The sequence below is a fragment of the Phoenix dactylifera genome, unplaced genomic scaffold, assembly GCF_009389715.1.
Source record: "Phoenix dactylifera cultivar Barhee BC4 unplaced genomic scaffold, palm_55x_up_171113_PBpolish2nd_filt_p 000076F, whole genome shotgun sequence".
NCBI lineage: Eukaryota > Viridiplantae > Streptophyta > Magnoliopsida > Arecales > Arecaceae > Phoenix > Phoenix dactylifera.
The window spans coordinates 639,629-755,194 of NW_024067675.1; the positions used below are offsets into that span (position 1 = coordinate 639,629).

Genomic DNA, 115,566 nt, shown 5'->3' on the forward strand with positions numbered 1-115,566 from the left:
TCCGAGGGCCAAGCCTCGAGAGATTCCGCTCGTTGGTCGGCCAAGGCTGGCGCAAGCCGAGGCGACCGGTCGGGGCTTCAGGCTAGTCTGCTCCCGGGATGATCATCGGGTTAGTCTGGCATCCGAGGGCCGAGCCTCGGGAAATTCCGCTCGTTGGTCGGCCAAGGCTGGCGCAAGCCGAGGCGACCGGTCGGGGCTTCAGGCTAGTCTGCTCCCGGGATGATCATCGGGTTAGCCTGGCATCCGAGGGCCGAGCCTCGGGAAATTTCGCTCGTTGGTCGGCCAAGGCTGGCGCAAGCCGAGGCGACCGGTCGGGGCTTCAGGCTAGTCTGCTCCCGGGATGATCATCGGGTTAGCCTGGCATCCGAGGGTTGTCAGGCCTCAGGAAATTCCGCTCATTGGTCGGCCAAGGCTGGCGCAAGCCGAGGCGACCGGTCGGGGCTTCAGGCTAGTCTGCTCCCGGGATGATCATCGGGTTAGCCTGGCATCCGAGGGCCGAGCCTCGAGAAATTCCGCTCGTTGGTCGGCCAAGGCTGGCGCAAGCCGAGGCGACCGGTCGGGGCTTCAGGCTAGTCTGCTCCCGGGATGGTCATCGGGTTAGCCTGGCATCCGAGGGCCGAGCCTCGGGAAATTCCGCTCGTTGGTCGGCCAAGGCTGGCGCAAGCCGAGGCGACCGGTCGGGGCTTCAGGCTAGTCTGCTCTCGGGATGATCATCGGGTTAGCCTGGCATCCGAGGGCCGAGCCTCGGGAAATTCCGCTCGTTGGTCGGCCAAGGCTGGCGCAAGCCGAGGCGACCGGTCGGAGCTTCAGGCTAGTCTGCTCCCGGGATGATCATCGGGTTAGCCTGGCATCCGAGGGCCGAGCCTCGAGAAATTCCGCTCGCTGGTCGTGCGCCTGTCGCTTGCCGCCCGACGGGATTTCTCCGTGGCCAGCTGCGATCGTGTTTCTCCTCCTCTCCAAGCGTCGCCTGGGGAACACCAGATGGGCATTAAATGCTAATTGAGGGGTTACCTGGGAAATCGGATCACCAGTTGCTGCTTGCGAGGAGTGTCAGTTAAGCGGCCGCGATACGCGCGTTCTTCGAGGCGGATGCGGCCTGGGCGCGAGCGGAGATATGTGGACCTAGGGGTACAGGCCACCCGGAGTGTCCTGCACAAAGAATGCGATTAAGGAGAATAACGCTTAGAAAATCGCGGAAAGATACGCCTCGAGAGCCGGATCGGCTCCGGATTCAATGCGCCCGCATTTATTGGAGCCACCCGCATCGAAACGACCGGGGGGCCGCAGTTTGGCTATAAATATAGGTGCAGGTGCGATGGAGCCTGCCAAGCCGGAGCTGTTCAGGTTACCATGGATCGTGGGCCTCCTCTCCGGCGCATGGTCGAGAGATCCCTACCGAAGGAACGGGAGGCGCGCCCTTCGCGACTTCCGCCAACTAGCCGTTTCATCTGGGATCAACAAGGAGGTTCTCCCCGGCGGAACTCCGCTCTAGGCGTTTCATCCGGGATCACGTCTCCCCTCCTTGAAGTTCAGCCTCCCGATTGAACTCCGCACCAGAAGCTTGATCCGGGACCGCGCCTCCATATGCTCTTCTCCCTTGTATCCCTTCTCTCCCCTAACACTGGAGAGGACCGGAATATCCCTTGGAGGTGGCGTTCCCCTGGAGGCAGCGGGAGCTTCTTCTGCGGCGGCTCCTCGTCTTTTTCGTGAGGCGTGGATGGCGCCTCTGGGTAAGAGCAGTGTAGACTTCTCCTTCGTCCACTTCTTCTTCATCCGCGCCGGCTCTTCGTCTTTTTCGTGAGACGTCGATGGCGCCTCCGGTTGGAAGCACCCACTTCCGGTGGGATTGCAGCCGCTTCGGATGGAGGTTTCGGGATCCCAGATCTTCAGCTCCTCGGAGTCTCCACCTCTTCTTTACTTTCTTTACACCCTAATTCCCCTCTGGGAATTCCTTGTAATCACACGAGCACGCCATTATAACCAGAAATTATTGGAATGAAAAGTGTTGTACATTTTTGAACTGTCTTTCTGGCATTGTTGTTCTACTGGTAATACATCCGCAGGTTAGCGGAATTCCAGCTCCTTGAAATTTCTCGACCATCTAGGGCCTCCAACTGGTAGGAGCCAGGTCGGTTTACCCAGCGAACCCTATACGGGCCTTCCCAATTTGGCGCTAGCTTCCCACCTTCCGCAGGTTGAGATGCTTTAGCTCGCCTTAGCACCAGATCTCCGATTCTGAAAAGCTTCGGTCGGACCTTGGAGTTGTAATATCGGGCCACCCTCCGCTGATACATCGCCATCCGAACCTACGCCATTTCCCTCGCTTCTTCCAAGAGATCCAGGTTCCCTCGGAGTTGCTCCGAATTGGCCTCGGGTCGGTGCGCGGCCACCCGAGGTGAGGGGAGTCCGAGCTCCACGGGGACAACGGCTTCCGTGCCATAGGTTAGGCTGAAAGGCGTTTCCCCGGTAGGGGTCCGATGCGTGGTCCGATACGCCCAAAGGACATTCTCGAGTTCTTCGACCCAAGCTTGCCCCGTCCGACCGATTCGCGCTTTGATTCCTTGGAGGATTGTCCGATTTGTGACCTCGGCCTCGCCGTTGGTTTGGGGATGCGACACAGATGTGAACCGATGCTCGATCCCGAACTCCTCGCAGAAGTCACGGAAATGCTTGTTGTCGAACTGTCGACCATTATCCGAGATGAGGACCCGAGGTACCCCAAATCGGACAATGATGTTCTTCTTCACGAACTTCCGGACTTGCGCCTCCGTGATAGTGGCCAGCGGCTCTGCCTCCACCCACTTGGTGAAGTAGTCGATTGCAACAATCAAAAATTTCCGCTGAGCTGAAGCGACGGGGAATGGTCCGAGGATATCCATTCCCCACTGGGCGAAGGGCCAGGGTGCAGTGATTGGTGCCAAGGGGACAGAAGGGACTCTCTGGACGTTGGCGTGGCGCTGGCAGGCGTCGCATTTCCGTACATGATCCTTTGAGTCCTCCAACAAGGTAGGCCAATAATAGCCTTGCCTCATGATCTTGTGCGCCAAGGACCTAGCCCCCAAGTGTGATCCGCAAACGCCTTCGTGGACTTCGCCGAGGACGTAGGCCGCTTCCGAGGGGCGGAGGCACTTTAAGAGGGGGGCGGTGAACGAGGTCCGATACAGCCTCCCTTCATAGAGTACGTAGTGGGCGGACTTCATAACAAGTCGCCGAGCTTGATCTTCGTCTTCAGGGAGGATCCCTTCGGCGAGGTAGGCGACAAGCGGGTCCATCCAAGACGGCTCCGGATCAATCGCCATCACCGCTCCAGCCTCGCCGATGCTCGGGGCATCCAGGGTCTCCAGGTAGATCGCCCTCGACAAGTTGTGCGCGTCTGCGCCCACTAAGCGGGACAACCTGTCGGCCCTGGCATTTTCACTTCTTGGAACCTGCTGGATGTCGACACTGCCGAGGTCGGGAATGAGTGCTTGCACCTTCCGGACGTAATTCTGCATGGTCGGGTTCCGGGCCTCGAACTCCCCACGGACCTGCCCGACCACCAGCTGGGAGTCGGTGAAGACCTTCAGGCGCCGGATGCCGAGCTCCTTGGTGAGTTTGAGTCCCGTGACTAGGGCCTCGTACTCCGCCTCGTTGTTGGTCACTGGAAATCCGAACCTCAAGGCATACTCGGCTATCACTCCATCAGGACTGGTAAGGACCAGCCCGGCCCCTCCACCTTCGGGGTTCGACGACCCATCGATGTGAAGCGTCCAAATCGGGAGGTCGAGGCTGGGTGTTTCCGGCGACCTAGGTTCCGCCTCCTGCACCGTGCACTCAGCGAGGAAATCCGCGAGCGCCTGGGCCTTGATGGCGGGTCGGGGCTGGTAGCGGATGTCGAACTCACCAAGTTCTACTGCCCACTTCACCAGCCGTCCCGCATTCTCAGGATTGCTGAGGATCTGCCGCAGCAGTTGATCGGTCAAGAGGGTGACAAAATGGGCCTGGAAATAGGGGCGAAGCCTCCTGGTCGCGGTCAGCAGCGCGAAGGCGATCTTTTCAGCCTTCGTATACCGCGTCTCGGCATCCCGTAGGACCCGGCTGATGTAGTACACAGGCTTCTGAAGCTTTGCCTCTTCCCGAACCAGTACCGCACTGACTGCGGTTGGGGAGACCGCCAGATAGAGGTAGAGCATCTCCCCTTCTTGCGGCTTGGACAGCAGGGGAGGAGACGCCAAGTATTCCTTGAGCTGGTCGAATGCTGCTTGACATTCGGCCGTCCAGAGGAAGTCTTTCGGGCGTTTCAACACCTTGAAGAAAGGTTGGCAGCGTTCGGCCGATTTTGCCACAAATCGTCCGAGCGCGGCGACCCTCCCAGCGAGCTCCTGAACCTCCTTCACTTTGGTCGGAGGGGACATATCTTGGATGGCCTTGATTTTGTCTGGGTTGGCTTCGATCCCCCGCTGGTTGACAATGAAACCGAGGAACCTCCCGGGCGAAGCGCCAAAAGCGCACTTCGCTGGGTTCAGCATCATGCGAAACTTCCGCAAGGTGGCGAAAGTCTCCTCCAGATCCGCGATGTGCTGGTCTGCATGGCGGCTCTTCACCAGCATATCGTCCACGTACACCTCCATGTTCCGGCCGATTTGCTCTTTGAAGATTTTGTTGACGAGGCGCTGGTAAGTGGCGCCAGCATTCTTCAGACCGAAGGGCATTACCTTGTAACAGTACAGCCCCCGGTCTGTTGTAAAGGCAGTTTTCTCCTCGTCCTGTGGAGCCATCATTATCTGGTTGTAGCCGGAGAAGGCATCCATGAAAGACAGCAGCTGATATCCGGAAGTCGCGTCGACCAGTTGGTCTATCCGCGGAAGCGGAAAGCTATCCTTGGGGCATGCCTTGTTCAGGTCGGTGTAGTCGACGCACATCCTCCACTTTCCGCTCGCCTTCCGGACAAGTACGACATTTGCCAGCCATTCGGGGTAGCTGACCTCCCTTATGAATCCTGCCTCCAAGAGCTTGTCTACCTCCTGGTCGACCACTCGGATCCGATCCGGGGCACAGTGTCTCTTCTTCTGTTTTACCGGTCGGTGGGTCGGGTCGACGTTGAGGGCGTGAGAAATGACCTCCGGGTCGATCCCAGGTACATCGGCCGCCGACCAGGCAAACACATCGACATTGGCTCGGAGGAATTCCACCAACCGGGCCCGAGCTCCCAGGTCGAGATTGGCGCCGACCCGGATCGTCCTGTCCGGGCGACCTTCCTCGAGGGGAACTTCGATCACACCCTCGGCCGGCTCCCCGTGCCGCAAGGCCACCTCGTCTCTGGCGTCGAGGGACTCGACGCTTAAGGCTTCTACGGGCTTCTTCCCTTTGAGAGTTGCTAGGAAACATTGCCTTGCGGTCGGTTGGTCACCTCGGACCTCTCCAATCCCGGCCGCCGTGGGGAACCGCATGAGCAAGTGGTACGTAGAGACCACCGCGCGAAGGGCGTTCAGTCCGGGTCGTCCGAGGATAGCGTTGTAGGCCGAGGGAACACGGACGACCAAGAACCCGAGCCGCACCGTGGCTTCTGCGGGTGCAACGCCCGCAGTCACAGGCAGCTCAACGACACCTTCGGCCGAGATAGCGTCACCAGTGAATCCTATGAGGGGGGTGGATGTTTTGTGCAACAATTGTCTGGACAAGCTCATCTTTTGGAAGGCCTCGTAAAACAAAATATCAGCTGAGCTTCCACTATCCACAAGAACACGCCTTACATCATAGTTTGCCATAGTGAGGGAGATCACCATGGCGTCATCGTGGGGGGTCTGAACCTCCTTTACATTTTCATCACAAAAAGTGATTACATTACCGACCCTCTGCCTCTTTGCGACGGCTGCCCCTGACGCTTCAGTCGAGCCCCCTGCGTTCCTCTCGGGCCGGGGGCAGCCCCCAGTGATAGTGTGGATCACGCCCGCGACGGGTCGATTCTGCTCCCGAGGCTCCTGAGGGGCCGGGTCGGCCGGACGCGGGTCTGCGGAGGGACGTCGGTCGTTCACATATCGACCGAGACGCCCTCGGCGGATGAGAGCCTCGATCTCGTCCCGAAGCTGGAAGCAGTCTTCGGTGTCGTGGCCGTGGTCCCGGTGGTACTCACAGTACGCCCGAGAGGGCCTCCTCCCAGGAATCTTCTTCATCTGTCTCGGGACCGGGAGGTCCTCCCGCCCCTTGATTTCCATGAGGATCTGGGCCCGGGGAGTCAGGAGAGGAGTGTACCGGTTGAAACGTCGGGGCGGAGAACGAGGGCGTAGGGCGCCGTTGTTCCTCGCCGGCGACAGGCTTCTGCGCCGACGTTGAGGCGTCGGGCTCCTCCTCTGGCGTGCCTCTTTTCGCCTTTTCTTCCCGAGCTTTGGAAGGATCTCGGCGGCCTCCTTGCTCCGGTGGACGGACGCCTCCTCGGCGTCCGCATACTGGTTCGCCCGGGACAACAGCTCCGGGAAGCTCCGCGGCAGGCGTTTGTCCAGGGAGAAGGTGAGTCTGCCCTTTCGGAAGCCACGCTTCAGGGCTGAAAGAGCCACCTCCTGGCTCAGGTTCCGGACTTCCAGCGTAGCCTTGTTGAAGCGGGTAAGATAATCCCGCAAGCTTTCTCCCTCGTTTTGCCGGACATCAAAGAGGGAGTCGGAGACCAGTCGCCGCCGGCTACTGACGGCGAAATGGGTGATGAAGAGGCGAGTAAACTGGTCGAAGGACTGGATTGAGTTAGCCTCCAAGCCGGCGAACCACGCCCTTGCCGGGCCACGGAGGGTCGCCGGGAAGGCCTTGCAGAGGAGAGGATCTGATGCTCCGTGAAGGAGCATAAGGGTCCTGAAACTCTCGACGTGATCCCGCGGGTCCGCCGCCCCGTCATAGGGCTCGATCGCCGGCATTTTAAACCCCGGCGGATTCGGGGTCCGCAGGATCCTCGAGGCAAGCGCCGGCTGGGAGGAGATCTCCAAGTCGGCGAAGGGATCTTTGGAGTGGCCCTTCAGGACCTGGAGTTGTCGGTGGAGATCGTCCACCCGCCGGTCCAGGGAGCGCGACCGATGGGTGGGAGACAAGGAGCACCGAGAGGGGGACCGACTGGAGCGCGGGTTCCTTGAGGACTGGGGGATCTGGGAACGCGCCCGGGCCTGCCTCTCGTACCCCGCGCAGCTCCGATGGGAAGGTCCCGGCAGAATGGACCGTGCTCGAGAATCTTCCTCGCGCCGGCGCTCCTCCCCATGGGAGAGGAAGGAGCGTGGGTTGAGGAGGACATGTGAGCGCTCAGGGAGCAGCGGCTCCTGGGCCCGCTGCGGCGCCCGAGACATCACACCCTGCAGGTTCTGCACTGCCTCCGCGAGGGTGCGAACCTGCTGGGCTAACTGGTCGAACTGAGCGGCTTCGACCATCTGAATGGGAGGTGGAGCGGTGGAGTGTTGCTGAGAATGTGTTGGAGACGCAGCGGCCTCCCGGCCGGAGGCACGAGAGGCCCCGCGACCGGAGGCATTGGAAGCTCCACGACCACCTTGCCGTGCCATTACGATCGCTCTGAGATTCGTCCCTTCCTCTAGCGCCAACTGTTGCTGGTGGTCCAAACCGAGAACGATTGGCACAGCGGTGTGAACGGGGTTCCGTTTGAGTTGCCTTGGTTGGTGTTGATTGCGCTCCACCTTCCACCGGGAAACCTGCAAGCAAGCCTCGCACCACCACTGGGGTAGTGGGGGCCCTCCGACGATCAAGTCAGAGGAGATTGGAGGAGAAGGAGAGATAATAGTAGCAAGTAAGAGAATGCTCTGGAAGTTCTTGCTTACCCTCCCCCTTCTCCCCCCAGCCGCATATATACCAGGCTGGGGGGTCCTTTTGGGGGGTTGGTCATCGTGTAGCACGATGGAGCTGCTACTGACATGGCCGTTACAGGGCGTCGTGGGGCAGCGCTGGGTACGGCCATGACAGGGCGTAGTGGAGCTCCGCTTTGTACGGCTGTTATAGGGGATCGTGGAGCAGCGCTGGATACGACCGTTGCTGGGTGTAGTGGAGCAGAGGGCCGCGGCGTGCCTCTGGGGAATAGCCTGTCGTTGTCGAGAGATGCCCGACTCGGGGTCGGTCTGCGGAGACGAAGATGTCCGACTCGGATTGCTGGATCAAGGGGCTGCCGTAGTCTTCCTGGGCGCGCGTGCCGGTCACGTGGGGCATGGTGGCTAAGTTCCCCCATAACAATTATAAATAAAAAAATTAGTTCTAATAATATGCATTTATCACGGACGATCTAAAAAGTATCTATATTTTCCCCTCCAATGACCAAAAAGAAGCCGGAAACCAGATTTATCAGCATACAATTTAACCATCTAAAACTTTATACTTAAATTTTCAAGGTCAGAAGAAAACAAAATCTAACATTTTTTTTTTTTGATTTAAGAAGTAATAACGGAAGGACGTGCTCAATCGGCGGGCCATTGAGGGTTGACGGGCCACCTTCCACCATAATTAGGTGGGTGAGTCGGGGATCATCTTGTCACTAACGGCTTTATCACTCTTTGCGGGTCTCACATCAAACGGCGGTGGGTCCCAACGCCGATGTCGTCGCACTGATATGAAATCCTAACAAACGGTCCAGATCGATCCATCATGATAGACCCCTTACCAAACATCCAGCTCAGACTTCCAATCTTACACCATTCCCTGATATGATATGTCCCAAACTCGCATGTATATTTTCCGCAGCCTGGAGGTCCATCGAATCGATCCTACGGCTCTGATCAGATACACAGCCGATATCACCACAGGGGTGGCATTCTCATAATTCTCCGTAAAGCTCGGGGCGGATTCGGAGAAAGCAGGCTGGCGACAGCTCAGCAATCAGCCCTGTTCACATGTTCTGATCCATTCCCCCGCCAGAGGGGCAGCGCAAAAAAAGAAAAAGAAATCTTATTAGTTTCCCATCATACCCTCACATAAAAGAATAATGATTCCAATTGTAGTCAAAACGATATTACATATCAAGGGTAGTTTGGGCTTTTAACCCTAGACGGTGGGCCGGCCCAGTGGACAAGGACAGATGTCCGAACTCGGCAATAAAAAATGGGCCCAGTTGCGGACTCCAAAGCAATTATGGAATCGGGTTGGTAAAGTCGGCTGGGTTCTTAACCTTCGCCGTTTCCTTCTTTAAAAATCCTGCAAGCGAAACAAAATTTACGTCTGTCCCCGCTTTCCTTTTATCTTCTTCTCCTTTCATCTCAATCGCGTGGCAAAGGAGAGAGAGGAGCAAGGGGAAAGGGATCTAGAGAGAGAGAGAGAGAGATAGGAATCTAGGGTTAGGGTTCGCGAGATCGCGAGAGAAGGAGGAGAGAGAGATGAGGGAGATTATAAGCATCCATATAGGGCAGGCAGGGATTCAGGTGGGGAATTCTTGCTGGGAGCTCTACTGTCTCGAGCATGGCATCCATCCTGATGGTACCATGCCCAGGTTCGTCGAAATTTCGTCTAATTTAAATAATCTTCGCCATGGTGATTTGGTTGTGTTGAATTTGCTTTAATCTCGATCTACTCTGTTTGATCTATTGAAGAGTTGAGAAGGGGCGATTCCCAATTTCGGATGGTTTGGAAGCCAAAAACTTGCTTTTTTGTTAATTTTTCTTTATCTTTTACCATCAATTTCAGGCCTTTTCTTTTCTTTTTTTATGTTTTATTTAGGATTTGGATAACGAGGGATCATTAAGGTGCTTGAAGGTAATTTAGAAATTATATTTTCCCTTGCTTTGCGGTTAATTCATCCGCATTGTCATATGGACAATCTTTTTCATTTTCTGATTTGAATGAGATGCCTTTCTGCCTATTTTTATCGGTTATTATTGATTTACCCTATTGAGGCTAATGGGAATTTGGTTATGGATGGGTATTTAAAGATTATTATGATTTATTGTCCAAAGGAGGGTGTTTTTAGATTAATAAGAAGCAGAGCATAGGTACGAACATTTCGCCATCATTTATATTGAAAAAAAGTGATTATGCGCAGAGTGGAAGGGTTTTAAGTTGTGCTTTTGGTAAACGAATCGAAGATTCTTTCCGTGTCTTGTGTATTCGTAGTTCTTAATTATTTCAAAACTTAGCAGAGCGTCTTAGAATCTTCTTCTGTTTTCTTTCTGTGAGCTGCGTGGTTTGGCTGATTCCCTGATCTCTGATATTTACTGCAGCGATACTTCGGTAGGTGTTGCCCACGATGCGTTCAACACCTTCTTCAGTGAGACTGGTGCCGGCAAGCATGTGCCCAGGGCCATATTTTTGGATCTGGAGCCCACCGTGATTGATGAAGTTAGAACCGGGTCTTATCGCCAACTCTTCCATCCAGAGCAGCTCATTTCTGGAAAGGAGGATGCTGCCAATAACTTTGCTCGAGGGCACTACACAGGTAGAATACCTTGCTATATGTTCTTGATAGTCTTTCTCTTGCTGTTAGAAGAATGTTGTTTATGTCCTTAATTCTGGCTTTAATTGGTTTGTGTTTTTGAGCTGCAGTGGGGAAGGAAATCGTAGATCTCTGCCTCGACCGTGTGAGGAAGTTGGCAGACAACTGCACGGGCTTGCAAGGTTTTCTGGTTTTCAATGCTGTTGGTGGTGGCACTGGGTCTGGTTTGGGTTCCTTGCTGTTGGAACGTTTGTCTGTGGATTATGGGAAGAAGTCAAAGCTTGGCTTCACTATCTATCCTTCCCCGCAGGTCAGAAGAGCTCTAACTTTTCATTTCTCATCAAATGTTTGAACTGTTGTGTGAGCTTGTTATATGAGCTTCTTTATGATGTGATCAAGGAGCCTGTGCTGTTCATCATGATGTTCTTTTTCATTGCTGATTTGTTATTCATCCTTTGAGACTTTACTCTATAATTCCATAGTCCCAAGAGTCCGTGGCAGTGAAAGACTAGTTTGAGGAGAACTTGTTAACTGACATGTTAGTTAGTGACTTATCATGAGTAGTTGAAGTATGAGCAAATTAGGAAACAGTTTCTTGGCATGACAAGATGTGTACCATTAATTGACATATGTAATTTTTCTTTCTAGAAACATACTACTTAAAATTTAATGATCAATGCATATTGCCAAAACTGACATATGCAATATTTTTTTCTTTAATAAACTCTCCAGAGAAGTAAGATTTTCAGTTAGAACATATTGTAGATTAAGGGGTACAACAAATAATTTAGAACTATTTCATTAGCTAGTACTGTTTCTATAGCTTTTCAGAGTCTATCTGTCCGAGCTTTGGTATCATATGGAAAAACATGCTGCCAAACTAAAATCCTCCAAATTCTGGGTTCTTTGGATCCGCTTTGGTTATGCCAGTGGCAGACCAAGAAACTTACTATATTTATTGTTTTACTTTAAAATCTATGCCTCTGGACATCTGGGGACCCTCCATCACTGTGCATTCATGCATGAGGACATGCAAGTTTGGTGGGTAGGACAGTGGTGGCAGTAGATACTGTTTCATTGACTTGGTTGTTGTTGCTATTATTATCTTTTTGCCTGTTTTTGTAGAGTGGACTCATCTTACTGGAGTTCTTTTTTACTGCAGGTTTCTACAGCAGTTGTCGAGCCATATAACAGTGTCCTTTCCACTCATTCCTTGCTTGAACACACAGATGTTGCAGTTCTTTTGGACAATGAAGCCATTTATGATATCTGCCGAAGGTCCCTAGACATTGAGAGGCCAACTTACACCAACTTGAACCGGTTGATATCACAGATCATATCCTCATTGACAACTTCTCTGAGGTTTGATGGAGCTATTAATGTTGATGTTACCGAGTTCCAGACCAATCTCGTACCCTATCCCCGAATCCATTTCATGCTCTCCTCGTATGCCCCTGTTATCTCTGCTGAGAAAGCATACCATGAGCAGCTTTCGGTGCCTGAGATCACAAATGCAGTTTTTGAACCTTCAAGCATGATGGCAAAATGTGACCCAAGGCATGGAAAGTACATGGCTTGTTGTTTAATGTATCGTGGAGACGTCGTTCCCAAGGATGTCAATGCTGCTGTAGCAACTATTAAAACCAAGAGAACAGTCCAGTTTGTCGACTGGTGAGTTCCGCTATCACAATCCCCATCCTCTTGTTGATTTGTGTTGCAAGATTGAACTACTTATAATAGGGAATTGACTGCATTTTTCTGCTGTCGAGGTGCCCAACTGGTTTCAAGTGTGGAATCAACTATCAGCCACCAACAGTGGTCCCAGGAGGTGATTTGGCCAGGGTGCAGCGGGCTGTTTGCATGATCAGCAATAACACTGCTGTGGCTGAAGTGTTTTCACGGATTGATCACAAATTTGACCTCATGTATGCAAAGCGTGCATTTGTTCACTGGTACGTTGGAGAAGGGATGGAAGAAGGGGAATTTTCTGAAGCCCGAGAGGATTTGGCTGCCCTTGAGAAGGACTATGAGGAAGTTGGAGCAGAGGGTGCAGATGATGATTTGGACGAGGGAGAAGATTACTGAGTTGCTGAAATCATTAATTAGTGAGTGTTAGTTGTGGTCTCTCTCTCTCACACACACATTTGCTGTTTGTGCGTTATACTCTTGCTATGCACCATCATATGGTGTAATGTGGTGTTTTACTATTGTATTGCTTTCTCTTGTTATTGTTGAAATTACCCATGGCTATTAATATTGCTCAGTTATTTCAGATTTATCTGTGGTATCGGATATTCTATAGTTTGTTTGTCTGGGAATTCGTGCATGTATGTGTTTAATTCAACATTAGTTATATATTGAGGAGATTTTGAATACTTGTATAGGATCAAAGAATTTAATTGGCACTTTGTTAGTTTTTTGAGATAAGGTTCTAGGTTATTATAAATGATATCAATCCGGTCCATATGTTATCAAGAGTTAATGGAGCATGGGATTTTTTTATGTTGATCATGGATCGAATTGTGATGATTGTGATTAGATTTGACTCGATTTGGATTCTTAGCCTAATGTTGGTGTTTAAATGGGAGACCATGTGAAGATCTGTGGTAGGCATGTGGTTAGTTCCACATCGATTGTAGGCTGATGAGGTCAAGAGGCCAATTACACTTTGACCCTCGGACTCTAATATAGGACTGGAAGGTTGCGAACCAGAGGATTAATAGGTCCAAATCCGATATATGGTTAAGAAAAACATTGAGAAAACCACTCTTAGTGCAAGCAATAATAGTTTGACACCTTGATTTTGATCGAGGACTAGATGGTAAATAAGTCTTAGTTCAAGTATTTATTGTTTGACAGCTTGATTTTGATCGAGGATTGGAGGGTCGCAAACCATGGGATATCGGGTCTATAACTGATATATGGTTTATAAAAAACAGTGAGAAAACAGCTCTTAGTTCAAGCAGGTCTTTGGTTAATTTCTACTTAGAAGCAAGATAACTGGAAATCCTGGTGGATTTGGTCCCATAGCCAATGCAGTCTGGTTCTTGAAATATCATTGCATGATTTTATTCTATGGTCAGAAGTTGCTAATCCTGGGTAAAATAATGGCTGCAATGAGTCTCGAAGGCTAGAGAAGTCCAACAGAGTGGATGACCCCTTGGTCAAAGTGGAATTTTTAGAACTAACCGTCCATTCTCCACTGTTCAAACTTCCTATTGGAGTTCTGAAAGGTGAAATATAAATTCTTAATAAATAATATTTTAGAAATCTTTTTAGGTCAGAGAATACAGATTAGCAATATCTCTAGGTTATTATAAAAGAGATATATTGGAGATGATCCTGTGTAGCTAAAATTAATTATCTAATTATCATGACCATGCTTAGGAATAAGCCAAAAGTTGCTCATTTTAGAGAACACAAATGGCTGCAAAGAGTTGAAGCTTCAAACGCAATTTTGAGAATTAGCGGACTATTCTCCATTGTTCAAGTTTTCCAATGGAGTTCTGAAAGGTGAATACCAGGACCCATGCTGGTACCAAGAAACACCTTCGGGTGATATTTTTTTGGATAAGGTTCTGAGTTGTGACCGATAGATTATTATGAATGATATCAGAGCGGATCCATTCATAGCCACGTGAACTAGGCATAATGGGTCTATTAAGGTTGACTACATACTGGTTGTGGTGCTTATGATTGGATTTGAATAGATGAGGATCTTAGTCTAGGTTTTTTTTTGGTGAGGTCCTGAATTGTTATGGTAAAAAATTGCTAAAGGATATAGATATAGCAAATCTTTGGGTAATTACTAAAAGATATCTTGGAGAAAAAAATTGTGATAATAGCTAAAATTGATTATCAAATTATCATGACCATAAATGGGACAAATTGTGTACCAGATCCTAAGCCATAGCATGCTAAGAGTGCCACAACAAGATAGAAGAATTTTATCCATGTCAATCGCATGGTGAAGAACCACTTAATGTTCAAAGATGGGACCTCCTACCCTGTTCACAAAGTGAAGATTATAATAAATTTTTTTCTGTTTGAAATAGGAGCATCGTCATTTGGTACAACAGCCAAAGACTACTAGCTTGGACGGTTGTACCTTCACTTAAAATTTATCATACATATTACGTCATAGTTTATTTATTGGCAAGTCATGCATGATGATTGTACGAATGATCAATCTCTCTTTGTTATCATGTTAACAAATATGTCTATTGGCCCTGAGAAAGACTTCAAAGACAGATTAGAGTGCAATGACGATGTCGACGTCTGGAACCTGTGCCTCAGTCAGGCCTATGATGTTTCGGTCTAAGCTTATGACTTCTGGCTGGAAACTCATTGGATATGCTCGGCCTGGAGCTAACCTACTGACGTCCCTGGAGTAATAGCAGTTCAGGCATCACTATAAGTTCATCTTTACAGACTCTGTAATGCACTATTATTTATGATCAAGCTGCTGCTCCTCTTTCTACCCAAAAAAAAAAGAAAGAAAAAGAATTGATAGCAGTTGAAGACCACAGTGATAGGCGACCACTTATTATAAAAATGAGCTCAAGAGAGTGCATGGAGGTATTTTTGTAGCTCACAGGCTTCTAGAATCAAGTTTGGAGACCCTAAGGTTTGAAGTGGAAGGACATACATCAGCAGATGGCTATTGAAGACTTCTATGTTTATCTTTTATGAGAAATTTGAAGGCTCCAACCAACATTTAGCAGTTAAGTGAAAGATCAGGGGGATCCAACACATAATATTGGATGCCACATGGTAGGCGAGCATTGCATCGTTTTGTGTCTTGGTGCCAATCCAAGAACAGAGGCTTTAGTTAAAGGGCAATGGAACATTGTTTCCTGTTTTCCTTGTCCTGCACCCATATAAAGAGAGCAAAAAGGAGGACCCGCATTTTGGGAGAGGCTTACATGCCACATATTTAAAGGAGGGCTCTTATCAGATTAATTTGGTGTATGACAGGTTTCTTTTTTTTTTTTTTTTTGGTTGTTGAGCAATAGTTTATCACGGAACATTTTCGTATTATTTTCTACCAAATATTTTTTAACTGGAGCTTGAGTAGAGTTAGGGCTTTTTTATTTATCAGAATGGTTGTATTTCGATTGGCTCTGGAATTACGGCGAGAGCTGTAAAAGGATGTCTAATTTGCATGTAATACAGAGATTTTTTTTTCCCAGAATTTTGCAAAGTTGAAAAGGACATGTATTCTTGCTTCAATGAAAATTGTTTCAATTTACCAAAAAAAAAAAAAATTGTTTCCAAGATGTAAATGAGGACTGCTTCAAATATCCAGCTACAACCGGCGGTATGCTTATCTCTACTTGAAGTTGAGGACAATTTGACTACTTGATCCTCAAGAGCTTTTGCTTTGATGAATGGGGAAAAGAAAAACCTAGAAATTTGTGTACTACTCGCTGTTTACATTAGCATGTTGAAGCAATTTAGATCAATCCTCCATTATTAAGCTTTTATCTAAAACAATGGACAAAGGCATTCTTGGTTTGATCATGTCTTGAGAGGATCCTTGGGTTGACATAAAACACATCATCTTTGGGTAGCAATCAGAATTATGTAGCTCTGTAGTCCCCTTGTCGAGCGTGAGTAGGATTTCGAGTGCTTTGGCATTTTTATCAACAACTACGTCTTAAGACAATTTAGAACAGACCATCCAGGTCTCTTTCTGTGGCATGCCTCAACTACCACATCATATAGATGTTCTTTGGGACCCATCTTCCAGCAGAAGCTCACATGTGGGTCGACACCAATGTAACAAGGACCAAAAGCTAATTCATTCAGCTTATAAACTGAACTGGATATTATTGAACAAAATCCTAGTCCGGCTGCGCCAAAAAGTTAACAGTCAATTACCTTTAGTCCGAATTAATTTGATCTCAATCATCTGAAAAACCAATTAGCACCAATCCATATTCCATTTCTATGTCAGCTTCACAAGTATGATCTAAGTGAAAGAAGCTATCTCAACCAAAATAATATTATGCAACGATAATATTGGTGATATGTACTTTCAGTCATAATTGTTCAAGTATTTGATTAGAATCTATCTGCAAGAGTTCTTGAAGAAAAAAAGAGTCTTCTAACCTATGTCTTTGTAAAAAACCATAAAACTGATGGATATCACATCTTTAAACTAGGCTAGGCTAGGGCCTTTATTTGTAAGTTTTCTTCTATCAAAAAAACTACCTTAGGTATAACTATATTTAGTGGGTGGTTATATTTATACCACCCAACCGCGTCCAACACTAAGTTCTAAAGTGACATTCATCAGCCCTCAACCTGACATCAACCGCAACAATCTGAATAAATGAATGAGGAAATAAAAAGAAGAACTAATGTGCTGGCTCGCATTAACACCTAAATTTCTCACTAAATGTATGAGATGAAAGGAAAAAGAAGATCCGTGCACAACAGAAGTTCGACACCAAAATGAATCTGGAAATGAATCCTGGCATTCAATTCTAAGCTGCATGACACCTCCTGCTCACCAAGATATCTCCATACAAGCAAACCACAATAAGCGTTCTCATAGAAGAAAAAAAAAAGAAAAAGATGGAGAAAGAAGGAGAAGGTAGGTGACCAAACTACATCAAGTGCTGCAGGACAAGTGACATATAGAGGGAAGGTCCCATAAAGAATCAGAGGGATCATGCACCGTCTCGAAGTACTCCGGAAGTCCATTCATCGCATAGAGTGATGCCGATATCTGCCTTTCCACCTTCATCCTATCGAACTCTGAGAGCTCCGAGCTTGCATCAGGCAATTCGAATCCATCGAGCAAACGGTCGAATCCAGATTCAAATAACCATGAATTATCTGATGGTGAAGAGCCCAAATCGAGTTCTTCTACACCATTGCTGAAGCATGGCCTGTAGACTTCATCAGTTTTCTGCATGTCATGTTTCTTATCATGACCAAGAGCAGCAGCACCAGTACCACCACTGCCTTCAGTTGTGGTTGTGCTCGAACTAGTGCTGATACTAGGACTGGCGGCAGGAGTGGAGGTGCAATAGCTTTGAGGATTGCTGGCGGGATGATGAGGTTGAGATCCATTTTTGCCGAGCTTCTTGTGACTGAGGAGGTTGCGAATCCTCGAGGCTAGCGGGGAGTTGGTGGAGACATGGGTGATGAAGTTGGTGCGGGTGTTGGACCCTCGGAGGAGGCAGGCGGCCTCATCGTAGGCTCGGGCTGCCTCCTCGGCGGTCTCGAAGGTCCCAAGCCACATCCTAATCTTCTGTGTGGTATCCTTGATCTCTGCTACCCATCTACCTGAGGGCCTTTGCCTCACACCAACAAATTTGGTGCTGCTGCTCTTGGTCCTCCCTCTGAACTTGGTGGGCTTGGAGATTGGGACTTGGTGTTGCTGGAATTGGAGTTCCATGGGTGGAGTGGTTGGTGGTAGAGTTTGCTTGTGGGGAACGATTTGACTTAAAGGAAGGAGAGGGAAGGAGGGAGTATATTAAGGGAAGGGATAGTGGAGAGCTTGTCCTGGCCTCCTTGTCTGGTAGCAATTTGGAAGTTATGGAGCTCTAGGATGACTGGGTTTCCAAAGAGGATATGATGCATTTAGTCATTTGGAGGAGTTTCTTTCAATGTTTGTAAGGAATATTGTGACGAAACATATCTACAGTATGACCAAATTGCCCTAGTTTAGTTTTTTTGGCCTTTGACCCAACCAAGCAATTTTCTTTTCAAAAAATCTTAAAATAGGAAAGTTTAAGGTCTAATTAGTAGCATCACAAGCTATACAAACCATTTTTGCAAGAACAAAGACAAGCAATGAACATTATATTTTTGGTACTTTGTTGCCTCGTTAATAATGCTTTTGGTGGTCCACATGAGAATGGTTTGTATAATTGTTTACTTGACCTTTTTTTATAAAGCCAGCATGCATAAGCTTTATGGTGATCTAACTCTTTTTCAATGATAGGTTTCTCCCTCTCTCCAATTTGTCAAATCACTTTTTCATATATGCTTTTTTTTTTTGTTACTTGAAATAAAAATGAGTAGTAGTTGAGCTAAAATCAAATATTAAAAATCGATGCCCCAGAATTATATCAAATTAAGCCTTTATGCTTGCTAGTAATTGATGATTAGTTGTAGCCGAATGAAGTTTTATTTAACTATAGCTATGATTATTTTGAGCTACTCAAACTCAAGCCATGGCAGCCATAGCAACCATATACAACCTCCACCATAACTTGTATTATGGTTGTTATAAAGTTGATGTTATGAAATAAATAAAAACTAGGTCAATATCTAGACTAGGAGCAGGCAAAAGGAGCCTATCAAAATCTACACTCCATGGCTAACTTCAAAGACTACAACCACTTGATATCCAACCAAATGTGCGATCTATAATACAAATCAAACAAGATCTTTTTCCCTCTCTTTTCTTTGTTATTACATAAGCTTCCAATCAAAAGAAAAATACTATAATGGCTCTTGACCTCGGCAAAGAAGTTGCTCAAAAAGTATCTCAATGGAACTATTGATTTAACCAGAGAAAGAAATTGCCTTGGAAGGGCATGCCTGTCAGTCCGAGGGAGCACAAGGACAATTTGGAGAAGAGACAAAGCTATCCAAGGCTTTGTATGGTTGAGTAGGGCCTGGTCTTCCTTCTCCTAATGTTTTGCCTGGTCAGCCTCTTCTACGAGCCAGGTCATGGAGGCACGACTAATTGCCACTTGGCGACGTGAAGAGCTCCTCCACGCTACCCGACGAATGGATGCACCCAGCCGGCAAGAAGGCACGGGTCTGCGTTAATGGTAGAAGAAGGAAGAAAGGGACGCAGATTTTTTGTCCATGGGTATCTTCATTCTTCCATCCAAGAAGATACCATAATAAAAGCCATTGCACCAAGAGCCGTGAGCTGCCGCTAGGTACGGTCAGCATATTGAAAAGTTTAAATAACAATGAACAATTTTAAATAAAGTTATAAATTATAATTATTTTTTATTTTTTTCATTAATACTGTAAATTGTAATATGAAAGAATAATATCGATTTATTTTTTAAAAAAAAATAGTGCTATTTTTATTGATAAGAATAGTTAGTGCTAAACAAAAGGAGCTTTATGATCAAATCATGGGAGGTTTCTTTTCATATATTTAATAAAAATAATTTTATATAATATTTAATGGCACTCATTCCTATTGAAAGAAGAGAAAAATAAAAAAAGGTTAGAAAATTTTATTTTTTGTTTTATGATGAGCTAGAGCATGGTTCATATTAGTATATACGACATAAATATGATCGCTAAAAATTGAGGGTACCACCTATAATATATGCAAGATATATGCATACATACATATATATACATAAATATATAAACACATACATACTTACATACAAACACACACATATATGTGTGTGTGTGGATGCATGCATGCATGCATAACCTTTTGGGGTAACAGTTGATATTTTCAAGAAAGAGGTAACTTGATAATCTTTAATCTTTTGGATTATAAAATAGAAAGAAAAGAAACAAATAGAACAAAGAACATTGAATTATAGACAAGGCTATATATTTTACGAATAGTAATTATCTCAATAATAAAATATGAAATTATTGCTGATAATTAAATTTTTCAAACCAAATTTAGAGAAGCCTTTACTCAGTATAAAATTCACAAATAATCAAAGAAGCTTTCAATGATTCGGTGACAACTTCAATAACTAACCTTTCAGAAATAGAAACGAGAAAAATCGAAACATGACCCAGATATTATAACAGATGTTGCTCATGGCTAGGTGTGCGCAAAAAACTAGCCGAACCGTGAACCCGACCTAAACCGGTCTTTTTGATTTGGTTTATATTATTTTTTTTAATTCAGTTTGTTGTCGATTTAAGAAAAGTTTAACTAAAAAAATTTAATTCGATTTTAGTTTAAGTTTTCAGAAAATCGATTCTAACCCGACCCAACCTGACTCATATGTATGTGCATGTGTGTATGTTTTTCAATTTTTTATTTTTTTCCTTATATTTTCTTTTATAAATACAATAGAATTTTTATGTTGAAACTTAGTCGAGCTTATCTAGCCTCGTCTATTGAACAACAATTTGATAAATTGAACCGAATTTTTCAGATTAGTTTTAAGTAGTTTTTGTAGGTGGTTAAATAGAAAACTGATTTAAATGGCTCAATTTTGGATATATCTCCGCCCCAATCCAACACGTCCCATGCACACCGTGACGCTCTAAGGGGCTTATCTCTTATGCATGTTTTGCAACTTGCAACAGTTGTCACAAATCTATCGTGCACACGTCGTTTGTTAGAACATGGCCCCCTCTTCATTATGTGGGGGCATTTTTTAATTGCCTCTTAGCTTCGTTATTTTACGATATTCATACTTGGGAATAGTTTAATATAATTGTAATGATGTTTAGGGGGAGGGGCTTCCTACTTGGTCTTTGTAAGGAATGGACTAACAGAACGCTATCGCCGCATGCTTCCCTTTCACTATGTATTGATATTTCCGACTCTATTTGTAGTTTTGTGTGAATAGAACAAAAGAGATTCCTCTTGGATAGCAGGCTGGGAGACCATTTCTCGTCACTCAATTCTTCTAGATTTTGTCGCAGTTGGCGTCCATAAATTTGTTGTCTTCGACGGCGCAAATCTTGGGATTGAATTATAGGTCAACCCTAGCTCTCAACATTTGCTACTTATTTTGTAAAATACTTCGTGTTGCCCATTATGTCCTTATCAAAAATTTTGTCAGGTCCACATTGTTGATTCGGCAACTCTTTGATCAACTAACTCTAATGTTTGGCAAAAAATCTCTTAAATTGCACTCTAAGGTTTCAATTCTTCCATATTTCAATAGTGGCATACCATTCGGTAGAGCTAATGTCTAAAATATGAAATAAACAAGTATTTCTATGACTTTATCATCCAGCTAAGACTTAATCACTTTTCCATGTCCACATAACTTTACGGCCAAGAAATGAAAAATCTTTCCCTTGTTGCATGAAATAAATATTTTAATTTATCTAAGTCATCTCTTTTCAACAATGTCTCTACTATTTGATCCAATAGCATTTCATTTGATCTAATATAAAATAAACAAGCATTCCATTGGTTAGGAACAAATTTGACAAACTCTGATAACTCTCGATCAGAAGGAAAAATCCCATTAAAAAATTAACTATTAGTTCTAAGCCATCTATGATGATGAAGCAACAATTTAATCAACAATTTAAAGTACTTTTTTTGGTGTACTCTTGATGAGCCAACATTGATACATAGATGTAAGAGGGTTTGTCCATAAACATAAATTTCTAATTTTAGTTGCCTTCTTAGTTAATGTTCTGAACACAATACCTTTTTTCCATGGGTAATTGAGACAAGCATGGTAGACGCAAGGTCCCAACGGCACTACAAGCTCCGCATAAATCAAGATACATAAAATCTAAGATAATAGGTATTTTTTAAACCCTATTCACCATTTCGCTTTATTACATAGCAAATTGGTGATTGGTTTTAGAACTTCAGGAAGCCAATAACCGAAGGCAATTTATGTTATTAACAAGAATCATACCTGGTCTATAACTAGAATAACATCTTTCACCAAAAAGACAAACAAAAAAAAAAAGCATCATCCAATAAATAATCAAAATGAATAATTATCATAGTTGAGGAATGCGGCCATGGGTCAAGCATTCAAGGCTCCAATCTCAAATTTTAAAAAAATGAAAAAAAATAATAAGCAATTTGTTCTGATCTGCTGCGCCAATACCAATAGATATGATATGACCTACTTGAGGCCCCCAAGTTCATCAAGCATTCTCAAGTAGTCAATAACTTAAAACATTTAAAAGAATCCTAACAAGCCGGACCTTAAACCCTTCCGTCCTTGCAGTACTTGCACTAGCATCATGTTTTGGCAGAATATCCGCTTGCTAGTTCAATATACTCCAAAACTAGGAGAAAGCTCATGGCTGGGTCTGGACCGATAAGCAGTAGTTGCTTACATTCACACAAGACCAGCCTTCCAGAGTAAAATCTTCATATATCTCGAAGCTTAACAACACCTGCAAGTGCTTCCAGGTTTAGCAAATTGAAAATTTAGAGATGCAACTCCAAACTTTTGTAAACCATTCGGTTTTTCTGGTAAGATTGACAGCCATTTTCTGATTATTCTCATTTGGTAGAACCATAGAAGACAAGCAAGAGATGTTGTCTTCCGAAATAACCCTTACCCTCAGCCCTGCCCCACTTCTTCTTCACAAACCCAAACCTGATGAAATCGGGAATTCAATCCAAAATGGAACTGCACAGTCAAGGTTGGCACCTTCCATGTTCTAATTACATAGATGCCATCCGCGCAAGTCTGAAATTCTCCTCCTGTTGCAGTTTAAAGCCATCAATCTTAAGCATCTGTTTCCACTCCCTGCAATGATAAAAGCTTTGCAAAGTAGAAGACAGTTTAAACAAATATAAAATTGAAAAGCAAACATCTGATCTTCACCTTGAGAAAGATGATGAGGCTTGTGCAACATATTTCACGTAAACCAGGGTGAACTAAGCATGATAAAAGGCACAATTTGAACTCTCCACGTCAAATATAAGCGCAATTTCCATCTATCATATCAGTTATGAATATCATTCATCCTTTCAGATGCTTTAGCATCCATACCAAATCCAATATCAGGCTATGCGCGCCTGAATGCAAAATATTCTGTAATGCAGTGTTCTGTATGTCCAACAGATTCCTCCTTGACAGAGAATGTACTCTTCCAAAATTTTGCTTTACATACAAATCCCAGAAATATCGTAAAGTTTGTGGAACAACTTACAAGTACATGCAGAAGCAGACAGATGATTCACTTTGATAGAGAAATAACAGATCAAGCACCAAAACTGATGTAGAACCATTTTCTATCAGCAAAATTTTATAGCCACTCACTTTTTACCACTGCAGCACAGATTACAAACACTGCATTTGACCGTCAATAATATACACCCGCCACCAAAATCACAATCTCTCACCAAACAATAATATATCAACCGCAACCAAACAACAGCTCATGGATGACATTACAAACTTAAGGACATACAAAGAATGGGTAGTAATGGGAAAGGATATAACCAGACAAAACTGACTTGGACGAAAAAACTATGATGACAAGACCGACTGCAGTGCAAGCTGCTGCTGAGGCTGCAAGGAAGACCAGGTTGAGGCAAGGACAGATGGTGGCAGCGTTTGTTGGAGCTGCCTCAAAAGATTAATCATCCTGGCAGCAGTTTGTTCTGTGGCCAGATCCTTGCCTGCACATAAGACCTACACAGCAGAACAGCCAAATTCAGGGCAAGGGAACACTGCTGACTAAGCAAAGGATGCATGTACGCCCATCCACATGATATTTTCCATTGGATCAAAGATTTTTTCTCTTTTTGTGTGTGAACGCATTAATGTGTCAGGATGATTAAAAAGCCTTAGGCCCTGTTTGTAAAAGCTTTTGGAGAGACTTAAAGCGCTTTCTAGCCCTCCAAAAGCATTTTTGGATGATATAGTGATGTTTGATAAAAAATATGAAAACTTTTTTGGCTTTGCCAGAAAGTTGAAAAAATCTACTCTAAAAGTACTTTCTAGCCAATGTTGGAAAGATGTTTTAGTTTTAATAAAATTTTTCTGGTAACCAAAATGCCCACCAACAAATCTCAATTACATCTTATATTATATCATATCTTATTATACTATAAATATAATATAATAATATATCAATAATATGCTATGTTATATCATATTATATTTTTACATAGTATAATAAGATAGTATTATAGTATTATAATAATATATAATTATAATACAATACATTCTTATAATTATATTATAATTATAATATAACAAATTATTACAATCAGAATATTATAATATAATGATAGTTATATTATAATAATATATTATATTATTATAATAATAATATATTATATTATTATAATAATAATATATTATATTATATTAATAATATAACAAGATAGTATATTAGATAATATTACATTATATTATATTCTAACATATGATTATATTATAATAATAATAATATAATATTACTGTATTATAATAATATAGTATAATCTATTGTATTATAATCTATATTAGAATAGATTACAATCCATTATATTATACTATAGTATATTATATTATGATTATAATAATATTATATTATAGTATAATATTATATTACATTATATTGTATTGTAATAATATTGTACTATTAATAATATACTACATTATGTGATATATCATCATATCCTATTGTTATATTATTATGCTATAGTATTCAATATTATATTACACAATATTACAATAAGATTATATCACATTGCCTATTATATCACATTATATTATATTGTAGTAATATTATATTATATTATATTATAATATTTTAATATATGATAATATATTTTTTATTGTCATATCATCATATCAAATCACTTTCTTATTTTGGTTACTAAACATATATTGAAGTTCCACGGTATTTTAGAAACATAGTTACCAAACAGCAAATAGCTTTTGGTAATGCCCTACTTCCTTAAAGCCTAACAACAATCCCAAACAGGGCCTTACTCTACCAAAAACTAATTATTTTTTCATCTTTTATTGCATATGTAAACCCTTAAAACTGTATAGAAGCAATTTAATTTTCAAATTTTCAATTCCAAGAATAACCCAGTTTAGATTTCTAAAGGCTTAAAACCTGCTAGATTTCTATAGCAAAAGGAACTCCAAAATGAGGGTCCCACCATCGTGGCGTTTAAGAAGGGTCAAATGTAATAATATATGCAGCCTTGCCTCTGCATACAGAGATGTTGTATTGTGTTTCAGACCCATGATGCCTAGATCACAATGAAGAAACCACACTATTACTCCAAGGCTCACCCACAACTCCAAAAGCCTAAAAAAGAGACATCTTGGTACATTTGGACTATAAGAATTGTCAAGGGAGGACAAAGAAAGATATTTCTGAACCAAGAGGCAACGATGAAATAAAATGCCTTACAAAACATTAAAAAGAGAGCTAATTATGAGTTATTTATTTACAGATCTTTCTAAAATTTAGATTTTGATAATAATCCTAGATCTAAAATTTTTTAGCAGCCATGTGCATTTGCGTGTGCATTATGAGCTGTGAACAAAATCAGGACATTGACAAAGTTAGCAAAGGACATATCACGGATTTACTCATTAGTTCATGACTTAATAAACAATAGCAGAAAAACACAAGGATTTATAACGGGGCAAAGGAAGGAGATTACCTCAGCAAACACGGAAATGATTTTGGGAAGATGCTGATTGTTAGGACCCAAAAGCTCCCTATCCGACCTGTGAACAAGACATGGCCTATCAATCAATAAAGCCCACTACAAGAAAATAAATGGCAGATAATATCTATCATATAAAACCCTAATTATGTGTCAAATGAATAAAGCAAAGACCTGCACTGACCTTTCAACCATTGAACAAAGCTGATCATGCACAACTTTGGCCTCAATCAAATCACCTTTTATCGGCAAGCAGCTTAGCCAAGCAGAAACAACCTGGCAAGCATGAAGGAAGGTTACATTGATGATGATGGCAATGACAACAACAACAACTATAGTGGTATTGCCTGCGTCATATTCTAATAAATAATTGTCGAAAAAAACTAGTGAACCATCCCATGGATAAAGGGTTCTGATAAAAGGAAATACTGACACCAGAATAATATGACTGAAATATTGACTTGAGGCCAAGAACACTGCTCTGCAAACACCGCACTAGTCAATTTTGCCCTTAAAAATACTCATTCTTGGCCACAAAATGTGTGCAAACGAGCAGAACTGCTTGCACATGTTATTGTTTACATGATTGTAAAGCAGGAGGTAACGGTCTGATCAACTTCATATTTCAGCAAACCTTGCCATCAAGAAATTTGAAGCATAACTAAGCATCGTACATCCTCTCACATTTAAAAACAAGACTACAGGCATAGCCATTGACAGCAAGCCGTTACTTAACTATTTGAGCCCCGTTTGAGGGAGCTTTTGAAGAGTCAAAAAGTACTTTCTGGCCCTCTAAAAATACTTTTAGAAGAAAAAGGATGTTTGGTAAAAATTTCGGAAAGTTGTTTTAGCCTTTTCAGAAAGCTAAAAATAACTTTTTGGGGGAAGCTGCATTTTGGAGCTTTCTGAAAAAGCTGTTTTGAGCTTTGTCGGAAACTCAATTACATATTTTGTCCTTTTATAAACTCAAAAATCTGCTAGAGCCCTAACAAAAAACCCTAACCGTGGATCAGACTCCCTTCCGTGCAAGAAAAAGTATTCTTGTTTTCTATTATTGTATTATACTATAAATATAATATTATAATACATTATATCATAATACATTAATATGTTATGTTAAATAATTTAATCTCATGTTATATTATGAAAAATTAATGTACGCTAATAATTATAATATTTTGTAATTATAATATTTTGTATCTTTATTATTGTATTATACTATAAATATCATATTATATTACATTATATCATAATACATTGATAAATTACATTAAATAATTTAATATTATATCAAATTATTATGCTATAGTATACAATATTATATTGCTATATTATAATAATATTATATTACATTACAGTAATATTATACTATAGCATATATTTATGTATTAATATATGTTAAATTTTATTATGCTCTGTTGTATAATACTATGCAATGTCCTTTATAGTAATTTTTTCAAAAAAAGTATTTTCTCAGTTTGTTTACCAAACACATGTTAAAATGCCACATCACTTTAGAAATGTAGTTACCAAACAGCAAACAGCTTTTTATAAAAGCTCTACTTTAGAAAGTTCTACTTTCAGCAGCTCTACTTCCACAAGCTCCACTGCCAACAGCTCCCCCAAACAGGGCCTTGTTGTTGACTCTATGAATAATTATTTACCAATATTCTCAGAGCTCCTGGCCATGCATCTCAGGACATCTTCCTAGGCCCTTCAACACATTCAAACTCCTTTCCTAATTAGAGTTTTATCAAATCTTCACTATCGATGTATTTACCATCCAGTTCTTCACCATTTCATCCTCAATTGGTGTTGCGTCGCTTTAACTCCTCTAGTTTACTTGGTCCTCACTCATCCATCCTAACTTTGCATATATCTCAACATTTGTACTTCTACCAAACCCATCTAGTTCTTTTGGACCCCTTTAAATACCCAACGCATTAAAAAAGAATATACACATAATTTCTTTTTGATATGAATCTTAGTGCAGACCTCGTACTACTAGAAATTTGCCTCTCCATCACTTCCCATAACACTTGTCATTGCCTAAGCATACATGCCTCCAATAATTTCAATGTACTAGTTTGTACCACTGTTCTCCCTTAATGCCCCCCTCCTGGTACCTTATTATATACTTTCTTGATGTTGGACTAGGAAAAAAAGAAAAGGGAGTTTGATCAGATAAAGGAAACATAAAAGTTTAAAAACTAAGATTTCCCCATCAGCATTCAAAGATATCAGAGGTATCTGGAATAGATAACTTCACTAAAGAAAGTTCAAGAGTAAATGAAAGTGGCCATATATTGCATGATAACAAGGTACAAGCCAGTGCCCTGCATGCTGAAAAAAGTAAGAATTAGCTGGAGAAAAAGAGCGTGTTTGAAAGGAAAATGAGGGCACAGATATAGGAGTATGGGACTACTCATGACAAAAGCAAAAGAGAGCTCAAGAAAAATGCCTACAGTTTGAAAATGGGTCAGCTAGCATGGATCCTGCAATGATCAAGGCCCTGACCACGAACAAATTTCAGACCTTCAGATTGAGTATGGTCCTAAAGAAAAGATATAAACCCCCTTTTATATTAGATTTGGATCATGCAGAATTAACCTGGCCAACAGGACTTGAGTGGCCCAACTAAAATCAACAAAAAAAACAAAAAAAAAATCTAGTTCATCAAGTCACATGTAACTCAAGACTTGACCTGAAACTGGAGTCGACACAACCAAACTAGTAACTGGATTGCATTTGGGTCTAAATCGTGGGCAGGCAGAGTGGCAGGCACTTCAAAACAGGTCTGGAGTAACCCAGGCCTGAAACTGACCTGACATTATCCATTTGCAGCCAAAACCAGAGATTGTGGAATGAGAAACACATTGCAGCTATAGAGGTCACAACTATCCTCTTATTCATGCAGAGAAATAAAGATTATCAAGGCACAAGCACAGAACATTGAGAAGTCGCACAATATGAAGGCAAGTATTGTGACAATGGATTATATATCAGTTTTCTAGCATCTGGATGTGGTAGCCATACCACTAATGGCGTCCATATAACTCTGAAATCATTCAGACAAAGACCTAATTAGATTGTTTTTTCAAGGCTATGTGCTGAACTTTACACAGTCTAGGTCAATTTACTTTATAGGCTAGCTACTGAACTTTACATGTAGTCTGAAATTGACTCTCAGTCAATTTACTAATAGCAACATTCAATAAAATTGCCACATCTATAACAAATTCCAACATAACAAGCAAACATTGACAACACTTTTAAATCTTTGATAAAATTTTACAAGCCAACAATCTTTTAAATATTAAGCACCACCAGCAGCAGTGGTAATAGCAATACAGATCAAAATATCAAATCCTTGCGAAAAGGATCCCTTTCTAAAAATCTAAAAAAAAAAATTATTTCATAGAAAAAATTAAGATAAGGAGTCTTTCAATCTCTAAGACAAATAGCAAATGGCAAGGTGCCTTGAAAAGAAAATTTTAGAGAGAAGATGCTTGAGTCGGATCTTATTTAGCCATTACCATCACAGTATTATTGATTTTGATAAAAAAAAATCTTGCTGGATTATTTAAGCAACAAATAACAAGTCTTAGCCAAACATGCAAGATAGTCTTATTTATATCACTCATTGTCATTCATTCTGATTAATGGCTACATCCTTTGAGACAACAAGCTTTTCAATTATATAGAGAGGGTAGGGAAGGGAGACTAATTGAACATTAAATACCTGAGCTGCATCAATACTATCCCTGTGGAATTGACATATTTTTCCAAGAGCTGAAACAGCATTGTCGTATGCCATTACATTGTCTGAATGCAGTGCATCAGGATGTCTAATTACATTATTTAGCCTTGAGAGAGCCTCTGCCAAAGGGGGAAAAAATCATAGAAAACAATATTCATAATACTGCACAGAAGAGAAAAAAACAGACTATGCAAAATAATCACATTTTAATTCTACTGGGATACCTCCAACAAGAGGTCGGAACACAGAACCACCAAATTCAGCACAAACACCAACTCCATAAACAGCAGCCTGAAGACAATTACTTCTTGAAATTAACATAGGATAACTTGGAAACAGTGATGGATATGTGTAAGGGTGGGTCTAGGGTAAGGTTGTTTGCAGACACACGTGTGGCTGTGAGGTAGTGCAGAGGAATAGGGTTGGAAAAGGGATTGCAAACCTGTCTAACATCCGCATTCTCATCATTGCATGCTTCTAATAGGAAAGGAAGATAAGTATCATAATATCTGTTCAATGAAAAAACAAAACATTAGAGAAAAAAATTCTAAATTAAAAGCCTAATTTTCCAAAGAGTTGAGTTCAAGGAACAAGCATACCTCAGAGCGGCTTCTCGACATTGTTCTACAACATCATCAAAAATGCAAATGGCAATCCTTCTCTCCTCAGCTGTTTTATCCTTTCCCTGCACATATAAAGAACTTGAAGCTTAATCCTGCTGAAGAGATTTACTGATTTACCATACTAACTATTGGTTGAGGAATTGAGTAAACAGAAGCTTTTTTTTGTGATAACTAAAAGCTGTTTTATTCAAACAGACTTAAGAATATCGCAAATAGCATTGAATTTCAGAGGAACCAAGGCACAATAGAGATGCCACAAGGTAACAAGTACAGGAAACTGAATCTTCTACCAAAATATTGTAGATTGCCCACAACGATACAGATAGCTAAGCCCATAGCCAGTACATCTTTCTACTCACAAGTTAGGTGCAAATTAATTACAACATCGAATTAAGAAAATCCAGGTCTAGGTATGGGACATGCTATGTAAAGGAACTGGAGAGTCCTGTTTCTACATACACACAAATTATGTAAATCTGAAGAAAAGTGGCAGGTTCAATATGCAAATGAAACATTGTAACTTATTGAACAGGCTTTTTTGATGTCCAGGTCCCTTAGCATGTTGGTATATGGTCCGCAGGTCACTGATCATAATCCACTCTAGTGGTCACTTAAAAGTAGAAGAAAGCTATTACATGCATGCATAAACACAGTTGGCACGGACATGAATGAAGATATAGCCAAGGAAAAGCTACTTGTGAGTTTTCGCTTAAGTAACTGCAACTTATTACCGGCATCCATATTAACAACATAAATGGTATCGAGCAGGTTCAGCAAAGTTAAGTCATTCCCAGGCTTTAAAAGATGTGGCTGATCAGTTAATATTCCCAAAATTACATCATAAGAGTGACAAGCACTTCAGGACTTACCAACATTGGTGTTATATACATTGCAAGTTCATCAAAGAACGGCAGAAAAGAGGCCTTGAATGTTTTGATCAAAGTGCCCAAGCATTCACCAACCTGAACAAAAAAACACAAAGGAAGAAAAATACAGGACAAATATCAAGTTTCAGAATATATGAATTATCACATCAAGGAGCTAAGGTTACAAGAAGTTATTTGCTAAGTATCCACAGAAGTATGATTGCTGACGAGTTATGACAGACCTGATCAAAGACTTCTTCCTCCTGTTCATTTTCTTCTTTAAGGAATTCTCCTTCCTCAGCATCGAAGTCCTCTGCCTTAGTCCTTTCTGCCCTTTCTCTTTTCCTAGTTGTGCTTGCTGTAATCACATGCTTGATCTCATCCACTATACTTCTCACCTGGCCTTCATCTAGAAGCAGTCCAGAGAGCTGAACAAACAAAACAAAATAAAAATAAGGGATAAAACCACAGATTGCGATTGAATTTCTTACAGTAATATCAAGACATTATCATACTTGAAAGGGAGTGTTTTTGGGGGGAGGTGGGGGGACAGACAAAGCTTAAAATGAATAATGATTGTTTACATCAAAAGCTCCAACAGTAGTGCCATTTGGAGCGTAACAACAGCATAGAATTCACACATTTGGGGTGTAATAACAGCATAGAATTCACACATTTTGCAATAGAAAAGCTTAAGATGCCTAACTTATCTGTAATCTTAAGAAGCAATGGTTTTCGAGCAGAAACTAAAATCAACATACCCAATGTGATATCCCTTTCAACTGAAGATTTGTTTTAAGGATATCCATATAAGGTGGGAAACTTCAAATTAAGGTTCTAGAAAGCTTTATCCATTCTATGCAACACTCTTTTTGCATTTGGGACTTAATAGTAAGATAATGGTCAACATCACCATAAGAACTTCAACTATTAGTAGTTCCATACACTGTACCAGATACTTAACAAGCCATTCCAGAACATTTAAGCCCCAGTTAAAACAGGCCTCCATAACTCTATGGTTGCAAAGGTGATGCAGGGCATAGATATTGTTCTCAGTACAGAATCTTTTCTTCACAGCAAAAAGAAAAGAAGGAACAAAATCTTATCACTGAAAGTCTTTGCTTTACCAAGGACATCCAGTATACAATAATAATGACTTCAGCAAGGCCATGACAGCATGCAGTACTTATAGCCCAAATCTCTTTGCATCACCAAGGCCATAACACCATGCATCGAGCAAAGTCAATAAACATTTGAACATCAATTTAATACATGCCTTCTCATGCAACAATGCAGACAATGTTTGTCTATGCTAAGCAACAGATTGGAGATGCAAACATGTACTAAATGTTATTATGTAGATCAAGGACTGCAAAACCAACCCAAACTGCCCAAGGTGGTACCGTACAAAATTGGTGCCGAACTGGGTCGGTTTGCTAGTTCAATACCGAATTGAATGGAACCGCCCAATTCTGCTTGGTACCAACCCGTATCCCCTAGTTTCAAGCAGAACCTTGATAAAAAAACGAGAAAAAGAGGCTGAAAGCTATATCGGTACTAGGTGTGTGTCGTACTATGCTGAACCAAACCAGTAATGTACTAGTACAGTACCCAGTACCAAAATTGTGAACCTTGATGTAGATCAAACCATTGTCATCTCCTATCAGAAGTTCTTTCCTTGCCAATCTTATTTTGTCACATTGCATAATAAATTACAGGAGCACAGATTTCAAACGGCGACTGTTGGGTATGACATTCCAATTTCTGTTTTTCATTTCTAGCATCTCTAGGAATTGATGAGGAAGGATCTGCTTAGAGTGTTTGTAAAACAAGATTTTTTTCTTACCTTCAAGCCAAAATGACCAGTAGAAGTATGATTATCTTCAACTATACAAATTCTAACAAGACCAAAACTAGCTAAGCCTCTATCTTATATCTACTCAGATCATAAACCTAGTTTAAAGCTAGTGGTCTTGCTCAGACAAGCCAAGTTGCATTGATTTACTAAGGTTCCTTAGTAGTTGATGTTCATGATCGGTGAAAGAAGGCGGAAAACACTCGGGGAGAGACTCAACTGACATCTTATTACACAATAATGTATGTCTTAGCAATGGATACAAGTAACAGATCTCTTCAGACCCAATAGCACCAATGCAGTTCCGAAATAGTCAACTTGCGTTAAATTCTCTATAGACCAGAAAACTTTCTTGCTCGCTACAGATGAGGTATCTGTTTAATATAATAGACTAGAGTGAACCAATACGATTATCAGGGGACACTCATAGAGTTAACACAACAAATAATTGTACTACAGCATTAAGAAAACAAAGTAATACGAAGGCTCTCTTCGAAAAAAATGATGTAAAGGATTAAGTGAGGAAGACAAACCTGTACACATTCATTCAAGGAATCCAACATGCTTGCACAAATTTCTGTTTCAGGCTCCTGCAATCAGAGATATCATTCCAAAATACAAATATAAGTACAGAAGAATAAAAACTCAGACATTAGAAAATACAGATGTTTTGTTAAATAATGAGTTTTAGGATAACCTTATGCAAGGCTTCAATGAGAGATGGAATTATATAGTCAGACAATTGCTTAACATACGATTCATCACGACCCTGAGCCAGCCCCTTCTCCACAGCTAACTTTGCTGAACGAAGTAGTTCTGGCATAGCTGGAGGCAAATAGAAAAATACATTGAATCGTTAGAAGAACTTAAACATTTATCAAAATAAGATCCATAATAACAAAAATATAGTAATACCAGCAACAGCAGCCTTCCTGACTTCTTCATGAAAATAAAATTTGAGAAGAGGTACTAAAGTAGGAGCAACCTGCAATTAATTTGTATATTAAGTGATAGCTTCTTTTAAATAGACAAGTTGATCAAATAGATTAAAGGCCTAATGAGGGAACTAAATAAACACTGATCATAACAAACCTGATCGATCCATGGATAGAAGCCCTCCTTGAGCTCATCAGCATAACAACAGAGCATGTTACAAGCTGTGGCTTTCTCTTCCAGGACACTAGTCCGAATACCAATCCTTTTATCACCAAGAGTGATGGTTTCGATGCTACATTAATATATGACCTCAAGTAAATTAGTTGCATGTATCTACAAAATCAGCATCACTTGATATCATAATAAGACCATGCAGAATCCCTGTCCTAGGATATCATACAGATCATATTTGGAATGATAGCAGACTAGCTTACTAGCAAGCGGGGAATCGTAGCAGGACTAATGCAAATTAACGAAAGCTATGAGGTTAAGAATAACAAAATCTATAAAAAATGGAAGTTGTCAAGGTAGTTTAGAAATGTACACATTGCAATATTGCACGAAAGTGTCTACAGTGCAAGGGTGGCATACAAGGGACAGCATCTCTTATGAAGACAGCAAGCATATGAATGGATTATAATGTTGGAGATGTTCATCAAATCATTTTTAATCATGTTCTTATTTTCTTTTTTGCTTCTTTTTTTTTGTTGCATACTGTCAGGCCATGAAACCTGCATGCACAAAGTATTTGAGTCATGCTAGGACATTTTTGGCAAAGAAATAAGAGGTTAGTAACGTCATGTCCAAATTTTACCAATTCTGAATTGTTGTCATAATCATATCAGAAGCTGGGTGGCGTTGAGGAAGCCAACAAGTAGTCCAAGCCTTGCAGAATCCTCACCGTTAAGTGTGTGCGGGACATACAGTTTGTGTAGGTTGTATATTTGATCAGTGTTAGCAGGTGAAGTAGGAAACAAGATCTGACAGACATGGTTGACATTGGAAAAAAGTCATCGCTTGCCTTGGAAGTACCATAACATTAAAATGGAATGTGTCCCATCATCACATGGCAGCATAGATCCAAGATCCCAAAATCCAAATGCAGCAAAACTGGGATCAAATATAAACAAAATTATGTGTGTATAATTTGTTTATACATGTATGCTTGATGTATTAACTAAAATGATGAATCATTCTAAGTTAGTTCTAGATAAGTTAGTTCTAGATTTCACTTAAAGAAAAAAATAAAAATATCTGAAAAACTGCAACAATTAGAAAAATTATTTTAACTTTTAAAAGAGTCTAGTATCTTCAAGTAAGAGACAAGATCAGCATTATTACATCATCATCACCAACATATTATTATATAACCCACCAGATTGCAAAGGGAAATGTGTTAGCTCCATAGGCATGGAGACATTGAAATATGTTGCTTTAGCTGCTATATCTTAACAGTTGGATGGTGATGGGAGACTGTATCAAACTTGATACCCAAAGTGTGAAAATGAATTGAGAGTTGAAACTTGCTGCATTTGTGCTTATTGATCAAAAGTTCCATCCATTGAATCTAATGAAAGAGCCAACAGTTAAAGTGGTTGATTCAACTTCTAAACTAACCAGAGTTGGTCAAACTCCCAAACTTTGGGTATCAAATACACACACACACACATACATCTATATATACATATATAGATAGAAGGAAAGAAAGATAGATATACATACATATATACATATACATATGTATGCATATATCTATGCATATGTGCATGTACATACATACATATGTATGTACAAAGAAGCTAGGTAGGTATCTACAAGCTTTACCTCAATCGAAGCTTCATCATCCACGATAATTGCTTATTAATCGACACAAATTGACAGTATAAAATCTTCTTTACAATGTTGAACTATTCGTGAAAGAAAAATGGTCCAATTTGCTAATTAACCTACTCCAAAAGTCACAAAAAATTGCAAAATACTCAAACAGGAGCTGCAGCATTAAAGACAAACCTATCATCGTCTGACTCATCGATATCCTCATCTGAATCTGCGGAGGTAATGGTTACATCTGGTTTCAGCTGAGCAGACTGAAGCAATGGAGGCATTACAAAATTCATGTATGGAAGAAAATCCTGTCCTAAGCACTTGCATAGTCTGGCCCATGCCTACAAGACAAAACAAGGAATTAAATGATGTGACATTGTGACATATGGGCTACCATATACTATTTCAAGCTATGCAATCTCAAACATACCTGTAACATGTAACTTGTTATTGGGTCGTCTGTCTCCAGCTGAGATCCTTGCAATGTCATCAGCACTTCCATTACCTAGCATGACATAATCAATTAAATGAGTGAGATTATAACAACTAATATATCATAAGATCATCAGCTGAACTCACAGAATCAACTATTGAAGATATGGATACAGCTTTAGAAAAAGAAAAGGCATGAAAATAAAAGGCAACAATGACCATCAAATCCATGACTTAAACTACAAAAAACAAGAACATGTGTTACAGCAGTATACGACTCAACATCAAAACTCAAAGCATTACAACTCACAAAATTCTTAGCCACTAACATGCTGTCCCCAAAAAAAGATGCACATAAGTTTTTTGAGAGACTGGGTTCAAGTCTAAAGGATCTATAGGAGACAATATTGTATAAAGAATTTGAAGTATAAACTAATAACAAATGAGCTTCAGTCCATAAAAGTAGTCACTCACAGACACTTCTAGAATTGGATGATCAATCAAGGTAATAATTTTTAGAGAAGAAAGAAAAATATCATAGCTACCTGTTTAGCGTCATCCCTAAATTTCTCCTTGCCTACAGCCATTCCAACCAAACTTATGCACTCCATAGACTTGGCACGAAGCATCCGTTTGGACTTGTCAGTTGCATTCATGAAAATAGCTTTGAGATATGGCATGACAGCATCATAGTACTTTTGGAATTGTTCCTGAAGGAATATGTTACGTCAAAAGAAACCCATTGAAAAATTTAGAATAAACAACCTAACAAAATGTCCCCTTAGCAAATACCTGTGATGAATCTGCAACAGATGCTAAAGCCGTCAAAGCTCCCTCTTGCACCATCTGCTTCCCATTCTGAATGAAACATGTTTTGCATTTCAAAACCCTTTCTAGCAACTCGAGAAGAACCGGAACAAAATCATATGTAAAACTGAACAAAGCAAACAAATATGAGAATATACCTGTAAGAGTACAAGTAACTTGCTAACAATACCATCTAAGTAAGGTGTCAGGATGTCCGGTGTGCAGTTTTCGCTGAAATTCAAGACTGCCGAAGCAGCATGTGCCTGCAGCATCAATCAAATCATGTTCATTAAGAACTGATTCACACAAAAAGATTAGTTCATGAATTTGAAGTTCCATAAATAAAGACAAGAAACACATAAAGATGAATAATTAATCAGAACAATTAGCTTGCACGGATGCCAGAGCAATTCTTACAAGATCTGTGTAAGGGGAGGTCCCCATGAATCAACTCCATACTGATATAGACTGGAAGCAGAACAATACCAGCCAGTATGATACACTATCATCCACTACTTGACTCCATGGAATAAACTGTCCTATTACAGCTTGTAACTAACGATCCATTATTTGACTCCATTGAATACACTGCCCTATTACTGCTTGAACTAACAATCAACTACTTTACTCCATGGAATACACTGCCCTATTACTGCTTGTAACTAACAATTGTAGCTCAATTACGACCATGAACAGTGAATGCATTCAATAAGAGCAATATGGAGCCAAATTTTGAGAAAAGCTCGAGGAACCATGAAAACTGTACATAAGAGACATGCATTGTGCAAGCTTTCCCAAAACGGAAAAGGAATGCAAGGCAAGTTGAACAGGACAAGGAGTAACAACCAAGGCCAATAAATAATCAATGCTTGACCTGTTTCCGAACTTGAGCACTTCCAGAAAAGACCAAACAAATATACAAATGCTTATAGACAGAAATAAAGCTTGTATGTGGGTATGCATGCAAGCATGCGCACGCGCGCGGGCACGCGTATGGATGTATGTATATAAACAGCAAGGGAAACATTGTTCAAGATTTCATCATCTTTTCTCCTTGAAGCATTTTAGAGAAGCCTTGAAACAGGAAAAGGAAGACTATGTTTCCAAGTGATATTCAAAGTATTAAGTCCCCACTACAACTAAACCAAATGGAAAGGAAAAAACTACAAATAATGTCCCTTCGAGCCACTTTTCAAGCTAGCTTGCAATGGATAATTCCATTCCAGAGGTAAGTTTGGTACCCCCAGAGATCTCAAGGTGGTCAATCATTGATAATAGCTGTTAGAGTTTAAGCTGCTGGGAGTACTGAGGAAGATTGAACTACTGTAGCTAACATCAACATAATAGTTTATCATGGAGTCAGAACCATCTTAAATCCAAACTAAGACATTTGCACATCAGAGAGCATATTTCTAATAATCATGTAACAGATACTAATCAAGAAATATTTGACTCAATAAAGATAGTTTCCTGTAATCTATAATCGTAGATATTCCATGCACATAAGGCTTGCTAAAGTACTGACCTGAACACGGGGATTCTGGAAGTCATCCATCGCGGATGCCAAAGCAGGCAGCACCCTCTGATGATACTGGACTTGCAAATCCGGCCCCAGATCCGTAGACAACTGCCCAATAGCATTTATGGCTGCCCAGCGCACACGGGGATGGGGATCTTGGAATGAATTAAGGACCATATTCACCACTTGCTCCAGGTTCTTAATCATCACCTGCAAAAAGGGGAGAAAAGAGAGATACCCAACTGAATGAAATAAACAACGATCACTGCTTTGTTAGCTTGGAACATCATTTGATTTTATGCCATCAGTAAGTCATCTAAAAGAAGATCCTTTTAATTAGATCAAAGATTGTCCTTTAACGGTTACAATACCTTGGAGCAACCTTCAGCAATCTGGGCAAGAGTGATGAGGGCAGCGTGGTGCTTCTGCCACTCGGGGGCGGCCAGGTACGCCGGGAGCAGCTCAGATGCGACAGGCACAATGGTATTCCCACCAACGGCGATTGACAGCCGGTCGAGGCACTCCTGGGCAACGCTGTAGTTGCTGGTCTCCCCAGCATCCTCGTCCTCGGCCTCTGCACCGTGCCAAGCGGGCTCATCCCCGATGTCGAGCAGCATCTTCATCAGCACAGCAAACAGCCGCCCGATAAACTGGGGGAGACGGCGCATCATCCCAGGGGCGCGCTCCCGTGCCTCCGCAAGCGTGATCACGAACTCAACAGCAAGGTGGCGGGTGCCCTCCTCGAGTTGATCAGCCTCGGCGATCTGGAGCATGGCGCCGACGACGTCCGGGAGCTGGCGGCGGAGGAAGCGCGGCTCAGTACCAGCGAGCTCAATGAGGAGCTCGAGGGCCTCCTGAGCGGTGGCCTCCTGGCCGGAGTTGAGGGACTCGGTGAGAGTGCGCATCATGGCAGGGAGGAGGTCGCCGAAGCGGTCACGGTCGGCGGCGGAGGGGAGGCACTGGACGAGATTGATAGCGGCGCTGAGGGCAGCGATGCGGACGTCGGCGGAGGTGGGGTGGGAGAGGGAGGAGAGCAGGACGGAATGGAGGGTAGGGAGGTGGGGGAGGAGGGTGTCACCGATGTACTGGGCGAGCTGGGAGAAGATGAGGAGGGCAGATTCTTGGAGGCGGGGGTTGTCCGAGGTGACGGACTGGAACATGAAGGGGAGGAGCTCCGGCCAGGCGTCGTCGGGGAGAAGGCCAGCGGCGAGCTCGGAGACGGTGTCGCAGAGCTTCTTGGAGATCGACTTAGCGTCCTCGCGCTGTACGGAAGCGAGGAGGAGGGACTTCAGGGAGGCCTGCGAGGCCGGGGAGAGCCGAGGCCAGAGGTAGGACGGCGACGAGGCGTCGCCGGAGGCGGAGTCGCGGGTGAGGAGCTTACGGAGGAGGATGGCGGACATGGCGCGGATCTCGAGGTGGGGGGAGGAGTGGAGGAGGGTGGCGAGCTTGGCGGCGAGGGCGTCGGGGTGGAGGTCGCGGCAGAGGTTGAAGAGGGATTCGGCCTGTGATCGCTGGTCGTTGGCGGAGGACATCAGCTGCGAGATGAGGACCTCGAAGGGGTTCGGGTCGGCGCCGAGGATCGCCGCCAGCTGCTGCTGCTGCTGCTGCTGCTGGTGCTCCATCGCCGGAGGATGCGAACGGCCGCTGGGGTTTTAGGGAGGGGGCGGCAACGGAGGCGGGGAAGAGGATCGGAGGGGAGCACAGGTCGGCAGGCCGCTCGCTCTCGCTCTCGCTCTCGCTCTATCGCTCGCTCGGTCGGAGAGTGGGTTGTTTCTTGGCCTTTTATTATTAGGGTTTGGGAGGAAAATATGAGAACTTGGAAGGAGAGTGGAAAGGGGTGGCATGGCTCCATTGCGGTGCTTTGGATTGGGTCTTGGAGGTGGCGTTTGGGCTCGTGGATATTAGCTGTTGAGAGCGTTTTTTTTAAGGTGATTATGCGTAATCGTGATGCCGCTGGTCGTGCGGATGGCGGACCTTCGAGGATGGTGTCGCATAAAAAAAAAAGGTAGTTTGAGACTGCGACACCGGAAAGCCTAAAGCACGGGGACAAAATGTGCTTTCCTTTTTTTCTTTTTTTTCTTTTTTTTTTTTTCTTTTGGTAAATCGGCCGCTCACACATGACGAGCGTGAAGCTGGCCTACAAAATCAGAAAACAAAATGCTACGCAAGGACGCAGGCACAGCCTCGTGGCCTGTCCAAAGAAAATGTCTCGAATGATGAGCCGCGAAAGAAGCAACCCAGTCAGCCGCACCGTTTGCCTCCCGATATACGTGCGAGGCTTGGTAGGAGACAGTCTCCCCCAACGCTCTACGGATATCGTGAAGCAGCGGCCGGTCCTCGACTGAGTACCCCCCTTTCTGGACCCACCCAACCACCGTGGTCGAGTCCCCTTCGAGTAGGATGTGACCCTCACCAAGTACCCGCCTCGCATAGGAGACACCCTCCCAGGCCGCCTGAAGCTCTGCAGTCGCCACTGATGAGTCAAAAATCCTGCGTCCACCTGCCGCCACAAGTCTGGCATCATGATCCCTAATGATAAATCCCACACCTCCGCAGCTCCCATCCGCTGATACATTGCCATTGAAGTTCACCTTGAGAAAGCCAGGGGGTGGGGGCACCCAGGATACAAGTATCGTCCTGGACGCTGCAAGAGTAGAATGGGGGCCCCAGATGTCCCTAGCCAACCCAGTAGGTGTAGCCTCAACAGCGCCGATGATCTCCGCCGCAAGCCGTAGAGCTCGGTCCGCCACCAACCTCGGATAGTGGCTCTCACCATCGAAAACCCATGTATTCCTCCCCAGCCAACAATGATAGGCCAGGTAGGCATCACGAGTCCCCCTCTCCTCGCGTACAGACCCCCGGACCGAGGCCTCCAAGTGACGAAGGAACTCCTCAACGGACGCCCACAGCTGCCTCTGATCGGGCTGAGCTGAAGCATGTCTCCATATCTGACTAGCTCTAGGGTACTCAAAAAGAACATGATAGATGGTCTCCTCTGTCGCCTGACAAGCTCCACATGATAGAAAATGTGCTTTCCTTTACCAATAATAAACCATCAAAGATTTTTTTTTTAAAATAAAAATATCATACAAAATGTGTACAAATACATCCAAAAAAAAATAACACATCTCGGAGAGCACTCAATAACACCGCCTCATCCACCTAAAGGTGTATCTCGAGTGGTAAGCTATAAACCACTAGGTTTACCTGCATTTCAAGATCTTTATTTCGGATGCGATATACATGCTATTTGATGATACTATCTTATACAAATATTGTCAACTGGATACAGAGTTATTTTGCATGTATCTTGAAATTAAGAAAACTAATTAATAGTCATCAACATATAATTTATGCGACCCGCATCCCTCGTCAAAGTCATCTCAATTCAAAATAAGCGACGATGGATAGAATTATGCTGGTGCTAGGTGCTTTTAGAGATTGTTTGGATCATGATATTGAGTGATTTTAGAAATAATTTTTTTTGATAGTTGTTGTATTCATTGTTCTTACGTGGCAGTTAAAAAATGATGAAATACAGTATGTGGTATCAATGAAAACATAGCGTGATCTACGATGAGTGATCTTTAGCATTTCTACAGGTGATTGGTCCAAATTGTTAAATGATTAATGTTACATTGATAATTTTGTAGTGAGATTTTACATGCTTCTTTTGTGCAATTTTTATTATGTTCCACGATTAGCTGCTAATCAGTTTGATAAAATAATGATGACAATTTAAACTTTTCAATTATATGTATGTTAGGTTCATAATTAGCAGCGAGAATTTGCAAGCACCTTACAAGAATTCTTCATTATATTCCATAATTGATTTAAACATGACAGTGAAAAAAAAAAAATAGTGACAATAGTGGACTTTAAATAAATTAAAATATTTTTCTCATCCTTGGAGACGTCCCTGGAGTGGCAGGAACTAATGAGCAAAATTGTCATTTTGAACCCTCATAGGTGGTGCTAAAAACCAAATCTAAACGCAGTGCGAGAAGGTTGTGGAGGACATATAGTAGACCACCGGTAGGTTTAAAAGGGGAATGTACCTGAGCTAAGATTCATATGGAGCCGTGGAAAGAAATCATAATCTTACATAGGAGTGAGGAACAAAATTAGAGAGATTGAGCCTTGGGACGGTATCCCATCCATATAACTCTCCCAAGCTTTCCAATCATTTGGAAGGCTTTAATTATTGCGAGTGCTTCAGCTATTTGGCCTTTTTTTTTTTCTTCTTCTTCCTTTTTTTTTCTTTTTTTTTTTTTTTTTTTTTTTTTTTTTTTTTTTTTTACAACAGCAGTTCACATGGAACGAATGTGAATGCAGCCGGTAAAATAAGAAGGCAAAATGCTACCTAGCGAATCTGGCATCGGCTTATGATCCACCCAAATGAAGCCTCCAGAGTGGTGAGTTGCAAAGGACCTCATCCAGTCTGTCGCAGCATTCGTTTCCCGATAAACGTATGTAGCCTGGTAGGACGTGCCTCCCCTTGGCCTTTAACATTCATTGTTATTTCTAATAATGTGTAGAACTTTAATCCTTGCACTGGTGCCAATTGGCATGGCTAAAACGGCCCAACATGCATATGCTAAACGTTTATACTCCATTGGACTAATACTATTACACAGGTGATTGTTATATGATGCCTTGAGTTGGTTTCATAATTATTTATTATGAACAGTGTATTGATTCTAGTGGCGTTGCTCCTTTCTCTCTGGTACTTTTTTTGCTCCGTCAGAGGAAACTTGTGAGGAGATATTCAAAGGCATTCTCCCAAAATGAAGCCATCGGTTTCTTAGGAATTTGGCAACCTCATTGAATTATATAAAATCTTCACATCCTCGGTAATTGCATTCATGTCCTTGAAAATTGAAAGTTACCTAGATAAAAACCGATTGCCTGCATTTGATTTAGAGTCCTGCTGTTCTACCTCAACATCAAATGCACTGTATTTTTTTTTAAAAAAAAATATAAATATCCTCCTAAATGTCAAATTATGCATTAATATCCTTCCAAAATTAATCTATACATGTATACTCTCGTAAAACACTTATTTTATTTTTTTATTTTTTTATTCTTGTTTTTGCATATGTGCCCACATTATCTAACACTTTTAAAAAATTAACGGTCTCAAATTAAAAGAACTAAAAAACTCTTAATGAGTAGATATGCAAGAAAAAAAAATCGATAAAACGATTGTAATGGAGAACAAAAAATAATTTTAAAATTTTATTTTATTTTTAATTAAAATAAATATGCTATTTATTAATGGTGTTAGTATAACATTTATATTAGAAGCATTTGTGAAAAAACAATATTTTATGAGTATATAGAAATAAATATAAATTTGAAAAGACTATTCATGCAAATTTAAATTTTTAGAAGGTTATCCATGTTTTTTTCCGACACGTTGATATCCAAAGCAGGTTGGCAGGATCCATATTCATTTGAATAGCTACATTATTATATATACTTTTCTTCTCGCTTTTCAAATAATAAAAACCCAAGCATTTCAGACAAACAGTTAAGTGCATCGAAAACACATTCACAATGCAAATCATACTTTAACTTGAACCCAATAAATTGTCATCTCCCTACCGAACCACATCACACATTCCAGGATGCGTTCGGCACCACAAAGGTTGAATGGGCTCTGCCCTAATTCCCCTGCCTACCATCCGATGACGCCAATCGTTCAATCGATCCGTTGCCTCCGCATACCTCTTCTTCCCCCTCTGGTCTCGATTTCCAGACCACAATGTTTCCGCCATTGCCGATGCCCTTGGCCACATCCTAGAATCCAACACCGTTGGGTCCGCCTGCTCCGACCACAACGCCACCTCTCCACCCAAAACTAGCTTTGCCTCGTCTTCGCTAAGCCCATACGTTATGTCGTAGTCGTACACTCTCTGCCAAGTCTTAAAAGGTCCGCACCAAGATCCTCCATCCCCGCCTCGGTCGCTGCCAATTTGATCATACGAACTATCATTGCCGACAAAATCCCCGTGTCCGCAATCTAAGTAATAAAAATCCGACGACGACACGATTGTTCGATATCCTGCGGAAACTATGAGCTTGGTGTTGTTCGGGCCATTGTTCCATGTCTGAAGAACGGTGGTCTCCGGAGGGATCGTTGATGGTTCTACTTTCACCAATGGATCCAATAGAACATCTTCCCAATAGACAGTGGTGCGATTAAGGGACGCAATGTAAGGGTGCGTCGAGTTGAGAAAAACCTCGAGAAGTTGGCTGAGTGTTCCTCCATTGGCTAAGAATGTCTGGATTCCTGGATCTGCCTTCCAGCAGCCTGGTATAATCTCATCACCACCTGCATGATAGAAGGGCTCGGGAAACAGGGAGGCAACGTCATGGATGACTCTGCGAACAACTTGGTAGGTTTTGGGCTTGAGAGGGTTGAGCTGCCCTGTTCCTGGCTCGGAGGCCAGACGTTCGGCCCAGTTGGATAGCCCATTGGGCAGCCAAAACATGTTTGCACAGGTTACGATCTCAGGATATGCCCCAGCCCATGATCCTGTGTGGCCTGCAAAACATTTGCAAGATATCAATTTTATAAAATAAAAAGAAACTGATATAAAATAAAAGTTTCTTGAGATTCAGGAATTTGTCCCTCTGCTGCTGACTTGCATGCTCCTTCCTAGTATGAAACCTATTACTTCTTGGCATTCTGCAATTGTCGCGAGACAAAGGTGGTGGGTAGATTTGAACCCGTTTATAATAAACCTATAATTAATATTATTCTGAGGGAAAGATCTCAAGCACTTTTTTTTCACGTTAAATATGGAAGTATCATGCACATAACATATACGGATACAATCAAGAAAATCAAAAAGCAATATATCACGGAGTACATAGGGCAACTTCACATCTCCCACTTCGAGGCGGTTCTCCGAGTGGTTGGCAATGGCTTCATTGGCCTTTCTAAACACGTGCTTTGCCTGAAGCACCATAAGGTCCGTAACAAAAAGGAGATAGAACATTACAACCAAGATGCCTACATGCCTTATCTATTAATATGAGTGTCCAAAAATGGTAGCCACCGGTTTTTTCCCTTTTTTGTCTTTCTTCATTGGCGTCCATAGATTTTGTCCGCCCAAGTTTCCTAATTAAAACCTACTCAAACGCCAACGCAAGGACTAAGGCCCTGTTTGGGAGAGCTGTTGGCAGTAGAGCTGTTGGAAGTAGAGCTGTTGGAAGTAGAGCTGTCTGAAGTAGAGCTGTTATAAAAAGCTGTTTGCTGTTTGGTAACTACATTCGTAAAGTGCTGTGGTACTTTGTTTTGTGTTTGGTAAACAAACTGAGAAAGTACTTTTATATGACAAAATTACCATAAAGGACATTGCATAGTATTATACAACACAACATAATAAAACATAACATAAATTAATACATAAATATACGATATAGTATAATATTATTGTAATATAAAATAATATTATGTTAATATAGCATAATAGTAATATAATTATTAGAGTAAATTAATTTTTGATAATATAACATAATATTAAATTATTTAACATATTAATGTATTATGATATAATGTAATATATATTATATTTATAATATAATACAATAATAAAAGTATAAAATATTATAATTATTAGTATAAATTAATTTCTCATAATATAACATAATATTAAATTATTTAAAATAACATATTAATGTATTATAATGTAATGTAATATAATACAATATTTATAGTATAATACAATAATAAAGGTATAAAATATTATAATTAATATTATAAATTAATTTTCCATAATATAACATAATATTAAATTATTTAAAATAACATATTAATGTATTATAATGTAATGTAATATAATACAATATTTATAGTATAATACAATAATAAAGGTATAAAATATTATAATTATTAGTATAAATTAATTTTCCATAATATAACATAATATTAAATTATTTAACATACCATATTAATGTATTATGATATAATATAATATGATATTATATTTATAGTATAATACAAAAATAAAGGTATAAAATATTATAATTATTAGTATAAATTAATTTTCCATAATATAATATAATATTAAATTATTTAACATAACATATTAATGTATTATGATATAATATAATATGATATTATATTTATAGTATAATACAAAAATAAAGATATAAAATATTATAATTATTAGTATAAAATAATTTTTCATAATAATTTTTCATAATTTTTCATAAAATAATTTTCAGCAGTCCAGGGGCTCTTCTTCATGGTCCACGCTCGAGGAGGACCTCAGCGTGGGCCGCGAGGTTGATGATAAAAAAAAAACAATAGATTGATTTTGGAAGGTATAGAAAAGGATTAAAAAATTTTTTCTTCTAAAATGTGGTTCAAGAGATGCATACAAAAATTGAAAAGAAAAATACCTTTTCTTACGGAAGGGAGTCTGACGGCTTGGGTTCTTGGCTCCAGCAGATTTTTAGGTTTATATAGGGATAAACTATGTAATTATGTTATTTTAATATGGGCATTTTTGTCAAAAATATAGCTTTCCGAAAAAGCTGAAACAGCTTCCTCCCAAAAGCTCCAAATTGAAGCTTCCTCCCAAAAGCTGTTTTCAGCTTCCCGCAAAAGCTGAAACAGCTTTTTGAAAAATTTACCAAACATAGTTTTTCATCTAAAAGTACTTTTGGAGGGCCAGAAAGTGCTTTCTGGCCCTCCAAAAGCTCCCCCAAACAGGGCCTAAATTTATCCACCAACACTACCCAAAATGACTTGCTCTGTCTTAAGATTTGATCCAAATTATACGTGGTGTTGTTATGTGAAAGAAATTTGAGATCCAATGTGACTATGGATTAAAGAATTTGAAGGAAAAAAAATGATGGCATCAATCTAACCAGGGGCATCAATCTCCGGCAGCACCCTCACGCCACGGCTCATACCGAACTCCACGATGGCCTTCACGTCTTCCGGAGTGTACCGCATGTCAGGGCCATAAGACCCCTTCTCGGCGAGGTCGGGCTCCGACGGCAGGAGAAGAGGAAAGGAGTGGGAGTCTGTGATGTGCCAGTGAAACACATTCAGCTTGTTGGCCCCCATGGCTTCAATTGTCCTCATGATGTCCTCCACCGGGTAGTAGTTCCTAGACGTGTCGAGCATCACCCCGCGGTGGGGAAAGATAGGCCGGTCGGCGACGTAGACATCGGCGGCGATCACCGGAGGATCACCCCACGATAACTGGGAGAAGGTCTCGAGGCCTCGCATGGCGCCCCAGACGGTGATGGCGGCCAAGTTGGCGAGCCCGGTGGAGGATGAAATGGACAGGGAGTAGGACTCGTCGACGCCATGCTGGAGAGGGGAGGAGAGGTCTGAGATGGAGAGAGTTAGAGAGCGTAATGGTGGGGATGAGGAGAGGTTGACGGCGGGGGCGACGATGGGGTGGTGGTGCTCGGAGAAGAGGAGGCGGGTGTAGCGGGCGACGGCGGACTGGAGGTGGGGTTCCTGGGAGTAGGCGGAGAGGATTTGGAAGGAAGGGGAGAGAGGTGTGGCTCTGGGGATTGGCCAGGAGATGGTGGTGGGTTTGGGCCACACATTTATGGGGAGAGCTTGGGAATAAGAGAGTGGGAAGAGGAAGAGGAAGAGGAATAGTACTGAGAGGATGGGAAGAGAGGAGAGGAGGAAGATTTTGGCCATTGGTGCTAAGAGTTTGGTGAGAGAGAGAGGATATGTAGATGGATAATGGGAGACTTCTTGTTGGTGTCTTTTCCTGTTTGTCCAAAAGATGCTGTGCTTCAATTTCCATGGTTAGTCCATTTGTGCTTTCTCGGGTGGGTTCTCACGATGGTCTAAGATATTTAATTATTTGTGCTTAATTTGCAGAAGATGCATAAATTATTGATGCTTACGAATGGTTCTAATTAACAGTATGTAAAGAGCAGGATTAGAGTGATTTATGCCCAAGGTTTCTAATTGACTTGCATTGTTAATTTTTGATGCAGTCTCCATAGGTCATGATTCATACTGGCCACAAACTGGTTGGATCAAGCTTTAAGCTAATAAGAGCTGGCCTTATACTTCAAGTCATTATTTTGTTGAATTTGTGGACTATATACAAAAGATTAGAATAATAAAACTATAGATTAATCCATAAAAGATCGAAGCATACTTTAGATGTCTTGAGCAGCCATCAATGATTGTTGCAGTCCATTTTATCCTTTATGCTTGTTTCTCAATGAAATAGGTGTCCACTAGAAACGTAGAGCTCTTGATGCTCTAGATTTAGAGTGAGCGAGGACTTAGCGTAATTAGTAATGTTAATGGGTTCATCCATTACGGAGCCTATTAACTAAATCAGACCTACATCAATACTTACTACACTACATGACTAAGATAATAGAGACTAAAAAAACTGTATGATCATAAATTAATTATGCGTTCCTTAAACATTCATTTGGAGGACAATTTAGTCCGTATTACGTAATAAATCAAATTAAAATCAATCTACACTTAATAGAAGCTCATTTTTATGAGAAATTTCAATATATTAATCCAAGGAAGTAGATTGAATTGTTAACAGATGCAAGCATCGGGATCTGTACAGTCATAGAAGTACAAGGAGTTGCACCTTATTTATTCATGAGTGCCGTGAGAGAATTATACATGACTGATTTAATTGACATAGTGCAATCATGTCTCATGCGCATACCACGGTCTTCTCCATTAATTAGGTATATGATCCTAATGTGTAGCTCAAGATCATTTGTCGTCTGAAGTGGATACCAACAGTACTGCAACCAATGATACCGTTCATCCTCCACGTCTCCTGAATATTGATCCTTTAGTAGATGTCTTGCAGTTAAATAACATCTATTTTCTTTGTAGACTACTAGACTTTGCGCAAAATTTCGCTTCATTTTCTAGGTCTACTGAATCACCAGCTTATGCTGCGAAACTAAATTGAGAATGAAATGCATTTAAGCAATTCAGATAAAGCTAGGTCTGATCTATATAATTATCCTGTTCTAGACACAACCAAACTTCAAATTCTAACCCATATGTCAGATAATTAGTTTCCAAAACTAAATATGGTAATGTTTAAATACCACCTAAATAGTATCATTACAATGATACCCATCGTGCATTGCACTCATTTTAAACTGAGATGACTCCAATGGAAAAGACATGAACCTCTTAAATTATAGGCTGATAATTATTAACTAGACAGACATACATCAATAATCAAAGCAACACATGTCCAGTTGAGAGTATCACCTTAATCTTATACTTGAAATTAGTTTGAATTATGTCTGAATTAATCTGGACTCAAACTAACCAACATCAACTTCAACTCTATCAGTCCACAACCGATGTGAGACGCAGGCTGGAACGGTTGTTGATCTAGTATCACCTGTATGCATGGTGATCATGGATTGCTCTGCAAAGGCAACATGAGCCACCCATTAAAAATTAGTATAAAACTTCATGTATCTAAAACCTAGCCTTTATCCACTGGAGGCATGCATTAGTTGTCAATTCCCATCTATTTGTTCTAAATTCTAGCAACTATCCATCGTACCGATTATTCCGGTTAAGCGCCGTTGCCGTTGTGTGAAAATTGAGTAGCGTAAAGGTTCATGTGATAACACTTCGAGCATCTAAAACCTAGCCTTTATCCACTGGAGGCATGCATTAGTTGATGTCAATTCCCATCTATTTGTTCTAAATTCTAGCAACCATCCATTGTACCGACTATTCCGGTTAAGTGCCGTTACCGTTGTGTTACCATAACCAGTTGCTTTTGCGTGAAAATTGAGTAGCATGAAGGTTCAAGTGCACCTGAAGATATTAAGTGAAATAATAGTTTGTTGGAAAACGCAATTAAAAAATAATAATATCTCAAATATTTTTTTTATGTAATTAAATAAGTTATTACTCGCCAAGCAACAACAATCTCTACCATCTACTTAAATAATTATTTAAGAGACAACATAATTTTTAACATGAAAAATCTTACGATGTGAAGAAAAAAATCGCGAGACCTAATCTAGCAAAAATGTTTTATTATTTAGAATAATAGGATTACAATAAATCCTCTTTAGTTCAACTAGAAGTTGTACAAATATCAACAAAATTTAATTTTGGCTTGCACAACAAGAAAATTCCATTACCAATAAAACGGATTTCAATAATAAATAACAAAATAAAGGATGGATCTCACTAAGTGTTGATGCTTGAAATAATTAATAGAAAAGATCTTTTAAAGATTTAAACCGTTCAATCTAAATGCCAAAAACAACGTACGTTTTAGTCAAATTTAGATAAAATTAACTATACAAAATGGCATTTTTTAAAAATTATTTTTCACCATTCTCTGCGGACCGGAAACCCTCAATTTTTCATGGATACCGCACTCGAAAGCCGAGACTGTCAAATTTTTTTAATTTTTCAAATAAGATGGATCCCACGTGAGGAGGGACCACACCAGCGTAGTTGAACTTTGGCGTCCTGCCTCCGTTGTTAGAAATAAAATTTGAATGTTATGTCATACCGTTTGTTTTGTTGCGTTGGAAGTTAGTCTTTGGCACGTTGCCCACAAAGCGATCTTTTTGCTTGTAGTTTTTGTCCTCAATATAATATTTGGAGATGGTTTAAGTCTAAGTTATATGTAATACCATGGCGTGCCTTTTATTTTATTTTATTTTATTGTATTGTTGCCGTTGTTGTTGAGAATGTTGGAGGGGGCAAACAAAGTCCTATGTATAGGGTGTTAGATGAAACATATAAATAGAGACGGCTGTTTTGCTTAATAGTTTAACTCATTTAATTTGATTTAATCCATTATAGATCGAGTTAAATTATTTGTTTAATAAGAAAGTCAGACTTGGATCTGAATTTTTGTCCCATTTGGTAGATAGATCAGATTTAGGTCGATAGATTTTTAATTTATTTTGCATCCGATCTGATCTGAATTTAGTCTAACTTGGTCAGGTTGCCACCCAAAAATAGTTGTTTAGAATCTCAACCAAATTATCTAAAACTTTACAAATATCACCCTCCTTGGTCCGCCCCCACCCCCCATTGCACGTTAGAATATTATTATGCACATAACCAATTTTACTTTTTGACACTAAATAGTAAGGCAACAAATAGGTCGATTGACCTACAACCTGACTCGACCGGACCCAACCCGCTTAGACACGACTCGACCCATTTTGGAGAACCCATAGGGTCAGTCGGGTTCTAACTTTAGACCCATTTTATTTTCGGGTCGGGTCCGGATTTACTGAATTCTGACCTGACGCGATCCGATCCGACCCGACTCATTTGAAATTTGAGTAATTTTGGATTTTCAATCCTACGACCCGCCCCGCCCTGATCCGACCCAAACATGTAAAACTATTTGGGCCCGCGGGGCATAGGCTGCACTGGTGCAAACCAAACAACTTCGATGATCTTTGATTAAGGCCTGGCCTAGGTTCTGGATTAGTTGTTTAACTCGGGCTTGTGAAATGCTGCTCGCTGTGGGTGAAGATGTGCTCACTGTAAGATGGGAAATTATTAGACAATGATAGGTTTCAATGTTGCTACATCCCTCAGATTAGTTTGCTGATGGAAATAAAGATATTGTTGGGGGGAAAAATGGACCACCCTACAAGTACAATTAAAGCACTCAAATTCGACAGCAAGCCTGACCTCATGCGGACCGAGGTCATTCAGGCCGAGCTCATGCAGACCGAGCTCGGAAGACTGAGCTCATGCAGACCGAGCTCATGCAGGTCGAGCTCATGCAGACCGAGCTCATGCAGGCCGAGCTCATGCAGACCGAGCTAATGCAAGCTGAGCTCATGCAAACCGAGCTCATGCAGGCCGAGCCCAGAAGGCCGAGCTTATGTAGGCTGAGCTCATGCAAACCGAGCTCATGCAGGCCGAGCCCAGAAGGCCGAGCTTATGTAGGCCGAGCTCATGCAGACCGAGCTCGGAAGATCGAGCTCATGTAGACCGAGCTCATGCAGGCCGAGCTCATATAGACCGAGCTCCGAAGACCGAGCTCATGCAGGCCGAACTCATGCAGACCGAGCTCATGCAGGCCGAGCTCATGCAAGCCGAGCTCATGCAGATCGAGCTCATGCAGGCCAAGCCTAGAAGACTGAGCTCATGCAGACCGAGCCCAGAAGATCGAGCTCATGCAGGCCAAGCCCAGAAGGCCGAGCTCAGAAGACCGAGCTCGTCGTCCACATGCTGCGGCCACGCCCTACAGCAGTCTCACCGTACCATGTTTTGCTTGCCGGCCACGCCACGACACATCAACCAAGGACCATATCCTGCTACGACTGTCAACAATTAATGCGCATGGTTTTCACGGATCTCCGGCTTACTCAAAATCTCAGGCCATCCACGGCAACTCATCGACTCACTCAACTACGTCCGGTCACCCACAACAACTCATTGGCTCCAGTCCCGTCCTCCACGGCAACGCATTAATTCAGATGACCATGCTCAATCATGATGGTAACTCATTTAATTCGTCCGGTCACATCACAGGTAACCCTGTATCCCTCTTATAAAAGGAGAACTTCTTCCTCTTCAAAGGGGGATTCTATTTCTTGATCCTGACTCTGGGGTCCCCGCATGCAATATCTCTCTTTCTCCACTAAAGCCCCCCTCTGACTTAAGCATCGGAGGGCCGGTGCTGGAAGCCTCGGCCACCGGCTTTTTACAGATCCCTCGGAGGACGCAGCCCACCGATGTACCATCCGCACCGAAAATCCCCCTCCTCAGCCCGTGGTCACCTTCGGGTCCAATTTTCAGCAACAGTTGACGCTAGAGGAAGGGCTCGAGTTGTGGCCATGAAGCTAAGGAGCAAGGGAGCTTCTAACACCTCCCGACATCGCGTCCCAAGTTCTGGACACTCAGTCCAGAACTCACCACCAAGGCCTCCGGTGGATCCAGTCCCTCAAGTCCAACCGGAGCAGTTTAACACTCTGGTGCAGCAAGTTGAAGCCTTAGCTGCCGCAGTCCAAGGCCTGCAACAATTGGAGACCCCTCCTGTGCCGCCTCCAGGGGTTCACGTTAAGTAGAGGAAGAAACTTTCTCCCGAGCCATCTCGAATTAGGCACGGCTCCCGCTGCAACGACGTGGGACGAGGGGGCAACCAGTGAGAAGTAGTAGCCTGAGTCTTACGTCAACGAGTTGGAGGATAAGAGAAATAAAAGCTGAGGTCTGGAGGAGGAGAGTTATGGAGTTTTAAAATGGGATTGTAAGCCTCTGTGATAAAAGGTACAGTCCCATTAAATCCCATTGCTCTTTAAACTCTTCTCTCATGTTCCGCGATCAGGACGAAGGCTACGTGTCCCCACTTCCCTCGTTCGGATCATCAAAGCCTGCAGCAAGTAAAAGACCAGTGTGTACTCCTTCCTCATGGGTGTAAGTCCTCAAGACGGTGCTCACGACGTCGCTCTCCTGCAAAGCGTCGCCATCACCGAAGCTCCCATCGAGCTCATGCAGGCCAAGCTCATGTAGGCCGAGCTCATTCAGGCCGAGCTTAGAAGGCCGAGCTCGTCGTCCACATGCTGCGGCCACGATCTGCAACAGTCTCATCCAGGTCGAGCTCAGAAGGCCGAACCGAGCTTAGAAGACTGAGCTTCGAAGGCCGAGCCGAGCTCGTCGTCCACATGCGGTGGCCACACCCTGCAACAGTCTCACCGCACCATGCTTTGCTTGCCGGCCAAGTCTTGAGGGACTTCGAAGCTCGGGAGCTATCAAAATATCTCCAAAAAGGTACAGAACGTCACTTTGGTTTTAAATAAATTCAATATTTTACCTATTTTCAGGTCGGAGAATCCAAAAGATGACTTACGGGTATTTCTATCTCCAACCTCGCGCATGATCCCCCAACTAAGATTGGGATGCCCCGCTGAGTCGACCGCGAGCCGCCGGCTCCCTCGGCTTCGGGAAGCATCGCAGGGTCGACCGCGAGCCCCCGGCTCCCTCGACCTCGCGCATGAACCCCCAACTAAGGTTGGGATGCCCCGTTGAGTCGACCGCGAGCAACCGGCTCCCTCAGTCTCGGAAAGCATCACAGAGTTGACCGCGAGCCCCCGGCTCTCTTGACCTCGCGCATGATCCCCCGACTAAGGTCGGGATGCCCCGCTGAGTTGACCACGAGCCAAGTCTCCCTCGACCTCGGGATGCCCCGCTAAGTCGACCGTGAGCCAAGTCTTCCTCGACCTTGGGAAGCACTGCTGGGCGCCGCTAAGTCGACCGCGAGCTAAGTCTCTCTCGACCTCGTGACGATATCTCCACGACCTTTCGACGCATTCGATGCCTTTCAACGCCATTCGACGCGTCCTATGACAACACGCCCCGATCTGAGTGGGGACACCCTGCTGAGTCGACCACAAGCCAAAGAAGGCTGCTGAAGTCAACCTCGGAGCAAAGTCGCTTAGCTCGGCTTGGACAGCTCGGCTTAAGGTCGTTAGCTCCGACTACATGAGAGGTACACACTACTTAGCACATATATCTCCACAGACATTTGGCTATATTATAAGACAATCGACGACTGGGCTACTTTCTTCGCCCGAGCCAAAAAGCAACTCGAACTCGAAAGTCGAGGGTAGTGCTGGGGAAAAAAATGGACCACCCCACAAGTACAATTAAATCACCCAAATCCGACATCAAGCCTGACCTCATGCAGGCCGAGCTCAGAAGGCCGAGCTCATGCAGGCCGAGCTCATGCCGGCCGAGCTCATGCAGGCCGAGCTCACGCAAGCCGAGCTCATGCAGACTGAGCTCCGAAGACCGAGCTCTTGCAGACCAAGCTCATGCAGGTCGAGCCCAAAAGACCGAGCTCAGAAGGCCGAGCTCATGTAAGCCGAGCCCAGAAGGCCGAGCTTAGAAGACCGATCTCGTCGTTCACATGCTGCGGCCACGCCCTGCAGCAGTCTCACCATACCATGCTTTGCTTGCCGGCCACGCCATGACACATCAATCATGGACCATACCCTGCTACGACTATCAACAATTAATGCGCATGTTCTCCACGGATCTCCGGCTTACTCAAAATCTCAGGCCATCCACGGCAAATCATCGACTCACTCAACTACGTCCGGTCACCTACAACTCATTAGCTCCAGTTCCATCCTCCACGGCAACATATTAATTCAGATGACCACACTCAATCATGACGGTAACTCATTTAATTCGTCCGGTCACATCACATGTAACCCTGTATCTCTCCTATAAAAGAAAAATTTTTCCTCTTTAAAGGGGGATTTTGTTTCTTGATCCTGACTCTGGGATTTCCGCATGCAATATCTCTCTTTCTCCACTAAAGCCCCCCTCTGACTTAAGCATCGGAGGGCCGACGCCGGAAGCCCCGGCCACCGGCTTTTTGTAGGTCCTCCGGAGGACGCAGTCCGCCGACGTACCATCCGCACCGGAGCTCCCCCTCCTCAGCCCGTGGTTACCTCCAGGTCCAATTTCCAGCAACAGATCTACTAATAGTTTTCTCTATATTCTCATGGAGGTTTTTATTGCTTATATACTCACTATCATCAATCGCTTAATTATTTCAGAGAAGAATAGTAGGGCATCAAGGGCATGCCTAAACAGAAGCGTGAAGAGTTCAGGGGCTTACTTTCTGACGCTACTAGGCCATTTCTACTGGGATACACAGAACGCTTCTTCAATGAGTTAGAACTGTTCTTGGCTTCAGGTCTAAATATCGAAGCCTCCGATAAAGTTTGCAAGTAGCATTTGGGCATGTTGTCTGTGAAATGTTGGTCACTGCCATCCAGCTAGCTGGAGATAGATCCACACTCCTTGGCGTCAACAAGCCTGGGAATTTTTGGGCCAATTCACTAATCTGAATGAGAGTTGGAAATTAGAAGCGATGGCTAAATGTTAACAAGAAACTTAACAAACTTGATTACAAAGCCAGAAAGTTGACAGCAAAGCTTAAAACATGGTGATCGTACTTATAAGCTGATACTCCACACAGCTGAAGCAAGCGTGCAAAATTTTTGAAAATTGAGTGAGCCCAAATCAAATCCAACTCGAACTCAAATTTTTTCAATTGGAATTGGATTATACATGGATCCGACCCGATCTGAATGATCCGTTAGTCAAAGTTTGTAGCCGTGGATTCGATGAGACCCGACTTAATTTTTTATTGGGTTAGATGTAGGTCTAATATTGGAATCCCAATAAGGAACTAAATTAGATAATTAGGTCGGAGTACCTCGTAATCCAGTTCGATCCGATTCATTTGTACCTCCACTAAACAACAAACTCTCCGCCTGCACCTAGGGCTGGAAGTGGGCTCGGGCCGGCCCGAAGCCCATCGGGTCGAGCCGCCCGCGGGCCGGGCTATAGGCTAGGCCCAATGCATTTTCGGGCCGGGCTCGGACTGAATAATTAAGCCCATTTCTATTTCGGACCGGGCTCGGGTATCTCATTGGCCTGGCCCGGGCCCGGCCCAAGCCCGAGCCCACCTCCAGCCTGAGGAGTAGCCTGAACTTGCTGGAAGCCAGAATGAGATCAAAGAGGAGGGGGATGAAGGCGTCATTGGCGACGAGGGCGATGTCGATCCAGGAGACGTACCGCTTCATGGTGTCGAGGGCGGCGATGGCGAGGTCGGGGTCGGAGGAGCGGTAAAGAGAGATGGCGTCGAACTAGTGGTGGGCGATCTGGGGGACACACTGGAGGCGCATGGAGTCCTTGACGCGGGAGGCGGCGGCGGCCTCGTCGGGGGAGCGGGGGTAGTCCTGGCTGAGGAGGTCGTCATCGAGGGCCGCGAGGAGGCGGGCGAACATGTCGACAGGGAGAGGGTCGGTGGATGGGAGGCAGGGGAGGAGTTGGTGGAAGGGGGAGGGCCAGAGGGTGGAGTACTCAAGGCGGATGAGGGCGGCGATGACCTGAGCGAGCTTGTTGCGGAGGAAGAGGATGAGGGTGGGAGGGGGCAGTGGAAGGGGAGGGAGAGGAGGGAGGAGCGGAGAAGGAGGAGGTCGGCGGGGGAACATGTCGACAGCGAGAGGGTCGGCGGATGGGAGGCAGGGGAGGAGTTGGAGGAAGGGAGAGGGCCAGAGGGTGGGGTACTCGAGGCGGATGAGGGCGGCGATGACTTGAGTGAGCTTGTTGCGGAGGAAGGAAGGGGATGAGGGTGGGAAGGGGCAGTCGGAGCCTCGGAGGTGAGGGAGAGGAGGGAGGAGCGGAGAAGGAGGAGGTCGGCGGGGGAAAGACGGGAATACCGGAGGAAGTGGGCTACTCCTCGGGCTCGTGATCGGGCCGGCCCTATTGGGCTCGGGCCGGGCTCGGACCGAGTTTCCGTAAAATTGTTCAGGCCTAGGCCTGGTCCGAAGCCTGGAAAATAATTTCGGGCCAGACTTGGTTAGAGGTGTGGCCCGGCCCGCCCACTTCCAGCCCTACCAAGACCGCTATTTCTGTGGGCTCATTCATCTCGGTGACTACGCCAATGATTCGCGTGGTGCACTGCTTACGTGGTGCAGGGTATAAATTGTTCCGTGCCTCCATTTACGCCAAGCGTTCCGAATCCCTCTCCTCCCCTCCCATTCCTCTCATCTCCGGCACGAGATAGAGATGAGATGGAGTGCTCCCTCTCCTTAGAATTAACCAGGAAGATGGCGAGCACCAGCTCTTCTTTTCTTCCCTCTTCCTTTCCTCCCCCCAATCCCCATCTCCGGAGCGGTATCGTTTCGCTGGATGGACTTCATCGCCCGAATCTTCCAAAACCCATCTCGCCGATGAAATCCCTTCTCTTTTCTCGATTCTCCTCGATTAGGTCGAGATCTATTTTCTGTTTAAAGGGGCAGTCCGATCCAATGCCGGTTGTCTCGACCTCCTCCTTGGAACCAGAAGTTCGCACTGGGTATTTATTGCCACTCTTCTTTGTTCTGGTTTCTTGTAGATAGCATTGTTCTTATCGTTTTTTAGCCTACGCTATTGATTTCAATCTGCCACTGATCCTGAATTAATTCAATTTTCTCATATCCTTTTCATTGAAAAAACCTTTTGTGAAATTATTAGACTACTAAAATCTTACTCGAACATTTTGTTTTAATTTGCTGAAATACTAAATTCAACAAGTCTGAGCTACATAGCATAACGATTAATTGAAGCAAAATGGTATCCTTTGTGAGCCGGGAAAAAAAGGTGAATACTATCCGGCATGGTTTCAAAAACAGGTGGAATGGGTCAGTACCCGGTACCATACCATTCCAATGCCAAATGATCTCGGGAGAACAAAACTGGTTCAGGTCCGATACCAGTATTTAAACCCTTTATATTCAGTGTAATGCGTCCGAATATGGTTGATACTCATGTGGATTGGTAAATACATAATTAACCAAAATGTTTGATGTGTATATGTGCTAGTATGATCAATAAGTCGGCACAATTACTTAATTTCTTTATCTTTTCCTTGCCATCACTCTAGAACTGGAGGCTGAAACTAACATGCAAAATGGAGTTGGAACTGGGAAGATTGATTACTTGCACCTGCTCATGGAACAGAAAGAAAATGGATTTCCACTCTCGCTTATATTTTTGTTATGTGAATTTATTGTCTTAAAAGTTTGCCTACATTTTGGATTACATTTATTTGGTAACTTTATTAGGTATGTCATGCATTGATATGATATGTTTGTTTTTCTTCTGAGGGTTCATTTGCTTAATTTTCTGTCTTGCAGCATGTGGAATTGGCAAGGTTATCGCATTCGTTACCAGTATGCTGGAAAAAGTGGGCCTGCACTAGTTTTAGTTCATGGTTTTGGGGCAAACAGGTGTATTTTATAGACAAAACTCCTCCCCATTTGCTGACAACTTAGTATTGTAGGTATTGGTGTGGGCATGTTACTCCAGAAAAAGGTTGTTATGCCTGTGAAATGTCATCATTTATAGAACATATTCATTATGTTTAATTTGTTTGTTTTCTTGATGGAACCATTCACTATCAATTGCTCTTTTTATTCTTTACTTAAAATAACCATTATCTTTGATTGTATCAGGTAAGTGCAATTGTTTTCTGGAATGTCATTGGAGGAAAATGTGTCTACAAGTTGACCCAAGAACTTATAAATTTCACTAAGAACCATTCTTGAATAGCATAAAGTTTATCAAAAGTAGAAATCTAGAATTTTATAAGAGAATAATTGCTTCTGCTGTGGTTTGAAAAAATATAGTATATTATGAATTCTGTTTAATTGACAGTATTCTTAACCATAAGCGTGTATAGCTAAAGCTGTGGGCTGGGCCATTAGTTTAGGTTCATTGGTCTTCATTGTCAATTTAAGCTCAAAAGCAAGGCCTAAAACAACATTTAAACCTGCTGCCTTTTAATCTTTGGTAGCAACATGCTATTCTACTTTCACATGTGGTGTGGTCTCCCATCTTTAATGCTCTTCTTGCCACTCCTCTTCGCCCATTCGGTGCATAAGTTGTTAACATGTGCCTCATGAACAAGCAAACCTAGAATAATACGTTATAATTTACACGATCGGCCAGCACGACCAGCAGCCATGTTATTTTTATTCCAAAATGGGTGTTTATATGGCATGTATGCTCAAAACTTATCTATCATTGCATTTTCCATAGGGGAACAAGAAAAAATAAATATCTCAAAAAGTAGAAGACCTTAAAAGGAAATAAAAGAGGAAAGTAGGAAAAAATCGTACTTTAACTTAGAGATGAGTGAAGCTGTTGAGGTATGACCTGGATTTCCCTCTTTTATCCCAATAGAATATGAAAGAGCACTAGAACAACCCAGATGACTCAGTGTACGGTGATCATGTCTGGGAAAAGAGTAATTTTTATCATATTTGTATTGTAAGATCTATCTTCGCATTGGCTTTGAACTACAATGCTCAAGTCTTGAAACCATCTCCTAGAATTGGTTTCTATATTTCAAATTTTTATCATATTTCATAAAATAGCTGAATGTATTTTGGAAGCATCGTACATGGATTGATTTGCTTATTTATTGGTTTCTCTTTATTTGCCTAGTATGGTGTCCTCAACAAGCGGTGTTGACTAATTGGGTTTCCTTTTGTAGTGACCATTGGCAGAAAAACATTTCTGTTCTTGCAAAGTCACACAGCGTGTACGCAATTGATCTTATTGGTTTTGGTTATTCTGATAAACCAAATTCGCGGAAGCCTGGCATGAATTCTATTTATACATTTGAGACATGGGCATCCCAACTAAATGAGTTTTGTGCTGATGTCGTCAAAGATGTTCCATTCTTTATTTGCAACTCCATTGGAGGTATGGCTCATGCAAAGATTCCATAATCAACAAGAATTGACTAATCATACTATAATGATGTTTCTATGATGTAACCCTGAAAATCATAAGAAGAGGTTGATCCTTCTACATTTTCTGGACTTCCCTAGAATTTTTGAGGAAACATTAGGAAAAATAATGGGGAAAGCTAACCAATAGAGAGTTGGAAAGGGTGAGAGATTGGGAAGCCCAGGCAATCAGTTTCTTGTTGTTTTTTTTCTGTTCCTTTCTTTTTTATCTAACTTTGTTCGCTTGTTTCCTTTTCTAGATACCCCTCGCTCTGTTTGCCATGAGAGAAGAGGTGGAATCCAGTGAGGACTTTGACATGCCATTCTTGACTTTGCACAAGTCAGGCATGATAGAACTCTAGGCTGTGGTTGGGTGTTATCTCAACCGGCAAATCCTATGAGCCTACTAACTTAATAAAAAGCCCAATCTAAAGTCTCAATCAAATGGAACAAAAAATAACTAATGAAAGATTTCAAACTAAAATTAAATAAATGTAAACCCAATCTAACCCTGAATTACATCATTCCAGCATGTAATCTTCGTATGGTTACAGTGTTCATGGACACATCTCCTTGAGTTATCAGCGTGAACATGCCTCTGTGAAACCCAAGAAATAAGAAAAACTATACAGTCTACTATAACATCTATCTAAATATGATATCATGATTTTAATTTTGGAAATTTTAGAAAAGAAAGAGTTTTTATTATGTGAAATTGGGCCACCATGATATGCCTATCATCATTAGTTTCAAGAACGTATTTATGTTTCCCTGGAAACCTAGGAACTGGAAAGGCGTAGAATGTATAAACTGTATGCCCATTATGAATAAGAAATATGTGATTCTGAAGTTTGACAAATGAAAAGCATTCTTTGTTTATATTTGGTTGGTCTGTCATTGGTTATGGGATTGCTAAACCCTTTTCCAAAGATATATGCACACTTGAATACATATATGTACTTATTAGTATACATATATGCACAAGGTGATAAATACGTGTCATGATTCTGGCCTCGGTAGCTATCATGGCAATATAAATTTTAGATACCTAACACTCTTTTTGCCTGCTCAAGCCTTGTGGCTACTGAGTAACTGTTTAACTACATAATGCCTGCATGAGAAAGTATAAAGCTGTTTATTGTCAAAATGCAAGACTAACCAATGGAGATTTCTTACTATAGTATAGATAGATAATCTTACGAGCTATGCCTTGTATACAATTGCTATTTGCTTCACAGGAGTAGTCGGTCTTCAGGCAGCTGTTATGGAGCCTCAACTCTGTAAGGGTATTGTGCTACTAAACATTTCTTTAAGAATGCTTCACATTAAGAAGCAGCCTTGGTATGCGAGACCTTTTGTTAAATCATTCCAGAGCCTATTACGGTAATTAATGTTTGATACCTGACCTTGTAAATGATCTTGCTGTAGCTTGCTATGGTTATGCTCAGGATGCAAATTCTGTTGTTACAGGAATACAGCTGTTGGAAAGCTGTTTTACAATGCAGTTGCCACACCGGACTCTGTTAGAAGTATTCTATGTCAGGTATTTTTGTCAAAACATTGGATATGAACCCTCTCACGTGAGTACAGTAAATGTGCTGGATTACACAAAATCGATTATTCTACTTTGAATGTTTAATATTTAATTTATTGATCATGGGATAAGTTTGACAGATGGGCCAATTCAAACTTTTGCATACATAGATGTTGTAAAATTTTCTAGTGGCGTCTGAGAATCAAGAGGTTTTTGTCGAACAAGGACTGTGTGCATTTGAATTGATGGCTTTTTTGAGGTCATTTGAAAACTCAGACATCATTTCCTTGTGATTATTAAAAAAATTATATGAAAAAGGGTGGTTTTCAATGCCATATAATGTATACTCAGAAGACAGTAGCAGACAGATGGGAAACCAGTGAGTCCATTTACGGTGTACTCTTCATGAAATCAAAACAGTTGTTAGTGAATGAGATTTCCTATTGAATTGTTATAGTATTAGTAGAATTGATAGCTGCTGGTATGCTAATATACTATAATACATTGCATGCATTTTTTAAAGCACATTCACTTCCAAAACATCTAAACAGTTAAAAACTAAATATGTTCTATCCACTTTTCAATCTTGTTCCTTCTCCCAATCCCTGACAGAGCTAGTTGCCTAGTTGTCTATGTTGTCAAGCACCAGTCATTTCTACAACTTTTTCTATCAATTTTCATCAGTATATTTGATAATCTGCTATTATTTGTGAATGCTTTTACATTTTATGATCTGCAACTGCCAAATCTGGTACTTACAATTACACTATTATTTGCATGCATGGCTTAAAGAATGGTGCATAATGCCCATGTCATTCAGTTCCAAAATATGTGTGCATGAGATCATATTGTACCAAGCTGAATGCTGGCATGCTTCAGTCTTGAGAGATGCACCCACATGTGGAAAATGTGAAGATGGAATGACAGCCTAATTTCTCTGTTCTATAATATCTTTAGTTACTCTAAGTTAAACTCGTTTTGGTCAGATCACATGCTTGACCAATTTGAACAGATCAACATTGTAAATTATCTCCAATTTGCATATTTTTGCTGATTAATATATAATTTGAATTCATGTCATAGGGATATGATATTAATTCAGTAAATCAATGTATCAGAGTAATTTGAACCGTATTTGCTCAGTTGTATTGGAAAATCAGACTGCATATTATGTTGCAGAAATTGTTCCTTAGCATCATATTCTGTGAGGACGCATTGCATATAGTAGCACAAAATTCTTCCAGTAGCCTTTACATGTTTCATGAGAAACATGTATCGTTCTTGTTGTTGTTTCCAATAATATGAATACTTTCAGTACAGAAAAAGTAATTTTCCTCGAGAAAAAGGACTTGTACTCAAAATGATGTCACTGGAAATTAGCAGTGCTAACATCTTTTTGTCTTCATTTTGATTGAAAAGAAAAATATAAATTCCTTGTGAACATGACAGTTACTTATCTTTCTTTATGAATATATTCGTGTAGAAGCAAATGCATGCCTGACATATTTCATGGGATAAGAACATCTAAAGATGCTTTGCTGTGTCATTTTGTTTCCATTTCCATTTAACATGTCTAGCCTGCCTGGTATAATTAAACTTGATACTTGCAATCTTCATCATGATTATAGCTCTATGAGTAAAGAGCATGTAAGCCATGTTCTTACTTTTTATAATCCATTATTTACTTTTCTTCTATTGTACTGGTTCTTACGAGGTTCTTTTTAGTGTTATTATGACACATCTACGGTGACAGATGAGTTAGTTCAGATAATTTTGCAGCCAGGACTTGATCCTGGTGCAGCTGATGTATTTCTTGATTTCATCTGCTACTCGGATGGTCCTCTACCTGAAGAACTGCTCCCTATAGTGAAGGTTAGTGGAGAGGCTACTTGTGTTTACCATGTCTCCTCCTCTTTGTTTTGTCTGTATCTTGCTAATACAACTTCTATCGACTTCCATTTTGTTGTTCTTTCTTTTGTCCCCAGTGTCCAGTTTTGATCGCTTGGGGAGACAAGGACCCATGGGAGCCTGTCGAACTTGGAAAGAACTATGCAGATTTTAATACGGTGGAAGACTTCATTATCCTTCCCAATGTTGGCCACTGCCCACAGGTTCTTTGCAGACTCTGTTACTACGGTTAATGAAATACTGATTTCAGTTCGTTGCTTTATTTCTCCTTGCTCATATGCCCTGTTCTTTTCTGTGCAGGATGAAGCACCAAATCTTGTAAATCCCCTAATTGAATCATTTGTTAAGCGGCATTCCAGTTGAGAGATGGATTCTCCATCTTGAGATATATATGACAATTTTGTTGAGACATCTCCTCGGGTGTTGATACTACCATTTCTCACCTAACCACAATTACCAGTTCATTTGGATCTTTCATTCAAGAATAGACACCGAAATTCCAGAATGGATAAATAACATGACATTCAATTTCAACAGATTTCCGATTTAATGTTTTGCTATCTGACATATAATAGATAATACTTTTAGTTTGTAAATGATTCAACTCTGTCCACTTTGGCATTTTATTATGATTTGTTTTATGAGAACTGTTTAGGTCATTTTATTTATCACTAGAAGTTTTCAATATGATTAAAAACTATAGACTGACTAGAATTGTACCTAGTCAATCTATTGTAATGGTTCATATTAATTTTTCACCTTAAAATGCTGTGTTCTTCATTACATTTAGAAATAAATGCTTTGTCTTGTAAAACTTTTATCTGAAATTATTTCCTTAGGAGGCAATAATCTTTGATCTCCATTAAGCAGTAAAAAAAAGGCATGATCAAAATTCAGCTCAATCAGTACTTGCAGCAATTAAAAGGTCATGTTCACCACTTTTTATTCTGCGATGATTACCCATTCCTCTTTACAGCTTCCAGATTTTAGTCTCTTGCAGTTTTATTTTTGGAAAGATTTTGATCTGAGTTTGGTACATGATTGAAACACTTGAACTTTACCTCTTTTTTTTTTATAGTGTAGTATTATAGAATCATAGTATTTTTTGAGAATTCAATTAATACAGCTGGTTTGGTATATGGTCAGACCAGATGCTCACTCAGTTGTAATATCATACAATGTTTACATGCAACCGGATGCTCATTATCCATGTCCAAATTTTTGGATGCATCACCATAAATTGAACCTCTAGAAATATCATTATAATGGGCAAGCCCAGTTCATGGCTTGTGTGAATGCTTGATCATCCTCTGCATGATATCTTCCACAAAGAGCAGGCGTTGCTGAGTAGAAAAGGTAAGATCCAAAGATTTTAGAAGGCCTGGGAATCAAGTGGATATTTGACATTTGTATTTTTGCAGGGTGCTAATTGGCTAAGTTAGTATGATATTTTGTATTGATATAAAGGACATACGCTCGGTACTGCCTTCAGTATTTGTCTATCTGCCATCAACTATCATAGATACAAATCCCAATGAAAGAATTGATTCTCCGAGCCCCAAATGTGGATTTTTTTACTATTAGAAGATGCTTCAAGGAGTCCGTTTTGTGTATGCGAAAAATTTATGATTTGATAACTCTACAATCAACCAATTTCTTTGCATTCGGCAATAAATTTCTTAAGTTGCACCGATCTTCTTTTATCATATGGCAAGTGAATTTTTCATGTGCATGTAACAAGCTTTCCCTAGCATTACTTTTTCAGAATGTTTTTTTTGGATAAAATTCTTTTTGCCTATGAGATCTCACATAAGTGATTTTGGGAAATATAGAAAACTAGACTAGTGCCATCAATCGAGGTTTCTAAAAGTAAAGCAGTCCTAATACCAATATGAATTAAGATTTCGACATTTTCTAAAATCCCAGTAATGTGTAAGATTCAGATTTTGAAATCTCAACCCTCCCCCACCTCATCCCGAAAAAAAAAATGGAAATGAAATTACCAAACAATCTTAAATCATCCGGTATGGTAAATCCAAGATTAGTGATTAGGTTTCGCAAATGACCAACTGTTGGTATTTTATTAGATTATATCTCTTAGTTTATTGGTTTATATTGACTAGGATAATAGTTGCCAAGATTTTTAATGTGCTGGTGAAGGATTATTACCCAAAAATCTAGAACTTCTCCCTTGCATGGTAAGACTCCATAAAAGGATAAATTTTCACAACTGGAATGGAAACTTCATAATCCCTATAGAATCTGGATATTGTCAATGTTCTTTCTATTTGATTCTGATATCTCTTATATAGACTATATTCTGGCAAAATATCTTATGTTATCATTTTTTGTATGATGCTAGAGATGAAAATAGACCTTTTGATAATATCTATCTAGATCTAATATAAATTTGAGCATTTGACAAATATCCGTATCTACATTTATATCCGTCAAAGATAAGATATAAATATGTATAGATAGCGTTTCAATCTGTATTGGAATACCTTTTTTCTTGTAATCCATCTTATCTATGTGACCTTCATATCCAGTGTGCATTCATATCCATTTAAAATAAATTTAGATATAATTTTTTGCATCCATTAATGTCAATATCTGCATCTATATTCACTATATATAAATGGATGCGGATATAGATTATATTGAAGTTCCCCAACCAAGTGGATTATCTTGAATCATGCATGAATTGGGATAAGCTTAAAAAAGACTATATCCAATCCATATTCAATCTATTTTTTCCACCTTATATGATGATGCCCATTTTGTAGAATTAGAAAACAAATTTAGAGTCCAATGAAATGTAAGATACCGTGCTGGCTTCTCAAAAATATGGGATATCGTGCTTTAGGCATGTTTGATGATATGGTTGTTTGTATTCTCAGCGCGTTGGGGCCCCATGGCTGCATCTCATAGTTGAATATTCTTCTCTATAAACATGAACTACACACGTACGCCTGATTAATTAGCCTGTTTTTGACGAAGAAAGCATGTTAATTAGTCCGAGAGAAATCCAAGAAAACTTGGAGGCACCAAACATTGGACAAGACAACGTGTTTCCCATTTGTTCATGCTTCGTATGAAACTCATGAGTATTTCTTGTTATTTGGGTAGGACAACTAAAATCTCATGAGTTTCACAACCCATGAACGCCGTGTGGACCTTCAGCTGCCAACCGACGCGGGCTCTCCGTCTGGTCACAGACACACACACATATGATCACATTTGTTTATTTAGTACACATAGATAATAGTAGTAAACAAATACTCTTGTTCTGTGAGTTTGAATTTTGGATAGGATCTGCATGGTTATAATGTGGATGGATCTCTTTCCTTTTTCTTGGAAAGAACTAATTCTAATTCCTTTTTCTCTATTTTCATACTTGCTAATGCATATTTCTTTGATGATTACGTTGTTTATTTAGTACAAATAGATGATATATAATGAGTAGAGGCAACAGTCCTCATCATTTATTATACTTCTTAATTTTTATTTTATATTACTTTAATATTAAATTTTTACCTAGAAAGATTAAATTTTTTGTATTTTTATACAATGATCGTGCTAAATTACATAACTAGAGATGAAAGTGAAGCTGATAATATTCGTTCAAATCTATTTTTCTATCCGAATGTTTCTATAAATAGATATAAATTTGAGTATCTGTATTCGTATTCAAATTCACTAAACATTAATGGATATGGATATGGATTGGTAATTGTTTGATCCGTAACCAAATATATGGTTTTGTTTACAATTCTATTTATCTTGTATAGCTCTGATGAACTGTAAAGAGAAGCAACTAACAATATAATTTAATTTACCAATTTACATCCATATTTATGTTTATACAATCAATATCTTATTTGTATCTGTATCCTTTGAAACAAATATTACTATTAATATTAGAGAGAGACATGGATATACTGATATTCGGTCCACACCCTTCTAAGCCCTATATGCAATTGTCAAAGCCAAAGGGCACATTTGTAGGCCAAAAAATGTTGGTGAATACTTTTTTGATCTGTTATCAAGTTGTTCGGATATGTCAAGAAGATGTGTTGGATTAGATAGGCAAGGAGATTGAAGGATTTGAATGGATGCATACACCAACTAAAAGCCTAAAACTAAAAGGAGAATGACATTCTACTAAACTAATCAATGGGGCTTCAGCTGCCAGTTGTAGTCTCTCTCAGTGATTTGGAGAGGTTCCATATTCAATTGTGGAACAACACAGGTAACGATTCCATTATTATTCTCAAAAACGGAAAAATAAAGAAAAAAGGTCCATGGCCAGGTGAGTATGTTACATAGGCCTTGCATGGAGTTCAAAGACACTCAGCTATGAGTGCATTTCAAAGAGACCCAGCTCCATGAACTTTTATGGTGTCTTGAAGGTACCAATGCTGAAAGAAGATTATTTGTGTCAAGACAATGGTGGGCTTGCTCCACTGTAATTGTCCACCATAGCGTGCCTTAGACCTTTTCATTTCTTCTGTTTCATGGCTCTTTCGTTTGAATGTTGTTTAATCGACTAAGTATTAATTAAGCTAACATGTCAATTTGTTTAGTCATATTGGAACATGGACATATTCAAATAAAAATTTAATAGCAGGGAAGATAAAGAAAAGAGTCCTTTGTAAATTCTTAAATAAAGCTTTTCTACTTGCTTGATCATTTGAGTCATATAACTGATGATCTAATAGAGAAAGGGACATGAGATGACACCAACTTTTGCCAAGCCAACTAGGTCAATGTAAGGTGAAGGCCACCTCCAGATTTCCAACATGGTTCACGCAATTAGAAAATGACTTACAGTAGGTGCATTTTGGTTTTCTTTTCGTTAATCCTAAAAATATAATCGGAGAGATTGGCCTGAAATCGGTCCAACCAAACTCAAAATAGGGAAAATCAAAGAGAAAAAACGTAAAACAAAAATAGAACTTAGCATGAGAGTTCTCTTGGTATAAAACAATCTTGACCAATATTTAACATTATTAATTATCAACTACTTCCTAATTGATTTCCTTTTAAATCTCCCATCTCCCACATTATGTCCTTTGATAGGACCCTCTTAGTACCATTAAAGGAGCTCGTGCTTCTCGTCCAACCACCCGTTTGATTACTAATTTTCTCCACAAGTATCGTCGAATGCATGATATTTTCTGCTGTCGCCACGCCACGAAAGATATATTCCTTAGGAATATGCCATCCCATTCCCCTTGGTATCACCACTGAAATCTCTAACCCAAATACTGAAGCCCAGGAAGGAGTCCCGGACGCCAAAGAAAGAAACTCATGGAGGCAATGCCAAGTAGTTTCTGTTGGCTTCAAAATACTCCTGAACTAGTAGGAAGGCAAGAAAACCAAAAGCTCCGAGTTAGCGATAGCTTTGCCAGCTCCTACTTAACCAACGAGACTTGGGCGGAATCTTCCTTGCACGTCAATACCTTCTCCTTTATCTCTACTCATGGGAGTAGAAGGAATCCGTCCAACAACAACTATATATAAGAGACCATATGCTTGGATCCTCATCTCATCCTTGTTCCTTCATCCTTCTGTTCATCCTTCCATGACCAAAGGCACCTCGCAAGTCACAGCTTCTCCAACCATGGGAAACTGCCTCGCCCTCCCCCCCACCGTCTCGGAAAGAAAGGCTCTGCCCGTCGAGTCTTCCTTCAAGCTCCCCTCTCCACTACCATCTTGGCCATCAGGTAGAAGATCTATTATAATTAAGCTTTCATTAAGCTGGCTACGTCCATCATTAATTGTTTAATTTCCTTGTTTCGTAACGATTGGGATATGGCTTGTAGGTGGCGGATTCTCCAAAGGAGTCATGGACCTTGGAGGCCTAGAGGTCTGCCAAGTGTCGTCGTTCACAAAGGTGTGGGCTAGCCATGAAGGAGGAGAAGGCGGCAGTGGTGCCTCCTTCTTCAATCCTTCGCCAATCCCCTCCGGCTTCTCCATGCTGGGCTGCTACGCCCAACCCAATAACCGGCCTCTCTTCGGCTGGGTCCTCGTCGCAAGGGACACCAGCAGCGGAGGCACCCTCGCGAAGCCCATCGACTACACGCTCGTGTGGAGCAGCGAGGCGTCCAAGGTCGAGAAAGACGGCGATGGCTACTTCTGGCTCCCGACACCACCCCAAGGCTACAAAGCCATCGGCCTCCTCGTCACAAGCTCGTCGGAGAAGCCGTCCCTCGACCAGGTCAGGTGCGTCCGGGCCGACCTCACCGAGCCGTGCGAGAACGACGCGTCGATATGGGACAAGGATGGCTTCAGCGTCAACGGCCTGCGGCCGGCCGCCAGGGGAATCCAAGCCCTGGGTGTGTGGGTCGGCACGTTCATAGCCCAAGCCGATGGGTCTCCCAGCTCTTCCACCATCGCTTGTTTAAAGAACAAGGCCTCCAGCTTCGCCTCCATGCCCAACCTCAGCCAGATTCGGGCCGTAATGCAAGCATACTCCCCGGTGATCTACTTCCACCCGGATGAGGAGTATCTCCCCTCCTCGGTGAGCTGGTACTTCGACAGCGGCGCGCTGCTTTACGAGAAAGGGAGCCCAAACCCCACCCCCATCGCGTCGAACGGTTCGAACCTCCCCCAGGGAGGATCCAACGATGGCGCCTACTGGATAGACCTTCCGGTCGACGACGAAAAGAAGGAGAAGGCGAAGAAAGGCGACATCCCCACCTCGAAGGTCTATCTCCATGTCAAGCCAATGCTCGGCGCGACGTTCACCGATATGGCCATATGGATCTTCTACCCTTTTAACGGGCCTGCAAAGGCCAAGGTGGGGATCATCAACCTCCCATTAGGAAGGATAGGGGAGCATGTGGGTGATTGGGAGCATCTCACCTTAAGGGTGAGCAATCTCAATGGGGAACTATGGAGGGTCTACTTCTCAGAACACAGCAGTGGAACTTGGGTGGATGCCTCGCAGCTAGAGTTCCAAGGAGGGAACAAGCCTGTGGCCTACTCGTCATTGCATGGCCATGCTAATTACGCCAAGCCAGGACTGGTCCTGCAAGGGAACTCCACGTTGGGAATCGGCATAAGGAATGACGCTGCGAAAGGGAAGAATAGTATAGACGCTGGGGAGAGATTTGAGGTTGTGGCGGCCGAGTACTTGGGCTCCGCCGTCGTTGAGCCGTCATGGCTGAACTACGAGAGGGAATGGGGGCCGAAGATAACCTACGACATCGCGAAGGAGATCGATAAGGCGGCGAAGCTCCTACCTGGGAATCTCAAGACTGAGTTCAAGCATCTGGTGGAGAGCCTCCCTGATGAAGTGCTAGGAGAGGAAGGCCCTACGGGACCAAAGGTGAAGAGCGACTGGTACATGGATGAACGTTAGAAATCTTCTCCTCCATTAATGTCTGCCATTCTTGTTACTGCTATCTCTGCTTTTCTTCTTTCTAGCTTTATTGTTCTAGGATCGCTACAATATATTGTCTTCCATTGTTTGGAAGATGCAGTGGATCTTTTTAGGTTTCTTGTAAAAAACAAATAAAAAAACAAATAAAGAATTGATAATTTTACTATTTTCTTTTGGCGTGTCTTGCACTTCAATTATGAGACTATAGTTTCCCATTAACAGCTACTGGATAAGGATCTTTAATTATTTGTTCTGAGATAAAAGAATCGATTCTGGGTATATACTTTAGACTTTGCAATTGCTGTAATGCTGGAGAAGAAGCCCACGCCTAGCCGTGGCTGCGAGCCTGCGATGTGATTTGCCATCTGCCCGCCGATGACCCACACGATGCTCGTACTGCAGACAACGTGGTCACACGTTTTAATAAGCGTATAGCTCACACTCCCATGTTATCTAAAGAGTATGGTACTGATAATTAGGAGTGAAAAGTCTGCAAGGAAGAGTTTTAGAATCCATATATATTTTTGAATTTCCAAAAATACCTCATCATGCGGGTACTTGGAAAGGCCCCCTACTGATATTGTCCCGGTTTGTCCATTTTAACCATCTCTTGAACATTATTGGTATGACATTGATTAGGTGGTAACTTCCGATGATGTAACAATTTATGAATATCAAATGAAAGATGAGATAGTTGTGCTTAATTTTGTTATTGTATTCCGTTTAGTTGACTAAAAGATCCAACTTGAGAGCTTTTACTAAGGATGCTGGTCTCAGGACTCAATTCCTGCACGCAAGGTACGGATAGGAGGCAAAGATCATGTGTTTGGAGCAAGATGTGGAATTTAATGTCATGACCGATGAGGCAATGTCTATGCCAAGACATTTAAATGTTTCAAAGTGCAAATTTGCTTTAGATAACTATTGTGCAGGAGCGGCCCAATGTGTTTAGGAGCATGAGGCTGTGTTGTTTTTGAGACCTTCCCTGCAGTGAGCCAGCCTAAGACGAACTCACATGAGAGCCTTTTTCTTTTCAATTTTGTCTTTGATATCTTTTCTGTAGTCGGCCTTCTTTGGGCTGGGGCCTTAGGCGATCGCCTAAGGATTAGGCGGCCCTGCAAGTGTTGTGCTCAAGAAGAATATACTTTCTGTATAGCCTCTTGTTGCTCAAATGAGAAATCAAGGCGATTTTTTTTTATAATTTAATTTGTTTGTTTTTATCAGCAAACTTTCGATGAATTTCATGTGCATTTTCGGTTGACCAACTATACTTTAGTCTTCTTTGATTCTCTATACATCAGTGGTGGTACTGTAGTTTGGTGGATCCAGCTTGGCCTACCTTGGTCCAAGTTTTTGGATGAGACCCTGGTTCCTAATTTTTCCTCCTATCAATATCATTGTACCGACCATAAATTCATTCATGCGAAGGTATCTGTTTTTTCCAGCTTTTTTCCATATGACTTGAGAGGACAATGCTACAGTGAAACATTTTGATTTTTCCCCAAGATAAAGGATTTTCTCAACAAATAAGTTAAAAAAAGTTTTTTTACAGTGCCATTGGCAAATGGAAGAAAAGAAGCACATCTCTTCCCAATAGATGATTCCATTTCAGATGCAGTCGCTTTCAATACCATTTTGGCTGGACAGAGGTGAACAGAGAGGCTCTTAGTATTTTTATCCTCAAAAATAATTACCACTGAAATCTATCTCTACACTGTCAACAAGAATTTGAAGACAGTGCGTTTATGTCCATATGGATCAATTCTCACATCGTGTGCCTAATCTGCAGGAAGAGATCCTTGCTTTTACATGGAGATCACTTGGGAAACAGAGAAGCCATACTTGTTGAGGACAATGCTACAGTGGAAAATTTTAAATAACAAATAGGTTAAAAAAAAACAAAAATTGGGAGCGCCATTTGCAAATGGAAGAAGAACATCTTTGCTCAGTAGATGATTTCATTTTAGATGTAGTGGCTTTCAATACTAGTTTGGCAGGACAGAGAAAAAAATAGTTTTTAATTTCTAAAAACTTTTTATTTTTTCCTCCCGTTTCTCGATGCATTGAACAGGTCTTTTACTTGCAGACTACTGATAAAATATGCGTACAAAACTAGAGTTAAAAAATCAAACAGAATAGAATTTAGTATAGTGCAGAACTGGACCCTTCTTGCACACGTCATCACAGGCCTGGCCCAAGATGCCAGCTAGGCAAACCCAATCAGAATGTTCACTTGACGAAGTAAAAGCTCGAATGCTACTATCATAACTTCTTTGATGCTTATCATGATCACTAGGAGTTCAATAACTTTGTAATATAACTTGACATCTCTCTTCCAGTCACAAGCACTGACCTAGAATACATGGTATTAGAAGTTAATTTGTAGTTAAAAAGGGTTCGTTTTGGTTAAGAAACCTCAAGACACTCCTGTGCAGACATTCCCAGTTACCAATATCCCCATCTGTTAAATAGTGTCTGCAACGTCAAGAACTCAAGAATGGCCATTTTCAATCAATAAGAGAAAGAGGAGGGAAGGAAAAAAGAAAATTATCAACTACGAAAAAAAAGATACTTTGCAAAATTTTCTCATTTTTACTATCAATGTATCCACAGCAATGACTTAGCCAGAAACGACAAATATTAGTCATGGCAAATCCCATAGATTCTAAAGATTATAAGCCAAGGCAGATATGTATGTGTATGTATATATATATATGAAAAGAAATGTTTGCAAAATTAAAACTCAATACAGCAGGTCAGTGGACAGTAGTTTTGGACACAACACCAGGATCCAAAAAAAATGATGTTTCTGAAATATGCCTTTCACACAGACGTAGATCTTGTATTTGCTCTTTTATCATCTCTATAATTTAGTTGAAACCTTTTATTTACAGATATAGTAAAATAATAGACACATAAGCATTTCGATCTGTTTACAGAGAAAGGGCAAAATCTAGAACAATCATCTGAAAGCATGGCTGTAGTCATGGAAATAGAAATTCTTGTAGATGAAGTGAGACAGCCACCTGGATGCGAGGAAGCACAGTACCGCTGCTGAGACAACAGCAGTCCTGGTGATGGTCGACATCAAACCCTGCTTGGAAGCTGCAACAATTCCAATGGAGGCTATTGAAATAACTTGCAGAAAAACCTCCAGTTTTCTCAGGCCTTTTAAAGCCACACGACAGCTGCCGCACTGCACAACATGGGACCAGTATCTGAAAGAAAACAGATGAATAAGTCCGAGTTAAGTTCTGCCGATAATGTCAAATAAGATACTTGAATCCCATGGATTGAATAGAATATCAGAAACCAGACACCTAATTAGATTAGTTGAAAGTAATCCCATGTCATGGAGCAAATTAATGCATCTCTGCTTCTTCTTGTTCTTCTATGTGTTTTTAGGGTTGGGGGGGGGGGGGGGGGGGGGGGGAGGGGGGAGAACAAATGCAAGCTATCATCAATATACAGCAGAATTGCATCTCTAATATTTGCAATGTGTTGACAACCGAATAAGTCTCTCAGAGAGTGGAACTCCCATCAAGACAATGACTTTGCAGGTTTATTTTAAAGAAAGTTTAATTTACACCCTTCCTCCCTAACAAAATGGACTTTCCACCAGCTAACAGCTTTCTTTTATTCTTTGACATCATCAGATCTAGATCTTCTTTCTATAATATCAGTTATTCAGCTAATGCAATGGAACATTTGACAGTCAACATATTTTTGTATTTACACATGCGAGTGTGAGAACATTCACCTGAGCATCTGTGCATGTGTATTAGGGCTTATATGCATCCACTCAGCAACCACTGTAACTTCATTAAAGAATGATATTGCTCTTTCACACAACTTACCTGTCCATAAGCTGTTCTTTGGGAGGGGTTGGTGGAAGGTGTGCAGTAGGTAGAGTTCCCCAGTCAACCTGATTGTTTGAATATTTCCTTAGCCAATTCCTGAAGGCAACCACCATGGCATCTGACTTAGTTGGCACGAAACAAGATTTTTGCCAATTAGAAGGGCCAACCTTGGCAATCTTACGCTCCTGTAAAGAATTACTCAGTCAAAAGTTACACATAATGAAATGCAACTTCCAGCAACATCAAAATTAGACGAACTGGTTGGCTGGAAGACATCAATCATATCAAATTCAAATGGTGTGAATGGTACTATGACCATAAAGCAGCAGCATGCAGATGCTTAGAGAGAGAGAGATAGAGATAGAGAGAGAGAGAGAGAGACTGATTTGATCTCTAAAAACAGAAAGAAAATGCAATAAAAAGAAAACCAAGGATATAAGGAAAATCAACCATATATAAACCATGCAAACATCTTATTCACACATGAATTTATTAATGCACCCTTTATGACATACTGTGCCAACATGGCTTTGGTTGGGGAAGAAAAAAGAAAGGAAGAATAGTATACTACAGAGATGAGGATAATAAGCTCTCCTTAATAGTAGTTATCCCATAGGGGTATAGATTTTCTGAAGTTTCTAATGAAAGCAAAAGATGGAATTCTGATGTTATATTTTCAAAATGCAATTGCTTGGCTCAGAAAATTTGTTTACTGTACCAGATAAACTGAGAGGGAGAACTACATGAATTTGTTAACAGTGAAAGAAGCTGTCTTTCCATTTCAATCAGTACAGCTCAGATATGGCCTGATGGACGTGGGAGGCTTCCGAAAACTATCTTTTAATTTAAAAAAGGATGGTAACAGAAATTATGAATAAACAATCCAAATACTTCCCTCATGTCCCATGTATATCTTTGGGAAATGTTATGTTAGTAGGTTTTCTAGTTGATCAAGTTTGGGACATGGATCCATCAAGAAAGGTTATTTGGGTACAAAAACACCTTTACTATCTCAAAATTCAAAAAGTAAAACCCCCTTTAAACTTCATCTGTCTTTTCCTAATCAAGAAAGGTTATAGAAAGAGTGGAGAGAATTTAAAATTCAAGGTTTGCCGAATCGGGCCGAACCGCCCAGTTCGGCCCGTACCGAGTTGATTCGGTGGGGGACCAGGTTGGTTCATCTTTTTTTTTTTTGGAACCGGCTCCAAACCGGACGGAACCGGTCTCAAACCAATAGGAACCGGACGGAACCGGCCGCAAACCGCACTAACTTGGTCCAAACCAGCCGGTTCTGTGCGAAACCGGTGCAATCGTCCAATTCGCACCGAGTCGGACCGGTTCCAAACTGGCCCTCCACCCCTCTCTTCCTTTTGTTTTAAAGATAAGTTGGGAAGGCCCGAGAAGTTTCTCAAGCCCTCTCAACCTATTCGAATAACCTTCCTTTTCTACGGCGAAAAATACACTAATTCAGTACTATAAGGTATACTTCTTCTCCTCTATCTCATTTTCTCTCTTTTTTTTTGGACGCCAAAAAATATCTTGAAATTTGCAAAATAAGAAAAGATCATGCCAAAACTTTTGATTTTGGTTTGATTTTATGATATATTGTAGATATATGAATGATCTACACAATCACATAAAAAATTTTAAAATAAAAATATATTTTTGGAGAAAAAAATAAAAAAATACATAAAATAAAATTTTAAAAAAACTGTAAAATCAAAAGTGTATTCAGGGGCATGTAAATTATTCTTCAGCTAAATTTTGATGCGATTATGCGCATAATGGCCTAAGCCTAAATTTTAAAAAGATCGAAAAATAAGTAGCCTTTGATGCATGCCCACGGATCTAGAAAAATATATATAACATCTATGATAGGGTTCTACATGGATCTAAGCTCAAATTAATTTTTTTTAGTTTCTATATTTAAAAATTATTTTTAATTTTAAAAATAATTTAAAATATATAATTAATACCAAAAATTATGAAAAATTAGTAGTACATAATACATATTTCAGAAGTATTTTCTGAATAAAAAACATATTTTTTTGAATTTATGGTATTTAGACGTATTTTTTAATTTAAAAAATATTAAAAATATTTAAATAAATAAAAAATAAAAAATAGTACTAAATATTAGATAAACCAGATGTATTTTTTAAAGTAATAATTGATAAACTAACGTACTTGATAAACCTGTGGATTAGAACCATCAAGAAAAAAGAAAAAGCCAGAACATGACATTGGTTGGGATTATGGGCAAATATTCTCAGATCGGCATCTTTGGAAACATAACTGGTGCAACACAGTTCAAAGAATGAGGGGTAACCAGGTTGAAGCTGCATTTAGCTGATGGTTACCCTATGTGCCGAAAATGCCCACAAAGGTTCGGCAGTTGATGAAAAAGCACTTTTTTGATTTCAAAGCAGCAAAAGAGAGGATTTCCAAAAAGAAGACGGAGGTGGGCCGCCGAGCGGTAGAGTCATCTTTCTATCACTTTAGGAAGTCAGAGAAGGCATCCACTCCAAATAACGAGGAGGCACATATCCAGGCTGGCATTCAGGCAAGCTTCGATGATTAGTGGCAGCAGGATGAGGTGACCAGGAATAGGGCTCAATTTGGGCCCACATACTACAAGCCAGGCATCAGTTCTGCGAGCAGCATAACAGATTCAGAGTTTAGGAGGACCTCCTCAGTTAGAGAGGTGGTGGCCGTATTGCATCTATGCTGGAGGCTTTTAGTAGCAGAAAGAAGTCCTCTAAGAAGATTCCACCATGAGCTACCATCCATAATTTAGATCCACATGCCTTCTCCAGCAAGGATTCGAAGAAGTAGATAGTTGACATAATGCTAAAGAAGGATAAAAAAGATATGTAGCAAGCTATTCCACTTCAGCCACATCTCAGTGAATATGATAGATAATACGTATTATAGGTCTGCCATTTCCTCTATATAGGCTGCCGGTCCCAGTGGAAATCCTCCAGGACTGAATGACATCTACAATGAGCTTTTTGACAATAATAAGGAGGAGCTAGAGAAGTGGATTGCCTCATACAAAAGCAAGTGGCCCACATATGGACTGACGGTGATGTGTGATGGTTGGACCGATCCTACCGGGCCGAGCATTATCAACTTCTTGACATATTATGATACGAAGACTTTATTCCATAAGTCGGTTGATGCTTCCGATTAGGTACACGACGCCATATACATCCTTAGATTGATGGATGAGGTAATTGATTAGGTAGGAGACGAGAACGTCGTACAGGTTATCACTAATAATGGACCACAATATAAGGCCATCGGAGAGATCTTGATAGAGTGGCGACCACATTATTTGGACCCTATGTGCTGCATATTATATTGACCTCATGTTGATGGATGTTGTGAAGATTCATAGGATGTAGTAGATAGTAGAGACATTCATGGGTCCTATCACTAATGAGAAGATAGGTAGGGAAAGAGATCTTGAGACCAAGAGTGACATGGTTTGCTACCAACTACATTGCACTTGATAGCCTTCTTGAGACGACAACTGCCCTACGTCATATGTTTGTCAGTCCTAAGTGGCCGAAAAGTAGATTTGCGAGAGCCGACACTGAAGGGAGCACAGTTGAGGACTTGGTGACGAGGTAGATATTTTGGCAATGGGCCAAGAAGATAGTGAAGGCCATCAAACTATTATACAAAATACTTTGGGCCGTGGACAGCGAGAGGTACCCCTAGATGGACTTCTTGTATCATATAATGGAGAGGGCAAAGATTCGAATCAGGGAGGCAGATTTGACGTATGCTTAGGAGTACATCAATATCATTGAGCGGCAATAGGACTACCAGATAGATAGGAACTTGCATCTAGCAGCTAAGCAAAAATATTGAAAATTAGACTGCTCCTGTATTTGTACAATTTTACTAAAATAATTACGAACTCTATCTGCAATATACTATTTGAAACTAAGGTTTCAGTACACCGTACCTGAAATCGATATAGATGACTAATTTCTGGTCGCTCTGCGTAATGTGATTTACAAGAGGGAGCCTGATCTAGAAGTTGCAACCCTATATCTGGAAGAGGTAAGTTAACTTAAGTGATATGTGTAAGTTAACCAGTATAGATCTGTTGGCCAGAAGGAGAGTGGAGGACATGAGACCACCATTTATAAGACAATCGTAGGGTGGTCTTCGATTTACCGATGAGTCACAGTTTACGCATGCTATACAGAATAAGAACCATGATACACGATCTGGTAGAGTCTGCGATGATACGATTGTATATAGAAGATAGACTACTCGAGGTTATTCAAGAGGATATAATGCAGCTGCAGATAATCTCGCATGTGGAGTAAGATCCATAGATGTATCAAGTTCCGAGTCGTATACTTGATTATATTACCGCAGCCATAGGAAACTTATAATCCATACGGATATGGATATGGATATAGTGCGTCTGAGATATCGTTTTCTGGTGGCTACTATCTTACGCAGCTCGAAGCATCTTATGGATCGAATTTTATTGCCGGCATATTCGGATGGACTCCTCTACAGCCGTATTATCAACCAGAAGACACTTCTCAAAGCCAGAGCTTCAGCGAGAGATCCGAGAGTGCTTATAACTTAAAGCGCGTTCCTTATGGGATGAACATACAAGACTACAACGCTACTTGATTAGAGAGGTGGGCTAATGTGCCTCCTGACTATGCTAATGATCCAGATATCGGTATATCTGTTGTACTTTACATAGATATAATTGATTGTATTATGTTATATTTTTCACTTCACTAGTTGATTTTAGGATATTTCATGTTACTTCTTATAGTATGCAATATCTCACTTATCATTTTATATTATTTATTATTTTAAAATAACAAGATGCATCATTTAGGTTATACCGGAATTATAGAAACATCAAAAAATATTAAATTATACTTAAAATTATTGAAAAAGTTGAAAAAATTGATTACCAGTTAATCAAACTTGAAAAACTTAGAAAAAAATTGGGCGTGCCGTTTATCGAATCGGTACCATACTGACCCGCCCGCCGATTGGTACGCGTCCTAGTACCAGGTTAGCGGACCTTGCTAGCATTCTTTTTCATATATAGTATGACTGCATATATAAATATATATACTTATAAAGATGTTGCCAATAACTTGCATCATCACTTGAGAACACAAACATGTAACCTTTGAATCAACTAGATGCTCGCTATTTTGACTCTATAAGACCACTATGAAGATTTCAGGACAGCCAAGGCTAAAGTGTCATCTCCCAGCATGCACAAGAGTAGTGTCATCCTCAGAAGATAGCATTTGCCCCAATATTAGGTGAAAGATGCTTTACACCAATAAAGCACCCGAAGCTTAAAGAATTTTTCTTAGATTAGTTGAGAAGGATGGCATAAAGCAGCTTAGGCAACTGAAAAGGATAACATATTACCTCAACATGAAGAAGGTATAGATCTGAATCCAGAACAAGATTCTGTCCCACATGAAACATCCACCGAGGGACAAATTGGTCTATCCAAACTGAAAAATTTCTTGGCAAGGCCCAAATCACTCTGCTTCTTCCAGGACGAACCGGAATGCACATAAAAATAAGCAGGAACCTACGTTGTTTCTGCTGGGATTTAGTTGAAGATACCTGAATTAACCCAATGTAAAAAAAGAAAAAAATGAAAGTGAACAAATAAATTTCCATTTTGTCATAAGATATTAATTAAATAAATGTAAATTATTACCTCTTGGATATTCAAAGATGAAACAGAACCATCCTCTGAGTATCGACGAGGCATAGCATAAAAGACGCATGGAGCTACAAACTTGTTGTAGCCAAGCTCCTGCTTTGCAAGGAAGCCAGTTATATTTAATGTCTCAATTGTTATCTCCATGGGCATGCCTCCTTCTCAATCAGCCTTAACAGTGTAAGAATTTTACCCCTCAATGGTGTTAACCAAAATAAACCGACCTAGGCTAACTCTAAAAATGAAGGGAAAGTATGATATGGCTCGGTGATGTTTGCATGACCCATGTGTTCTGATAAACAACAAACTAAGAAATGCTACCCTCATGAGTCTAATGTGATTAAAATAAACCTAAAAAGAAAACAAGAAGAAGTTATCAATAAGTACATATCTGCCAGGCACTTCACGTTTTGGAACTCTCATTATTCCATGGTGTGCATAATGAACATGAGCAGGGTCCATGAGGTTTTCTATCAGAACTTCATACCTGAAATGTCATTTGGGTGACAATTAATGGCTACTGTCAATAGATGAGGTCAAAAGTAAATGCAATTTGCATAATGTAAACCAAATAGGAAAACATGTAGATAACATGAACAAATGCAATCCACTCTCATCATGTATCGACCTTCTGAAGTGTAAACCCTTTTAGAAAGTAATCATTATGGCACAACCTTGTCTAAAATCCAATGCAGTGACTCACTGCACGAAGAGTTGCTAGGATCATTAGTTTTCATCGTCCTCCATTTGGATATTTAGGTGGTTCCTCCTAACTAAATATTCAAACAAATTATTCATAAGTGAGTTTCTGCACATCACTGGCTGATTAGTAATTATGTGTCAGGTTTCAGCATCTTCAACTGAAAGACATCAAACTAATGATCTAGAAGTGAGTTTGCTTTGAATCATTCGCTGATCATTGAAATAATTGCGTGTCAAATGTCAAAGACTTCAACTAAAAGTCATTGAAGAAAGTGATTAATGATGTTATTTGAAGAGCAAGCACCAGTATATCAGTGCATAGCAATTTCAAAGACCTGACCCCTTAAGTTTTCATGCATCCTCAATCTCATAACCGATGTAGGTTATAGTAGCCATGCCTCTAAACAACTAATTAACAAGTAAGCCTACCAAGCATCACTGTCCAACTGTTAATGTTGTACTGGTCTAGAGATGCATGAGAAGAAGTTGTTTTATTTATTTAGTTCAGGAAAATAACCAGATGGCCCTTCTTGAGCTGCCTTGTGAATGCTGACATGAAAAATCGAAGACAAATGTACAGATAGGGAAAAAAATTAAAATTCTGTAAAAAAACTGCAATAATGCTTAAAGAGGACGTCCAAAAAGTCGTCAAAATATATCTTCATTTCACACAAGACTGGTCCAAAATAAAATATGCATATGGTTGTATGAAAATCATAACATTAAGCCACATGCCAACTACTTATAAGTTGGAAATTAAATCCTACTGAGTTTTCTGTCCAATTCCACATATTATGTTGATATCACCTTTTCAAGTCCTTGGCCATTGATTCCTCAACTTACCTACTCCTAGATTTTTTTGTTGCAGCAAATGTAGGCCCAAACACCAAAATGCACCTAAGAAGATTTGAGAATAGGGACAACAGAGTAGAGTCCAAGCATCCAAATTAGCATAGGAGCCCTTATGATAATATCTGCATTAATCAAAAACTAGAAATTACAAGAAGAAAGATGAGGAAACAAATTTAGAATTACAAGTCTCTACTGACTTTACATGGTCTTTAGGTATTTTCAGGGAGCCCAAAGTGCATTGATCAGGGATCTCAGCAAAATAAACCTACAGATGATTCCTTGAATATCTGGAAAGAGCATTATTTCTTGCTTCTTGGGGTGAAAAAAGATACATGGATGGCTGTTCTAAAGAGTATTCAAGTCTAATTCACTCAGAAAGAGAAGTTGAAGCCAGCTGCTTGGGAATTTAAGAAAGAAAGTTTCAATCCTTGAAATCATTGTGCAATCAATCAAGAAATCAAGGGCATTTTTTTAATATAATCAAGGACATCAACGTAATGTCCCTCGTATCCACCTAATACAAGAAGAGAAATTGATTCTCTTGAAATTTTGTAAGGAAATTAGCAAGATGGATTGAGACCTTGGAGCCAACATGACCAATGACTAAATGAATTCAGGTCCCACCTCTATGCTAAAATGCTCTTGATGATTTCAACAATTAGGAATATCTCACAAAGCCCACAGGAGTATATCATTAAAGAGATTAAGCATTACAAATTGACAATTGATATATCTTCAAATATTATAAAAGAAATCAGATCGGATTTACATTGCAGTGAGGATTTTGAGGTGCATGGAGCTTTCAGGAGATAAGAGATCAAAGTTGGCATCGTAAAGATATAGATCTACGTCTTTGCATGGCAGGAATAAATTCGAAAGCAACAAATTTGAGAATGCAACCAAAAGATCTATTTCTAGCCTAAGATGTTTTAGTTTCTAAAGAAACTTCTTTCAGATGACCAAGATGTTATCTTTATGAACCTTGCATCAACACAAAGCCAGAATTATGCAAAGTCAAGGATTATGCAAATAAATTCAACCATTGACTAGAAGTAAGTCATTTAAGACAAATATAGATGTTCACAAAGTTCATTTGGAGGCTGAAGCAACACACCTAATGATAGACATCTCTCTTTTCAGTATAGAGTTTCAGGTTGGTTGCCAAGGAAGCATTAAGACCTTATAGGCTTATACATTGTTGATCCCTTCCCTAAAAGCTTAAGATTTTGGGTTCTAGCAGTTAACATGGTAATAGATCTAAATCCTGTTCAAGCCAAGCTTACATGTTTATTTTCTTGAATCTTTTCTTCCATTGACTCATTCCCTATTGTGTTGTTCTTGGCTCGTTCTTATCTCGAGTTATTCTTGACTCTTTCATGCCTTCACGTGCATGATCCGGGCCTCACATGAGATGGGGTGTTAAGGACTGATATACATTATTAACCCCTTCCCTGAAAGCTTAAGATAATGGTTAGCACGTGAAGGAGAGAGTTAAGACCTAATATACATTGTTGACCCCTTGCTTGTTCATGCCTTGACATGCATGGTCCGGGCTGCATTAAGGACTGATATACATTTGTTGATCCCTTCCTTCAAAGCTTAAACTTTTGGGATCTAATGTTAAGTCTATTATTTAAGGCAGCTGCACCTATCAGGAATATCTAGAAGCCAAAACAGAAGAACAAAAATGTGGGAAATGCAATATGATTATGACCATGGAGCACTAGATCTTGTGGGCAGTAAGTCTGTGGACAAATAACCCCTCCAGTATACTCCTGATCACATGCACAGCAGCAACATTGGAGACTCATTAAACTGTATAAGTAGCAATGCTTACTGCAGCATAAAATCAAGTGTCTCAAGTACAGATAGATAGGACTTCTTTTCTTTGATTACACATAAAGCAAATGTGTCGATATAGAAGAAAAGAAGAATAGGGAGGCAAAGGAGTCAATGGTACAAGGCAATAAGATGATGCTTTGAAAGACAATGATGATAAACAAGGTAATTGACTAGTGTCAGATGAATCTCAAAACACACCAAGGGAGTATGTGATATGTTGAACCAGCAGCTTGAGTCCATAAAGATAAGCAAGCTAGCACTGTTAACAACAGATTTTGACAGTCTAGCTAAAAATTAAACAGACTAGGTTCAGAAGCATATGGACAGTTTCTATAAGGTTGACCGAGTATCAAAATGCAAACCAGAGATATCAACATGCAGGGCAACAGGTGATTTTTAATTAGAGGGATTGGGAATCCTTTGAGGGGTCAAAATGACTACAGACCTGGCTGACATCTACATAGCACTTACCAGACTAGAATTTAATTTCCGAAGAGGGGCTTCTAGGACAAGTTCAGCACCCTGGTTTTTGGATGCTGCTTAGTATTACTTGAGATTTTTACATGCATTAAGGTCAGAGGCAATAGTCTAAGCTGGGAAAAAAAAAAAAAAACAAAAAGACCCCCTAATGCAAGTCTACCCTGAGTTTCTCCATTTGGAAACATCAGTTTATTATGGGCCTTCATTTTTCTAGCTAGTGTTAATTTCTCTTTAGTGATTCATCTCTATAATTGTCTTTTAAAATAATATGGCCATCCATCTGCTGACTATAATCTGTAACAACACAAACTGTTCACCTAACAATTTAACTTCAGGTCTACGATGTGATGATAAATGTTGAATTTGACTTACTTTGTGCCATTTTAGAAGAGTTTCATTGCATCAAGCAGTATATATGTATGCATGTATGTATATAGACACATATATACACGTATGTATATACATATATATGGATATAGACATATGTGTGTGTGTGTAATAGCTATATATATATGTATGTGTGTGTGTAAATATCTATATATATAAGCGATAAAATTATACAGAAAGAGAGGTAAAACCCTGCTAATATTTTCAAGCTTCTAAAGACATTGAACCGTCAATTTTGAACTACAGAGCTAAAGTTAATACAGAGAACGGGATTTACCCATATGGAAGATCTCTCGTCCCCATTGGAGACGTGTACGATGGGTCATCCAACTCTGGAATGTAAGGAGGTTTTCGCTTCATCAAAATATCCTTGTATTCGGGATCAGTGCTTGGCCAAAACCACACAATCTTATTCTGTTCAACACTGGGATAAACAGCTGCACATGCCTTATTGAACGTATGAACCTGCAGAGTCGTACAAACTCGATAAAACTAAAGCAAACATCTAATCTAATGCACAATTAAATCTTTAAAACCAAAAAAAAAAAAAACTTAGATTAAAGATGTGATTATTTCTACGTTGAGCATTTCATTCTATTCAAATTGTTTCACCAACAACTTGGAGAAGTAAAGCGAGAAAAGATTTGATACAGATAGTATGGGAAGCGTTACCGGAGGGCCGTTTGGAGGCGCCTGGGGGATGTACTTGCAGCTGCCGGTGCCGTCGAAGCACCATCCATGGTAGACGCACTGGAGGCGGCCCCAGGGGTCGACGCGGCCCTCGGAGAGCGGGGCGAGGCGGTGGGGGCACCGGTCGTCGAAAACCTGCCACCGGCCCTCGTGCCGGTCCCACCAGATCACCACGTCGAGGCCCATCACCGTCTTGGCGTTGGGGGCCCGCTTGTCGAGGTCGCAGACCGGGGCGAGCGGGTACCAGTGGGCGAACCAGTTGAATTTCTCGCCGCCGGTGCGGGCCTCGGCGCCGGGGAGATCGGTGATGGTTGTGGCAGGGGAGGAGGAGAGCTGGGCATTGAGTCTGGTGGTTTTGGTTGGAGAGAAGATGCGGTGATGGGTTTTTATGGAGTGGTGGCGGTGGAAAGGAAGAGAAGGGAGGGGGTGTGGGGGTTTGGAGGGGAGGGCTGAGAGGTGGAGGGAACGGGAGGAGGGGAGGGAGATGAGAGCTTCCATGGGAATGATGTGGGCATGTGATGTTAGAACGGAGAAGGGGAGTGTCGTGGCAGCGATGAGATGGGAGGGATGGAGGGAATTGCTTGGTAGGGGGTGGTTGGCAGTTGGCATTGCCACCGTCACTCATTTTAATAACAATTATCAATTTTTTTCTATTATCCATTGGATTGACCTTTGTATTTGTAATTAAATTTAATTAAATTTAAATTTTTAATCCGACAAATACGTCAGAACTTGCACGAGAAAGTATGTGAAGATCCAAATAAAAATGTGTTTAATTCCATATCTGTTATTCGCTGGATAGATTTTAGATAATTAAAAAAATTAAATAATACTTTTTGGCTGGACGAGATTATGAGTTACTATATTATAATCTAATTATACAATTTTTTTGCGATTTGAAAGACAGAATATATTTTCTCTGAGAAATTTCACATATTTTGCTTGTAATCAGTAATGATTGCAATATCCAATAAAAACCGTAAAATAATAACAAAAACATTACCAAGTGATAACTAAGACCATATTATTTTTGAATTCATGTTAGATCATGCAATTTTTTTTTTTTGGAGGGGGGGGGGGGATCCTATATTAGTTCTCACCACTAGAGATCCATTTTCTAACAAATTTATTAACTTGCCATGTATATATACTGATGGGGGGCAAAATGGATTGTCCTACTCACAATATGAGACCACCCAATTTCAGCCAAATAGACATCAGCACCGAGCAGGCCAAACCTCGGTCCTGCTGAGCATTAGTCTGACCCCAGACCCTACAAAAGGCCGAGCAGACCTCGATCGGACCTCTCTGCTAGGGGCGCCCTGCAGGATCAACCAAAAGACGAAGAGGCCTTATCGACCATAGGTATCTATAATGACGCCCCTCGAGCCGGGCTTGGAGTGTTCTGCAGGATCGACCAAGAGTTAAAGAGGCCCCGTCGACCGTAGATATCCACAACGACACCTCGGCCCGAGCTCGGAGCCCCCTACCGAGCTGACTTTAGAGCCAAGGAGGTTGGGCCGACCTCAGTGTCCGTCGAGCCGACCTCACCGAATGTATGTCGTGGCCCCCTAAGTCGGCTCGATCTTAGTGCTCATTAAGCTGACTTCACCAAGTAAAGACTACAGCCTCCAAGCGAGCCCGATCTCGCCTACGACCGCAAACACGTGCGCGCCTATACGCGCCCCTATATCCGTATACGTGGTCGTACATTACAACCTCACTGCACCATGCATTGCTTACTAACTACTCCATGACATGTCAACCAGGGACCGTACCCTGCCACCTCTGTCGACGCCATGCCGTTCACAAAGATGGCCTACACCATATGCTTCAAGCAAGCCCCGACTGCACGTCATTTGGGCACCTCTGTAGAGACTATAAATAGCCCTATCAGGTAACGCCTGAGGATTTTTTGGTTGGACCACCTAAAATCTACTCTAACTTTATCATTGGAGGGCCCTCACCGGAACCCCACCGGTGATGCTTTGTATAGGTCCGTCGGTGCGCAGGAAGCGACTCTTTTCTCCATCCCGTTCGGCAGTGATAAGTGCTAAATAATGCATAAATTAACCCCTTTCTTATTGCACTTATCATTATTTTCATGCACATATTTTGTAAATTTACCATGAAAAGATGTATTCCCCTTTCACCGTTGCATTTTAATAAATTATCAGAAGTAATTCGAGTTTGATTGATTTTTTTGTCATATTAGTCGAGTCTAACGTATGCAAGTCGAGATGAACCCATTCCATCTAAGTCCAAGGTGAAAGGAGGACCAAATTTAAGACTCCCTTGTCATCATGGACTCTTGGAGGCATGCATGATCAAATTAAGAAAGGGTGGAGGCGAGATCCCATCTCTAAAAACGTAACAGCCAGATTTGGAAATTATCAGCCTGTACAAGTATTGATATTCTACTTGTAACTTTTGATATACATCTATGATGAAGCTGAAATTGGATCCGTTGGAAAGCTAACTTAAAAAGGAACAAAAGTGTACCACTATTTGGGCCCTAGATGATTCCATTCCAGATGCAGTCGCTTTCCATACTATTTTGGCTGGACAGAGGTGAGCAAAGAGGCTCTTAGTATTTTTATCCTCAAAAATAATTGCCACTGAAATCTATCTCTACACTGTCAACAAGAATTTGAAGACAGTGCGTTTAAGTCCATGTGGATCAATTCTCACATCGTGTACCTAATCTGCAGGAAGAGATCCTTGCTTTTACATGGAGATCACTTGGGAAACAGAGAAGCCATACTTGTTGAGGACAATGCTGCAGTGGAAAATTTTAAATAACAAATAGGTTAAAAAAAATAAAATTGGGAGCGGCATTTGCAAATGGAAGAAGCACATCTTTGCTCAGTAGATGATTTCATTTCAGACGTTGTGTCTTTCAATGCTAGTTTGGCAGGACAGAAAAAAACATAGTTTTTAATTTCTAAAAGCCTTACTCATAACGCCCCCCCTCCCAACTCTTTTTTTTCCCCTCCCGTTTCTCGATGCATTGAACAGGTCTTTTACTTGCGGACTACTGATAAAATATGCACACAAAACTAGAGTTAAAAAAATCAAACAGAATATAAGTTAGTATAGTGCAGAACTGGACCCTTCTTGCACACGTCATCACAGGCCTGGCCCGAGATGCCAGATAGGCCAACCCAATCAGCATGTTCACTTGACGAAGTAAGAGCTCGAATGCTACTATCATAACTTCTTTGATGCACATCATGATCACTAGGAGTTCAATAAATTTGTAATATAACTTGACATCTCTCTTCCAGTCACAAGCACTGACCTAGAATACATGGTATTAGAAGTTAATTTATAGTTAAAAATGGTTCGTTTTGTTTAAGAAACCTCAAGTCACTCCTGTGCAGACATTCCTAGTTACCAAGCTCCCCATCTGTTAAATAGTGTCTGCAACGTCAAGAACTCAAGAATGGCCATTTTCAATCAATAAGAGAAAGAGGAGGGGAGGAAAAAAGAAAATTATCAGCTACGAAAAAAAAGATACTTTGCAAAATCTTCTCATTTTTACTAACAATATAGCCACAGCAATGGCTTAGCCAGAAACGACAAATATTAGTCATGGTAAATCCCATAGATTCTAAAGATTATAAGCCAAGGCAGATATGTATATGTGTATGTATATATACATATGAAAAGAAATGTTTGCAAAATTAAAACTCAATATAGCAGGTCAGTGGACAGTAGTTTTGGACACAACACCAGGATCCAAAAAAAAATGATGTTTCTGAAATATGCCTTTCGCACAGATGTAGATCTTGTATTTGCTCTTTTATCATCTCTATAATTTAGTTGAAACCTTTTATTTACAGATATAATAAAATAATAGACACATAAGCATTTCGATCTGTTTACAGAGAAAGGGCAAAATCTAGAACAATCATCTGAAAGCATGACTGTAGTCATGGAAATAGAAATTCTTGTAGATTAAGTGAGACAGCCACCTGGATGCGAGGAAGCACAGTACTGCTGCTGAGACAACAGCAGTCCTGGTGATGGTCGACATCAAACCCTGCTTTGCAGCTGCAACAATTCCAATGGAGGCTATTGAAATAACTTGCAGAAAAACCTCCAGTGTTCTCAGGCCTTTTAAAGCCACACGACAGCTGCTGCACTGCACAACATGGGACCAGTATCTGAAAGAAAACAGATGAATAAGTCTGAGTTAAGTTCTGCCGATAATATCAAATAAGATACTTGAATCCCATGGATAATTAAATAGAATATCAGAAACCAGACACCTAATTAGATTAGTTGAAAGTAATCCCATGTCATGGAGCAAATGAATGCATCTCTGCTTCTTCTTGTTCTTCTATGTGTTTTTAGGGTTTTGGGGGGGGGGGGGGGGGGGGGGGGGAAGAACAAATGCAAGCTATCATCAATATACAGCAGAATTGCATCTCTAATAATTGCAATGTGTTGACAACCGAATAAGTCTCTCAGAGAGTGGAACTCCCATCAAGACAATGACTTTGCAGGTTTATTTTAAGGAAAGTTACTTACACCCTTCTTCCCTAACAAAATGGACTTTCCACCAGCTAATAGCTTTCTTTTATTCTTTGACATCATCAGATCTAGATCTTCTTTCTCTAATATCAGTTATTCAGCTAATGCAATGGAACATTTGACAACATATTTTTGTATTTACACATGCGAGTGTGAGAACATTCACTTGAGCATCTGTGCATGTGTATTAGGAATTATATGCATCCAGTCAACAACCACTATAACTTCGTTGACGAATGATATTTCTCTTTTTTCACAACTTACCTGTCCATAAGCTGTTCTTTGGGAGGGGTTGGTGGAAGGTATGCAGTAGGTAGAGTTCCCCAGTCAACCTGATTGTTTGAATATTTCCTTAGCCAATTCCTGAAGGCAACCACCATGGCATCTGACTTAGTTGGCACGAAACAAGATTTTTGCCAATTAGAAGGGCCAACCTTGGCAATCTTACGCTCCTGTAAAGAACTACTCAGTCAAAAGTTACACATAATGAAAATGTAACTTCCAGCAACATCAAAATTAGACGAACTGGTTGGCTGTAAGACATCAATCATATCAAATTCAAATGGTGTGAATGGTACTATGACCATAAAGCAGCAGCATGCAGATGCTTAGAGAGAGAGAGAGAGAGAGAGAGAGAGAGAGAGAGAGAGAGAGACTGATTTGATCTCTAAAAACAGAAAAAAAATGCAATAAAAAGAAAACCAGGGATATAAGGAAAATCAACCATATATAAACCATGCAAACATCTTATTCACACATGAATTTTTTAATGCACCCTTTATGACATACTGTGCCAACATGGCTTTGGCTGGGGAAGAAAAAAGAAAGGAAGAAGAATAGTATACTACAGAGACGAGGATAATAAGCTCTCCTTGATAGTAGTTATCCCATAGGGGTATAGAATTTCTGAAGTTTCTAAGGAAAGCAAAAGATGAAATTCTGATGTTATATTTTCAAAATGCAATTGCTTGGCTCAGAAAATTTGTTTACTGTACCAGATAAACTGAGAGGGAGAACTACATGAATTTGTTAACAGTGAAAGAAGCTGTCTTTCCATTTCCATCAGTACAACTCGGATATGGCCTGATGGATGTGGGAGGCTTCCGAAAACTATCTTTTAACTTAAAAAAGGATGGTAACAGAAATCATGAAGAAACAATCCAAATACTTCCCTCATGTCCCATGTATATCTTTGGGAAATGTTATGTTAGTAGGTTTTCTAGTTGATCAAGTTTGGGACATGGATCCACAATTTATTTGGGTACAAAAACACCTTTACTATCTCAAAATTCAAAAAGTAAAACCACCTTTGACCTTCATCTGTCCTTTCCTAATCAAGAAAGGTTATAGAAAGAGTGGAGAGAATTTAGCATTTAAGGTTTGCCGAATCAGGCCGAACCGCCCGATTCGGTCTGTACCGAGTTGATCCGGTGGGGGACTGGGTTGGTTCATCTATTTTTTCTGGAACCGGCTCTGAACAGGACGGAACCGGTCTCGAACCAATAGGAACCGGCCAGAACTGGCCGCGAACTGCACTAACTTGGTCCAAATCGGCCGATTCTGTGCGAAACCGGTGCAAACCGTCCGATTCGCACCGAGTCGGACCAGGTCCGAATCGGCCCTCTACCCCTCTCTTCTTTTTGTTTTAAAGATAAGTTGGGAAGGCCTGAGAAGTTTCTCAAGCTTTCTCAACCTATTCGAATAACCTCCCTTTCCTACAGCGAAAAATAAGCTAATTCAGTACAATAAGGTATACTTCTTCTCCTCTGTCTCATTTTCTCTCTTTTTTTTTTGGACGCCAAAAAATATCTTGAAATTTGCAAAATAAGAAGAGATCATGCCAAAACTTTTGATTTTGGTTTGATTTTATGATATATTGTAGATTTAGGAATGATCTACACAATCACATAAAAATTTTTTAAAATAAAAATATTTTTGGAGAAAAAAATAAAAACTAGATAAAGTAAAATTTTAAAAGACTATAAAATAAAAAGTGTATTCAGGGGCATGCAAGTTATTCTTCAGCTAAATTTTGATGCGATTATGCGCATAATGGCCTAGGCCTAAATTTTAAAAAGATCGAGAAATAAGTAGCCTTTGATGCATACCCACGGGTCTAGAAAAATATATATAGCATCTATGATAGGCTTCTACATGGATCTAAGCTCAAATTAATTTTTTTAATTTTTATATTTAAAAATTATTTTTAATTTTAAAAATAATTTTTAAATATAATTAATACCAAAAATTATGAAAATTAGCAGTACATAATACATATTTCAGAAGTATTTTCTGAATAAAAAACATATATTTTTTGAATTTATGGTATTTAGACATATTTTTTAATCTAAAAAATATTAAAAATATTTAAATAAATAAAAAATAAAAAATTAGTACTAAATATTAGATAAATCAGATGTATTTTTTAAAGTAATAATTGATAAACTGACGTACTTGGTAAACCTGTAGGAATAGAACCATCAAGAAAAAAGAAGCAGCTAGAGCATGACATTGGTTGGGATTATGGACAGATATTTTTGGGTCGGCATCTTTGGTAATATAACTGATGAAACACAGTTCAAAAAATAAGGGCAGTGCAGATTGAAGAAAATGGCTTGAGCACCTGGGATAAAGACAGAGAACTATAAAAGGAGGAAGTACTGGTGAGAGGGAAAGAGCGCTCCTGCCCTTTACCCAAACAGTACAAGAATGGCTTAACTAGGTTGAAGCTGCATTTAGCTGATGGTTATCCTATGTGCCGAAAATGCCTACAAAGGTTCGGCAATTGATGAAGAAGTACTTTTTTGATTTCAAAGCAGCAAAAGAGAGGGTTTCCAAAAAGAAGGCGGAGGTGGACCGCCAAGCGGTAGAGCCATCTTTCTATCACTTTAGGAAGTCAGAGGAGGCATCCGCTCCAAATAACGAGGAGGCACATATCCAGGCTAGCATTCAGGCAAGCTTGGATGATTAGTGGCAGCAGGATGAGGTGACCAGAAATAGGGCTGAATTTGGGCCCTCATACTACAAGCCGGGCATCGGTTCTACGAGCAGCAGGGCAGATTCAGAGTTTAGGAGGACCTCTTTAGTTAGAGAGGCGGTGGCCGTATTGCATCTATACTGGAGGCTTTTGGTAGCAGAAAGAAGTTCTCTAGAGAGATTCCATTATGAGCTACCATCCATAATTTAGATCCATATGCCTTCTCCAGCAAGAATTCGAAGAAGTAGAGAGTTGACATAATGCTAAAGAAGAATAAAAAAGATATGTAGCAAGCTATTCCACTTCAACCACATCTTAGTGAATACGATAGATAATACGTATTATAGGTCTGCCATTTCCTCTATATAGGCTGCCGGTCCTAATGTAAATCCTCCAGGACCGAATGACATCTACAGTGAGCTTTTTGACAATAATAAGGAGCTAGAGAAGTGGATTATCTCATACAAAAGCAAGTGGCCCACATATGGACTGACGGTGATGTGTGATGGTTGGACCGGTCCTACCGAGCGGAGCATTATCAACCTCTTGAAATATTGTGATACAAAGACTTTCTTCTATAAGTCGGTTGATGCTTCCGATTAGGTACACGATGCCATATACATCCTTTGATTGATAGACGAGGTGATTGATCAGGTAGGAGACGAGAACGTCGTGCAAGTTATCACTGATAATGGATCACAATATAAGGCCATCGGAGAGATCTTAATAGAGTAGCGACCACATATTTTTTGGACCCTATGTGATACATATTATATCGACCTCATGTTGATGGATGTTGCGAAGATTCATAGGGTGTAGTAGATAGTAGAGATATCCCAAACCATCACCAAATATATTTATAGCCATACATGGGTCCTATCACTAATGAGAAGATAGGTAGGGGAAGAGATCTTGAGACCAAGAGTGACACGGTTTGCTACCAACTATGTTGCACTTGATAGCCTTTTTGAGAGGAAAGCTGCCCTATGTCATATGTTTGTCAGTCCCGAGTGGCAGAAAAGTAGATTTGCAAGGGCCAGCACTGAAGGGAGCACTGTTGAGGATTTGGCGACGAGGCAGATATTTTGGCAACGGGCCAAGAAGATAGTGAAGGCCATCAAACCATTATATGAAATACTTTGGGCCGTGGATAGCGAGAGGTACCCCTAGATGGACTTCTTGTATCATATGATGGAGAGGGCAAAGATTCGGATCAGAGAGGCAGATTTGACATATGCCTAGGAGAACATTAATATCATTGAGCAGCAATGAGACTACCAGATGGGTAGGGACTTGTATCTAGTAGCTAAGCAAAAATATTAAAAATTAGACTGCTCCTGTATTTGTACAATTTTACTAAAATAATTACGAACTCTATATGCAGTATACTATCTGAAACTAAGGTTTCAGTACACTGTACCTGAAATCGATATAGATGACGAATTTCTGGTCACTCTGCGTAACGTGATTTACAAGATGGAGCCTGATCTAAAAGTTGTGACCCTATATCTGTAAGAGGTAAGTTAACTTAAGTGATATGTATAAGTTAACCAATATAGAACTGTTGGCTAGGAGGGTAGTGGAGGACATGAGACCACCATTTATAAGACAATCATAGGGTGGTCTTTGATTTACCGGTTACGCATGCTGCACAGAATAAGAACCACGAAACACGACCTGGTAGAGTCTGCGATGATACGATTGTATATAGGAGATGGGCTACTCGAGGTTATTCAAGAGGATATGATGCAGCTGAAGATAACCTCGCACGTGGAGTAGGATCCATAGATGTATCAAGTTTCGAGTCGTATACTTGATTCTATTACTGCAGCCATAGGAAGCTTATAACCCATACGGATATGGATATGGATATGGTGCGTCTGAGGTATCGTCTTCCGGTGGCTACTATCCTACGCAGCCCGAAGCATCTTATGGGTCGAATTTTGTTGCAAGTTTATTCGGATGGACCCCTCCACAACCGTATTATCAACCAGGGGACACCTCTCAAAGCCAGAGCTTCAACAAGAGATCCGAGAGTGCTTATAACCTAGAGCATGTTCCTTATGGGATGAACATACAAGACTACAACACTGCTTGGTTAGAGAGATGGGCTAATATGCCTCCTGACTATGCTAATGATCCAGATATCGGTATATATGTTGTACTTTAAATATATATAATTGATTGTATTATGTTATATTTTTCACCTCACTAGTTAATTTTAAGATATTTCATGTTGCTTCTCATAGCATGCAATATCTCACTAATCATTTTATATTTTTTATTATTTTAAAATAACAAGATGCATCATTTAGGTTATATCGAAATTATAGAAACATCAAAAAACATCAAATCATACTTAAATATATTGAAAAAGTTAAAAAAAATGATTACCAATTAATCAAACTTGAAAAACTTAAAAAAAATTGGGCTTGCCGGTTACCGAATCGGTACCATACCGACCCGCGACCTTGTTAAGTTTCTGTCCCATTGCGGGCATGCAGGGCCCAAGGGAAGCAATCTATTGTTGATGAACCAACGGGGTGGTGTCCCAAGGATCGACCGATACTGGCTCCATACGGATACAACAAAACACTGTATGGAACCCGAAACTCGCAAACTTAGGTTTGGTTAAATGAATGTTGGAGGAAATGATTTTCAGATATCCAGTTGGTAAATCTTGATAAAGGAACTACCCGTAATAACGAACTTGCAAAATGGATCTGTTTATCATAAAGAGATTCGTTCGATTCGTACGGGTCCTAGTACTAGTTTAGCATACCTTGTTAGCATTCTTTTTCATATATAGTATGACTGCATATATAAATATATATACTTATAAAGATGTTGCCTATAACTTGCATCATCACTTGAGAACACAAGCATGTAACCTTTATCAACTAGATGCTCGCTAGTTTGACTCTATAAGTCCACTTTGAAGATTTCAGGACAGCCAAGGCTAAAGTGTCATCTCCCAGCATGCACAAGAGCAGTGCCATCCTCAGAAGATAGCATTTGCCTCAATATTAGGTGAAAGATGCTTTACACCAATAAAGCATCTGAAGCTTAAAGAATTTTTCTTAGATTAGTTGAGAAGGATGGGATAAAGCAGCTTAGGCAACTCAAAAGGATAACATATTACCTCAACATGAAGAAGGTATAGATCTGAATCCAAAATAAGATTCTGTCCCACATGAAACATCCACCGAGGGACAATTTGGTCTATCCAAACTGAAAAATTTCTTGGGAAGACCCAAATCACTCTGCTTCTTCCAGGACTAACCGGAATGCACATAAAAATAAGCAGGGACCTACGTTGTTTCTGCTGGGACTTAGTTGAAGATACCTGAATTAACCCAATGTAAAAAAAGAAAAAAATGAAAGTGAACAAATAAATTTCCATTTTGTCATAAGATATTAATTAAATAGATGTAAATGATTACCTCTTGGATATTCAAAGATGAAACAGAACCATCCTCTGAGGACCAACCAGGCATAACATAAAAGACGCATGGAGCTACAAACTTGCCGTAGCCAAGCTCCTGCTTTGCAAGGAAGCCAGTTATATTTAATGTCTCAATTGTTATCTCCATGGGCATGCCTCCTTCTCGATCAGCCTTAGCTGTGTAAGAATTTTACCAGTCAGTGGTGTTAACCAAAATAGACTGAACTAGGCTAACTCTAAAAATGAATGGAAAGTATGATATGGCTCAGTGATGTTTGCATGACCCTTGTGTTCTGATAAACAACAAACTAAGAAATGCTACCCTCATGAGTCTAATGTGATTAAAATAAACCTAAAAAGAAAACAAGAAGAAGTTATCAATAAGTACATATCTGCCGGGCACTTCACGTTTTGGAATTCTCATTATTCCACGGTGTGCATACCGAACATGAGCAGGGTCCATGAGGTTTTCTATCAGAACTTCATACCTGAAATGCCAATTGGGTGACAAGTAATGCCTACTGTCAATGGATGAGGTCAAAAGTAAATGCAATTTGCATAATGTAAACCAAATAGGAAAACATGCAGATAACATGAACAAATGCAATCCACTCTCATCATGTATCGACACTTCTGAAGTGTAAACCCTTTTAGAAAGTGATCATTATGGCACAACCTTGTCTAAAATCCAATGCAGTGACTCACTGCATGAAGAGTTGCTAGGATCTTTAGTTTTCATCATCCTCCATTTGGATATTTAGGTGGTTCCTCCTAACTAAATCTTCAAACAAATTATTCATAAGTGAGTTTCTGCACATCACTGGCTGATTAGTAATTATGTGTCAGGCTTCAACAACTTCAACTGAAAGACATCAAACTAATGATCCAGAAGTGAGTTTGCTTTGAATCATTCGCTGATCATTGAAATAATTGCGTGTCAAATGTCAAAGACTTCAACTAAAAGTCATTGAAGAAAGTGATTAATGATGTTATTTGAAGAGCAAGCACCAGTATATCAGTGCATAGCAATTTCTAAGACCTGACCCCTTTAAGTTTTCATGCATCCTCAATCTCATAACCGATGTAGGTTATAGTAGCCATGCCTCTAAACAACTGATTAACAAGTGAGTCTACCAAGCATCACAGTCCAACTGTTAATGTTGTACTGGTCTAGAGATGCATGAGAAGAAGTTGTTTTATTTATTTAGTTCAGGAAAATAACCAGATGGCCCTTCTTGACCTGCCTTGATGAATCCTGACATGAAAAATCGAAGACAAATGTACAGGTAGGGAAAAAAATTAAACTTCTGTTAGAAAAAAAACTGCAATAATGCTTAAAGAGGACGTCCAAAAAGTCGTCAAAATATATATTCATTTCACACAAGACTGGTACAACATAAAATAAGCATATGGTTGTATGAAAACCATAACATTAAGCCATATGCCGACTACTTATAAGTTGGAAATTAAATCCTACTGGGTTTTCTGTCCAATTCCACATATTATGTTGATATCACCTTTTTCAAGTCCTTGGCCATTGATTCCTCAACTTACCTACTCCTAGATTTTTTTGTTGCAGCATATGTTGGCCCAAACATCAAAATGCACCAAAGAAGATTTGAGAATAGGGACAACAGAGTAGAGTCCAAGCATCCAAATTAGCATAAGAGCCCTTATGATAATATCTGCCTTAATCAAAAACTAGAAATTACAAGAAGAAAGATGAGGAAACAAATTTAGAATAACAAGTCTCTACTGACTTTACATGGTCTTTAGGTATTTTCATGGAGCCCAAAGTGCATTTGATCAGGGATCCCAGCAAAATAAACCTACAGATGATTCCTTGAATATCTGGAAAGAGCATTATTTCTTGCTTCTTGGGGTGAAAAAAGACACATGGATGGCTGTTCTAAAGAGTATTCAAGTCTAATACACTCAGAAAGAGAAGTTGAAGCCAGCTGCTTGGGAATTTAAGAAAGAAAGTTTCAATCCTTGAAATCATTGTACAATCAATCAAGAAATCAAGGGCATTTTTTTAATATAATCAAGGACATCAACGTAATGTCCCTTGTATCCACCTAATACAAGAAGAGAAATTGATTCTCTTGAAATTTTGTAAAGAAATTAGCAAGATGGATTGAGACCTTGGAGCCAACATGACCAATGACTAAATGAATTCAGGTCCCACCTCTATGCTAAAATGCTCTTGATGATTTCAACAATTAGGAATATCTCACAAAGCCCACAGGAGTATATCATTAAGGAGATTAAGCATTACAAATTGACAATTGATATATCTTCAAATATTATAAAAGAAATCAGATCGGATTTACATTGCAGTGAGGATTTTGAGGTGCATGGAGTTAGGAGATAAGAGGTCAAAGTTGGCATCGTAAAGATATAGATCTACATCTTTGCATGGCAGGAATAAATTCGAAAGCAACAAATTTGAGAATGCAACCAAAAGATCTATTTCTAGCCTAAGATGTTTTAGTTTCTAAAGAAACTTCTTTCAGATGACCAAGATGTTATCTTTATGAACCTTGCATCAACACAAAGCAAGAATTATGCAAAGTCAAGGATTATGCAAATAAATTCAACCATTGGCTAGAAGTAAGTCATTTAAAGACAAATATAGATGTTCACAAGGTTATTTGGAGGCTGAAGCAACACATCTAATGATAGACATCTCTCTTTTCAGTATAGAGTTTCAGGTTGTTTGCCAAGGAAGCATTAAGACCTTATACATTGTTGATCCCTTCCCTAAAAGCTTAAGATTTTGGGTTCTAGCAGTTAACATGGTAACAGACCCAAAGGTCATAGATCCAAATCCTGTTCAAGCCAAGCTTACATGTTTATTTTCTTGAATCTTTTCTTCCATTGACTCATTCCCTATTGAGTTGTTCTTGGCTCGTTCTTATCTCGAGTTATTCTTGACTCTTTCATGCCTTCACGTGCATGATCCGGGCCTCACATGAGATGGGGTGTTAAGGACTGATATACATTATTAACCCCTTCCCTAAAAGCTTAAGATAATGGTTAGCACATGAAAGAGAGAGTTAAGACCTAATATACATTGTTGACCCCTTGCTTGTTCATGCCTTGACATGCATGGTCCGGGCTGCATTAAGGACTGATATACATTTGTTGATCCCTTCCTTCAAAGTTTAAACTTTTGGGATCTAATGTTAAGTCTATTATTTAAGGCAGCTGCATCTATCAGGAATATCTAGAAGCCAAAACAGAAGAACAAAAATGTGGGAAATGCAATATGATTATGACCATGGAGCACTAGATCTTGTGGGCAGTAAGTCTGTGGACAAATAACCCCTCCAGTATACTCCTGATCACATGCATAGCAGCAACATTGGAGACTCATTAAACAGTATAAGTAGCAATGCTTACTGCAGCATAAAATCAAGTGTCTCAAGTACAGATAGATAGGACTTCTTTTCTTTGATTACACATAAAGCAAATGTGTCGATATAGAAGAAAAGAAGAATAGGGAGGCAAAGGAGTCAACGGTACAAGGCAATAAGATGATGCTTTGAAAGACAATGATGATAAACAAGGTAATTGACTAGTGTCAGCTGAATCTCAAAACATACCAAGGGAGTATGTGATATGTTGATCCAGCAGCTTGAGTCCATAAAGATAAGCAAGCTAGCACTGTTAACAACAAATTTTGACAGTCTAGCTAAAAATTAAACAGACTAGGTTCAGAAGCATATGGACAGTTTCTATAAGGTTGACCGAGCATCAAAATGAAAACCAGAGATATCAACATGCAGGGCAACAGGTGATTTTTAATTCGAGGGATTGGGAATCCTTTGAGGGGTGTCAAAATGACTACAGACCTGGCTGACATCTACACAGCACTTACCAGACTAGAATTTAATTTCCGAAGAGGGGCTTCTAGGACAAGTTCAGCACCCTGGTTTTTGGATGTTGCTTAGTATTACTTGAGATTTTTACATGCATTAAGGTCAGAGGCAATAGTCTAAGCTGGAAAAAAAAAAAAAAACAAAAACAAAAAGACCCCCTAATGCAAGTCTACCCGGAGTTTCTCCATTTGGAAACATTAGTTTATTTATGGGCCTTCATTTTTCTAGCTAGTGTTAATTTCTCTTTAGTGATTGATCTTTATAATTGTCTTTTAAAATAATACGGCCATCCTTCTGCTGACTATAATCTGTAACAACACAAACTGTTCACCTAACAATTTAACTTCAGGTCTACGATGTGATGATTAATGTTGAATTTGACTTTGTTTGTGCCATTTTAGAAGAGTTTCATTGCATCAAGCAGTATATATGTATGCATGTATGTATATACACACATATATACACGTATGTATATACATATATATGGATATAGACATATGTGTGTGCGTGTGTAATAGCTATATATATATATGTATGTGTGGGTGTAAATATCTATATATATAAGCGATAAAATTATACAGAAAGAGAGGTAAAACCCTGCTAATATTTTCAAGCTTCTAAAGACATTGAATCCTCAATTTTGGACTACAGAGCTAAAGTTAATACAGAGAATGGAATTTACCCATACGGAAGATCTCTCGTCCCCATTGTCGACGTGTACGATGCGTCATCCAACTCTGGAATGTAAGGAGGTTTTTGCTTCATCAAAATATCCTCGTATTCGGGATCAGTGCTTGGCCAAAACCAGACAATCTTATTCTGTTCAACACTGGGATAAACAGCTGCGCATGCCTTATTGAACGTATGAACCTGCAGAGTCGTACAAACTCGATAAAACTAAAGCAAACACCTAATGCACAATTAAATCTTTAAAACCAAAAAAAAAAAAAAAAACTTAGATAAAAGATGTGATTATTTCTACGTTGAGCATTTCATTCTATTCAAATTGTTTCACCAACAACTTGGAGAAGTAAAGCGAGAAAAGATTTGATACAGATAGTATGGGAAGCGTTACCGGAGGGCCGTTTGGAGGCGCCTGGGGGATGTACTTGCAGCTGCCGTTGCCGTCGAAGCACCATCCATGGTAGACGCACTGGAGGCGGCCCCAGGGGTCGACGCGGCCCTCGGAGAGCGGGGCGAGGCGGTGGGGGCACCGGTCGTCGAAAACCTGCCACCGGCCCTCGTGCCGGTCCCACCAGATCACCACGTCGAGGCCCATCACCGTCTTGGCGTTGGGGGCTCGCTTGTCGAGGTCGCAGACCGGGGCGAGCGGGTACCAGTGGGCGAACCAGTTGAATTTCTCGCCGCCGGTGCGGGCCTCGGCGCCGGGGAGATCGGTGATGGTTGTGGCAGGGGAGGAGGAGAGCTGGGCATTGAGTCTAGTGGTTTTGGTTGGAGAGAAGATGCGGTGATGGGTTTTTATGGAGTGGTGGTGGTGGAAAGGAAGAGAAGGGAGGGGGTGTGGGGGTTTGGAGGGGAGGGCTGAGAGGTGGAAGGAACGGGAGGAGGGGAGGGAGATGAGAGCTTCCATGGGAATGACGTGGGTATGCAATGGAAGAAGGGAGAAGGGAAGTGTCGTGGCAGCGTTAAGATGGGAGGGATGGAGGGAATTGCTTGGTAGGGGGTAGTTGTTAGTTAGCATTGCCCCCATCACCCATTTTAATAATAATTATCTTCTTCTTTTCTATCATCTTGGATTGACCCCAACTTATCGTTGTATTGTAATTAAATTTAAATAAGTTTAATTTTTTAGTTCGACAAAAACATCTTGAATTAAAAAAAAGAAGTAGACGAAGATCCATATGAAAGTATCTTTAATTCCATATCGATTATTCACTGGATATATTTTGGATAATTAAAAAATCTAAATAACACTTTATGGCTTAGCAAAATTCTGAATTTCTATACAATTTTTTGTGATTTTGAAAGACAATATATTTTCTAGGAAAAAATTTCACATGTTTCGCATGTAATAAGTAATGGTTGCAATATTCAATAATAATTGTAAAATAAGAACAAAAACATTACCAAGTGATAACTAAGACCATCTTATTTTTGAATTCATGTTAGATCATGCAAAAAATAGAAAAGAGAGAGAGAGAGAGAGAATCTCTATTAGTTCTCACCACTAGAGATCCATTTTCTTAACAAATTTATTAACTTGCCATGTATATATACAAATGGGGGGCAAAATAGATCGTCCTGCTAACAATATGAGACCATCCAATTTCAGCCAAATAGATATCAGCACCGAGCAGGCCAAACCTCGGTCCCGCTGAGCACCAGTCCGACCCCGGATTCTACAAAAGGTCGAGCAGACCTCGCCCAGACCTCTCAGCTCGAGGCGCCTTGCAGGATCGACTAAAAGCCGAAGAAGCCCCGTCGACCACAGGTATCTATAATGATGCCCCTCGAGCCGGGCTTGGAGTGCCCTACAGGATCGACTAAGAGCCGAAGAGGCCCCGTCGACCGCAGGTATCCACAATGACACCCCGACCCGAGCTCGGGGCCCCCTACCGAGTTGACTTCAGAGCCGAGGAGGCTGGGCCGACCTCAGTGTCCGCCGAGCCGACCTCACCGAATGTATGTTGCGGCCCCCATGTCGGCTCAATCTCAGTGCTCATTAAGCTGACTTCAGCAAGTAAAGACTACGGCCTCCAAGCGAGCCCGATCTCGCCTACGACCGCAAACATGTGCATGCCTATGCGCACCCCTATACCCGCATATGTGGCCGTACATCACAACCTCACTGCGCTATGCCTTGCTTACTAGCCACTCTATGACATGTCAACCAGGGACCATATCCTGCCACCTCTGTCGACGCCATGCCGTTCACAAAGACGGCCTACACTTTATGCTTCAAGCAAGCCCCGGCTGCACGTTATCTGGGCATCTTTGCGGAGACTATAAATAGCCCCATCAGGTAACGCCCAATGACTTTTTAGTTGGACCACCTAAAATCTACTCTAACTTTATCATCGGAGGGCCCTTACCAGAACCCCACCGATGAGGCTTTGTACAGGTCCGTCGGCGTGCAGGAAGCGACTCTCTTCTCCATCCCGTCTGGCAGTGATAAGTATTAAATAATGCGTAAATTAACCCCTTTCTTATTGCACTTATCATTATTTTCATGCACATATTTTGTAAATTTAATCATGAAAGATGTATTCCTCTTCACCATTGCATTTTAATAAGTTATCAAAAGTGATTCGAGTTTGATTGATTTTTTTGTCATATTAGTCGAGTCTAACGTGTGCAGGTCGAGATGAACCCGTTCCATTTTTAGGCTAAGACCAAGTCCAAGGTGAAAGGAGGACCAAGTTTAAGACTCCCTTGTCATCATGGACTCTTGGAGGCATGCATGATCAAATTAAGAAAGGGTGGAGGCGAGATCCTATCTCTAAAAACGTAACAGCCAGATTTGGAAATTATCAGCATGTACAAGTATTGGTATTCTACTCGTAACTTTTGATATACATTTTTGATGAAGCTGAGATTAGATCTGTCGGAAAACTAACTTAAAAAGGAACAAAAGTGTATCTCACGAGGATGGTCACAGAACTTAATTCCTGCATACAAGGTATGGATAGGAGACAAAGATCATGTGTTTGGAGCAAGATGTGGAACTTAATGTCATGGCCAATGTGGCAATGACTATGCCAAGACATTTAAATGTTTTAAAGTGCAGATGTGTTTTGGATGGCTATTGTGCTCGAGAAGAATATATTTTTTATGTAGCCTCTTGTTGCGCAGATGAAAAATCAAGGCGTTTTTTTCTAAAAAAATTAATTTGTTTGTATTAATCAGTTAACTTTCGATGAATTCCAAGTGCATTTTCGGTTGACCAACTCTATGCATTCTTTAGTCTTCTTTGATTCTCTATACATCAGTTGTGGTACTGTAGTTTGGTAGATCCAGCTTAGCCTACATTGGTCCAAGTTTTTGAATGAGACCCTGGTTGGTAATTTTTCACCTATCATCGTACCGACCATAAATTGATTCATCTGAAGGTATCTGTTTTTTCCAGCCTAAGCCTTACAGAAGCCATATGACTTGAGAGGACAATGCTACAGTGAAACATTTTGATTTTTCCCCAAGATAAAGGATTTTCTCAACAAATAAGTTAAAAAAAGTTTTTTTACAGTGCCATTGGCAAATGGAAGAAAAGAAGCACATCTCTTCCCAATAGATGATTCCATTTCAGATGCAGTCGCTTTCAATACCATTTTGGCTGGACAGAGGTGAACAGAGAGGCTCTTAGTATTTTTATCCTCAAAAATAATTACCACTGAAATCTATCTCTACACTGTCAACAAGAATTTGAAGACAGTGCGTTTATGTCCATATGGATCAATTCTCACATCGTGTGCCTAATCTGCAGGAAGAGATCCTTGCTTTTACATGGAGATCACTTGGGAAACAGAGAAGCCATACTTGTTGAGGACAATGCTACAGTGGAAAATTTTAAATAACAAATAGGTTAAAAAAAAACAAAAATTGGGAGCGCCATTTGCAAATGGAAGAAGAACATCTTTGCTCAGTAGATGATTTCATTTTAGATGTAGTGGCTTTCAATACTAGTTTGGCAGGACAGAGAAAAAAATAGTTTTTAATTTCTAAAAACTTTTTATTTTTTCCTCCCGTTTCTCGATGCATTGAACAGGTCTTTTACTTGCAGACTACTGATAAAATATGCGTACAAAACTAGAGTTAAAAAATCAAACAGAATAGAATTTAGTATAGTGCAGAACTGGACCCTTCTTGCACACGTCATCACAGGCCTGGCCCAAGATGCCAGCTAGGCAAACCCAATCAGAATGTTCACTTGACGAAGTAAAAGCTCGAATGCTACTATCATAACTTCTTTGATGCTTATCATGATCACTAGGAGTTCAATAACTTTGTAATATAACTTGACATCTCTCTTCCAGTCACAAGCACTGACCTAGAATACATGGTATTAGAAGTTAATTTGTAGTTAAAAAGGGTTCGTTTTGGTTAAGAAACCTCAAGACACTCCTGTGCAGACATTCCCAGTTACCAATATCCCCATCTGTTAAATAGTGTCTGCAACGTCAAGAACTCAAGAATGGCCATTTTCAATCAATAAGAGAAAGAGGAGGGAAGGAAAAAAGAAAATTATCAACTACGAAAAAAAAGATACTTTGCAAAATTTTCTCATTTTTACTATCAATGTATCCACAGCAATGACTTAGCCAGAAACGACAAATATTAGTCATGGCAAATCCCATAGATTCTAAAGATTATAAGCCAAGACAGATATGTATGTGTATGTATATATATATATGAAAAGAAATGTTTGCAAAATTAAAACTCAATACAGCAGGTCAGTGGACAGTAGTTTTGGACACAACACCAGGATCCAAAAAAAATGATGTTTCTGAAATATGCCTTTCACACAGACGTAGATCTTGTATTTGCTCTTTTATCATCTCTATAATTTAGTTGAAACCTTTTATTTACAGATATAGTAAAATAATAGACACATAAGCATTTCGATCTGTTTACAGAGAAAGGGCAAAATCTAGAACAATCATCTGAAAGCATGGCTGTAGTCATGGAAATAGAAATTCTTGTAGATGAAGTGAGACAGCCACCTGGATGCGAGGAAGCACAGTACCGCTGCTGAGACAACAGCAGTCCTGGTGATGGTCGACATCAAACCCTGCTTGGAAGCTGCAACAATTCCAATGGAGGCTATTGAAATAACTTGCAGAAAAACCTCCAGTTTTCTCAGGCCTTTTAAAGCCACACGACAGCTGCCGCACTGCACAACATGGGACCAGTATCTGAAAGAAAACAGATGAATAAGTCTGAGTTAAGTTCTGCCGATAATGTCAAATAAGATACTTGAATCCCATGGATTGAATAGAATATCAGAAACCAGACACCTAATTAGATTAGTTGAAAGTAATCCCATGTCATGGAGCAAATTAATGCATCTCTGCTTCTTCTTGTTCTTCTATGTGTTTTTAGGGTTGGGGGGGGGGGGGGGGGGGGGAGGGGGGAGAACAAATGCAAGCTATCATCAATATACAGCAGAATTGCATCTCTAATATTTGCAATGTGTTGACAACCGAATAAGTCTCTCAGAGAGTGGAACTCCCATCAAGACAATGACTTTGCAGGTTTATTTTAAAGAAAGTTTAATTTACACCCTTCCTCCCTAACAAAATGGACTTTCCACCAGCTAACAGCTTTCTTTTATTCTTTGACATCATCAGATCTAGATCTTCTTTCTATAATATCAGTTATTCAGCTAATGCAATGGAACATTTGACAGTCAACATATTTTTGTATTTACACATGCGAGTGTGAGAACATTCACCTGAGCATCTGTGCATGTGTATTAGGGCTTATATGCATCCACTCAGCAACCACTGTAACTTCATTAAAGAATGATATTGCTCTTTCACACAACTTACCTGTCCATAAGCTGTTCTTTGGGAGGGGTTGGTGGAAGGTGTGCAGTAGGTAGAGTTCCCCAGTCAACCTGATTGTTTGAATATTTCCTTAGCCAATTCCTGAAGGCAACCACCATGGCATCTGACTTAGTTGGCACGAAACAAGATTTTTGCCAATTAGAAGGGCCAACCTTGGCAATCTTACGCTCCTGTAAAGAATTACTCAGTCAAAAGTTACACATAATGAAATGCAACTTCCAGCAACATCAAAATTAGACGAACTGGTTGGCTGGAAGACATCAATCATATCAAATTCAAATGGTGTGAATGGTACTATGACCATAAAGCAGCAGCATGCAGATGCTTAGAGAGAGAGAGATAGAGATAGAGAGAGAGAGAGAGAGACTGATTTGATCTCTAAAAACAGAAAGAAAATGCAATAAAAAGAAAACCAAGGATATAAGGAAAATCAACCATATATAAACCATGCAAACATCTTATTCACACATGAATTTATTAATGCACCCTTTATGACATACTGTGCCAACATGGCTTTGGTTGGGGAAGAAAAAAGAAAGGAAGAATAGTATACTACAGAGATGAGGATAATAAGCTCTCCTTAATAGTAGTTATCCCATAGGGGTATAGATTTTCTGAAGTTTCTAATGAAAGCAAAAGATGGAATTCTGATGTTATATTTTCAAAATGCAATTGCTTGGCTCAGAAAATTTGTTTACTGTACCAGATAAACTGAGAGGGAGAACTACATGAATTTGTTAACAGTGAAAGAAGCTGTCTTTCCATTTCCATCAGAGATATGGCCTGATGGATGTGGGAGGCTTCCGAAAACTATCTTTTAATTTAAAAAAGGATGGTAACAGAAATTATGAAGAAACAATCCTAATACTTCCCTCATGTCCCATGTATATCTTTGGGAAATGTTATGTTAGTAGGTTTTCTAGTTGATCAAGTTTGGGACATGGATCCACAACACATTTGGGTAGAAAAACACCTTTACTATCTCAAAATTCAAAAAGTAAAGCCACCTTTGACTCTATAAGTCCACTATAAAGATTTCAGGATAGCCAAGGCTAAAGTGTCATCTCCCAGCATGCACAAGAGCAGTGCCATCCTCGGAAGATAGCATTTGCCTCAATATTAGGTGAAAGATGCTTTACACCAATAAAGCATCTGAAACTTAAAGAGTTTTTCTTAGATTAGTTGAGAAGGATGGGATAAAGCAGCTTAGGCAACTGAAAAGGATAATATATTACCTCAACATGAAGAATGTATAGATCTGAATCCAGAATAAGATTCTGTCCCACATGAAACATCCACCGAGGGACAATTTGGTCTATCCAAACTGAAAAATTTCTTGAAAAGACCCAAATCACTCTGCTTCTTCCAGGACTAACTGGAATGCACATAAAAATAAGCAGAAACCTACGTTGTTTCTGCTGGGACTTAGTTGAAGATACCTGAATTAACCCAATGTAAAAAAAGAAAAAAATGAAAGTGAACAAATAAATTTCCATTTTGTCATAAGATATTAATTAAATAGATGTAAATGATTACCTCTTGGATATTCAAAGATGAAACAGAACCATCCTCTGGGGACCAACCAGGTATAGCATAAAAGACGCATGGAGCTACAAACTTGCCATAGCCAAGCTCCTGCTTTGCAAGGAAGCCAGTTATATTTAATGTCTCAATTGTTATCTCCATGGGCATGCCTCCTTCTCGATCAGCGTTAGCTGTGTAAGAATTTTACCAGTCACTGGTGTTAACCAAAATCAACTGAACTAGGCTAACTCTAAAAATGAAGGGAAAGTATGATATGGCTCGGTGATGTTTGCATGACCCATGTGTTCTGATAAACAACAAACTAAGGAATGCTACCCTCATGAGTCTAATGGGATTAAAATAAACCTAAAAAGAAAACAAGGAGAAGTTATCAATAAGTACATATCTGCCAGGCACTTCACGTTTTGGAATTCTCATTATTCCACGGTGTGCATACCGAACATGAGCAGGGTCCATGAGGTTTTCTATCAGAACTTCATACCTGAAATGTCAATTGGGGGACAATTAATGCCTACTGTCAAAAGATGAGGTCAAAAGTAAATGCAATTTGCATAATGTAAACCAAATAGGGAAACATGTAGATAACATGAACAAATGCGATCCACTCTCATCATGTATTGACACTTCTGAAGTGTAAACCGTTTTAGAAAGTGATTATTATGGCACAACCTTTTCTAAAATCCAATGCAGTGACTCACTGAACGAAGAGTTGCCAGGATCTTTAGTTTTCATCATCCTCCATTTGGATATTTAGGTGGTTCATCCGAACTAAATATTCAAACAAATAATTCATAAGTGAGTTTCTGGACATCACTGGCTGATCAGTAACCATGTGTCAGGTTTCAACAACTTCAACTGAAAGACATCAAACTAATCATCCAGAAGTGAGTTTGCTTTGAATCATTCGCTGATCATTGAAATAATTGCGTGTCAAATGTCAAAGACTTCAACTAAAAGTCATTGAAGAAAGTGCATAGCAATTCCTAAGACCTGACCCCTTTAAGTTTTCATGCATCCTCAATCTCATAACCGATGTAGGTTATAGTAGCCACGCCTCTAAACAACTAATTAACAAGTGAGTCTACCAAGCATCACAGTCCAACTGTTAATGTTGTACTGGTCTAGAGATGCATGAGAAGAAGTTGTTTTATTTATTTAGTTCAGGAAAATAACCAGATTGCCCTTCTTGAGCTGCCTTGATGAATCCTGACATGAAAAATGGAATATATCTCCATTTCACACAAGACTGGCACAAAATAAAATATGCATATGGTTGTATGAAAACCATAACATTAAGCCATATGCCAGATCCAAAAAAGTTGGTAATTAAATCCTACTGGGTTTTCTGTCCAATTCCACATATTATGTTGATATCACCTTTTTCAAGTCCTTGGCCATTGATTCCTCAACTAGTTACCTACTCCTAGGTTTTTTTGTTGCAGCATATGTAGGCCCAAACATCAAAATGCACCAAAGAAGATTTGAGAATAGGGACAACGGAGTAGAGTCCAAGCATCCAAATTAGCATAAGAGCCCTTATGATAATATCTGCATAAATCAAAAACTGGAAATTACAAGAAGAAAGATGAGGAAGCAAATTTAGAATAACAGGTCTCTACTGACTTTACATGGTCTTTAGGTATTTTCATGAAGCCCAAAGTGCGTTTGATCAGGGATCTCAGCAAAATAAACCTACGGATGATTCCTTGAATATCTGGAAAGAGCATTATTTCTTGCTTCTTGGGGTGAAAAAAGATAGACGGATGGCTGTTATAAAGAGTATTCAAGTATAATTCACTCAGAAAGAGAAGTTGAAGCCAGCTGCTTGGGAATTTAGGAAAGAAAGTTTCAATCCTTGAAATCATTGTGCAATCAATCAAGAAATCAAGGGCATTTTTTTTAATATAATCAAGGACATCAAGGTAATGTCCCTCGTATCCACCTAATACAAGAAGAGAAATTGATTCTCTTGAAATTTTGTAAAGAAATTAGCAAGATGGATTGAGACCTTGGAGCCAACATGACCAATGACTAAATGAATTCAGGTCCCACCTCTATGCTAAAATGCTCTTGATGATTTCAACAATTAGGAATATCTCACAAAGCCCACAGGAGTATATCATTAAAGAGTTTAAGCATTACAAATTGACAACTGATATATCTTCAAATATTAAAAAAGAAATCAGATCGAAATTACATTGCAGTGAGGATTTTGAGGTGCATGGAGCTTTTAGGAGATAAGAAGGTCAAAGTTGACATCGTAAAGATATAGATCTACGTCTTTGCATGGCAGGAATAAATTCGAAGGCAACAAATTTGAGAATGCAACCAAAAGATCTATTTCTAGCCTAAGATGTTTTAGTTTCTAAAGAAACTTCTTTCAGATGACCAAGATGTTATCTTTATGAACCTTGCATTAACACAAAGCAAGAATTATGCAAAGTCAAGGATTATGCAAATAAATTCAACCATTGACTAGAAGTAAGTCATTTAAAGACAAATATAGATGTTCACAAGGTTCATTTGGAGGCTGAAGCAACACATCTAATGATAGACATCTCTCTTTGCAGTATAGAGTTTCAGGTTGGTTTCCAAGGAAGCATTAAGACCTTATACATTGTTGATCCCTTCCCTAAAAGCTTAAGATTTTGGGTTCTAGCAGTTATCATGGTAACAGACCCAAAGGTCATAGATCCAAATCCTGTTCAAGCCAAGCTTACATGTTTATTTTCTTGAATCTTTTCTTCCATTGACTCATTCCCTATTGAGTTGTTCTTGGCTCATTCTTATCTCGAGTTATTCTTGACTCTTTCATGCCTTCACGTGCATGATCCGGGCGTCACGTGAGATGGGGTGTTAAGGCCTGATATACATTATTAACCCCTTCCCTAAAAGCTTAAGATAATGGTTAGCACGTGAAGGAGAGAGTTAAGGCCTAACATACATTGTTGACCCCTTGCTTGCTCATGCCTTTACATGCATGGTCCAGGCTGCATTAAGGACTGATATACATTTATTGTTGATCCCTTCCTTAAAAGCTTAAACATTTGGGATCTAATGTTAAGTCTATTATTTAAGGCAGCTGCATCTATCAGAAATATCTAGAAGCCAAAACAGAAGAACAAAAATGTGGGAAATGCAATATGAGTATGACCATGGAGCACTAAATCTTGCAGGCAGTAAGTCTGTGGACAAATAACCCCTCCAGTATACTCCTGATCACATGCACAGCAGCAACATTGGAGACTCATTAAACTGTATAAGTAGCAATGCTTACTGCAGCATAAAATCAAGTGTCTCAAGTACAGATAGATAGGACTTCTTTTCTTTGATTACACATAAAGCAAATGTGTCGATATAGAAGAAAAGAAGAATAGGGAGGCAAAGGAATCAACGGTACAAGGCAATAAGATGATGATTTGAAAGACAATGATGATAAACAAGGTAATTGACTAGTGTCAGCTGAATCTCAAAACATACCAAGGGAGTATGTGATATGTTGAACCAGCAGCTTAAGTCCTTCATAAAGATCAGCAAGCTAGCACTGCTAACAACAGATTTTGACAGTCTAGCTAAAAATTAAACAGACTAGGTTCAGAAGCATATGGACTGTTTCTGTAAGGTTGACCGAGTATCAAAATGTAAACTAGAGATAACAACATAAAGGACAACAGGTGATTTTTAATTAGAGGGATTAGGAATCCTTTGAGGGGTCAAAACGACTACAGACCTGGCTGACATCTACATAGCACTGACCAGACTAGAATTTAATTTCCGAAGAGGGGCTTCTAAGCCAAGTTCAGCAGCCTGGTTTTTGGATGTTGCTTAGTATTACTTGAGATTTTTACATGCATTAAGGTCAGAGCCAATAGTCTAAGGTGGAAAAAAAAAAAACAAAAAAAAACGAAAAGACCCCCAAATGCAAGTCTACCCTGAGTTTCTCCATTTGGAAACATCAGTTTATTTATGGGCCTTCATTTTTCTAGCTATTGTTAATTTCTCTTTAGTGATTCATCCTTATAATTGTCTTTTAAAATAACACGGCCATCCTTCTGCTGACTATAATCTATAACAATACAAATTGTTCACCTAACAATTTAACTTCAGGTCTACGATGTGATGATAAATGTTGAAATTGACTTTGTTTGTGCCATTTTAGAAGAGTTTCTTGGGTACCCCCACCTCTTGGCTATCTCAAAGTAAATTTCGACGGCAGCAGGTCAGCGGATGGCGTGACTGGAGGGGTTAGCTTTGTGATCAGAGACCACTGTGGTAGGATGTTTGCTGCAGGTGGGTGCCGGACATCTGGGCTTACTGTTGTTGGGGCAGAGCTGCGGGCTGCTTGGGAGGGGTTATCCTATGCCAGAAAGGTGCTTGGTGTGGAGCGGGTGCACCTTGAGGGGGACTCAGCAGTGGTGATTGACTGGATTCGGAGGGTGGACAGGTATGGTGATGGTTACCCCCTTATCCGGGAGACACGGAGGATGGCTCAGTCGATGGGCGGCTTTCAGGCAAATCATGTGTTTAGGGAGGCGAATAGGGCTGCAGACTGGGTCGCCTCCTATGTCGCCCGGTACTCCGAGGATTTTTTGTGAACGTCCGGAGCAGATGTTCCTTTTGCTTTGTTGGCTTTACTTTTTCGTGATCTAGATGGGTGTACTCAGGTTAGACTTATATGGATGAGTAGCCGCTTTTACCAAAAAAAAAAGAGCAGTATATATGTATGCATGTATGTATATACACACATATATACACGTATGTATATACATATATATGGATATAGACATATGTGTGTGTGTGTAATAGCTATATATATATATGTGTGTGTGTAAATATCTCTATATATATAAGCGATAAAATTATACAGAAAGAGAGGTAAAACCCTGCTAATATTTTCAAGCTTCTAAAGACATTGAACCGTCAATTTTGAACTACAGAGCTAAAGTTAATACAGAGAACGGGATTTACCCATATGGAAGATCTCTCGTCCCCATTGGAGACGTGTACGATGGGTCATCCAACTCTGGAATGTAAGGAGGTTTTTGCTTCATCAAAATATCCTTGTATTCGGGATCAGTGCTTGGCCAAAACCACACAATCTTATTCTGTTCAACACTGGGATAAACAGCTGCACATGCCTTATTGAACGTATGAACCTGCAGAGTCGTACAAACTCGATAAAACTAAAGCAAACATCTAATGCACAATTAATTCTTTAAAACCACAAAACAAAACCTTAGATAAAAGATGTGATTATTTCTACATTGAGCATTTCATTCTATTCAAATTGTTTCACCAACAAATCGGAGAAGTAAAGCAAGAAAAGATTTGATACAGATATTATGGGAAGCGTTACCGGAGGGCCGTTTGGAGGCGCCTGGGGGATGTACTTGCAGCTGCCGTTGCCGTCGAAGCACCATCCATGGTAAACGCACTGGAGGCGGCCCCAGGGGTCGACGCGGCCCTCGGAGAGCGGGGCGAGGCGGTGGGGGCACCGGTCGTCGAAAACCTGCCACCGGCCCTCGTGCCGGTCCCACCAGATCACCACGTCGAGGCCCATCACCGTCTTGGCGTTGGGGGCCCGCTTGTCGAGGTCGCAGACCGGGGCGAGCGGGTACCAGTGGGCGAACCAGTTGAATTTCTCGCCGCCGGTGCGGGCCTCGGCGCCGGGGAGACCGGTGATGGTTGTGGCAGGGGAGGAGGAGAGCTGGGCATTGAGTCTGGTGGTTTTGGTTGGAGAGAAGATGCGGTGATGGGTTTTTATGGAGTGGTGGCGGTGGAAAGGAAGAGAAGGGAGGGGGTGTGGGGGTTTGGAGGGGAGGGCTGAGAGGTGGAAGGAATGGGAGGAGGGGAGGGAGATGAGAGCTTCCATGGGAGTGATGTGGGTATGTGATGGAAGAACGGAGAAGGGAAGTGTCGTGGCAGCGATGAGATGGGAGGGATAGAGGGAATTGGTAGGGGGTAGTTGGTAGTTGGCATTGCCGACGTCACTCATTTTAATAATAATTATCATTTTTTTCTCTATTATTCATTGGATTGACTGGGTGTTTGTAATTAAATTTAAATAAATTTAAATCTTTGTCCTGTTAAAAATATCGAGGAGTATACGAGGACGATATAAAAATATGTTTAATTTTATATCAGTTATTCGTTGGATAAATTTTGAATAATTAAAAAATTTAAATAATACTTTTTTTTTGGCTAGGTGAGGTTATGAGTTACTATAACATTATAATCTGATTATACAATTTTTTTCGATTTTGAAAGACAAAATATATTTTTTCTGAGAAATTTCACATACTTTACATGTAATTAGTAATGATTGCAATATTCAATAATAACCATAAAATAATAACAAAAACATCACCAATCGATAACTAAGGCCATCTTATTTTTGAATTCATGTTAGATCATGTAGAGAGAGAGAGAGAGATTCTATATTAGTTCTCACCACTAGAGATCCATTTTCTAACAAATTTATTAACTTGCCATGTAGATATACAAAGACTATCAGGAAAAATAGCATTTTTTTTACCTTACTGTTATAGGTCACTAGTTTCTCATCACCAGCAAAAATTCCAGCCCATCAAATTTGAGGCAATGTTTCCCCCTGTCATGAAGCTTTAATATTTGAAAACCCATGTTACAAAATATTTCATCCATGTTTTCATCAAAA

General features: G+C 40.7%; 8 protein-coding genes and 1 pseudogene across 12 annotated transcripts; 3 read left to right on the plus strand and 6 right to left on the minus strand.

Annotated features, from left to right (window-relative positions):
* The first annotated feature begins 9,140 nt into the window (after positions 1-9,140).
* Positions 9,141-12,653, plus strand: LOC103723819 (tubulin alpha-3 chain). The gene is made up of 5 exons (XM_008814867.2): positions 9,141-9,436; positions 10,164-10,378; positions 10,486-10,685; positions 11,538-12,046; positions 12,145-12,653. The coding sequence occupies exons 1-5, from the start codon at positions 9,324-9,326 to the stop codon at positions 12,458-12,460; spliced, it is 1,353 nt and encodes a 450-aa protein (XP_008813089.1). The 5' UTR covers positions 9,141-9,323; the 3' UTR covers positions 12,461-12,653.
* A 4,182-nt stretch (positions 12,654-16,835) lies between these two features.
* LOC103723824 (ethylene-responsive transcription factor ERN1) lies at positions 16,836-17,854 on the minus strand. The gene has a single exon (XM_008814876.3). The coding sequence runs from the start codon at positions 17,784-17,786 to the stop codon at positions 16,995-16,997; it is 792 nt and encodes a 263-aa protein (XP_008813098.1). The 5' UTR covers positions 17,787-17,854; the 3' UTR covers positions 16,836-16,994.
* Positions 17,855-23,242: 5,388 nt separating this feature from the next.
* LOC103723818 (importin-5) lies at positions 23,243-40,169 on the minus strand. Its single transcript, XM_008814865.4, has 20 exons — positions 38,670-40,169; positions 38,305-38,508; positions 36,938-37,042; positions 36,765-36,830; positions 36,518-36,682; positions 35,971-36,045; positions 35,727-35,881; positions 33,873-34,008; positions 33,696-33,765; positions 33,478-33,605; positions 33,314-33,370; positions 31,168-31,353; positions 30,929-31,021; positions 30,036-30,121; positions 29,879-29,945; positions 29,661-29,727; positions 29,419-29,555; positions 25,861-25,952; positions 25,671-25,737; positions 23,243-23,691 (listed from the first exon to the last, which is right to left on the minus strand). Exons 1-20 carry the CDS (start codon positions 39,918-39,920, stop codon positions 23,527-23,529), a joined length of 3,372 nt encoding a protein of 1,123 aa, XP_008813087.2. The 5' UTR covers positions 39,921-40,169; the 3' UTR covers positions 23,243-23,526.
* A 3,662-nt stretch (positions 40,170-43,831) lies between these two features.
* LOC103723816 (beta-hexosaminidase 2) lies at positions 43,832-48,255 on the minus strand. Its single transcript, XM_017846805.3, has 2 exons — positions 47,185-48,255; positions 43,832-44,848 (listed from the first exon to the last, which is right to left on the minus strand). Exons 1-2 carry the CDS (start codon positions 47,978-47,980, stop codon positions 43,902-43,904), a joined length of 1,743 nt encoding a protein of 580 aa, XP_017702294.2. The 5' UTR covers positions 47,981-48,255; the 3' UTR covers positions 43,832-43,901.
* A 9,556-nt stretch (positions 48,256-57,811) lies between these two features.
* On the plus strand, positions 57,812-64,704 carry LOC103723815 (pheophytinase, chloroplastic). Its single transcript, XM_008814863.4, has 8 exons — positions 57,812-58,172; positions 58,993-59,085; positions 60,354-60,565; positions 61,830-61,974; positions 62,062-62,134; positions 63,851-63,997; positions 64,111-64,236; positions 64,334-64,704. The coding sequence occupies exons 1-8, from the start codon at positions 57,889-57,891 to the stop codon at positions 64,394-64,396; spliced, it is 1,143 nt and encodes a 380-aa protein (XP_008813085.2). The 5' UTR covers positions 57,812-57,888; the 3' UTR covers positions 64,397-64,704.
* A 4,430-nt stretch (positions 64,705-69,134) lies between these two features.
* Positions 69,135-71,589, plus strand: LOC103723822. The gene is made up of 2 exons (XM_008814874.4): positions 69,135-69,762; positions 69,862-71,589. Exons 1-2 carry the CDS (start codon positions 69,519-69,521, stop codon positions 71,400-71,402), a joined length of 1,785 nt encoding a protein of 594 aa, XP_008813096.3. The 5' UTR covers positions 69,135-69,518; the 3' UTR covers positions 71,403-71,589.
* A 2,545-nt stretch (positions 71,590-74,134) lies between these two features.
* On the minus strand, positions 74,135-86,597 carry LOC103723821 (annotated as a pseudogene).
* Positions 86,598-89,716: 3,119 nt separating this feature from the next.
* On the minus strand, positions 89,717-102,552 carry LOC120103903 (protochlorophyllide-dependent translocon component 52, chloroplastic-like). Of its 3 annotated transcripts, none has more exons than XM_039116207.1 (7): positions 101,897-102,552; positions 101,504-101,691; positions 97,330-97,425; positions 96,936-97,116; positions 96,635-96,838; positions 90,780-90,967; positions 89,717-90,145 (listed from the first exon to the last, which is right to left on the minus strand). In XM_039116207.1, exons 1-7 carry the CDS (start codon positions 102,530-102,532, stop codon positions 89,890-89,892), a joined length of 1,749 nt encoding a protein of 582 aa, XP_038972135.1. In that variant the 5' UTR covers positions 102,533-102,552; the 3' UTR covers positions 89,717-89,889. The 3 variants fall into 3 exon arrangements, with proteins under 3 accessions (XP_038972135.1, XP_038972136.1, XP_038972137.1); XM_039116208.1 differs by having other exon boundaries at positions 96,936-97,109; positions 97,326-97,425; XM_039116209.1 differs by lacking the exon at positions 96,635-96,838.
* A 3,632-nt stretch (positions 102,553-106,184) lies between these two features.
* LOC103717633 (protochlorophyllide-dependent translocon component 52, chloroplastic-like) lies at positions 106,185-114,825 on the minus strand. Of its 3 annotated transcripts, XM_039116210.1 has the most exons (7): positions 114,247-114,825; positions 113,859-114,046; positions 109,276-109,371; positions 108,882-109,062; positions 108,581-108,784; positions 107,328-107,515; positions 106,185-106,691 (listed from the first exon to the last, which is right to left on the minus strand). In XM_039116210.1, exons 1-7 carry the CDS (start codon positions 114,760-114,762, stop codon positions 106,436-106,438), a joined length of 1,629 nt encoding a protein of 542 aa, XP_038972138.1. In that variant the 5' UTR covers positions 114,763-114,825; the 3' UTR covers positions 106,185-106,435. The 3 variants fall into 3 exon arrangements, with proteins under 3 accessions (XP_038972138.1, XP_038972139.1, XP_038972140.1); XM_039116211.1 differs by lacking the exon at positions 108,581-108,784 and having other exon boundaries at positions 114,247-114,823; XM_039116212.1 differs by lacking the exons at positions 108,581-108,784; positions 108,882-109,062 and having other exon boundaries at positions 109,272-109,371; positions 114,247-114,821.
* Between the last annotated feature and the right edge of the window lie 741 nt (positions 114,826-115,566).

What these genes read in the sequence shown, in the direction of transcription:
- LOC103723819 (XM_008814867.2), top strand. Translation starts at nt 9,324, where the DNA reads ATGAGGGAGATTATAAGCATCCATATAGGGCAGGCAGGGATTCAGGTG. An exon ending in CTATCTATCCTTCCCCGCAG is followed by an intron (nt 10,686 to 11,537) that starts GTCAGAAGAGCT and finishes TTTTTACTGCAG; the next exon opens with GTTTCTACAGCAGTTGTCGA. An exon ending in ACAGTCCAGTTTGTCGACTG is followed by an intron (nt 12,047 to 12,144) that starts GTGAGTTCCGCT and finishes TCTGCTGTCGAG; the next exon opens with GTGCCCAACTGGTTTCAAGT.
- LOC103723824 (XM_008814876.3), bottom strand. Translation starts at nt 17,786, where the DNA reads ATGGAACTCCAATTCCAGCAACACCAAGTCCCAATCTCCAAGCCCACC.
- LOC103723818 (XM_008814865.4), bottom strand. Translation starts at nt 39,920, where the DNA reads ATGGAGCACCAGCAGCAGCAGCAGCAGCAGCAGCTGGCGGCGATCCTC. An exon ending in AGTTACTTGTACTCTTACAG is followed by an intron (nt 36,831 to 36,937) that starts GTATATTCTCAT and finishes TGTTTCATTCAG; the next exon opens with AATGGGAAGCAGATGGTGCA. An exon ending in CTGTTGCAGATTCATCACAG is followed by an intron (nt 36,683 to 36,764) that starts GTATTTGCTAAG and finishes ATATTCCTTCAG; the next exon opens with GAACAATTCCAAAAGTACTA.
- LOC103723816 (XM_017846805.3), bottom strand. Translation starts at nt 47,980, where the DNA reads ATGGCCAAAATCTTCCTCCTCTCCTCTCTTCCCATCCTCTCAGTACTA. An exon ending in GCCGGAGATTGATGCCCCTG is followed by an intron (nt 44,849 to 47,184) that starts GTTAGATTGATG and finishes AATGTTTTGCAG; the next exon opens with GCCACACAGGATCATGGGCT.
- LOC103723815 (XM_008814863.4), top strand. Translation starts at nt 57,889, where the DNA reads ATGGAGTGCTCCCTCTCCTTAGAATTAACCAGGAAGATGGCGAGCACC. An exon ending in CATGGTTTTGGGGCAAACAG is followed by an intron (nt 59,086 to 60,353) that starts GTGTATTTTATA and finishes TTCCTTTTGTAG; the next exon opens with TGACCATTGGCAGAAAAACA. An exon ending in AACTGCTCCCTATAGTGAAG is followed by an intron (nt 63,998 to 64,110) that starts GTTAGTGGAGAG and finishes TTTTGTCCCCAG; the next exon opens with TGTCCAGTTTTGATCGCTTG.
- LOC103723822 (XM_008814874.4), top strand. Translation starts at nt 69,519, where the DNA reads ATGGGAGTAGAAGGAATCCGTCCAACAACAACTATATATAAGAGACCA. An exon ending in ACTACCATCTTGGCCATCAG is followed by an intron (nt 69,763 to 69,861) that starts GTAGAAGATCTA and finishes TATGGCTTGTAG; the next exon opens with GTGGCGGATTCTCCAAAGGA.
- LOC120103903 (XM_039116207.1), bottom strand. Translation starts at nt 102,532, where the DNA reads ATGGGGGCAATGCTAACTAACAACTACCCCCTACCAAGCAATTCCCTC. An exon ending in CGCCTCCAAACGGCCCTCCG is followed by an intron (nt 101,692 to 101,896) that starts GTAACGCTTCCC and finishes ACGACTCTGCAG; the next exon opens with GTTCATACGTTCAATAAGGC. An exon ending in ACGAGAGATCTTCCGTATGG is followed by an intron (nt 97,426 to 101,503) that starts GTAAATTCCATT and finishes TTGGCATTTCAG; the next exon opens with GTATGAAGTTCTGATAGAAA.
- LOC103717633 (XM_039116210.1), bottom strand. Translation starts at nt 114,762, where the DNA reads ATGGAAGCTCTCATCTCCCTCCCCTCCTCCCATTCCTTCCACCTCTCA. An exon ending in ACGAGAGATCTTCCATATGG is followed by an intron (nt 109,372 to 113,858) that starts GTAAATCCCGTT and finishes TTGACATTTCAG; the next exon opens with GTATGAAGTTCTGATAGAAA. An exon ending in TATACATTCTTCATGTTGAG is followed by an intron (nt 107,516 to 108,580) that starts GTAATATATTAT and finishes AATTCTTTACAG; the next exon opens with GAGCGTAAGATTGCCAAGGT.